The sequence below is a fragment of the Chiloscyllium plagiosum genome, chromosome 15 (genome assembly GCF_004010195.1).
Source record: "Chiloscyllium plagiosum isolate BGI_BamShark_2017 chromosome 15, ASM401019v2, whole genome shotgun sequence".
Taxonomy (NCBI): Eukaryota; Metazoa; Chordata; class Chondrichthyes; order Orectolobiformes; family Hemiscylliidae; genus Chiloscyllium; species Chiloscyllium plagiosum.
In genome coordinates, this window is record NC_057724.1 from 55,307,612 (window position 1) to 55,425,170 (window position 117,559).

General features: G+C 40.8%; 1 protein-coding gene across 3 annotated transcripts; it reads left to right on the forward strand.

Annotated features, from left to right (window-relative positions):
• Positions 1–4,535: 4,535 nt before the first annotated feature.
• Positions 4,536–104,614, forward strand: LOC122557337 (copper-transporting ATPase 1-like). Of its 3 annotated transcripts, none has more exons than XM_043704939.1 (23): positions 4,536–4,727; positions 11,196–11,336; positions 52,281–52,758; positions 54,259–54,990; positions 58,147–58,389; positions 65,568–65,731; positions 66,831–66,992; positions 68,539–68,615; positions 71,438–71,660; positions 77,610–77,843; positions 79,781–79,872; positions 80,065–80,192; positions 81,302–81,456; positions 83,970–84,104; positions 87,957–88,151; positions 89,993–90,175; positions 91,610–91,814; positions 92,434–92,574; positions 94,847–94,989; positions 96,119–96,322; positions 97,797–97,914; positions 99,504–99,606; positions 99,933–104,614. In XM_043704939.1, exons 2-23 carry the CDS (start codon positions 11,217–11,219, stop codon positions 100,198–100,200), a joined length of 4,503 nt encoding a protein of 1,500 aa, XP_043560874.1. In that variant the 5' UTR covers positions 4,536–4,727; positions 11,196–11,216; the 3' UTR covers positions 100,201–104,614. The 3 variants fall into 3 exon arrangements, with proteins under 3 accessions (XP_043560874.1, XP_043560876.1, XP_043560875.1); XM_043704940.1 differs by lacking the exons at positions 4,536–4,727; positions 11,196–11,336 and adding exons at positions 46,473–46,678; positions 46,773–46,826; XM_043704941.1 differs by lacking the exon at positions 92,434–92,574.
• Positions 104,615–117,559: the final 12,945 nt, after the last annotated feature.

The following is a 117,559-nucleotide window of genomic DNA, read 5'->3' on the forward strand; positions in this document are numbered from 1 at the left end:
CAACATCGTAGTCCCAGGTACCGATCCACGCCTTCAGTTCACCCACCTTATTTCTGATACTCCTTGCGTTGAAGTATACGCACTTGAACCCATCTCTGTGTCCGCAAGTATTCCCTGTCAGTGCTACCTTCTCCACAGCCTCCCTACATTCTTGGACATCCTGACAAACAGCTAGCCTACTTGCTGGACTAAAAGTCCGGATCCCATCACCCTGCCAAATTAGTTTAAACCCCCCCGAAGAGTGCTAGCAAACCTACCTCCCAGGATATTGGTGCCCTTCTGGTTCAGGTGCAACCCGTCCTGCTTGTACAGGGGTCCCACCTTCCCCAGAATGGAGTCCAATTGTCCAAATAACTGAAGCCCTCCCTCCTACACCATCCTTGCAGCCACATGTTCAACTTCACTGTCTCCCTATTCCTTGCCTCACTGTCACGTGGCACTGGCAACAACCCAGAGATGACGACTCTGTCTGTCCTAGCTTTTAGCTTCCAGCCTAACTCCCTGAGCTCTTGAATGACCTCCCCACCCCTCTTCCTACCTATGTCGTTGGTGCCAACGTGCACCACGACTTCTGGCTGCACACCCTCCCCCTTAAGGATTCTGAAGACACGGTCCGAGACGTCACGTGGCACCGGCAACAACCCAGAGATGACGACTCTGTCTGTCCTAGCTTTTAGTTTCCAGCCTAACTTCCTGAGCTCTTGAATGACCTCCCCACCCCTCTTCCTACCTATGTCGTTGGGCCAAAGTGCACCACGACTTCTGGCTGCACACCCTCCCCCTTAAGGATTCTGAAGACACGGGTCCGAGACGTCTCGGACCCTGGCACCCGGGAGGCAACAAACCATCCGAGAGTCTCGCCCATGTCCACAGAACCACCTGTCTGTCCCTCTAACTAGAGAGTCTCCTATAACTAGCGCTCTCCTCCTCTCCCCCTTTCCCTTCTGAGTCTCAGAGCCAGACCTCGCGCCACAGACCCGGTCACTGCAGCTTACCCCGCTAGGCCGTCCCCCCCAACAGTATTCAAAGCGGTATACTTATTGTTTAGGGGAACGACCACAGGGGATCCCTGCACTGCCTGCTTCCGCCCCTTCCCACCTCTAACTGTTACCCAGCTACCTCTGTTCTCTGGCGTAGCTATGTCCCTGTAGCTTCTATCTATCACCCTCTCAGTCTCTCGAATAATCCTCAGTTCATCCAACTCCAGTTCCAGTTCCCTAACTCGTTCTGTGAGGAGCAGGATCTGACTGCATTTCCTGCAGATGAAGTCGGCAGGAGTATCGGTGGTCACCCCTACTTCAAACATCCTGCAGGAGGAACATTCCACTGCCTGCGCTGCCATTACTCTACACCTCGTCTGCAAAACAAGAACACTGAGTAGCTTACCTGTGGACTTTAAAATTAGGTTAGAGGAGGAGGATGGGAGGGAGGCCCTATTATGTAGGGCCTGAGGTCTAGAACACACCCACTCAAATATCAATCACTTACCTTCCCGACCAGCTCTGCGCTCCAACCTCACTTCCGCCCAGCTCGCACCGCTTTCTGTTGTGAAAAGAATTTAAACAATTCTTAGACAAGCACATGGATGATTTTGGGATAGTGTAGGGGAACAAGCTGAGAATAGTTCACAGATCAGCGCAACATTGAGGGCTGAAGGGCCTGTTCTGCGTTGTATTGTTCTATGTTCTAATAGCTAAGATCATTTCCTTAAGGTGAGGGAGTCCAAACTAGGGGGCATAGGTTTAATCAGAGGGGGAAATATTTTAAAGGGACCTGATGGATAACTTTTTCACCGAGAGGGTGTATGGAATGAGCTGTCAGAGAAAGTGGTGGAGACCGGTACAATTAAACATTTAAAAGGCAGCTGGATGGATATATGAATAGGAAGGGTTTCGAGGGATAGAGGCCAAATACTGGCAAATGAGACTGGGTCAGATTGGAATGTCTGGTAGAGTTAGACTACAGGTCTGTATCCATGCTGTATGACTCTATGACTCTATTAGGAGCATGGGTAGGCAATCCAGCCCCTTGAGCCTGTTCCAATCAAAACAGATCATGGCAGATGTCATGTTGACCTCAACTCCACTTTTGTGCCTGTTCTCCATAACCTACAACCTGCTACTAATTAAAGATCTGTCTATCTTCTGTTCAAATTTGCTTAGTGCCTGCATTCAACACATTCTGGGGTGGTGACTTCAACAAGTTAAACATTTTTTTATCTTCACAATGAATCATAGAGATTTTGTCAAACAGAAATGTCCTTCAAATGGCAAATGAATTGTTTACTTTAACCAGTCATTCCTATCTGCACATACTGCACAATACTGCTTTACTGTTGCAATAAAAAGTGTTAGGTGAATGCTGATGATATAAGATTACGCTTACTCCTATGCATTTTTGTGGAAACCAAACTACAATGCATTGAGTATAGGAATTGGGAGGTCATGTTGCGGCTGTACAGGACATTGGTTAAGCCTCTACTGGAATACTGTGTGCAATTCTGATCTCCCTGCTATAGGAAGGATGTTGTGAAACTTGAAGGAGTTCAGAAGAGATTTGCAAGGATGTTGCCAGGATTGGAGGGTTTGACCTATAGGCAGAAGCCGAATAGATTGGGGCAATTTTCCCTTGAGAGTTGGAGGCTGAGGTGTGACTGTATAGAGGTTTATAATATCATGAGGGGCATAAATAGGGTAAACAGACAAGATCTTTTCTCCAGGGTGGGGGAATCCAAAACTAGTGGGCATAGGTTTAAGATAAGAGGGGAAAGATTTAAAAGGGACCTAACGGGCAACGTTTCCACTTAGAGGGTAGTGCATGTATGGAATGAGCTACGAGAGGAAGTGGTTGAGTCTGGTACAATTACAATGTTTAAAAGGCATCTGGATGGGTATTTGAATAGGGATGATTTAGAGGGTCATGGATCAAATGCTGGCAAATGGGATTAGTCTTATTTAGGATATCTGATCGGCATAGATGAGTTGGACTGAAGGATCTGTTTCTGTGCTGTCTTTCTCTATGACTCTATTTCATTAAGTTCTTCTTAGTACCCCTTTGTAACTTTTGACTTGACTGATGATATCCTCCATAAGCTATTATATTGATTCACCTGTGCTACGAAGATAAACCTGTATCTCCATCTATAGGTTTAATTGTTATTATGACTGATGTTTAGCCAAATGTTCTGAAGAAGGGTCACTGGACTCAAAAAATGTTCACTTTTCTTTCTGTCAGGTGCTGCCAAACATGCTGAGATTTTCCATCAATTTTCTGTTTTTGTTTCAAATTTCCAGCATGCATAGTTATTTATTTTTGTTTTGATAAATATTGTTCATTTTCCTCCCTTGTGTCCTAGCTATATGAAACTGCACTCTTCATTTATCCATTGTGCTGATTTAAATATTCTATATCCTCAAATGTTTTACCAATTTCAGTCAATGGGATTAAGTCATAGTTTTGATATTCAAACCAAATCATTGTAACCAAATTCCCTGAAGATCTCAGTGCCGGAATATTATTTCCAAAGGTTTGAGTGTTCATTTACAAATTTGCTTTGAAAGGACACAGAATGTTAAGTGTGCAAAAACCAGCAATCCCACACTGTTAATGAACATGTTGCACAAATTGGTATGAATCATTAAGTTTATTAGACACTTGACTAACTTCCAAGCTGTCGGTAACTTTAGATCTAAGTGGAGTCTAGATTCCACATCAGTTGGAATGCAAGAGGTTGCAGTTCCTGTTCCATTATTTGACAAAATTGTTCCTCAACGTTTGATTCCACTTTAGCCTCATACTCCTACAGTCCCTGGCTATACAGTTCTGAGGACAACAGAGAGCCCCTTGGTGGGTCCAGCTCCTGAGCCTGGCTAGAGTAGCCATCTACATCTTTGGGCTGTGAGGGGGGTGGCCTTAAAACTGAGATGAAGAGAAATTTCTTCACCCAGAGGGGCGAACTTGTGCAATTTTCTGCAACAGAAAGCCGTTTAAAGTGAAACATTGTAGTCAGATACAGACATTCCTCAGTATCCATGAGGGTTTTGTTGCTGAGAACCGGCAAGTGTGGAGCCAGTTAAAAATAGGTTAAAATTGTGGATGTGAGTTTGCCTGCGGGTTGCTACTTTTTGGCGCAGATAGATGAAGTTGCAGACACAGATGATTTACTGTATATTTTTAGTGTTAAAGAGATCAAAGGAAAAACGGAAAGTGGGATTAGGGTACTAAATCAGATGATCATGTTGAATGGTGGAGGAGGCTCGAAGGGCTGAATGGCCTACGTGCTCCTGTTTCCTTTGTTTATGGGAGCACAGTTTCTGCCACTATTCTTCAGTAGTTAGTTTTATAATTAATAAAATTCCTTCATGCCTTTTAGTCTTTTTGTCATTTGTTGACCGCCATTTGAAAAGAGGACACTTTTGTTGGTGTTTTTGTACATTTAGTAGTCAGTGGTCACCTTTCATATTTTTATGAAGACACGTCCCACATTATCCCCTCCCTCTGCACGTTCCATCCTCTGATTGACACGTCACGTCGTGATGTCAACACAGTCTAGCCCCGCCCCATGCCACGAAGCGTCATCCATGTGCATGCGCAGCCTGGGTTCCGCTCCTCAATCTCATCCCCCCGGGAATCTCTGGTGGCGACGATCCGTTCCGGAGGTAACGTTATCCTTGGTGGTGGCGTGTGGCGTTAGCAGGAAGAAGTCAGCTGCTCGGCCGAGGCCCAAGGTGAGCAGCAGCTGGTGATGCTCTAGTACAAATATAAAACTTTGTTTCTTTTCTAAATGAGGAAAAACATGTGTCTTTTGTGCAAGAGTAAGGGAGAAACAGGTGAAAGCTTCAATTCATTGGAATCTTTTAAATAAACAACAGGACCTGATGTGCATCAGCATGAAAACAAAACTCCATAACAAAGGAAGTAATAATAACCCAATATGTTCAATAGAATCAATCAACTCCCAGTTCCAAGAAGTAGAATGCAAAATAACAATGTTACACAGAAATTCTTGTATAGAAATTGAGTATTTTGTGGAAACTTGATAGAGATGTATTGTTAAGTTTTATAATAAAGGAAAGCTGGTATTGGAAGAGCTTGTACGTGATATGAATTATGTAATACGTAGCGACTTTAAAATAGCTTGTATTTATAATGTATAGAAACATGTCAAGATTCTTCGCGAAAATGTAACCAAACAAATATTTGACACGGGAGTTAGAAAACGGGATTAATGAGAGGGCTGATTAGTATCTGGATCAAAGCGTTTTTAAAAAAATACGAGACAACGAAACGAAGTGTTTAATAACGATTTGGAGGAGCCGGTATTGGACTGGAGTGGACAAAGTTAAAAATCATACAACACCAGGTTATAGTCCAACGGGTTTATTTGGCAGAACTAGTTTCAGAGTGCTGCTCCTTCAGGTGGTTGTGGAGTGTAAGATACAGAATTTATAGCAAAAGTTTAGTGTGATGTAACTGAATTGTATATTGAAAAAGACCTGGATTGTTTGTTAAGTCGCTCAACTTTTAGAATGGGCATGTTGGTTTCAGTTCTTTCATATGTAAATCGAATGTGTGGTCATGGAATTTGGAGGAGAGGAGCATAAGTGAGTCACATGAGTGAAATAAGTTTCGAGTGTGTTATGAGGGAACTGGAGAATTTAATGAAAAATGGTACTGTAGTTCAGGACTAGACTATGCTGAGCCTTGGCTGAACGGAAAGTAGACAGGCAGGAGGCTGGAAGAACACAGCAGGCCAGGCAGCGTCAGGATGTGGAGAAGTCGACGTTTCGGGTGTAACCCTTCTTCAGGAGTGGGGGAGCTGTCAATAATGGGAGTGGCAGGGGAAGGGTGGTGAATTGGGGATGGGTCAAGACAGGTAGAGGGTATGACCTGGTTGGTCAATGAGAGAAATGAATCCCGTTGGTGGAAGGGAGGTTATTTGAAATTTGAGAATTCAATGTTGAGTTCTTGGTGTAGGCTGCCCAGGTGGAAGAAGAGGTGGTGTTCCTCCAATTTGCAGTTTAGTTCTTTGTGGCAACGGAGGAGGCCAAGGATGGTCATGTCGGAAAGGGAGTGGGAAGGGGAATTAAAATGGGCAGTGACTGGGAGGTCCAGTCAGCCCCTGTAGTCCCAGCTGAGATGCTCAGTGAACCGTTCCTCAAGTTTACTTTTGGTCTCCCCGACGTAGCGAAGACTACGTCGGGAGTACCTGATGCAGTAAACTAGGTTGGAAGAGAGGCAGGTGAACTTCTGTATCACCTGGAAGGACTGTTTGAGGCCCTGGATGCTTGCAGTGTCCTTCCAGCTTCCTCCCTGTCTAATTTGGATTCCAGCATTTGCAGTTTTTTTGTCTCTAATCTTGGATGAGTGGAAAGGCAGCTGAGTAACAGGTGATTCCTATCTTCATAAATATGTTGGAGGGGACAGCAAAGAGTGTTTTAAGAACATAATTGGCAGTGAAGAAAAGAAGCTGAAAATGTGTTGCTGGAAAAGCGCAGCAGGTCAGGCAGCATCCAGGGAACAGGAGAATCGACGTTTCGGGCATAAGCCCTTCTTCAGGAAGAAGGGCTTATGCCCGAAACGTCGATCATCCTGTTCCCTCGATGCTACCTGATCTACTGCGCTTTTCCAGCAACACATTTTCAGCTCTGATCTCCAGCATCTACAGCCCTCACTTTCTCCAGTGAAGAAAAGAAGCCTGATGTTATATTTGCGGTTAGCTGTAACTGAGAAATGAAGACAAAACGATTATAGTTCAGCCTTATTTTATTTTCCCCAAGTTGTCTTGCACAGGAAAGCTTATAATGTTTCTGTTTTTATACTTAAAGTCTATTTTTTCTCCTAGTTCCTGAATGCTTGGGTATGACTCATCTACTACTGGACATTGCTCATTTATCTGATGTGATTCTTGCACTATTATAAAGGACATCACTTTTGAGGCTCATTCTGTCCATATTGGACCTCCAAATGGTAACACCTCTGACAGTGCAGCTCTCTCTATACTACGTGCCATAGTCAGCCTAGATCATGTGCTTCTGCTTTGGACTTAGATTTGGATCTACACCCCAGTGATTCATAGACAAGAAAACAATTAAGTATGTTAGTTGACATAGTGCCTAACAAAATGTTAAGTCACTGTGCATATGGCTTTGTGGTGAGATGTTATGTAGAACTGAAAGTTTTAATAATATAGTTGCTGCATGGTAGGCAAGGAAATGACACAAGCCAACTTGTGGTGAAGATTATTGTTATGGAACTTTATTATGACGAGAGCTTATACTATGTCGAGAAATAATATCTGGCAAGCAGTAACTTGTTTGATCAGGATAGAATTTAACTGAAGTGTTTAAGTATGATGTATTCCTGGACTAAATTGAATGTTGATGTTTAATGCGAGCTTTAAAAAAAAATGTGCACCACTAGATATCTCTCCTTGCACAAAGTGAGTTGCTGGCAGTCTGTTCTCTTCACTGTTGCATTAATTTTTATATTCATTCAGTAAAAGTGTTAATTAAAGGTATTATCAGAAAGCTAATGATTTTGTTGAGAACAAATTGTGATATATGCCATAGTTTAGACTCATAGATGTCCAGCGTAGAAACAGACTCTTTCGTCCAACTTGTCCATGCTGACCAGATATCCTAAATTAATCTCGTCCCATTTGCCAGCATTTGACCCATATCCCTCTAAACCTTTCCTATTCATATATCCATCCAGATGCGTTTTTAAATGTTGTAATTGTACCAGCCTCCCCCACTTCCTCTGGCACTTTATCCCATACACATACCACCCTCTGATCCTCAGGTCTCTTTAGTCTTTCCCTCTCACCTTAAACCAAGTCCTTCAGTTTTGAACTCCCCTATCCTGTGGCAAAGACCTTAACTATTCATCCTAACCATGCTAACCTCATGATGGTATAGACATCTATAAGGTCACCTCTCAGCTTCCAACACTCCAGGGAAAATAGCCCCAGTCTATTCAGCCTCCCTGCTATAGCTCAAACCCTTCAACACTGGCAACATTCTTGTGTATCTTTTCTACACCCTTCCAAGTTTCACAGCATCCTTCTGATAGCAAGGAGATCAGAATTGAATATAGTATTCCAAAAGTGGCCTGATCAATGTCTTAGACAGCTGCAACTCACTGCATTGAACAATAAAGGCAAGTGTACCAAACACCACCTTCACTACTCTGTTGACTTGTGACTCCATTTTCAAGGAGCTGTGAACCTGCACTCCATGGTCTCTTTGTTCATAGTAATCATTATTCCATAACCTTAATTTAAACTTTCCAACCTTCTGTCCAGGTTGGCTTAGCCACCTTTATGGGGAAAGGGAGGGGGTGATGTAAGAGTGAGAAAGACAGGAAGAAAATTTGAGGGTAGCCAAAAATTAAAATACTGCTTCAGAGAAACTGAAGTAAATAAAGGCACTAATTTATAACAATACTGCTTTTTTTTTGGTAATTGCATAGATCCAGAAAATCTCAGAAGGTCCCATAAAACCATTATCTGAACAATCAGTTATTCAAATAAAATACTCCTCGCATCATCTCATTTGAATAATCAAGGTTATTTTGTACATACATATTTTGGTTCAGCCTTCACAAAGAAGAACAGAAGGTCTAGATAGAGGGATGAAGTGAAATAAATTAGTAGGGAAATGGGTTGGGGAAATTGATGGGGTTAAATATTAAATCCCCAGAATCCAATAATCTACATCCCAGTTATTTAAGGAAGTGGCCCTAGAAATAGGGCATGATCATCTTTTAATATTCTATAGACTCTTGAACAGTTCCTTTGAATGATGGTAACTTGGGTAACTTTAAAAAAGGTAGAGAGAAATAGAATTATAGACCAGTTAGCCTGACGTTGATAGAAGGGAAAATGCTCAAGATTTAATAGAACACTAAGAAAACATTAACAGGATCAGACAGAGGCAGCACAGATTTACAGAGGGAAAAATAACATTTGACAAATCCACTCGAATTTTTCAAGGATATAATGAGCAGCATTGTTTAGAGGGGTTGGGGGTGTGGGGGGGTGCAGTGGATTAACTTGTACTTTCAGAAGGCTTTCATTGAAGTCTGACGTAAGAAATCAGCATACAAAAGTAAAGTGCATGGGATTGAGAGTTATGTATTGACATTGATAGAGAACCTGTTTGCAGACAGAAAATGAGGAATAGGCACTTAGGGGTCTCTGTGATTCTATTTATGAATAAACTGGTATTTTTTACAGGAGACTGTAGAAGCATCCCAGCTTTCAGTATCTGGACCCCAGCTATTCACAGTATAGCTTAATGATTTAAGTGAGAAAACTAAATGTAATATCTCCAAATTTGCAGACAGCACAAAACCGGGTGGGAGGGTGAACTGTGAGGAGGATGCAGAGATGCTTCATATGATATGGACAAGCGCAGCAAGCAGACAAATACATGGCAGATGAAATATCATGTGAATAAATGTGAAGTTTTCCACTTTGATAGCAAGAGATTGGCAAGGGGGAGGTGCAAAGAGACCTGGGTGTCTTGAACATCAGTCGCTGAAAGTAAGTAGGCAGGTTCAGAAGACAGCAAAGGGAATGTTGGCCTACAAAGCAAGAGATTTGAGTACAGGAGCAGGGATGTCTTCCTGTAATTATACATGCCTTAGTGAGATCACACTTGGGAGTAATATGCGCATTTTGGTCTCTATATCTGAGGAATATTCTGGCTCTGGAGGGAGTGCAACAAAGTTTTACTGGACTGATTTCTGGATGGCAGGACTGATGTATGAATAGATGCTGGATCAGCGCGGGTTGTATTCACTGGAGTGTAGAAGAATGAGCAGGATCTCCATCGGAGCGTATAAAATTCTATTAGAACTAGACAGGGTACATGCAGGAAGAATATTCATGATGGCAAAGGAATCCAAAACCGGGACTCTCAGTCTAAGGATTTAGGGTAGGCCATTTAGGACTGAGAAGCAGAGAAATTTCTTCTCTTAGAGAGAGATCAGCTTGTGGAAGTTTCTGCTACAGAAAGTATTTGAAGCCAAAACAGTGAATTGTTTCAAAAAGGAATTAGCTATAGTTCTACAGCTAAAGGGGTCAAAAGGAATGGGCAGAAAACAAGAACAGGGTACTGAGTTGGATGATCAGCTAGGAAGCCAAAACAGTGAATTGTTTCAAAAAGGAATTAGCTATAGTTCTACAGCTAAAGGGGTCAAAAGGAATGGGCAGAAAACAAGAACACCCTCGGATGCTGCCTGAATTGCTGTGCTCTTCCAGCACCACTGATCCAGAAAACAAGAACAGGGTACTGAGTTGGATGATCAGCTAGGATCATACTGAATGGTACAGCAGGCTCGAAGGATCAAATGGCCTACTACTGCTCCTATTTTCTATATTTCTCTGAAAACTTCTAAACAATTTAAAGGAATACATGCTGTGATATACAATATTTTCGGCCGTAGCTTTTCATCACAATATGACTGCACAAAGAAAAATTGAGCAAATGTCCTAATGTTATTTTGGAGATAACTATGGGCAATTATGAATATCATAATACATTCAATGACAATCTTCACTCGTATTGGACTTGAAACTTTAACTGTTTTTTCACTCACCACAGCTGCTGCCAGGCCCATTGAGTTACTCCAACATTTTGTTGCTATTTCAAACAACAGTATTTTGCTTTTGTCATTACAATTGGTTCATGCATATGAACACAAGAATTAAGAGCAGAAATAAACCACTCTCTCCCTCAAGCCCTCTCTGGTAATGAGTAAGACCATGTCCAACTCTTCACTTACTTTCTGATCGACCTTTGTGTCACCAGCAAATTTGGCATTTGGTCCCTTTACCAAAATCATTTATACAAATTGGCTGGGACTTCAACTCTTTCCAATGTTCTCTCGAAGCTGTGCATGCCATGCAAGATGATTGCCAGCGCCATGCTAACCACAGCAGGCACTTCCAGTTCCAGAAGTGATCTTGTTCGGTAAATCCAAAATTTGGATAATTGACGTTCAGTTAACCAAGGTTGTTCTGTAGTTGGTCTGCCATTTCTTTGTTCACCATTATAATTTCCCCTGTTCCTGATTGTAAGGGATCTATATTTGTCTTTACTGAGCTTTTTAATTTTCAAATACTTTTAGAGGATTTTGCAATCTGTTTTCTTGAGGTTCGCCTGCTTGACTGCCTTGCTATTTTCCAGTGATGTGAAGACCAAAGACAAATGGACAAGAAAAGTGAAATGCATTCCATTAACATATCTGTGGAGGGAATGACCTGCAACTCATGTGTACAGACCATTGAGCAACAGATTGGAAAGTTACAAGGGGTCTGCAAAATAACGGTAGGTGTTGTTCAGTTTGTTCAGTGCAAGCTATTTTCTTCCACATTTTTGGGGCAGTGTGGAGGCATCTATGCTTCAGGATAACGAAAAGCTGAATAAGTTTTACTGGGACTTGAGCATTATGGTGTGCGTCAATGAACTTTGTCTGCCACTGACTTCCATCTGTTTATTAACTCTTCAGTTACAAAATTTCAAATTATATGTAGACAAGAATAACTTGTATGGATTTGTTTAAACAAAGTCACATGTAACTGTGAAGGGAATGCTATAGAGATAGTACATACGAACGTTTAGAAATACTTAAACCAAATCTCTCAAAATGCATGTAGTAAAATTTAGTCAACTGATGTAAGTCAAAGTGTAGCTGCCTGGCTAGAAAGCTGGCCGCCAGTTGGAAATATGGGAAGAGTTGGAAATGGTGTGTTCTAGGAGTTAATGGTCGGGTGCACTTTTGTACCTTGTGAATTTTTGGTTGATTTAGACTTGGGAAACAGGAAAACTGTATTAGAATTTGCTGATGATTAAGTAGTGAATTTGGTATGCAGGATGAGGAGTGAAGTACTTTAGAAAGACATATATAGGTTCACAGAATGAAGAGAAAGTTTGAATATAATTAAATTTGAATAAGTGCTGGGTAATATACATTTAACTGTATCTCTTGCTGCTGTACAAGAGCAGTTGTGCACACTTAGTAGGTACTAACTCCGTTGACCAGTATATTCATGGTTCCTCCCACTGCTGACATCATTGTTATGTGTCTGCTCTCTGCCTAAGCTGATGGCCTGCTTGAAGCCTTTCACTTGAAACACTTCACCCAAGTTCACACCATGCTACCTCAGCAAAAATGGACAATAGGTTATCTCAACAAACAGGAGAAAGTGAGGACTGCTGATGCTGGCGATCAGAGTCAAAAAGTGTGGTGCTGGAAAAGCACAGCTGGCCAAGCAGCATCCGAGGAGCATAAACTTTCAGCAGGAATGTGGCAGCGAAGGAATTGGGAGTAAGGGATAGCATTTTTACTGGGTGGGGGGGGCGGAGGAGGAGGAGGACGTAGTCCAGGTAGCTGTGGGAGTCGGTGTAGTCCAGGTAGCTGTGGGGGTCGGTGGGTTTGAAGTTGATGTCTGTGTTGAGTCGGTGACCGGAAATGGAGATGGAGAGGCCCAGGAAGGGGAGGGAAGTGTCCAAGATGGTCTAGGTGAACATCAGGTCAGTGTTGAAGATGTTTGTGAAGTTGATGAACTGTTCAACCTCTTCATGGGAGCACGAGGTGGCGCTAATACAAGCATTGATGTAGCAGAGGAAGAGGTGGGGAATGGTGCCAGTATAGTTGTGGAAGATGTACCCAACACCCCCCGCACCCCGTATAAATGCTATCCCTTACTCCCAATTTCTCCACCCCTGCCACATCTCCTCCCAGGAGGACCAGCTCCACTCCAGAACATCCAAATGGCCTCCTACTTTCAAGGACCGCAATTCCCCCACCCACATGGTCAGCAATGCCCTCCAGCGCATCTCCTCCATTTCCTGCACCTCTGCCCTTCAACCCCACCTCTCCAATCGCAACGAGGACAGAACCCACCCAGTCCTCACCTCCAATGTCCAGATACAATGCATCATGCTCCACCATTTCCACTACCTACAGTCAGATCCCACCACCAGAGATAAAATTCCCTCCCGACTCCTTTCAGCATTTCAGAGTCTATTCCCTCCGCAACTTCCTCGTTAGGTCTGCACCTCTCATCAAACCACCCTCCATTCTGGGCACCTTCCTTTGCCACCCCAAGTGGTGTAAAACCTACACACACACACACACACACACACACCACACACATTCCTCTATATTGGGGAGAGAGGATGCCAACTTGCAGAATGTTTCAGAGAACATCTCCGGGGCACATGCACCAATCAACCCCACCGCCCTGTGGCTAAACTCTTCAACTACTCCCACTCGGTCAAGGACATGTAAGTCCTGGGCCCTCTTCCACTGCCAAATCCTAGCCACCTGATGCTTTGAGGAAAAACACCTGATCTTCCACTTTGGGACCCTTCAACCACATATAAATTTCACCAGTTTTTTGATCTCCTCCCCCCTCCACTTCTTTTCCAATTCCAAGATCCAATTCTCCAACTCGGCACCGCTCTCTTGAACTGTTCTACTTGTCCGTGTTCCTTCCCACCTATGCATTCCACCCTATCACCATCACCTCCCACCTTCATCTACCGATCGTATTCCCAGCTACCTTCCCCTGCCCCCAGTCCCACCACCCTCCCATTTATCTCTCTACCCCCTATTACCCTTCGCCCCCCACATTCCTGATGAAGAGCTTATGCTCGATATGTTGACTCTACTATCCCAAAGAACAGTATACCAATTTGAAAGTTGTGCCCTCATGTTGATCATTGGAGAGACCTTGGCACTCCCACATTGTTCATGATTCCCCGAAGATATGAACAGTACTTTAGGCCTTTTTAAGAATGATAGTGCATGTGTATAGCATCCTTTACAATCTTGGGATGTTACAAAGCACAACGCAGCGAATAAAGTATTTACTGAAGTGCAATTGCTGTTGTGATTGATTGGAAAGTCATCAGTCCATTTGTACACAGCAAGGTTCCACAAGTAGCTGTCTCGTAATTATCCAGATTATTTGAGTATGTTGATTATGTCTATTTCCTACTTGGAACTGTTTATGATTTCATCCAGAAGACACTACCAATGTCATACTTTCTCAGTGTTGCAGCATTAACTTTAATGATATGCTTAATTATTTTGGAGTGGGCTTTGAACCCACAATGTTGAGAGTCTGAGGTAAGATTGTTGCTGCAGTTGCAAAGTGGACAGCACAAATGGGACAGATGAGTAAAAAAAGACCGAATACATTTATAAAAAAAAATGGTTATTCTGAAAACAGTGGGAGGAGAATAGAATTGGCTCAGTTGACTTAATATCTCCCATTAGGAAAATGCTAGAATCTATTATTAAGAAGGTGAAAGCGGGACACTTAGTAAATCCAGTTAGAGTAAACATGATTTAATGAAGAGGAAATCATGTTTGATCAATTTGAATGTTTTCTGATGAGCAGAAGTGATATATGTGGACTTCTAGAAGCTGTTGAAAAGGTGCTACATCAAATAAGAGTTTTTTTTAGGGGTAATATAGTCCCATGGATCGAGGATTCATTGGCTGACAGAAAACAGATTAGGAACAAAAGCAAAATACTGCAGATACTGAAGATCTGAAAGGAAACAGGAAGTGTTGGAGAAATTCAGCTGGCCTGGCAGCATCTGTGGAGAGTTCATATTTTGAGTCCAATAAGGTGGTTCTTTGGAACCAGAGAAAATGTGACTTTTATTGCTGTTGAGAGGCTTCAGGTTTGGTTGGTGGAATAGAAAAAAATGCAGTGACAGGTTAGAGGATGAGGGAGGTTAGAGATCAAAAGTGTCATTGAACAAAAGGCACACGGAGGCATAATGATTTTAGAGTACAGATAGCGAATCATCCAGAGTCCATTATACAACCAATTGGGAATTAGGTCAGAGAGGGACCAGTGTATCATTTTTGGGTTGGTAATCTGTGGAGGGTTAGTGCTTATAGCCTCAACTATTTGTGACTTGGAAAAAGGGGCTAAATGTATGTCTGTTAATTATACCAATGATACAAAGAGACGTGGGAAAGTAAATAGTGAGGAGTAAACTGAAGAATTTCAATTGTGTGTGAGGAAAAGATTGGCAAATGAAATTTAATGTTGGAAAATATGAACCGTTTGGAACTAAAGCAGCATGTTATTTAAATGGAGAAAGCTTGTAAACCTAGAGATTACAAAAAGATCTGTAGTACAAGGGGACCCAGGTCTCTTGGCGCATGAATTGCACAAAGTTAGTATGTAAATACAATATGTGCTTAAGAAGGCAAATGGAATGTTAATAGGATGGGGATTGGAATACAAAATTAGGAAAGTTTTATTACAGTTGCATGTGACATTGATGAAACCGTATCTGGAGTAATGTGTACAGTTTTGTTCTTGGTTTTTAAGTAAGGATATTGTAATGTTCGAACCAGTTCATAGCTGATTCCTGTGATTGTTATAAGGTTATAAAAGGTTATAAGGAAAGATGGGTGACCTTGTAGAGGTTTACAAAATTATGAGGGGCATCGATAGGATAAATAGGCAAAGTCTTTTCCCTTGGATCGGGGAGTCCAGAACTAGAGGGCATAGGTTTAGGGTGAAAGGGGAATGATATAAAAGGGACCTAAGGGGCAACTTTTTCCACACAGAGGGTGGTACGTGTATGGAATGAGCTGTCAGAGGATGTGGTGGAGGCCGGTACAATTGCAACATTTAAGAGGCATTTGAATGTGTATATGAATAGGAAGGGTTTGGAGGGATATGGGCCGGGTCCTGGCAGGTGGGACAAGATTTGGTTGGGATATCTGGTCGGCGTGGACAGGTTGGACCGAAGGGTCTGTTTCCATGCTGTACATCTCTATGAATCTATGTGCTTTAACCATTGGAGCTCAGAAGAATAAGAAATGATCTAATTGAAACCTGTAAGATTCTGGGGGGATTTAGAAGGCTGGCTCACCTGTGGGAGAGACGAGAATTAAGGAAGACATTTTAAAAACAAGGGGCCTTCCGTATAAGGTGTAGATTAGTAGAATTTTTTCTGTCTGTCTGTGAGTCTGCACAATTATTTTTTGTAGAGAGCAGTGGATGCAGGGAATGGGATTTATTATAGGGTGAGCTAGATAGATCCTTGATTGACAAGGAAATTGACGGGCATGGGGGTAGCCAGCAAAGTGAAATTGCACTCGCAGTCAGGTCAACACGATGCTGTCAAATGGAGAAGCAGACTTGAGATGCCAAATGGCTGAAAGTTACTGTACTCCTAAATCATATGTTCCTAAAAAAAAAAGGTCTATTTGAAGCCTTGATGATTCCACAGAGTGGGTTCACCAAAATGATACCGTATTTGAGAAATTATAGTGAAGGAGATTCTTGAGATCTCAGGATTATTTTTAGCCATGTAGAGAAGACAGAAGATTTATTAGAGATGTTTAAAATAATGAGTTGTGCTGCTTGATTGAATCTGGAGAAACTAGGTAGTCAGTCATGGATAATTAATTAATTTAACATAATTAGAATAAGAAGAGAGGCTAGCAGAAACTGATCACATGAAGAAGCATGGAATATTTTGTTGCTTGGATCATTGTACATCATGAAACAAAATTAAATATTTGAAATAGAGGAAGTTAGAGCTACATGAGAGAGACAGCGTGACAGGTTTGATTTGGATTCAGCTGCTCCAGCATAGAGTCAGTACAGATCAGAATGAATTGAATGACTGTGTTCTGTGTTGTAACCTTGTGTACTTCTATGAGATTTTGAAGTTCACCTTTTAAATGCTTATTTATCTTTCTGTGCCTGTGATAGATGAGGTGCTTTCAGCACTGCTACTATCTTATAGAAGTGTACAATGACCTTGGCATTGATGCATGAACCATCATTTATTTTGCATCATTTTCTCTGACCTTTTGATAACTGTGCTGCGCACTGTTTTGCTTTGTTCTAAGCTTCATGATTTTGGGCAGATATTATAATAAGGGTTTAGATCAGAGTGGTGCTGGAAAAGCACAGCAGGTCAGGCAGCATCTGAGGAGCAGAAAAATCAGGACAGTACTGAGCTGGAAGTTTGGAGCTGGGAGAAGGTGGGGGAGGGGAAATGAGGAAACTGGTGAAGTCCACATTGATGTCCTGGGATTGAAGTGTTCCGAGGTGGAAGATGAGGCGTTCTTCCTCCAGGCATCGGGTGGCGAGGGAGCAGCAGTGGAGGAGGCCCAGGACCTCCATGTCCTCGGCAGAGTGGGAGGGGGAGTTGAAATGTTGGGCCACGGGGCGGTGATTGGTGCGGGTGTCCCGGAGATGTTCCCTGAAGCGCTCTGCAAGATGGTGTCCAGTCTCCCCAATGCAGAGGAGACCGCATCAGCAGCAACTGATACAATAAATGACATTGGTGGATGTGCAGGTGAAGCTTTGGATGTGGAAGGCTCCTTTGGGGCCTTGGATGGTGGTGAGGGAGGAGTTGTGGGCGCAGGTTTTGCAATTCCTGTGGTGGCAAGGGAAGGTGCCAGGATGGGAGGGTAGGTTGTTGGGGGGCGTGGACCTGACCAGGTAGTCACGGAAGGAAGGTCTTTGCGGAAAGCAGAAAGGGGTGGAAGGGAAATATATCCCTGGTGGTGGGATCTGTTTGGAGGTGGTGGAAATTTCGGTGGATGAAGCAGTTATTGGGAAGGTTGGTAGGGTGGAAGGAGAGGACCAGGGGTGTTCTGTCCTTGTTACGGTTGTAGGGCCGGGGTTTGAGGACTGAGGGCCGGGATGTGGATGAGATGCGTTGGAGGGCATCTTCAACCACGTGGGAAGGGAAATTGCGATCCCTAAAGAAGGGGGCCATCTGGTGTGTTCTGTGGTGGAACTGGTCCTCCTGGAGGCAGATACGGCAGAGGCGGAGGAATTGGGAATACGGGATGGCATTTTTGCAGGAGGTAGGGTGGGAAGAGGTGTAATCCAAGTAGCTGTGGGAGTCCGTGGGTTTGTTTAAAAAAAAAATGAAGGTGTCAAGTTGGTCGTCATTAATGGAGAGGCCCAGGAAGGGGAGGGAGGTGGTCCAGGTGAATTTGAGGTCAGGGTGGAATGTGTTGGTGAAGTTGATATTATAATAAGTCTCCTCTTGTATTTATCTTGAATTGGGCACTATTTGGAAAGACAATGTGAACTCGGATCTTTGAGAACAAAGGTAATATCCTTACTGACTTGTGCTCAGTGTAAAACATTATGCTTTCCAAAAAAAAATCTTGTTTTTTAGTGGGAGAGGTGTTGTGCCTCCAGTCAATTGGGAACAGGTCATTCAGTACAGGGAAAATTAAAGGTATTATACATTAACCTTCAAACAATCATAGACTATTAGTTATGCCAAAAGTCCAAAGGTATGTTGCAAAAGGTTCAGTGACATTAGAATTTGTGGCAGATTTTCTTTATGTGCTGGTTTGTAACACATGACATGATAAATTGATTTGTCTTGTACTTTGGCCATCAAGTTCTCAAGGAATTAGTTATAAATTAATGCTTCAACAACACAATCACTGTGCTTGAGAACTTGCATTGATTGGTGCTTTCAGCACTATGAAATTAACAAAAAAAAAACAACTAAGCCAGTTGTGTTGTGCACATAACGGCACAAAGTAGATGGGATATCTGGTCGGCATGGACGAGTTGGACCGAAGGGTCTGTTTCCGTGCTGTACATCTCTATGACTCTGTCATTGGAGATGGGGATATTTGTGACGCCTGCACCTCCAGGCGTTGTTTTATTGTCCACCAGCATTCACAAACTGGATATGGCAGGACTGGAGAGCTTAGATCTGATCTATTGGTTCCCGGATCGTTGAGCTCTGTCTATTACTTGCTGGTTCGGCTGTTTGGCATGTAAGTAATCTTGTTTGGTAGCTTCACCAAGTTAACACCTAAGTTTTATGGATGCCTGGTGCTGCTTCAGACATGCCTTCCTGCACACTCCATTAAATAGGAAAATGGAAAGTTCGAATAGTCAAAAGAAAATACTGTCACCTTGTACCATCAAAACACTATTTGATTTGATTATCCATCTTGTACAGATTGTATTCACTGACCAAGCAGAAACTTGTACTATTTACACACTTATGAAATGGATGCCCCTTGAACTAATGGAGTCATAGAGATGTACAGCATGGAAACAGACCCTTCGGTCCAACCCGTCCATATGTCCCAACCCAATCTAGTCCCACCTGCCAGCACCCAGCCCATATCCCTCCAAACCCTTCCTATTCATATACCCATCCAGATGCCTTTTAAATGTTGCAATTGTACTAGCCTCCACCACTTCCTCTCGCAGCTCATTCCATACACGTACCACCCTCTGTGTGGAAAAAGTTGCCCCTTAGGTCTCTTTTATATCTTTCCCCTCTCACCCTAAACTTATGCCCTCAAGTTCTGGACTCCCCGGCCCCAGGGAAAAGACTTTATCTATTTATCCTATCCATGCTCCTCAAAATTTTGTAAACCTCTACAAGGTCACCCCTCAGCCTCCAACGCTCCAGGGAAAACAGTCCCAGCCTATTCAACCTCTCCCTAAAGCTCAAATCCTCCAACCCTTGCAGCATCCTTGTAAATCTTTTCTGAACCCTTTCAAGTTTCACAACATCCTTGCATTAGGAAGGAGACTAGATTTGCACACAGTATTCCAACAGTGGCTTAACCAATCTCCTGTAAAGCCGCAACATGACCTCCCAGCTCCTGTACTCTATACTCTGACCAATAAAGGAAAGCATACCAAACGCTGCTTTCCCTATCCTATCTACCTGCGACTCCACTTTCAAGGAGCTATGAACCTGCACTCCAAGGTCTCTTTGTTCAGTAACACTTCCAAGGACCTTACCATTAAGTGAGTAGGTCCTGCTAAGATTTGCTTTCCCAAAATGCAGCACCTCACATTTATCTAAATTAAACTTCATCTGCCACCCCTCAGCTCATTGGCTCATCTGATCAAGGTCCCGTTGTAATCTGAGGTAACCTTCTTTGTTGTCCACTTCATCTCCAATTTTGGTGTCATGTGCAAGCTTACTAATTATAACTCTGCTCGCATCCAAATCATTTATATAAATGACAAAAAGTAGTGGACCCAGCACTGATCCTTGTGGCACTCCACTGGTCACAAGCCTCCAGTTTGAAAAACAGCCCTCCAACACCACCCTCTGTGTTCTACCTTCAAGCCAGTTCTGTATCCAAATGGCTAGTTCTCCCTGTGTTCCGTGAGATCTAACCTTGCTAACCAGTCTCCCATGGGGAGAATTGTCGAACACCTTGCTGAAATCCATATAGATCATGCCCACCGTTCTGCCCTCATCAATCCTTTTTGTTATTTTTCAAAAAACTCAATGAAGTTTGTGAGACATGATTTCCCATGCACAAAGCCATGTTGACTATCCCTAATCAGTCCTTATGTTTCCAAATACATGCACATCCTGTCCCTCCGGATTCCCACCAACAACTTGTCCACCACTGACGTCAGGCTCACTGGTCTATAATTCTCTGGTTTGTCCTTACCACCCTTCTTAACCAGGTAGCCCCACATTAGCCAACCTCCAGTCTTCTGGCACCTCACCTCTGACTATCGATGATACAAATACTTCAGCAAGGGGCCCAGCAATCACTTCCCTAGCTTCCCACAGAGTTCTAGGGTACACCTGATCAGGTCCTGGGGATTTACCCACCTTTATGCATTTCAAGACATCCAGCACTTCCTCCTCTCTAAAATGGACATTTTTCAAGATGTCACCATCTATTTTCCCACATTCTATATCTTCCATGTCCTTTTCCGCAGTAAGCAAAGATGCAAAGTACTCGTTTAGTATCTTCCCCATCTCCCGTGGCTCCACACAAAGATCTTGCTGCTCTTTGAGAGGCTCTATTCTCTCCCTAGTTAGCTTTTTGTCCTTGCTGTATTTGTGAAAACCTTTTGGATTGTCCTTAACCCTATTTGCCACAGCTGTTTCATGTCTCTTTCCCCCCCCCCCACTTTGGCCTCCTGATATTCCTCTTAAGTATATTCCTACTGCCTTTATACTGATCTCAGGATTCACTTGATCTACCCTGTCTATACCTGACATATGCTTCCTGCTTTTTCTTAACCAAACCTTCAATTTCTCTCGTCATCCAGCATTCCCAATACCTACCAGCCTTTCACCCTAACAGGAGTATACTGTCTCTGGACTCCTGTTATCTCATTTCTGAAGGCTTCCCATTTTCTAGCCATCCCTTTACCTGCAAACATCTGCACCCAATCAGCTTTTGAAAGTTTAGATTAGATTAGATTAGATTACAGTGTGGAAACAGGCCCTTCGGCCCAACAAGTCCACACCGACCCACCGAAGCGAAACCCTCCTATACCCCTACATTTACCCCTTATCTAACACTATGGGCAATTTAGTATGGCCAATTCACCTGAACCTGCACATCTTTGTGACTGTGGGAGGAAACCGGAGCACCCGGAGGAAACCCACGCAGACACGGGGAGAACGTGCAAACTCCACACAGTCAGTCGCCTGAGGCGGGAATTGAACCCGGGTCTCTGGCGCTGTGAGGCAGCAGTGCTAACCACTGTGCCACCCACCAAGTTCTTGCCTAATACAGTCAAAGTTGGCCTCCCTCCAATTTAGAACTTCAACTTTTAGATCTGGTCTTTCCTTTTCCATCATTATTTAAAATCTAATAGAATTATAGTCACTGGCCCCAAAGTGCTCCCCCACTGACACCTCAGTCTCCTGCCCTGCTTTGTTTCCCAAGAGTAGGACGAGTTTTGCACCTTCTCTTGTAGCTACATCCTCTCCATCTAAACCCTTATGGCAGTCCCAGTCTATGTTTGGAAAATTAAAATCCCCTGCCATAACCACCCTATTATTCTTACAGATAACTGAGATCTCCTTAAAAATTTGTTTGTCAGTTTCCCACTGACTATTACGGGGAGTATAATACAATCCCAATAAGGTGATCATCCCTTTCTTTTTTCTGAGTTCAACCCAAATAACTTCCCTGGATGTATTGAGGGAATATCCTCCCTCAATACAGCTGTAATGCTGTCCCTTACCAAAAATGCCACTCCCCCTCCTGTCTTTCAGGCAAGTGGGGAGTATTTAATCACACTCCTGATCTGTGCCTTTGCAGTATCTCGTGCCTTCAACCATTTTTTAAATATCACGTGCAGTGAATTGAATTGACTGAAGATTGGTATCTGTAATGCTAATCTTCTTGACTTTGGACAGATATTAAGTCACCTCTTGGGTTTATCTTGAATTGGGCATTATTGTACTGGCCTCCTCTACATCAGTACAAAAGATAAAGCTCAAGCATTCGCAACAACCTTAGCCAGAAGTGCCAAGTGGATGATCCATCTCCGCCTCCTCCTCTGAGTTGACATTGTCTTTCTAAATAGTTTGATGAAATACTCCCCACTTGCCTGGGTGGGTGCAGCTCCAACAACACTCAAGAAACTGGACATTATCCTGGAAAAAGCAGTGCTCTTACATCTACAAGCATCCACTTTCTCTACTATCGATGCTCAGTGTGTATTATTAGATTAGATTACTTACAGTATGGAAACAGGCCCTTCAGCCCAACAAGTCCACACCGCCCCGCCGAAGCGTAACCCACCCATACCCCTACATTTACCCCTTACCTAACACTACGGGCAATTTAGCATGGCCAATTCACCTGACCTGCACATCTTTGGAGTGTGGGAGGAAACCGGAGCACCCGGAGGAAACCCACGCACACACGGGGAGAACGTGCAAACTCCACACAGTCAGTCGCCTGAGGCGGGAATTGAACCCAGGTCTCTGGCGCTGTGAGGCAGCAGTGCTAACCACTGTGCCACAGTGCCCGGTGCAAAGGCTACCCGGTGCAAGATGCATTTGCAGAAATTCACCAAAGATCCTTAGAATGTTTCAAACTCTTTGAGCATTTCCATCTTCAAGGTAAAGCGCAGCAGATACATGGAAATAATACTGCAAGTTTCCCTCCAAGTCATTTGACATCCTGACTGGAAATATATTACTGTTCCTTGACTGTCACTGTGTCAAACAAATCCTGGCATTCCCTCCCTCAGGGCAATGTGCATCAACTGACAGCATGTGGACTGCAGCAGTTTGAGAAGGCAGCTCGTCACCACTTTCTGAAAGGCAACTAGGGATGAGTAATAAAGGCTGGCCCAGCCAGTGATGCCCATGTCTCATGAGTGAATAAAAAAAATGAGCAATTGTCTGGATTTTTTCATATACATTTCCTAATGTTGCAATGGTTTTACATATGAATGCAGCATAAAAATGTTTTTTAAAAGTTTTTATTTAAATGTTGTCCATCTAAGATTAGGGGAACTGTGGGCAGCAAGTCTGTGCCACCAATGCTGGTTCTTCAGTCTCTTCTGTTCCATACCAGGTGGTGTTCTAACTCCTCAAACTTGACGAGGTAATCTTTGGCTGGCCCTATCAACTTCATCTTAGTCTCTTTCACTCGATTGCCAAATTGGTAGGGCTTATGTCTGGGAGATAAATGGCGCATCTGGCAGCATCAGTTGTCTCTCCGTCACACTGAGTCTCTGGTCTCTTCAGCCAGTTGTCTGGGTTAACTCTATTTGTGATCCCATTCCTTCGCGTGCTACCCAGCATCTTGTAGGCAGTGCAGGTGAAAGATGTTTGAGATTAGTTAAAACTTTTGTTCTTTCCATGTCTTGCTGACATAGGGGACAAAGGCCTTTCACTTGCCAACAGGTAAACTGTGATTAGCACTTGGGTAGTTAAACAGCTTCTGGCTGTGAAATGTTTGGGCAGAATATATTAGCCCTCCAGAAAGGAAGGAGCTGCCCTTTTGTCTGCAATTAAAAATGCTCATGCTTGAAGAAAACCAGTTTATTTCTCCAAATCAGTTGTTGTAAACTGTGGCTCCTGACCAAGAAGTCATGTTGAAAGCCACTTTGAGATGGCCCAGGGGATCCCTTATGGACTCAGACCTGTAAAGCCTCTCTCTTGGTTCATCTCGGAGATCGTATTCTTGGAAGTCTGGAATAAAAAACCTCTTATAGACAGATTAGTTTAATTTTAGTCATTCCCTTTCTTTACTAATGGCATCACTGCTGATACCAATACGCTAAACTCACTAGATTCTAATGACCTAGCAGAGTAGGGTACCAGCAGGCTACTCCAATGTACTGATACAAAGTGGCTTCCTTTATACAAAAGTTTACGAAAACATTGCATGTTCTTAATTGGACAGATAACAGTGAAAGACAATAATTCATAAGGAAGAAAAGTTAATTGACAGGTCTGTGTACGCTTGACCAATCACTCCTGCAGGCCATAAGCCATTCATAAGGTGGGAAAAACAAACCCAGCAAGTTAGGCACCTGTTAGCGAGATAAACTCCTATCGTACCAGTCTGAGCTAATTGGAGAGTTCATAAGGTAACCTTGCACAACACTCATATCAGATACAATTCTTTTACAAAATGGCTTGTTTCCTTAGCAAGGAGGGCAAACTTTTGACCATAAAATGGCTTCCTGAGACATTGTGCCAGAATCTCTTCAATGTTAGGCCGAGAATAATTTCTAAGCGAGGAGCAGACTCCTGCTTTTAAGCACTGAATCATTCTGTACCTGAGGCTGAAATGTTACCATAAGGTTGCATTTAAACTGACTCATTCGTCTTCGAATTAAATATGCTTTCTTTTCAGGGTTGTGATTCAAATTCAAATAAGACATAAGATCTGATTAGTTAGGATTGACAGTGGGGTAGTCTGTAAGGTCTGTAGAGTGGTCTGCAAGAACAGCAAGTAAGTTAAAGCTTCATCAATATTACCTTTTACAGAGTTTGTATTTAATAACTGGTAAAGGCTACTCTATATCATCATAAAGTGCCAAATGAAATTAAATTCAATCCATAGCAGGTAAGCACTAGGAGTTATTTTTCTGCTGGCTTCAGCAGCCTCAGCACTAAAATGGTCTCTCTCTGTAGTGTCCTTTTGAACTCTCAAGTCGGGGTCTTGTAACTGCAGAGACGTTTTTCTGTGTCTGCCCCGTTTGCAGGAGAGATAAGAATCCATTATAATTGACAGGATGTGACCGTCAATTACAAGGCTTTTGATAGTACCGAGTTTAGTTTCAGGGTTAGAATCAAACACCGTCATTAATTTCACAAGGAAACGGCCATGAATATTATCACTTGGTGTCCTGTTCACACAGATTCACCGATACTAAGGCAAATGTTCTTAATTGCCGTAGAGCATCCTGTTATCACTTGGTGAACACAGATGTTTTTATCTTCTGTATTCCTTGAGTTCCCCCTTTTTTTTTTGAGCCTTCCCACTTGTCTTACCTTCTAGTGCAGCTAGAAGATTAAGCATTGCATTTTAGTCTAAATGTTCAAAGACATGTTTTAAGGCTATAGATGTTCTCAGTCAGAGACTTTACAAGGGTGAACCAGTCACTCTGTGCATCCTGCAATTAAGTGAAAGTACCTGGAGAAGGAGGATTGAGGAGTAACAAGTTGAAAGGATCATTTCAGCAAACTGTCAGGACAGGAACTATCTCCCCACACTTTCCTTCTGCCCAATGCATCCTTTTTCTTTGTGTATCTACATGTGTGTAGGATACTTTTTAACTTGTAGTTAAATGTAGTTATGAATAATATGTTGATTATTCATAATTATTTATCGATAGCTAGAATCCATTTTTTTGCAATAATTAGTAATTCTTGTTTTATAATAGCCTGGTCTGTGCTTTCTTTTAACTTGGGTCGAAATGACAGGTAAATTGGAGAATTTTGTGTCCTCTTATAAAATCTTTTAACTTTTGTGACAACTCTGGGAATAGTGGGGCTTGATTTCTCGTCATAATGTGGAGGTGCTAGTGTTGGACTGGGGTGGAAACAGTTAAAAATCACACAACACCAGGTTATAGTTCAACAGATTTATTTGAGAATACAAGCTTTTGGAGTGCTACCTGGCGGAGCATCACTCTGAAAGTGTGTACTTTCAAGTGAACCTGTTGGACTATGACTTCGCGCTGTGAGATTTTTAACCTTGATTTGTAGTGCTCGAGAGTCGAAGATTGTGGCACTGGAAAAACGCAGCAGGCCAGGCAGCATCTGAGGAACGGGAGAGTTGACGTTTTGGGCATTAGCCTTTCATCAGGAATATGGGGAAGGAAGAACTTATGCCTGAAACATTGACTTTCCTGCTCCTTGGATGGTAATTGGCTTGCTGTGCTTTTCCAGCACTACACTTTTCGACTATGATCTCTGCCATCTGCGGTCCTCACTTTCTCCTTTATAGTGTTCTGCCCCAGTGAGATGTTAATATATATGGCTTTGAAGGTATTAATATACTGCTCTGGGATGAGTACTGTCTTGTGATGTACCAGAGTAACTGCTGCTGATTGACATTGGAAGCCTTTCTGAAATCAATGGAGTTGGTAAGGAATGGCTTCTGGTATTCTGGTATTTGCTCTTTGACATTTCTGTGTGTAAAGATCTACCAATCTGGAAACTTACCCTTTTTTCATGAACATTACCAACTATGTCTGGTTTCAGCCTGTTAAGCTGCACCATGCTCAAGACCTTGCCATCTATCAACAATAGCATTATGCCTCTTCAGTTGCTGTGGTCATTGATGTTTTCTTTATTTGGCAGCTGTGTTGTGATTGTGTGCTTGTTATGTTTTAACAGCACTTCTGGTATCTCAATGTCTGGTGCTTTGTAGTCTTTCAGGTTCTTATTGGCTCTTTGATTTCTGTGGCAGTTTCTCCCAGTTTAATGCTTAGCTTCTGGTACAGTGCTTTTATTGAGCTTGACTCTGCAGCTGGGGCTGGGCGAGTTGATGCGTTGTACCCATCTGTTGTGCCCCTTGTCCATAACATCCTGCTGTCCACGCCCCTCATTGGTAAACTGCTTTGGTTCCTTGCACCAGTTAGCCGCCATACAATCCTGGAGAGCATTATGGAGTCATGCTACAACTGTTGTATTGAGCATCTCTTTGAGTTGAGTATAACTTCATAGTATTGGGTGTGGTGTTTTTCTTAACCAGAGGTCAGGTTTGCTGCACTCTTCCAGCAGATTTTCCTTTGGCCTGTTGACCATGTCTCTCAATGTCCGTGATCTCAAGTTATTTGGTTCTCATTTCCGTCAGTCCATGGGATTGTTTCCTTTCAGGAAGAGTGTCTCCCTGTCCAAATTTGCTGTTGACTCAAAGACAGATGGTATTTTAAGCAGTGTTGATAAAATTACAAAGATATTGGCCATATCAGCATAATAGAATGCTGACCACAAATGCGTTATCCAGTTGTTATACTGGAGACCTTATGTGCATGTAAATGTTTTTAAAAAGGAAGAAACTTAGACCTAAAACAGCTGCAGTAGTCATCTGACCACAGGTTGAGGCAAGGTTTTGGATACCAATAGCAAAAATAAAGCCGACTAAAATTGCCTTATTTATCAAAAGACAGAGAATCAAGGCAACTGAATCAACATCATAAAATTTGCATCTCTAATTTTAATGCACACTTGTATGATAATTTTGCACATTGGCCTGGGTGGCCTATCAGTTAACCAAAGACAATGGAGTTAGTCTCGAGTGCTATATTTCAACAACTGCCTTCCTCGCTCCACGTCTCTGTCAATTTCTTTCACCATCTTGGAATGGTGAACAAAGACACGCATGAGAATTCTGAGAGGCATGGCATTCCAACCGGAACTCTATCAACAAACACCGAGTTAGATCCCATCTACCATCCCCTGAGAGCTAAGGATTCTGGGTAATCCAAGATGGAGGATGGGAAAAATATCTGGCTGTAACAGCTGCTCCTTTTTTTTAAGTGAGGTATTTTAGGTGCTGGAGGTTATTTCCTTGAATTCCAGGAGCAGCAATTACTGTTTTATGATTTGGAGATGCCGGTGTTGGACTGGGGTGTACAAAGTTAAAAATCACACAACACCAGGTTGTAGTCCAACAGGTTTAATTGGAAGCACACTAGCTTTTGGAGCGTCGCTCCTTCATCAGGTGGAGGAACGACGCTTGGAAAGCTAGTGTGCTTCCAATTAAACCTGTTGAACTACAACCTGGTGTTGTGTGATTTTTAACTTTGTTTTATATGCTGTTGCATTGTTTTGGAACTTTGGAAAAAAAAAAGTCAACAGCAGTTTTAAAAGGGTGAAGAACAGACAAAGGAAGCACATGGTGAGGACAGTGCAGGAGAGAGAGATCGAGAGAGAGAGAACCTGCACAGCTACTGCCTTTGCTGTTTTTGAATTCATGTATCGCTGGACATCAGAATGCATCTGGCAAAATTAACAAACACCGAATTTGACAACTAATCTTGGAGGAACCTGTTTGGGCGAAGTTTGCAACACAGAATCAGATAAGTTAATCATTGTTTTAAGTGTGTCCACTAGAAAGGCTGCAGTAGTGAGTAGAGTGAGTTCTTTCTTGATTATATGTCTTTGGAAATAAATCTCTTGATTAAACTTAAAATATAAGCCATAACTATTAAGTTAACCTGGGGCAGTTTTTTGTAGAGGAATAAGACTGTGTTATTTTCTGGGTCTGTAAATTGTGAAGGAGCAAAAATGGCCTTTAGTCGAGTGATATGTACTTCTTGTCAGATGTGGGAGTTTAAAGAGAGTTTAAGGGTTACTGCGGATTAAGTCTGCAATAAATGCTGTTGGTTGCAAATCTTATCAGATCGAATAGATCAGTTGGAGAGACAGCTAGAAGCGATGAGGAATTTGCAACAGCAACAGTACGTGATGGATGGCAGTTATAGGAAGGAGGGAAAGTCTCAGATACAGTCACATAGATGGGTTAACTCCAAGAAGGGTAAGAGAGGTAGGCTGCTAGTGCAGGAGTCATTTGTGGATATACCCATTTCAAACAGATATGCTGTTTTGGAAAAAGTAGGGGGTGATGGATTCACAGGGGAACAGCCAAGTTTCTGGTATTGAGACTGATTCTAATGCGATGAGGGGTACGTCGGCTTCCAAGAAATCAATTGTGTTAGGCGGTTCTCTAGTCCGAGGTACAGATAGCCGTTTCTGTGGCCAGCAGCAAAAAAGCAGAATGATATGTTGCTTTCCTGGTGCCAGGATCAAGCATGTCTCAGAAAGGGTGCAGAATGTTCTCATGAGGAAGACGTGCCAGCAAGAGGTCACTGTCTACATTGGAACCAATGATATAGGAAGGGAAAAGGTTGAGATTCTGAAGGGAGATTACAGAGAGTGAGGCAGAAATTTAAAAAGGTGGTCCTTAAGGGTAGTAATATCTGGATTATTCCCAGTGCTACGAGCTCGTGAGGGCAGGAATAGGAGGATAGGGTAGATGAATGCATGGCTGAGGAGCTGGTGTATGGGAGAAGGATTCACATTTTTGGATCATTGGAATCTCCTTTGGGGTAGAAGTGACCTGTACAAGAAGGACGGATTGTGGACTATATTGGAAGGGGACTAATATACTGGCAGGGAGGTTTGCTAGAACTGCTCGGGAGGATTTAAACTAATAAGGTGGGGGGGTGGGACCCAGAGAGATAGTGAGGAAAGAGATCAATCTGAGACTGGTACAGTTGAGAACAGAAGCGAGTTAAACAGTTGGCAGGCAGGCACAAGGTAGGACTAATAAATTAAACTGCATTTATTTCAATGCAAGGGGCCTAACCGGGAAGGCAGATGAACTCAGGGCATAGTTAGGAACATGGGATTGGGATATCATAGCAATTACAGAAATATGGCTCAGGGATGGGCAGGACTGGCAGCTTAATGTTCCAGGATATAAATGCTACAGGAAGGATAGAAAGGGAGTCAAGAGAGGAGGAAGAGTGGCATTTTTGATGAAGGATAGCATTACAGCTGTGCTGAGGGAGGACATTCCTGGAAATACATCCAGGGAAGTAATTTGGGTGGAACTGAGAAATTTAAAAAAAGGGATGATCACCTTATTGGGATTGTGTTATAGATCCCCTAATAGTCAGAGGGAAATTGAGAAACAAACTTGTAAGGAGCTCTCAGCTATCTGTAAGAATAATAGGGTGGTTTTGGTAGGGGATTATAACTTTCCAAACATAAACTAGGACTGCCATAGTGTTAATGGTTTAGATGGAGAGGAATTTAAGTACGTAGAAGACAATTTTCTGATTCCGTATGTGGATGTACCGACTAGAGAAGGTGCAAAACTTGACCTACTCTTGGGAAATAAGGCAAGGCAGGGCAGGTGACTAAGGTGTCAGTGGGGGAGCACTTTGGGGCCAGCGACCATAATTCTATTAGTTTTAAAATAGTGATGGAAAAGGATAGACCAGATCTAAAAGTTGAAGACCTAAATTGGAGAAAGGCCAATTTTGACGGTATCAGGCAAGAACTTTCAAAAGCTGATTGGGGGCAGATGTTTGCAGGTAAAGGGACGGCTGGAAAATGGGAAGCCTTCAGAAATGAGATACTGAGAATCCAGAGAAAGTATATTCCTGTCAGGGTGAAAGAAAAGGCTGGTAGGTATATGGAATGCTGGGTGACTAAGAAATTGAGGGTTTGGTTAAGAAAAAGAAGGCAGCATATGTAAGGTATACACAGGATAGATTGAGTGAATCCTTAGAAGAGTATAAAGGGAGTCGGAATATACTTGAGAGAAATCAGGAGGGCAAAAAGGGGACATGAGATGGCTTTGGCAAATAGAATTAAGGAGAATCCAAAGGGTTTTCACAAGTGTGTTAAGGACAAAAGGGTAACTAGGGAGAGACTCGGGCCCTTCAAAGATCAGCAAGGCAGCCTTTGTGTGGACCTGCAGAAAATGGGGGAGATACTAAATGAGTATTTTGCATCCGTATTTACTGTGGGAAAGGATATGGAAGATATAGACTGTAGGTAAATAGATGGTAACATCTTGCAAAGTGTCCAGAATACAGAGGAGGAAGTGCTGGATGTCTTGAAATGGGTAAAGGTGGATAAATCCCCATGACCTGATCAGATGTACCCAAGAACCCTGTGGGAAAGTAGATTAGATTAGAGATATTTGTATCATCAATAGTCACAGGTGAGGTGCCGGAAGACTGGAGGTTGGCCAACGTGGTGCCACTGTTTAAGAAGGACAAGCCAGGGAACCATAGATGGTGAGCTGACCTCGGTGGTGGTCAAGTTGTTGGAGGGAATCCTGAGGGACGCGATGTACATGTATTTGGAAAGGCAAGGACTGATTAGGGATGGTCAACATGGCTTTGTGTATGGGAAATCATGACTCACAAACTTGATTGAGTTTTTTTAAGAAGAAACAAAGAAGATTGAGGAGGGCAGAGCAGTGGATGTGATCTATATGAACTTCAGTAAGGCGTTTGACAAGGTTCCCCATGGTAGACTGATTAGCAAGGTTAGATCTCATGGAATACAGGGAGAACTAGCCATTTGGATACAGAACTGGCTCAAAGGTAGAAGACAGAGGGTGGTGATGGAGGGTTTTTTTTCAGACTGGAGGCCAATGACCAGTGGAGTGTCACAAGGATCGGTCCTGGGTCCTCTACTTTTTGTCATTTACATAAATGATTTGGATGCGAGCATAAGAGGTACAGTTAGTAAGTTTGCAGATGACACCAAAATTGGAGGTGTAGTGGACAGCGAAGAGGGTTACCTCAGATTACAACAGGATCTTGACCAGATGGGCCAATGGGCTGAGAAGCGGCAGATGGAGTTTAATTCAAATAAATGCAAGGTGCTGCATTTTGGGAAAGCAAATCTTAGCAGGACTTATACACTTAATGGTAAGGTCCTTGGGAGTGTTGCTGAACAAAGAGATCTTGGAGTGCAGGTTGGTAGCTCCTTGAAAGTAGAGTCGCAGGTAGGTAGCATAGTGAAGAAGTTGTTTGGTATGCTTTCCTTTATTGGTCAGAATATTGAGTACAGGAGTTGGGAGGTCATGTTGCGGCTGTACAGGACATTGGTTAGGCCACTGTTGGAATATTGCATGCAATTCTAGTCTCCGCCCTATTGGAAAGATGTTGTGAAACTTGAAAGGGTTCAGAAAAGATTTACAAGGATGTTGCAAGGGTTGGAGGATTTGCGCTATAGTGAGCGGTTGAACAGGCTGGGGCTGTTTTCCCTGGAGCGTCGGAGGCTGAGGGTGACCTTATAGAGGTTTACAAGATTATGAGGGGCATGGATAGAATAAATAGATAAAGTCTTTTCCCTGGGGTCGGGAAGTCCAGAACTTGCGGGCATAGGTTTAGGTGAGAGGGGAAAGATATAAAAGAGACCTAAGGGGCAACCTTTTCAAACAGAGGGTGGTATGTGTATGGAATGAGCTGCCAGAGGAAGTGGTGGATGCTGGTACAATTGCAACATTTAAGAGGCATTTGGATGGGTATATGAATAGGAAGAGTTTGGAGGGATATGGGCCAGGTGCTGGCAGGTGGGACTAGATTGGGTTGGGATAACTGGTTGGCATGGATGGGTTGGACCGAAGGGTCTGTTTCCATGCTGTATATTTCTATGACTCTAAAAGGAACAGGAAATAACAACACCACAGGAAATGACATCACCAACCCAAAGAAACCCAAACATTTTAATAGAAAGTAGGAAGTTTCAGCATTGCTTTGCCTGAGGCCCACTGAAGATGTTACCTAGTTGGGTAACAAAACGTCTGGAAATGAACCTTCCAGCTCACTGAGCAAAGCTACATCCAAAACCATCTTGAAATATAGTGCCTAGAGGAAAAGCAAATTGGGCAATCGAAAATTAACTAAGAACATAAAAATAACTACAGGTTTCAGTACTGCTGAAAGTTCAAGTGACCCATTAAACAACTATGATTTCGGGTTAACCCGGACACAGCCAGGGCTTTTAGGACTTCTTTTAAATGCATAACTATTATCACTTCTGTACCAGAGTCCTCATTTTTAAAACTTCTATAACCTGTTTGTGTCTTTATTGTTTTTCTTAGGATTGGGAGATAATAAACTTCCTGTTTCTGTTACTCCAAGAAAAACATTAGCAATTTGGAAAACCATAGCATGATTAAAGGTAGTCAGCATGGCTTTGTGAGGGGCAGGTCATGCCTCACAAATCTTTGAGGAGGTGACAAGACAGGTCAATGAAGGTCAAGCAGTGGATGTGGTGTATATGAGCTTCAGCAAGGCACTTGATAAGGTTCCCTATTGCAGGCTCATTCATAAAGTCAGGTGGTATGGGATACAGGGAGATTTGACTACCTGGATTCAGAATTGGTTGGCTGACAGAAGGCCGAGAGTGGTTGTAGATGGAGAGTATTCTATCTTGAGGTCAGTGTTGAGTGGTGTCCCGTGGGGCTCTGTTCTTGGGTCTCTGCTCTTTATGGTTTTTATAAATGACTTAGATGAGGAGATTGAGGGGTGGGTTGGTAAATTTGCCGATGACACAAAGGTTGGAGGTGCCATTGATAGTATCAAGGGCTATTGCAGACTGCAGTGCAACATAGACAGGATGCAGAGCTGGTGTGAGAAATGGCACATGGAGTTCAACCTGGATAAAAGCGAAGTGATGCATTTTGGAAGGTCGAACTTGAATGCTGAATGTAGGATTAAAGACAGGATTCTTGGCAGTATGGATGAACAGAGGGATTTTGGTGTTCAGGTTGCCACAAAGCTCCCTCAAAGTTGCCACTCAAGTGAATAGGGTTGTTAAGAAATCATATGCTGTTTTGGCTTTCATTAACAGGGGGATAGAGTTTAAGAGCCGCATGGTTTTGCTACAGCTCTACAAGTCCCTGGTGAGACCACACTTGGAATATTGTGTCCAGTTCTGGTCGCTCTACGATAGGAAAGATACAGAGGCTTTGGAGCGGGTGCAAAAAAGGTTTACCAGGATGCTGCCTGGACTGGAGGGCTGGCCTTATGAAGAGAGCTTGACTAAGCTCGGACTTTTCTCTCTGGAGAGAAGGAGGAAAAGAGGTGACCTGATCGAGGTATACAAAGTAGTGAGAGGCATGGATAGAGTCAATAGCCAGAGACTTTTCACCAGGGCAGGATTGACTGGCACGCGGGGTCATAGCTTTAAGATATTAGGAAGAAAGTATAGAGGGGACATCAGAGGTAGATTCTTTACGCAGAGAGTTGTGAATGCATGGAATGTGTTGCCAGCTGTGGTGGTGGAAGCGGAGTCATTCGGGACATTTAAGCAACTGCTGGACATGTACATGGAAAGGAGTGAACTGAGAGGTACGTAGGTTAGATTAGTATATTAGGATTAATCCTCGGCACAACATCGTGGGCCAAAGTGCCTGTTCTGTGCTGTACTTTCTCTGTTCTAATTTGGCTCTTTGAAATGTAGTTTATGAGAACACTAATTCAAGCATAATAGCTGTGTTAAGAAGTAAAAATACTTGTTGCAACCAACCGAAAGGGGTTTAAAAAGAGATGAGCCAATTTTCCCCTCACCTTCTCATAACAATGTAAGGAATGATTAGAAGTTTGGAATTCTCTTCTGTTAATTACAATTCGTTTTAAAATTGAGATTGCCGGACACTTGGAGCAAAAGTGTAAAGGAATGTGGATCAACTAGAAACATGTGTTAATTTGCACATTAGCCTCAGTCTCACTGACAGATCAAACTCAAAGGGGACTAACTGACCTTTGCTTAATCCAATATTTTGCTATTACGACAAATGAAGACAGTTTCTGGTTTGCTGTCCCTTGGGTTTTTCCTGAATCATTTTCCTCTATAAATGACTTGTATGTGAGCAATGGCCATCTGAATTAATAACGTGAACTTTTCACAGTGAGTGTCCTTCTGAGCCGAATCATAGCATGGACAACAACCTGTTTTTTGAAGTATAGCTCACGAGAATGGGGGCTGGGGGAGAAGGAAAGAGTGAAATACGGTCTTGCCTTATTAAAGTTTTTTATTTTCCCTTTTGGGTTCTATTGCAAATAATTTAATTATTAAAGCTAATTATATTTCTGATTACGTTTTTCCCTATGAAAAGTAAGATGAATTTATGGTACTTGCTTCTTTACTGATTACAAACCATGTAGCTTGCACTATGTTCTTTGACTATTGAGAAACTGGTTTTGATCAGCTTCTAATTGAACAGTTTTGCGATGTAAGGTATACCCGAACGTAGGTCACCTTTTGAGGAGGTCCAACAAGATACGGTAAAATATCTTATTTATGTATCAAAACAGTTAATTTGAATCTTGTATGTATATACAAAGGAATCTCAATTATCCGATTGAGATGGGTGGGTGCTATTTTGTTCAGATAATTGATAGTTCGGTTAATTGATTTCAGTGCCTCTCCTCTGGGGCTCGGAGTTTTCTGAAGTTTCCTGTTTCCTTGCCCTGCCTGCCTTGTTCCCCCTCTCTGTCTGAGTTTGTTTCTGAGCAGAAACTCAGTTGTGTGTAAGGGATGTGCAGCATTGCTGAAACTCCCCCACTGCCATCAGTTCAATAGGACTGACACAGCGAGCACTTGCTCAGTTTGCACCCCGCTCAGGAGACTAGGCAACAGCACACTGCACGTGAGCCCCCAACCCGGCCCCCTATCCACCCATCCAACCCCGTCCAAGATCCATCCCTGTCCGACCTGGTCACCATGCCCTGCCGTCTGCCCCCACCATCTCCCGTGAGACCCCGTCCACCCACGCCCCCAGCAGCTCCCGTGAGAAACCCCCTCCCTGCCGGTACCCGGACTGGATACCAACAGTAAGACCACTGCTGGGGGGTGAGTCTCAAAACAGTGCACACGCAAACGACTTCTTACTGCAACGCTTTGACAGGTTCCTTCTTTGCCCTATTCAGGACAATGTTGGAGAGATTATCTGGGGAAGGGGGGCGTTAAGGGTATGCCCCTGCGTAGAACTCCACGGCAAGTGTGGGGAGGGAGAGAGGGCAGCAGTCAGTCATTTGGAGGCAGTGCCTGGGATCCAATTGATGTCCAGGATTATTCTCGGCAGCATTTTCGTAACTTGAGTTCATTTTTAATCATCGTAAACAAAAGAAATGATCAGTGTTGAAACACCTCTTTGATCTAATGTTTCTCTCGGGACCTTGAGATCTTCTTCGGATAATCCGATATTCGGATAATTGATATTCGGATAATTGAGGTTCCTCTGTATACATTTGGGATGTAGCAGTGATGCTTATGGTTCAGAAAGGTCGCAAGTTTTTAACCTTTGGTGTTCATTGAACGTTGCTAGTTTGGTGTGAAAGCACGATAACTGTCTCCGGTATCCTCAGACCAGGGAAAAGACCAAAATCGATAAACTCAGTGGGAGAAATGAGGGGTGGGTGGAACCTTCACTGAATATGGAGACAGAGCTTCTGAGGTGACGTCAGGGTTCAGAAAGAGGCATAGAGCAAGAGGATTTAGAGACTGTCTCCCTCTTGGTACTACTCATTGAGTGTAAAGTCCTTATTTTTTTTGTTTGCTGAGTAGTGGATAAGATTAGGTAATTGGTCCCTAGTTTATTGTTTGTAATCAATAAGATTCACTGTGGCAGTGAATTTTGGAACATTGGAATGGCTTCTGGGCTAGGGGTTACCTATACAAGTTGGACAGGTTACATCTGAACTGGAATGGCTCCAGTATCCTTGCTCGGAGTTTACTTGTGCTGTTGAGGAGGTTTTAAACTAATTTGGCAGGGGAAATGGGGCACTGAGTGACGAAAAGTAGTGAACAAGATCTAATCGCTGACAACTCATGGGCAAGATAAGGCACATGAGAGATCTACAAAGCTAAATTGTATCTATTTTAATACAAGGAGCTTGACTAGTAAGATGCATGAATTTAGGGGAAATAGAAGAGAGGTGGGATGTTGGTTAAGGAAACCATCACTTCATTAATGAGGGAGGACATCCTAGAAAGGTCTTCAAATGAGGCCATTTGGTCGAGCTTAGAAATAAAAATGGAGGCCATTATATCATTGGGATTATACTGCATGCCTCCCAACAGTCTGAGGGAGTCAGAGGAGCAGATATGCAGGCAAATCACAGAAAGGTAAGAGAGCAATAGGGTTGTGGTTGAAGGGGACTTCAACATTGCTAGCATTAACTAGGAGTCTATGGCCTAGTGGCATTATCACTAGACTGTTAATCCAGAGATCCAGGTAATGTTCTGGGGACCTGGGTTCAAATCCTGCCATGGAAGATGGTGGAATTTGAATTCCAGAAAGGAAAAAAAACCTGGAATTAATGAATCCATTGCTGATTGTCAGAAAAACCCATCTGCTTCACTCATGCCCTTTAGGGAAGGAAACTGCCATACTTGTCTGGATTGTGTGTGATGTCAGACACACAGCAATGTAGTTGACTAGGGATCATGAAGGGCATCTTGTGAATGAATAAAATATAGATGACTAAGTCCCCATGGCCTGATGAGATGTATTTCAGGCTGCTTGTGGGGGCTTGGGAAGAGATTGCTGGGGCCCTGGTGGATATATTTAATACTTTGCTGGCTGCCGGTGAAGTGCCAGATGACTGGAAGATAGCTCATGTGGTACCGTTTGTTCAAGAAGGGTAGCAGAGGCCAGGTAATTCCAGATCAGATGGTCTGACATCAATGGCAGGGAGTTATTGGAACAAGTTCTGAGGGACAGGTTTAATCAGTACTGAGAAGGGCAGAGATTGATCAAGGATAATCAGATCAAGGATGATCAAATATATTGATGAGGGTGTATAGTTGTTGTGGTTTACATGGACTTCAGTCAGGCCTTTGACAAATCCCATATAGAAGGCTGGTTCAGAAGGTAAGCAAGGGGATCCAAGCTAAGTTGGCAAACTGGATCCAAAATTAGCTTACAGATCAGAGGCAAAAGATGATGGAGGGCTGTTTTTGTAACAGGAAGCCTGTTATCAGCGGTGTACCACAGGAATTGATGCTGGGGCTCTTGCTGTTTGTTATGTACATTAACAATTTGGATGAGAATGTAGAAGATTTAATTGCAGTTGACGTGAGAATTGGGGGTTGTTGATTGATGAGAGAATACGTCAGACTAATGACTGATATTAATCAGTTGGTAAATTGAGCAGAACAGTGACAGAGGGGATTTAGGTCTTTTAAGTGTGAGGTGATGCATTTTGGGAAGTCTGCTCACAGAAGTGCATACAAAATGTACTCTTGCAACATTTAAGAAGCAGCCGGGTGAATACTTATATGTTCCTAGGAGGTACTGAGGAATAAAGGGACCTTGGTGTAAAAATTCAGAGATTCTTGAAGGTTTCAGCACAGGTTGGCAGAGTAGTGAAGAAAGCATATGTGATGCTTGCCTCTATTAGATGGAGTGTAGACTATGGAAATGAGAAGGCTTGTAATTACTTTACAAAAGTTTGGTTAGGCCACAGATTGAATCCTGTGTTCAATTCTGGTTAAATCATTTTCGGATGGATATGGTTGCACTGGAGAGGGTGCAGAGGTGGTTCATTAGGATTTTGCCTGGGATGAAAAGTCTCAGTTATGAGTAGAGGCTGAATAGGCTGGGTTTACTTCTCTTGGAGGAGAGGAGGCTGAGAGGGCATCTGAGTGAGGTCTACAATATGATTAGAGGCATGGACAGTAGATTGTGAGAATTTCATCCCCATGATAGGTATGTCTGAGACTAGAGGGCATGGTTAAGGTGACCAGCAAGTGGTTTAGAGAATATCTAATGGAAATTTTTTTTTCACCGGTGGGTGGTAGAAATATGGAGTGTGCTGCCTGCAAGAGTGGCGGAGGTAAGTACTCTTGCAACATTTAAGAAGCAGCCGGGTGAATACTTATAATGCCAGAGCTTTGTAGGCTATGGACCAAGTGAAGGTAAATGCAGTCAGTATAGTTTGGTGGTTGTTGGTCAGCATGGACATGGTGGGCTGAAGGGCTATTTGTATACTGTATGATTCTATGACTTCTGTTGGCTCTCCACACACCTCAGCTGCAAGTCTACATGTGATTACAAAGTTTACAATTTCAGAAAAACATTGGGTCTGGCAGTGATGGCTGTAATTCTCCTGTCTCCCTGCACCTCCTCTCCAGGAATGTCTCTTTCTCCCCACCTTGACAGCCATCCACCCTCTTTCCAAATCATCCAGCTTGCATCTGTGCATATAATATCACTTTTCTTTATTCTCTTTGCACTTCACTTTGCTGATCTCTAACAAATGTTCCCAGTTCAGATTCATGATGATGTGAGCTCCATTTAATTCAAAAGGCTAAATTAAGCAACCAATAAGCACCTCAACAGTGAAAGCATATCACTTGTACCCTCCATAAATCTGCATACTCATCTCGATTTACTTTATTTGAGTTTATTGTGAACCTGTTATTTGCAAACCTGTTTTTGTGGCACTGGAGTGATTTCCCTCTGACAGTGATTGTATCTTCGTATTGATTTCTGTGCTCATTGAGTGATGCTGGTATTGAATTAATATTTTAAATCCTGCATATTGGGTGATATATTTACCTTATGCAATTTGGCCTTGGGATAGTATTGGCCTTTTAACCATTTTCTGTTCAATCTTTAAGCATCACTAAATTTGATTTTATCCCCATGAGTCATTGGTTTATCTTGGGAGTATCAAAGGTAGAACTCAGCTTCGGGCCTGTTAAATAGATTTGTAGGATATAACTGGGCAAATCAAATAATAGCCTGCCTTGTTGAGCTTGAGGAAATGAGGTTATACTGTGACTATTCTGTTTTGGTTAATTATTTTATTCCAATAAATTAAACGTAAAGTATAGTTTGTAATCAATTTGAGATTCAATTTTCGGTAGTTATTGCCATGGAGATATTGAATATCATGTTCTGTTCGCTAGAACAATCGATTTAGATTGCACCTCAGGGCTGCTCAGCATGCAGTCGGCCTGAGGAGGAGTGAGGTATGCTGTTGGTGCAGTTGGTCAATACTGAGCCTAAAGTTAAGATCTTCTGAGTAAGGCTTTTTTGCTGGGCTGAAATTTAAAATGCTTGTAACTAAGTTTCCATTGTTATCATTTCATAATGATTCTGATATTTTTGGGCTGGTTCCGGTGCTCTGTGGCAAATAGCAATTTTGTAATCCTTTTCTGTGCTACATAAAGAATAGAATTGCATAGAATAAGCAGATAACTTGTTTTGTTTCCTCTGGTGTTTTTTTTTCCTTCCCTACTACACTTTTCACTGATATAATTATTCATGTTGGTTTATATGTCCACTGACATAGTCATCCCTTCACTGCCTTGCCCAAGTAGACATGCTCCATATCAGAAATCTGGTGAGACTGTTTGGCAGTGGGAGCCATTATAGCAGTCAAAACCTGCCCTTGTTCCATGTTCAAATCAGCACTAATCATTCTGTATTACTGGTTGAGTGACAGGAATTAAAGCATTTACTAATTTCATTTTTTTGCCTTCCTTTTTTAGCTTCTCACTTCAATCTGCAGAAACCAAATGCCCTTTGACTGGGTCAGTGAGCTCAGCAAAGAGAAACAAGAATTGTCCTACTTTTCTTGGCCTAAGTGGCAATGTCACAATTAACTGGGCATTTGTCACACTTTAACATATAATTTTGGATTTTGAGTGCATCATTTGTAGCTGTGGACCTGATTGGAGTATATGGATTTTGTGATCAGCTACTCCAGTGCTTCAGTCAATAAAGACACCAGCACGAAAACTTCAAACTCAGATTTTTCTGTGACCTTTTTTAATAAAAGGGATATTTATTTGTATATTTTCTTTTCCCAAACTGGTACTGTTTTCATTTTTTTATGTTAAACTTTACATTTTAGTTTGGAATCTTCACTTTTGAGATTTTTTTCAGATGGATTTTGTGTACAGTTTGCACAAAGGAAGTACAATGCTGGTCAGAGATTGTGAAAGACCATCTCCGGGACTCCTTGGAACCAGTGGGCTGGACCGTGTTAAAGTACTCGGCAGAAAACTTAGATGTGTACGCCACCACCGTAACAGACTTTGTTTGCAAATGCTTGGAGGACTGTGTACCAAAGAAGTCAACCCAAGTCTTCCCCAGCCATAAATCTCAGATGAACCAGGAAATCCACTCCCACTGAAGACCAGATGTGCAGCATTCAAGTCAGATGACCCAGACCAATACGGGAGATTCGGATATGACCTCCGCAAAGCTATCAGGGATGCCGAGAGGCGTTACCAGACCAAGTAACAGGCCCAAACCTACCAAACAGGCTCTTGCCACCTATGGCATGGCCTAAAAAAAATTACAGGATATAAAATGAAGCAGGGCAAGATAGGGGACAATGCCAGCTGTGCGGTGAATCCTGCTCCAGGATTCAGCTCTGGACACACCTGTTCCATTGGTTAGCATTGCAGACATCAGATCAGTCTTCCTGGGGAGTCAACCCAAGGAAAGCGGTGGGTCCACATGGTGTCCCTGGTCGAGCACTCAGATCCTGTGTGGTCCAACTGGCGGAGGTGTTCACTGACATTTTCAACCTCTCCCTCCTGCAAGCTGAAGTCCCCACCTGCTTCAAGAAGACCATCATCATCCCCATGCCTAAGAAAGCACATGCAATGTTCCTTAATGACTATTACCCAATAGCTCTGACCTCAATTGTGAAATGCTTTGAGAGGCTGGTCATGGCCAACATCAACTCTAGCTTCCCAGACTCCTTCAATCCCCTGCAATTTACCTACCAATAAAACAGGTCCACAGCAGGTGCCATATCCCTATCGCTGCACTCATCCCTGGAACATCTGGATAACAAGGACACTTATGTCAGACTCCTACTCATTAAATACAGCTCTGCCTTCAACACAATAATCCCTACCAGACTGATCTCCAAACCCCGCTCTTTATCCGCTCTCTGCAACTGGTTCCTCGTCTTTCTGACCCACAGACCGCAATCAGTGAAGATAGGTAACTGCACCACCTCCACAATAGCGTTTGACAACTGGAGCCCAAGTTGTATCCTCACTCCTGTACTGTACTCCCTGTATACCCCTGACTATGTTGCCAAATTCCAAATGAGGGCCATCTATAAGTTTGCTGACCACACCGCCATAGTGGGATGGATAGCTAATGATGAAATACAGAATATGGAAAGGGCGATAGGGGGCTTGATGACATGGTGTAGTTAGAACAACCTCTGTCTCAATGTCAGCAAAACTGAAGAACTGACTGTTGACTTCAGACAGAAAAGACGAGGGCATCATCTGCCACCAAAATCCAGCTACATCAATTGTACTGAAGTTGAGAGAATGGAGAGTATCAAGTTCCTCGGAGTGGAACTGACGACCTGTCCTGGACTTCCCACGTAGATGCGACAGTCAAGAAGGCAAGCCCATGCCTTTTCTTAGGCAGCTCAGGAAAATGGCCATGTCCATAAGGACCCTTACTAACTTGTACAGATGCACCATGGGTGCTTAACGGCCTGGAATGGCAACTGCTGTGCCCAGGACCAGAGGAAACTGCAGAAGGTGGTGTGCATAGCCCAGACCATCACGGAAGCCAACCTTCCATCTGTGGACTCCATCGAAATGGCTTGCTGCTTCAGAAAGCCTGCCTACATCATCAAAGACTGTTGTACCCCGGTAATGAGTTCCTACAACCTCTTCCATGAGGCAGAAGATACAGAAGCCAAACACATGCACCAGCAGGTTCAGGGAAAGCTTCTTCCTGGCTGTTTATTAAACTTATAAATGGACTCTAGCCTCAAAATGCTGATCTTGCTAACGCTGGTCTCACTCAGCGCCCACCCTATGCAATTAAACCTGTAAGCATCTGTTGAAGTCTTTTTGATTTGTACATCTTTGCTTACTATGATCTGCTTGTATTGCTCATAAACAAAGCTTTTCACTGTACCTTGGTACACGTGATAATAAATCAAATCAGTCAATCTCACCCCCCCCCTTGGATATTTTTTCATTTTGCAGTTGAAACTTGAGACTGAATGCAAACTTGTTCAGCCAAGTCTGAAACGAAACATCTGGAATACTAATTCCATCTCATCTCCAGCTGTTTTGAGACCGAATCTAACATCAGGTGTCCCTCCTGAATTGACTTTGAAAACCCACATCCAGTCTGGTACAGCCAATTTAGTGGGACATCACAAATTATATCACCTTCATCCTTGCCAAAACCTGCAGCCACATTGAGGCTTGTTGGCTCAAGTTGTTGCCCCTGCTGGCTTTCTGCGGTCCAAAGTTTAACTCACACAAAATGCTCACAAAATACCTTCAGTTTCTCCTTGCCCATCAGTGTTTTGTTTGAACATTTCTTTCCTTCTCTTCCACTCTCTTCATGGTCTGACTCCACCCAGTTTTGTCTTGTGGATGTCAATGTATCAGTCAACCTTTCACTCTTCAAAGCTCTTTCAATGATTGCGGCTAACTTATAAACCAAGAATAAAAACGAACTGTTGATATGGTTGTGGGTATGTGACATCTTTATCACTCACCACTCTATGGGTGTGCCTTAAACTCCTGCAACAAAGAGCCTTCAACAATCGCGTCCTTACACTCTGGAACTATAATTAAATTTCTTTGCCTTGTCACCTTTCTCTCTTCAAAAATCTCCTAAAGTTTACTACTTTAGCTATGCATTTTGGTAATTAGTGTATGTTGTCCCTAATTTGACAGCATCTTGACATAGAACATGAGATGCTTTGCAAAGTCAATGATGTTGAATTCACGTTTTCTGCTAGAAAGTGCTGTTAGAATGGAAGCATTTGAGGATCACAATGAGTAAAATTCTGGATAAAGTTGATTTTCTAATTTTTGGTATTTATCTGATCATTAATGACTGTTGCTCAAAAGTTGTCAATTGGTTGTCTTCTAAATCTGCAGTACACAAAAATTATAATCTATGGATGCAATTTCTTAGAATTCTTGTTGCAATTGTTATCACTGTTTATCTGCAGTATTTTGTATTCTTATGGTCCAAAGTTTGTTTTAAAGGGTCATGCTTCTCCATTCTTACTTTAAAATGATGACTTTCCAAAACGCCCAACTAACGACCTGACTTGATTTGATTTATTATTGTCACTTGTACCTAGGCATTGTGAAAAGTTCTGTTTTGTGTGCAGTACAGGCAGATCATACCAAACTAAGTGCGAAAGGATTATAGAATCGAGCGAGGAATACAGTGTTATGGTTGCAGAAAAGGTCCACAAAGGGTGAGGTCGTTATTAACTTTGAAATTTGAGAGGTCCATTCGGAAATCAAATTACAGTGGGGAAGAAGCTATTCTTGAATTTCTTACTAAGTGTGTTTAAGCTTTTGTATCTTCTGCACAACAAAAGAAGTTGGAAGCGATTATAACTCAGTGGGGGAAGGGTCTTTGATTATGTTAGGTGAAAGTGAGGACTGCAGATGCTGCAGATCAGAGTCTAGATTTGAGTAGTGCTGGAAAAGCACAGCTGGTCAGGTAGCATCCGAGGAGCAGGAAAATTGACATTTCGGGCAGGAACTCTTCATCTGATGAACCCTCATCCCTGATGAAGGGCTCCTGCCTGAAACATCGACTTTCCTACTCCTCGGATGATGCCTGACCTGCTGTACTTTTCCAGCACTGCTCTAATCTTGTCTTTCATTATGTTGACTGCCTTCTGAGGCAGCGGGAAGCATAGATGGAGTCAGTAGATGGAAGGTTGGCTTGCATGATGGACTGGGCTGTGTTCACTACTTTCTGTAGGGCCGCACCAAGCTGTGATATATCCAGGTAGAGTATTCTCTACGGTGCATCTATAAAAATTAATAATAGTCTTTACAGACATGGCGATTTCCTTATCCTTCTGAGAAAAAAGAGGCGTTGTTGTGCCGCCTTGACCATCACATCAATGTGGGTGGACCAGGACAGATTGTTGGTGATTGTCATTCCAAGGAACCTGATGCTGTTTACCATCTCCAGCTCAGTTCCATTGATGTAGATAGGGATGTGCCTTCCATATTGCTTCCTGAAGTCTATGACCAGTTCTTTCATTTTGCTGACTTTGTGGGAGAGATTGCTGTCTTTACATGCCACAAACACACTATCTCTTTCCTGTATTATGTCTCATCATTGTCTGAGATCTGCCTATAATGGCGGTGTCATCAGCGAACTTGTAGGTGGAGTTAGGACAAAATTTGGCCACGCAATCATGAGTGTTATGACTTCCCAAAGCCAGCCCACTATCGAATATATGGCACAGGTCAGGAGTGAGATGGATTGCCTCCTATTTGCCTGGTTGAGTATGGTTCCAACTACACTTGAGAAACTTGAACCAAAAAAGCAGCTCCTTAGATTGCACCTTCCAAATCTATGAACTCTCTTATCAGCTGGAAGCATGAGGGCAGCAGTGGTAACTTCACCAGTTGCAAGTTCCTAGCCATTCACCAGCCCGAACTGAAAATGTATGACTATTACTTCAATGTTGTTGAATCAAAATCCTGGAACTCCCTTGTGTACTCTATTGTTGGTGCACCTACACACCAAATAGATTGCAGCAGTTCAAGAAGTGAAGGAGTGGTGTTGGAATGGGGTGTACAAAGTTTAAAATCTTTAAAAGGTTATAGTCCAACAGATTTATTTGGAAGCACTGGCTTTCGGAGCACTGCTCCTACCTGATAGAATCACTGAGGAAGGAGCAGCCCTCCAAAAGCTAGTGCTTCCAAATAAACTTATTGGACTATAACTTGGTATTGTGTGATTTTTAACTTTAATGCAGTTCAAGAAGACAGCTCAGCACCACATTATGAAGAACAATTTGTGATGCGCAATAAATGCTGGCCCACTAATCTCATGATTGAATAAAAATAATCTTTTTTAGTAATAACTGATACGTGATGGTGTCACAAATGCTTGAATTGACTTTGTGCACTTGAGTTAAAGGAAGCAAAAAAATCTGCTTCCATTTGTAATTCAGTTACTTCTGCTAGAAAATACGGTGTTTCAAATGTTAGGGGGTGTCTCTGATGCTTAATTTAATTAAGTAGCCTGCTTGTCGTTTCTATCGAAATGGATGCATTTGTAAGCGGAGGAATAGCTACCTGACCAAGTAACCAGAGGACAATGTTGTAGTCTGCGAATTAAGGAGGGGGAAGCTACAATTCTCATATTTATTGCGATTTACATTCCATGAATCTCTCCATGTTGCTTTAACAGGCAGATTGTATGTTGCAAGTCAGACACTTTTCATAGACCACATCTGTATGTCCTCTGTGTGTAATTGATGGGATTTGTCTGTTTGTGAACATATGTTCTTTTTAAATCTGAACTGTTTAATTCAAATTATTTGTTACTTCAAGTTGAAATGCTTTTTTTTAAAAAATACATTTTACTATTGTATTTAAACTGCTCATGTGAAAGGCATGGTGCAGTAGAATATGAGAATTGATCAGTCTGTGAAGAACATACTTAAGGTAATGAACTTTGCTTTGTTGTTCGTTGAGAGGCAGGTCACCTGTCGCTGCCAGGCACAGAGTACTGAACAATTGGGAGGGTTTGTCTGACGATAGCATTGAGCATTTTTATTGGTGGTGTAATGAAAAGGATTGTCTCTTTCCTGGATACACTATTCCAGATTGGCAAGCAGCAGTTCAACATTTGCCAAGTAACTGAAGCTTGGTGCTTTTAAATCTCTTGCATAGCTGGTGTTTTGCAATTTAAATTGTCTTGGTGTCAAATTTCATCAGCTCTTACCTCAATGAGTGAAGCATGTACTGCTTTATGTGGAGAATTGTAGCCGAGCAACTGACTTCGTTCGGGAATTATCAGAACAGAAAGTTGGAATAGCGTTGCAGTTTCTCTAATGTGGTGAAGGAACTGAAGAACTAGTATTCAAGACCATGCTGCATTTTATGTATGCCCTGATCTGTGTTCTGTAAAAAATGTGAAGAGATTCCTGAGCTAATGCCACTTGACTCTTGCTCACTTGTTTGATATCTGTTTCGCAGAGGGGACCATAAAAGAAATCCAATATGTCAGTTCAACAGATCGCCAGCTGTAAGGTTAGGTCCTCTTTACAAATATATGGATTTTTCTGTCTGTCTGTTTCTCCTTTATAGAGGTTGACAAAATTGAGAGGCATGGATAGGATAAATAGACAAAGTCTTTTCCCTGGGGTCAGGGAGTCCAGAACTAGAAGGCATAGGTTAAGGGTGAGCGGGAAAAGATATGAAAGAGACCTACGGGGCAACCTTTTCACTGAGAATGGTACATGTATGGAAGGGTTTGGAGGGATATGGGCTGGGTGCTGGCAGTTGGGACTAGATTGGGTTGGGATATCTGGTCGGCATGGTCGGGCTGGACCGAAGGGTCCGTTTCCATGCTGTACATTCTATGACTCTATGTTGAGTACTAGCAGGGGAGACAAATACTTAAATTGACTTTAGTCCAGTAGTGAATACTAAAATCAGTTTCAGCCCTGTTCTTGTATGAGTACTCGCCCAAGTGTTTACAGTCAGCTGTTGTCAACTGATAGGGATGAGAACTGAACTGATTTTTCTTTGGTTTTCATTTTTCCTTGCTGTGGGATTAGAACTTGTTTTTGTAAGACAAATTAGCATTTAAATACTATCCAGTTTTAATGAGAATGTACCCTTCTATTATTTTTATAAAGTAATCAGTTAATGTGAAAATTTGTATATTTATTTTTGATGTATTATATTTAGATTAGATTACATTACTTACAGCGTGGAAACAGGCCCTTCGGCCCAACAAGTCCACACCGACCCATCGAAGCGCAATCCACCCAGATCCATTCCCCTACGTTTACCCCTGCCCCTAACACTACGGGCAATTTAGTGTGGTGAATTCACCTAATCTGCACATTTTTGGACTGTGGGAGGAAACCGGAGCATCCGGAGGAAACCCACGTAGACACTGGGAGAATGTGCAAACTCCGTCGCCTGAGGCAGGAATTGAACCCGGGTCTCTGGCGCTGTGAGGCAACAGTGCTAATCACTGTGTCACCGTGCCGCCCGTGTATTCCCTGTACTAGTTATGATGTTCAACCTCAACTCTGCATAGTTTGTTCTTTTTAATCAAGGTCAGAAAGAGGTGCTTGCTTATTTTCTTAGTTTAACTTAATTAAGTAGTGAAACTAAATCATTTAATGTTCATCTCAAGGTAGCAGTTAAGTTCAAACTTGATGTTGCATTTAATGATTGAGAGAAACTGAGAGGGAAGATTGAAGTGATTTCATACCATTACACATTTGTCCTGAAATTCACTTGGGGGAAATATTACTTGTAATAAAAGCAATTATGGCAACTGCTTACTTGCTGTTTCTCTCAAACTCTTTCCCTTTGTACAACTTTCTATTTCTCTGCCTGAGAAAATCAATATTTCATTCAGTAGGACAGTTTCATGGACCTGGATCTCATAAATGCATAAAAATTAAGACCTGCAGTATCTTTAATAAGATTATGGCTGATTTGATTTTAACCTCAACTTCACTTTACTGCCTCTTCCCTGTAATCCATGATTCCCTTAAAGTCCAAAAATCTGCTTTGACCCTAAAGGTCCTCAAAAATTGTGTGTCTGCAGGCTTCGGAGCTAGAGAATTCCGACGATTCATGCCCCAGAATTGGAACACAATCTCCCAGCATCTACTCTGTCAGATCTCCTCAGATTTTGATCAGATCAGATCTCCTACTTCTAAATTTCAGCATGTATGTGCCCATTTTATCCATCATAAGGCCAGCTTTACTTACCAGAGACCATCTCTAACAAACCTTCTCTGTACCATCCCTAAGGCAGTATATTCTCCCTTAGACTTCAAGTTGTTTGCCCATGTACGTTGTGTAGGGCAAGATAATGAATACTGATAGGTTGCTTGACCTTGAAAGATGTCGTCATATTGCATCAATCTTTTGTCAGGGGAAGCTTTATTCATGTTGTATGCAATGGCTTGTTGGCTGTTAGTACAGAGCTTGAAATTTGATCAACGAACAAGAGTAGACTACTTGGCTCGCTGAGCTTGCTCTGCCTTTCAATAATAAAATGGCTAATCTGATTTTAACCTCAACTCTACATTCCTTTATATTCCTGATAATCTTTCATCCCCTTGGTAATAAAGAATCTATCTACCTCTGCCTTTTTATAAAAAATAGATTCTGCATCCACTGCCTTTTTGAGGAGGGGAATTCCAAAGATACTCAATCCTCAGAGAAAACTGACTTCAATGTTCTTCAAGCTTGTGGACATTTTAGCAGGTTATTAAGTGGGTATAATAAGCTGGGATCAAGATCCATCTCATTATGAATTACTGAGGCCAATTTTGGAGTCCGACAATGATTTGACATTGAAATGAGATAATACAGGAAACGTGTTACTGTCTCTGCTTTATACGTTCAGCAATGCCTTTAACCAGTCAGGAAAAAGGACAGTCCTTTTCACTGGCATTCATTTGTGCATTATATTGTTAGGTTAGAAGTGGTGTTGATCAGCTGAGAGAATTTCATTGTATAATGCATAAGTTAACTGTTAGACAAAGATTGATGGCATTGCAACGAGAAGAAATTGTCGATCTTGAAGGAATATTGGTCTTAAATAGATGAATTATGCAACTTTTTAATAAGCTAAACTTCCTTCAGAGAAAGAATTGACATTGTGCAAACAATTAAAAGTTTGTAATTTTACCGAAGATTAGTTGGTCTGAGCTTTATCAGGTGTAACTGTGTTTTAGGTGTAAAAGGCACAAAATCGCTAGTTTCTTTTTCGACATAAGCCATGTGAAAAATGCATGACATGTCAGTCAACATTTGGAGGAGAAAAATGTTAATATTTCACAAACTCTTCATCAAAATTAGATATCTTGCTTTATTGGTCTCACCAAATGCGAAGCAGTAATGTGTGCGCGATATATGTTCAGTATTTCCGTTATTTTGCACAGAGAGACATGGTCTTGAAGCTTCTCATGTTGCATTCAAGAACTAATGCAAAAACACCAAAGTTAGCCAAGTTCACTCTGGCTGAGGTGTTGCCATGGAGATATCCACAGGGCCCAATGCCCCTCCAAACTCATGGGAATCCAATAGAGACAGATCATGTTAGAACACATTCATTTGTAAAGAATGGGTGCTTGTATATATATCACTTGCAAGTATATATGAGCTTGATTGTAAGTTTGTTGTTTGTAGTTCTCTATTGCTTTCAATTAGTGACTCGCCAGACAATGAACAACTACCGCTCATGCAATATAAATTGCTGTCATTTTTTTATTGTTGAAATTTGAAATTTCACGTTCTTTCGTTGTCCTGATGAGTACAGATGAAAAGCATTGGCAACATAAGAACCAAGAGCAGGACAAGGCAATTCAGCCTCTCAAGACTGATCTGTTATTTGATATGATGGTGGCTGATTTCATCTCTGCCTCAACTATACTTTCCTGCTGGCTGTCCCTAACCATTCAACCCATTGCTAATTAAGCATCTATTTATCTCCTCCTCAAATTTACTCAATGTCTCCACATCCACTGCACTCTGAAGTGCAAAGAGACTTGGGAGCTTGAGTCCAGGATTCTCACAATTTGCAGGTTGAGACACTAGTTAGGAAGGCAAATGTAATGATGGCATTTATTTTGAGAGGACTTGAATATAAAAGGAGGGATGTACTTCTGAGGCTCTGTAAAGCGCTGGAATTCATTGCCACAGAAGGCTGTGGAGGCCATGTCATTGAGTATATTTAAGACTGAGATAGATAGGTTCTTGATTATCTATGGGATTAAGGATTATGGGGAGAATGGGGTTGAGAAACATATCAGCCATGATTGAATGGCAGAGCAGACTCAATGGGCTGAATGGCCTAATTTCTGCTTCTGTGTCTTATGGTTACTTGGGAGTAGTGAATTCCATGGATTCATGACCCTTTTAGAGAAGTAATTTCTCCTCATCTCTGTTTTAAATCTGTTATCCCTCAGCCAAAAGTGTATGCAATACTCCAGGTGGGGTCTCGCTAATGCCTGCAGTTCTCTTCTTTTATACTCACTTGTCTATTTTTATACTGTATTCTATACTCTATTGTGTAATATTTCTCTGACATATTCTTTTCAGCAATGTTCGGTTTTGTGCTACCAAATTACTTTTGGACTTAGTTTATACAAAAGCTATTGTTGGGAAGGACACATTCTGTCACCTTTTTTTTCTTGCACTCATTGCCAATGTCAATAAAGGGAAAGCCAACACTTTTTTGTATGAGAGGAAAATGTTGATCAGTTGTCAAGTTGACACAGGTAGAGGTGGTGTTGTGGAGAATGCAGTAGTTAATGATGATTGACAGTTAACTACCAAGCTTTGTTTAGATTTTAACCCAGACAGCTTGGGTCTGGTTGATTAGGGCATTGCCCAAGAAATGATCCAGCAAAAGGCTGTTGTCCATTTTGTTGAGTTGACATTTATTTTTGAAATCTCTTCTTTTGGAAATGTTTTTGTTTCCTGTTTTCAGTTGTGCGTAAGTGGTTTTGTTGCGATAGAATGATGGATAGGAGAGAGAAAAGTATTTCTTCAAAAGGAAGATAACAGTCTTGCAGTTTTGTACAATAAGTTGGGCAGTAACAAAAACAGAAATTGTTTGAGCAAGTCAGCAAGTCTGACAGCATCTGTCGGAGGAAAACAGAGTGAATGCTTTGAGTCCATTGGCACTTCACAGCACAATTGGACGTTTATTCTGTTGCTTCAGGTTTCTGTTCTCGCTGATGTTTGATTACCTTTCCAGATCAATTGTTTTACTGAGGAAATCCAAAGAGTCCGAGCCTTGAATAGGGATCAAATTTGGCATCTTTTTTTAACTAATGAGCACAGTATCTCATCAGAATGTATGTTTACTCATTGGAAAGGAGCTAGTCATAGATTAAAACCTATGCTAGAGCAGCTTTGTGGGGCGAAAAGTTGGCAAGGACAAGCTGAGCATCATATTTATTTGTCTTTGCTGTTTTCTGCAAAATACTAACAATACACGCAGTCCCCAGTTTACAAACCGGTTCTGTTCCTGATGTGTTCGTAGGTCAATTTGTACACAGCTCCAAACCCAATACAGTGCAGAATGAAATAGCTGTTCATATGGGATCTTGTTCCTGAGCGCAAGTGTTCATAAATGCAGGGGTTAAGGATCACTTGTAACTTGGTTTTGCTAAATTTGAAATCTGCAGAAGTGAGACAAGTTTGAAACTGTCCAGATCTACTTACTTATTTCCAGATGCTTTCAAGCATTAGTTTACTATTTTAAATAGACATTATGCTTGTTGTCAGATGAATTGCTATTGTGAACTTGAGCAGTGGAACAGTTTACTATGCAGCTGGCAATGTTAATGTTTTATTTTCCTTATCGAAGAGAAAGTATTTTTGTCTTCTTTGTTCAAACTGGAATTGTTTGTTTGAGGGTTATTTTGTTTTCTTTGCCTTTCTCGGGGTTTCTGAGTATTTTCTTTTAAAACGCTTTGATTTTTGTGTTTTTCTGTACAGGTCTCACTTGAAAACCATAATGCTGCTGTTATGTACAATCCAGAGTTTCAGACCCCAGAGTCACTGCAGGAAGCAATCGATGACATGGGATTTGAAGCTACATTGAATGCAAGTCCAATGATTATCCCTCAAGAATCACCCCTTCTCAGTAACAAGAGGGAACTCGCTCCTCAGCCTGGCCAGCAGATTGTAAGCCAAATGCCCAGCACTAATGTCACAGTGAGAAATAAGTTATTTGATGAAAATGATTCAGCCTTCACCTTTATCCCCACCACACCAAGTGTTAAAGAGGAAATCGTTGACTTAAAGGTGGACAGTTCTTCAGTGGGAAAAAAGTTGTCAATGATTGAAGACACTTCGTCCATCCAAGGCAGTGAAATGGTGGTAAAGATGAGAGTTGAAGGAATGACTTGTCATTCCTGTTGCAGCACGATTGAAGGCAAGATTGGGAAGCTACAAGGTGTTCAGCGCATTAAAGGTGATCTTTAAAAAAAAAAATTATTTTCTTTGCAACTTTCCTGGTTCTGGCAGGTAGATCTTTGTTGACCAAAGAATTCTGCCAATTTTGTTCATTCTTTTATGTGCATGAGCAAAGGAGGTTACAGAACAGGTAAAAGTAACAAATCAAAATGGGTTTACTCTGCCTACAATAGGAAAATTGAGTTTACTCAAACACATAAACTCATATGGTTTAATTGGATTACAAGAAAGCACAAAAACATTTTATATCTTTACTCATAATTGCAGCTTATAAATTCATTTATAGCCTCTATAGGGGACAGTTTATTTGTCTTTTAAAAAGAAACCTTCACTGCTAAATATAAATCTTGAGGTGCAGCGTGGTATTACGTGTGTTAATTGCCTGATTTTTCACTAATTAAACAATGGCAAGATAGTGCTCCCTGCAACACGAGGGATCATAGCTGTGTTTGCATTTCAGAGGACAGGAATACTTTCCAGCGTGACGATTCTCAGTGAAAGTGTTAGTAACCATTCTTGCTCATCTTGATTAACATCCCAACAACTATCGAATAGTTGTCTGTAAATGACCTTGGGAACTATTTGACATCTATCTCAACACTGACAAAAGCCATAAATGTTTAATTATTATATAAGTTCTGAAGTTTTTTTAATTTTATTCTGCATTTCCTGATCATTTTAGTTATGTCTGGGTGCAATTCTAACTGCTGTGCTTTGCTGCATGACTTTTGTCATGTAACTGGGAGGGAGATGTGTACAATATTATAGTGCTTGTTCAGTGTGTGAATACTTAACAATTTTTCTGATCCAAATTATTGGAAAAAAATTGGAGAGCGAAAATGAAAAGTGATTTAAAAATGGAAATAGTGTGTCAGTTACAAAGAACACGTGGGTTAAAATTTCAGATGGCACCTTCTGTTTTGATGACACATCACTCTTGAAATATGAAGATGTTCCTTGCGCTATGGTACATTTTCTTTGTTTCTGTTGGCACACACTCTTTGCCATACTGTTGCTAGGTTCAGTCCCACAGGTACTAGGAGCCCTCTGGTATTTTGGCCAAGGGGGCGTTCTTTAAACGTGAGCATGGATGATAACCATTAACTGACTCAGGTCAGTGTAAAGTTGGAGAATTCAGCTTGGTTATCTTCTTGCCTACTGTGCTCAGAATGCAGTCTTGAACCATACTGCAGTCAAAGCATGAGGCTACATGTTTGTTTTTCGCCTCTCACCCAAAACAGGGAGTCCAATTAGAGTTTCTCAGTCTGTTGAATTTGTTGGTCTCAGCTTGGATTTGATCCAGAGACTTTCTGCTTTATGTGGCTTAGTGCAAAGTCTGAGTTTTTGTCTATCGCACCATTGAGAGTGTAGAATGTTTTGGACTTTTTTATTGAAAAATTAATGTTCTACAAGGTCATTTATGTAAGTTTGCATAATTTAAAGTCTGCTTTAATGTATTGAATTAATATTAACCAGATGTTTCTTTTTAAATATAAAGTTTCTTTGAATAATCAGGAAGCCACAATTGTGTACCAAGCCCACCTCATCACACCAGAGGACCTCAGGACTCAAATCGAAATTGCTGGATTTAATGCCACAATCAGAACCAAGGCCAAACCTTTGAAGCTTGACCTTAACATTGAACGTCTAATAAATGCAACTCAGGTGACCAAACCCGATCCACAGGAGGTGACTAACAGATTGACAAACTTGATCCTTAGAATAGATGGCATGCACTGTAATTCCTGCGTAATGAACATAGAGAGTAACTTGTCAGAACTTCCAGCTGTACACAACATCAAGGTTTCTTTGGAATCCAAGAGTGCCACAGTACAGTACAACTCAGCCATCATTACTCCAAATGCCTTAAAGCGGGCTATTGAAGCCTTGCCACCTGGGAATTTCAAAGTTTCACTCCGTAATGAATGTCATGATAACATGTCTTCACTTGGTGTTACTGAGCATCCTTTAGTAACTTCACCACAACTACGTACCTTGGATTCGAGGAAGCATCGGTTGAGCCATGTGACGGTGATTAATATTAAAGGAATGGTTTGTGATTCTTGTGTAAAAACTATCGAAGAAAATATTTCAAACAAAAGTGGAGTGATCTCAATTCATGTCTCCCTTGCACAACACAATGGAACTGTGGAGTATGATCCTCTATTTACCAATCCTGAAGAACTGAAGGAGATGATTGATGATATGGGATTTGATGCCATTCTTCCTGGTAATGTTTTTTAATCTAAGAATGCATTTTCATATCTTTTTTTTTCAATTTCAATACTTGCACACCCTTAATGATCATCCTTGCATCCCTTGATCATAAGGGTAAGTTGCATTGTTGCCTCCCAGATGATTACCCCTCCTGTTTGTGTCTCCTGGCAGCATACCACTTTTTAGTGGAGAAGCCCTATCTTTTTGTTTTGTTTCTTTTCTGTTTCGAGTGGGCTTCACTTAGATACAGTACTGTCATGAGAACTTGCGTTAAGCAATAGTATTAGAATGCTGACATTACCCTGTTAGGTTTGTGTATTCCTTGACTGGAGTAAAGTAAAGAATCATTTACAAATGTTAAGGAAATCTTTAGTGTTCTGATCAGTACATGTAGAATACTGTCAATATAAGTGAAAGAATTAAGCCCTACTAAGGAAATGCACTGCACATGATAGAAGAGAGCCATGCAGTCTTGGATAACTGCAAATGTGAACTTCTGAATAACCTTGAGGTCATTGATCTTGGCCAGAATGTCAAGAGGTACTTTTACTCTAGGGCTGTCAAGTTAAGCTGAGTGTTCTTATAGCCAAGTTTCATAATTTGACTTCAGCTGAAAAATGCAAGTGCTATTTGAAAAGGGAGTCCATCTTATCTGTGATGTCACCCTTTTTTAGCCTGTAAATGTTCACTGTGAAGACTCATTGTTTGGATGAGCTAACGGGGCAATGTCAACGTTGCCCTTTTAAATCTTTGCACTGTCCCCCTAAACCGATAGTTTTGGACTCCCTGAGCCTGATAAAAGACCTTGTCTGTTCACCCTCTCCATGACCCTCATGATTTTGTAGACTTCTCTAAGGTCACCCTTCGGCGTCTGACGCTCCAGGGAAAACAGCCTCAGCCTATTCAGCATTATATTACATTTACAGTGTGGAAACAGGCCCTTTGGCCCAACAAATCCACACAGACCCGCCGAAGCGCAACCCACCCGTACCCCTACATTTACCCCTTACCTAAGGTGGCCAATTCACCTTGACCTGCACATCTTTGGACTGTGGGAGGAAACCGGAGCACCTGGAGGAAACCCACGCAGACACAGGGAGAACGTGCAAACTCCACACAGTCAGTCGCCTGAGGCAGGAATTGAACCCGGGTCTCAGGCGCTGTGAGGCAGCAGTGCTAACCATGCCACCCATCTTTTCATCCAAATTGTTTATGTAAATGACAAACAACAGTATACCCAGCACCAATCCTTGCGGAACACCACTGGTCACAGGCCTCCAGTCTGAATTCTGAAACTATGCCCTTTGGTGTTAAATTCTCCCATGAGGGGAATCATCTTCTCACTATTTACACCGGCAAGTACCCTAAGAATCCAATATGTTTCAGTGAGATCATCTTTCATTCTTCTGAACTCTGATGAGTAGAGTCTCAACCTTTAGCTTTTACTCATGACACAATCCCTCCTTGTCAGTGAAATTTGCCCAGTAGGATAGAGATCACAAAAACACAGCCTGAAGTGGAATTGACATCTCCCTATATCTCAAACCCTGGAACCATTCTTGCAGGTCTTTTCTGAACCCTGTAAAGTTTCACAACATGTTTCCCATGGCACAGAGACCAGAATTGCGCATAGTATTCTAAAAGTGGCCTAACCTTCAATATCCTATAAAGCCACTGCATGGCCTCCCAACTTGTATACTGAATGCACTGACCAGTGCAGACAAGCATACCAAATGCCGCCTTCACTATCCTATCTAACTGGGACTCTACTTTCGAGGAACTATGAACCTGGATTCCAAGGTCTCTTTGTTGAGCAACACTCCCCAGGACCTTCCCACTAAGTGTATACATGCTGCTCTGATTTACCTTTCCAAAAAGCAGCACCTCACACTTATCTAACTTAAACTCCATCTGCCAGTCCCTGACCCATTTGCCCATCTGATCAATAACTTATTGTAATCTGAGGTAACCTTATTCGCTGTCCACTACACCTCCAATTTTGGTGCCCTCTACAAACTTACTAACTATACCTCCTATGTTCACATCCAAATCATTTATTCAAATGATGAAAAGTAGTGGACATCATCAATCATCTTTGTTATTTTCTCAAAAAAACTCAATCAAGTTAGTGAGACGCAATTTTCCATGCTCAAAGCCAAGTTGACTATCCCTAATCAGTCCTTGCCTTTCTAAATGCATGTAAATCTTGTCCCTCCAGATCCCCTCCAAAAGCATGCCTGCCACTGATGGCTGGCTCATTGGTCTATAGTTCCCTGGCTTTTCCTTACCACCTTTCTTAAATAGTGGCACCATGCTAGCCAATTTCCAGTCTTCTGGCACCTCACCTGTGGCTATTGATGATACAAATATCTCAACAAGGGGCCCAGCAATCACTTCCCTCACTTTCTACAGGGTCAGTTAGAAATGGATTTCTGTGCAAAGTAGATATGCATTTTCCTTCCACTTTGCCCCAAGTTTAAAACCATTTTAAACTTATACAGGGAAAGTGGGATTATCACTGGACTGTTCATCTTGATATCTCGGTAACGTTGAAATCGCGCCATCGTAGATGATGGAACTTGAATTCACTTAAAATCTGGAACTAAAAATCTAATGATCACCATGAAACCATTGTCAATTGTAGAAAAACCCCATGTGGCTTACTGATGTCCTTGAGGGAAGGAAACGTACCATCCTTTCTTGGTCTGGTCTGTATGTGACTGCAGACCCACAGCCATTGATTCTTAACTGCCCTCTGGGCAGTTAGGCATGGGCAATGAATGCTGGCCTAGCCAGTGATATCCTGAATGTACTTTAAAAAATACTTTCAATCTCTTCAGTTAATTGTAAGGATCTATATATCTTCGTAGGAACCAACAAAGTTGGTGTAAAACTAAGCACAGTGGCAGTAATACAGTGGCAAGCTCCTGAAATAATGGTCATGCATGAAATGGAAATGTCACACAGGTGTGAAAAGGCAACTCTCTTGGAATACAAGTAAAGACATAATACTCTGTAGGGACGTCCTGCTTTATAATGATGTACTTTATCTGTGTGAATCCACTTAATATCTGACAAGTGAAAAAGTGCAATTGATGGTTTTGATGAATTCTAGTGCACGTTCCATAATGCAACTTATAATGAAGTTATTATGCAAATTGCATTGCAGCAAGTAACGAACCTGCAGTGTTACCAACAGAAGTTTTGCCCAAAGTATCTGTTAAAGGGAAAAGCATGAGGAATGGGCTATGTGAAACTGGGATGGTGGCAATGAAAGGAGAGATGCAGGAGTTGAGCATTCCTCAGCAGAACGCAGAAGCCCCAGTGCCAGAAAAATGCTTTATTCAGATTACTGGCATGACCTGTGCATCATGTGTGGCTAACATTGAGAGGAACTTGAAGCAGGAAGATGGTAAGCATATTTGTTCTGTATCTTCTATGGGACTTATATTTATTACAAACGTCTTTCAAGTCTTAATTTGGTTTCTTCTCTCCTCCCTCTGAGATCTTGTCAGTTGGAGCATTCTCTTGAGCAAGAATGGTTCCTCTTTCCTCAACACCTCAAGCTACTGGTTATTCGCATTGTCCATCTGCAGCTTTCCTATTGGGTATAATATGAACATTGATCGATGTTTTAACAGACAGGAAGTGGAAATTGGACATTTTCAAGTTGGCAGACTGAATGGTGAAGTGCTGCAAGGGTCAGTGCTGAGGCATTAGCTATCTGTCATCTGCATTAATGACATCGGTGAAGAGATAGGAAGAATAGAAAATTATGATTGATGAGTCTGTTGAAGTTTTTTTTAACGATACAAATTGCAAGTTTAATAAAAGGAAGTCAGTGATTTAGTGTAATTGATTTTTAGACACTTCCCACAGGAAGTTGATAAGCAGAATTAAAGCACGTGTGACAGGAGGTAATATACTGGCATGGATTATGGATTAGCTAGTGGACGGGAAGTAGAAGGTAGGAATATATGGGTCACTGTTGTGTTGGCATGCTATGTAAAGTGAGGTACCACAAAGATCAGTCCTTGGATCCCTGTTCAGAATATTTTTCAATTATTTGGATGTGGAGACTAAATGTAATATTTCCAGGTTTGCAGACAATACAAAGCTAGATGGAAACTTGTGAGGAAGATGCTTAAGTGCCTATGAGAGGATTTGGACAGGTTTAGTGAGTTAGCAAGAACATTATAGATAGAATGCAATGTTGAAAAATGTGAGTTATCCACTATGATAGGAAGAACAGATGCACAGAATATTTCTTAAATGCTAAGAGATTAGAAGGTGTAGATGTATACAAGGACATGGATGTCCTTGTCAATAAACCACTGAAGGCTAACATACAGGTGCAGCAAGCAATAAGGAAAATCAATGGTATGATCTTTTTCACAGGAGGATTTCAATATAGGAGTAGCAAAATCTTGAATTGTATAGAATCTTGGTTAGACTGCACCAGGAGTACTGTATGCAGTTTTGATCCCCATTACTTAAGATGTTAAACTGTCAAAGTTAGTGCTTCAAAGGTCCACCCGACTTATTCTTAGGATGGTGGGAAGGTCCTACAAAAAAAGATTGGGGAAACAGAGCCTGTATCATCTTTAGAATGTCGAAGAATAAGAAGTAATCTCATTTGAATCTTAGAAAATACTTTAAAGGGGTCGACAGTTTAGCTGTGAATAAGATGTGTCCGCTGAACGAGGAGTCTAGAACTGCGGGACGCACTCCCAAAATACAAGAAGCCAAAGAGGACTGAGATGAGGAGCATTGTTTTTTAATTAGAAGGTTCTAAATTTTTGTAATTCTGTACCCCTAATCAGCTGTGAAAGTTGACTCCTTGTGTCTATTTGAAGTGGAGATTAGTATTTACAAATTTGTTAATGACATTAAGGGATATGGGAAAATTGGAAAAAGGTATTGAAGTAGATGGTCAGCCATGATTGTATTGAATGGCACAGCAGGCCTGAGAGACTGAATAGCCTACTCCTGTTTCTATGTTCCTAATGTATCAAAGTTTGCTATGATGCAGGGTGGTCGGTTAGTTTTGGTAAGGATGCAAAGTGGCTGCAGAAAAACATTAGATAGGTTAAGTGAATGAACAAAAAGATGACAGATGGATTATGTTGTAGTGGTGAAGTTATTCACTTTAGCCACAAGAATAACAAATCAGAATGTCTTTTGAATGATGTGAAACTCCTGAATGTTGCTATTCAAAAAGACACTGCATATGCTTGTACCAGTAATGCATGCAAGTACAGCAAGACATCAAATCAAATAGCATTTAACGTGCAAGAATAAAAAAGCCTGATTAAAATTGTACAGGAATTTGGTAAGAACATATTTGCAGTACTGTATGCAGTTTTGGTCTCCCCGTTTAAGATATACTTGGATTGGAGACAGTACATTGAAGGTTCTCCAAATTTGGTCCTGGAATCAGGTCGTTACGATTAGAGGTTGAAGGAATTGGGTCTGTGTCCTTGGAAGAGTGAAAAGAGATCTAATAGAAACAGTAAAATTTCTGAAGAGTGTTGATCCCGTAGATGCTGGCTGACAGTGCCGATCAGAGAATCTGAAACATTTGACGGTCTCGGGATAAGGGACGCATCATTTAGGACTGAGATGAAAGATTAGTTCACGCAAAGCATTGTAAATCTTGGGAATTCTTTGCCCCAGATTGTTTCCAAGCTTCCATTATTGAATACATTTTAAGGCTGGAGTAGACAGATTTTGGTGTTTTAGGGAATCAAGGGATATGGGAAGCAGACAGAAAAGTGGAGTTGAGGTCCAAATCAACCATGATTGGGTGGAATGGTTGAATAGCTTGATTGGCCATTTGGTCTGCTCCTGCTCCTATTTCCTCTGTCCATATGACCGCATAGAGACGACAACATCCAGTGTTTATTCCTGTCCTTATCTGATACCTGTAAAGAAGGGTACTGATCAAGAAGAGGAAGCTTTCCAGATCTTTTTTAATTCCATGGTGAACATTGTTAAGACCAGCTGTACTGCTGCTAGTATCTGCTTTGGATGAGATCAGCAAATTCTGTGTATGAAAGTGGAAGAAAGGACAAAAGACCAATGTTTCCCATCAAGCTTTGTGTTTAGGATGCCACTTAACCTGCTGTGCAGTTACAACTTTTTATTTCAAATCAAACATCTAATATCATTTCTTTTTTTGGCATCATCATTGCAGAATAGTTCCTGTTTAGGTTGTGTTATGCAATGAACTGTCTGCTGAAATAACCTTTCATCTTTCTCACATTAAGTCTTCAATTCTTCTCCCTTCATGCAATGTTTTTAATTTTTCGATATCATCAGTACTACTCTTGGGACTGCACTTTTTTTCAGTCTTTTCATTGCTTAAGTAAGCCATCCAATTTGTTCCAATTCCTCTTTGTAATTTCACTTTGCTGAAGTTGAAATCCATCAAGTATTTTCCAGCTGTAGCTCACTTATATCAGAACCTTAAAACTGGGCAAGTTAACCTTGTATTTTCCCTGCTTCCTGCAATCAGCAGACTTTTAAAATTCAACCTTCATTTTCTTGCAATAGAAAAAATGTTCAAGGGCACTGTGTACTCCCACTCTGACCAGTAGCAATCAATCTTGACAGTGTAATTAAATTTAATTCTGCTTTAGTGCATATGATGTGTGCGGAGCAATTTTTGTTAGTGAATCAAGTACTTGAAATATAATTTAGCTTTCAGATGACATTTCTAAGTTATTCTAGTCATATTTGACTTTCTATTCACTCACCTGATTTAATTATCATCAAAACTTTGAATCATCCTTTTCATTTCTGTATGTGTTCATACATTTAAGGTAATGTTGATTTTAATTTTTAACGGTCTTGAAAAAGTATGAATTAAATCTTAAAAAGTAAAATTCAGAACTAAGTAATACACTTGACATTTCTCCACAGAAACATGCTTCATGTTTATGCTGTTCAAGGAGCTGATCATTTTTATTTCTCAATTTATGCATCTACATTGTAAAGGTTTTTGTTTGTGTGTCACTCATGGTGTAGAATCATGGCGTGTCTTTGGTGGGGTCTGAGGTTGAGCCTCTATCACTTGATAAATTTGTAGTCCAGTTGTCTTCCCTACCTCCTTATACTTCATTCCTAATTTATGATCTCTGACTAGATAAAACCTCAATTTCTTACTGGACTTATTCTCTGTTGTACCCATTCCTCTCAACTGTCTTTGCTGTATTCAACCCAACATATGTTCAACTAACACTGCCTTATTGATCCTCATTCCCAGCTTTCTGATGAGAAGGCTTGTGCATTTCTTGAATGATTTAAAAAATTATATTAAGTTCCTGTCAGGGTATTCTATGCCCTGCGACACAAAAGATCAAAAGCCGAGAGGGATGTCTGTGCAGGAAGTGTTGGGAATAAAATCTGCATATGCTTACAGGAAGTTTTCATCACTTATCATAGAGTTCTGGGATTGAGTATAGAGTCCAGACTCTTACTTCAGCTGAGATCATTGGAGACTTGGGATCATAGAGTCTTAAAGATGTACAGCATGGAAACAGACCCTTCGGTCCAACCCGTCCATGCCGACCAGATATCCCAACCCAATCTAGTCCCACCTGCCAGCACCAGGCCCATATCCCTCCAAAGCCTTCCTATTCATATACCCATCCAAATGCCTCTTAAATGTTGCAATTGTACCAGCCTCCACCACTTCCTCTGGCAGCTCATTCCATACGCGTACCACCCTCTGTGTGAAAAAGTTGCCCCTTAGGTCCCTTTATATATTTCCCCTTTCACCCTAAACCTATGCCCTCTAGTTCAGGTCTCCCTGACCCCAGGGAAAAGACTTTGTCTACTTACCCTATCCATGCCCCACATGATTTTGTAAACCTCTATAAGGTCACCCCTCAGCCTCCGATGCTCCAGGGAAAACAGCTCCAGCCTGTTCAGCCTCTCCTCATAGCTCAAATTCTCCAACCCTGGCAACATCCTTGTAAATCTTTTCTGAACCCTTTCAAGTTTCACAACATTTTTCTGACAGGAAGGAGACCAGAATTGCACACAATATTCGAACAATGGTAAAAACAATGACTGCAGATGCTGGAAACCAGAGTCTAGATTAGAGTGGTGCTGGAAAAGCACAGAGATTCAGGCAGCATCTCAGGAGCAGTAAAATCGACTCTATTCCAACAATGACCTAACCAATGTCCTGTACAGCCAAGACATGACGTCCCTTTTAGATCTGGTCTATCCTTTTCCATCACAATTTAAAATCTAATGGAATTATTGTTGCTGGCCCCAAAGTGCTCTTCCACTAGCACTCAGTTACCTGCCCTGTCTTATTTCCCAAGAGTAGGTCAAGTTTTTCACCACCTATAGAAGGTACATCCACAGACTGAATCAGAAAATTAGGAGAAAGTGAGGACTGCAGATGCTGGAGATCAGAGCTGAAAAATGTGTTGCTGGAAAAACGCAGCAGGTCAGGCAGGATCAAAGGAGAAGGAGAATCGATGTTTCGGGCATAAGCCTTTCTTCCTGAAGAAGGGCTTATGCCCGAAACGTCGATTCTCCTGCTCCTTTGATGCTGCCTGACCTGCTGTGCTTTTCCAGCAACACATTTTTCAGCTCTCAATCAGAAAATTGTCTTGTATGCACTTAACAAATTCCTCTCCATCTACACCCTTAACACTATGGCAGTCCCAGTCTATGTTTGGAAAGATAAAATCCCCTACTAAAACCATGCAATTATTCTTGCAGATAGCTGAGACCAGCTTACAAGTTTGTTTCTCAATTTCACCTCTGACTATTAGGGGGTCTACAATACAGTCCCACTAAGGTGATCATCCCTGTCTTATTTCTCAGTTCCACCCAAATAATTTCCCTGGATGTATTTCCAGGAATGTCCTCCCTCAGCACAGCTGTAATGCTAAACCTCATCAAAAACGCCACTCTTCCTCCTCTCTTGCCTCTCTTTATATCCTTCCTGTAGCATTTATATCCTGGAACATTAAGCTGCCAGTCCTGCCCATCCCTGAGCCATGTTTCTGTAATTGCTATGATATCCCAGTCCCATGTTCCTGACCATGCCCTGAGTTCATCTGCCTTCCCTGTTAGGCCCCTTGCATTGAAATAAATGCAGTTTAATTTATTAGTCCTATCTTGTCCCTGCCTGCCCTGACTGTTTTGACTTGCTTCTGTTCTCAACTGTACCAGTCTCCGATTGATCTGTTTCCTCGCTATCTCCCTAGGTCCCCCACAAACTCCTCCCAACTTACTAGTTTAAATCCTTCCGAGCAGCTGTAACAAATTTCCCTGCCAGTATATTAGTCCCCTTCCAAATTAGGTGCAAACCGTCCTCCTTGTACAGGTCACTTCTACCCCAAAAGCGATTCCAATGATCCAAAAATGTGGATCCTTCTCCCATACAGCAGCTCCTCAGCCATGCATTCATCTGCTCTATCCTCCTCTTCCCACCCTCACTAGCTCATAGCACCAGGAGTAATCCAGATATTACTACTCTTGAGGACCTCCTTTTTAAATTCCTGCCTGACTCTCTGTAATCTCCCTTCAGAATCTCAACCCTTTCTCTTCCTATGTCGTTGGTTCCCATGTGGTCAATGACCTCTTGCTGACCCGTCTCCCCCATGAGATCATTCTGTAGCCTGTCTGACACATCCTTGATACTGGCACCAGAGAAGCAACACACCATTCTGATTTTTCGTTGCTGGCCACAGAAAGGTCCCTCTGTACCTCTGACTAGAGAATCCCTGAACACAATTGATCTCTTGGAACCCGATGTACCCCTCGTTGCATTAGAGCCAGTCTCAATACCAGAAACTTGGCTGTTTGTGCTATGTTCCCCTGAGAATCCATTACCCCCCCATCATTTTCCAAAACGGCATACTTGTTTGAAATGGGTATAGCCACAGAAGGCTCCTGCACTAGTTGCCTACCCCTCTTACCTTTCCTGGACTTACCCCACCTTTGTGACTGTATCTGAGACTTTACCCCCTTCCTCTAACTGCCATCCATCATATACTGTTGCTGTTGCAAATTCCTCATTGCTTCTAACTGTCTCTCCAACTGATCCATTTGATCTGATAAGATTCGCAACCAACAGCATTTATTGCAGATATAATCCGCAGTAACCCTTAAACGCCTTGACTGCATTTTTATCTCTTGTCGAAAAAAAAAATTAGCCTTATTTGGGAAATGGTCAAGTTGGAAATGCTTTCGAAATAAAAAAAAATCTGGAAACAAAATTCCTATTGCAACTCATTTCAGTGTTAGCAATCTGTGTCTGGAACTTTGTTCCTTGATTGAAGTTCACATTGCCATTTTCATTTTCTATTTTTGTGTTCTATGTGTATAAAATTCCTTTTAAGTTAAAATTCATCAGTGAAATAACCTAACAAAGGTGCTACTTATGAACCTTTTGCATCTTAATCAGAAATGTCTGCTTTTAACTTGTTCAGCAACTGCAGATTTGTTAGCAGCATGTGGGTGTGTTAATGGTAAATGAGCATAAATGCTGAAATTATTTTGAGCTTTTTAGCAAAGGCTGCAGTGTTGTCATTTAATGTGAGTTTTTTTTATTCTTTCAAGGAATATATTCTGTATTGGTTGCTCTAATGGCTGGAAAAGCAGAAGTGAGGTATAACCCAGGTATCGTAAAGCCCCCCGATATTGCAGACTTAATAAAGGAACTGGGCTTTGGAGCCTCTGTACTGGAGGACTATGATGGATCAGATGGTCAGTTGGAACTTGTTGTGAGTATAGAGTTCAAATATCGCTGAATTGTTCACTATTTCAAGGGAAATAATTCTAACCAATATAGTTACAGCAACACTTCCTTATTTTTATGCTGTATTCTTTTTGCAAGAAATACTTCGGCCTTCCTTATTACCTGCTGTATCTGCACACTAGTTTTCTGCGATTCATGCATGAGGGCACCCAGAATCATTAGGCCCATTCATCTAATCTATCCATGTCTTTTTGTAAATTTCTTAGTTATTCCACTGCAACTTGGTTTGTTGTCTTTTGCAAATTTAGCTACAGCACTTTCTGTCCCTACATTGAAGTTATTAATATAGCTAGTAAATAGTTGGGCCTGAGGACTAAACCCTGTAGTACCCCATTAGTTATGTCTTGCCAACCAGAAAAAGACCCATTTATCCTACCTCTCGGCTTACTGTTGGTTAGCCTGTCCTCTGGCGAAGCTAATAAATTATGACTTGTGGTCTTAGCTTGTGTATCAACCTTTTTTGCGACACCTTATCTTGACTGTTCTGGTCTATTCAAGATGGTGCCAGAATCATGGTGACTGTTTTCACTGTGAAGTACACAAAACAATAAAATCATTCATTCTTTCGTTGACAATTTCCAGAAGATTGATAGTTGGGTGTTCAGTAACGGTAATGCTTCTGAATGTCAAGGATCGATGATTAGATTCTGTTTTGTTGGAGATGGTCAATAACTTTTGTCTGTCTGCCCTTGAAGTCTGTCAGTGTCCTCTTCATAGTTCACAGTACTTACAAATTATGCCTTTTGTGAATTTTCAACTTGTGCCTGGCCCATCAAGTATGATCATTAATATAAATCAAGCAAAGCAGAGATCCTCATACAAACCATTGGGTAATGCACAGTATATCTTCCATTAGTGTGAAAATCATCTGTTTTGATTCACTTAGCAAACAATGCTGTCAATGTACATTTTATTCCTTGAGGCTTTCAAGTAAATGGCAAGCACTTCAAGAGGCGTCTTTCAGAAATCTGTGTGCAGTACATGATGTCAACAGCATCACCCTTCTCAACCCTCTTTGCTATCTCAACAAAACATTTCTGTCATGTTCTTTAACTTTTACCTAGGTGAGAGGAATGACTTGTGCCTCATGTGTTCATAATATTGAGTCAACACTTATGAAAACCAAAGGTATACTTTATACATCAGTGGCGCTTGCAACCAATAAAGCTCACATCAGATTTGATAAAGAGTGCATTGGCCCTCGTGATGTCATCAAATGCATCGAGGTGAGTTTGGATGATTTTAATCTTTTCTGTTATTAACTGAAAATTTGCAGACCCTTTATACATTTACTACTGTAACATCTTATGTTTCTTCAGAATGCTTTGTCTATTTCTGCATGTACCACTCCTGATATTGCCTGAGAACAGTATTATGGTAATTATATTTGACTTGATTGCTACTGGACTGACCTTCCTGGCTTAAGTATATTTTTGATGCCTGATCAACATAATAATAAATAGAAACTTGGTGTGTTTTCTGATTATATTTGTAGATCCATATTATGGGTATCTTGAATATTGAAAGCCTTTGCCACTGTAACTGCAGTGTGTGCTCTCTACAGGATGCACTGCAGCAACTCAGTTTATTCAACAGCATCGTCTCAATCCAAACACAGTGGATAAATAGAGGCAGTGTAGGCTTTGAGTTCCTCAAATTTTTATGTCATCCTAAAATGAATATTTGTTACTATTCATTCATCATTACTGAGTTGAGATCCTGAAACACGCTATCTGAAAACAATGGAGAAGTGTAGTCAACACGTTGCAAGTCCCTCCATATTTTTCATAAAAACCCAAATAGAAGTTGGAGTCGTATAACTGAAAAGCCAGGAGAGTTTTGCAACTTGGAAATCGAGGGTTTTAATTATTGAGCTTTACGATTCCGCATAATCTTTTGGAGACTGTGGGAGGGAAAATTTGAGACTGACTGGCAGAAGGAGTCTTTCGAGTCAAGGAGATTCTGCCTGACAACAGCCCTTTGGTTAAGCTGAAGACTTAAAATGCTGCAAGTGCCAGCAGCAGTACAATAGAAGAAACACCCAGAGCTTTGTCTCTCGCTTGTGCTCATGCTGTCTCGCTGACACTGCCTCTGTCTCGCCCTCTGGGTGTTGTCTGCCCACTGAGCGTCATCCACCTTCTGGCTCTGGCTCTGACCTTGGTTCTCTGGTGCTAGCATTTGCTATCACCCTTTGATTTTTTATCTCGTTCGCTCTCTCGCTATCTATAGTGTGTGTGTTAAACAGATTGTCTTTTATGTGGCTTAATTGTGATTGTGTTTGTAATTGGGGTTTTGAAAGGGTATAGTTTGAGTTTCACAAGCTAGAAATATTATATTTCCCTGGTTTTGTTAAAGTTAAGTGTGTTACAATAAATAGTTATTTACATCTGTTACCATACAAACTGATGTGAATTACTCTTGTCCTGAGGAGCTGTCTAACAGACAAATTGATTATCTTGATCATCTTATTGGGATTTTATATACTTGTATGTTTTGTGATGGTTTGAGGAAGAGTTAGGTATGATTAGCGGTGCATTGTTCCCAGCTAAGTCATGACAACATGCACTGCAACAGTTCAATAAGGATGCCCACCATTAACTACTTGAGAACAATTGGAGATCACCAATAAATGCTCCCCTTCCTAATGGTATGCATTATAATTCTTTACACAGTTGAATATAATCTACTGTACAACTGCTGCTAGATTGTTGTGTTGAACCAGTGAAAAGTGTAAATATTACTGGAGTTCTGAATCTTAATTTTTTTTAATAGGATCTGGGCTTTGAAGCATCCTTAGTCAAAAGAGATCGCTCTGCTAGCCACTTGGATCATAGAGAAGAAATCAGTCGGTAAATTCCATTTCCGCATTTGAAGTTGATCTCCACATTAAGCTGAAGGATGTAGAACGTTTTATCACAAAAAATAGGAGCAGAAGTAGACCCTTTGGCTTCTTGAGCCTGCTTTGTCATTCAATAAGATAATTGAATCACCAGTGGTACAAGACATGTAGTGACTCCACCCTCACTGTCTTCAGAGGCAATGTGTTTCAAAGTGTCTCACCCCACAGACAAAATAAGTTCTTCTCATCTCTATCCTGAAAAGATAGCAGTGTGTTCTAATTCTGAAGTGAATCCCAAGAGGAAACATCCTTTCTGCATCCACTTTGTCAAGACCACTCAGCATCATATGCATTTCAAGTCATTCCTGACTCTACTAAGCACCAATGGAAATAACTCCAGCCAGTCTCTCCTCATAAGTCAACCTATTTATTCCAGATATCATTCTCGTAAACATCCTCTGAAGAGTTTCCAGTCCATTTATATCTTGTTTGAATAAGGAAACTAAAAGTGCACTCTGTATTGGAGATGTGGTCTCACCCTCACCAATGCCATATCTAACTGAGACAAAACATCCTTACTGTTTCATTCAATTCTTTAGTAATACTTGTAAGAAGGATAACATCCCATTAACCTTCTAGACTATCTGATATATCTGCAGACTAATGCTTCGTGACTCATGCACTAGAAGACACAAAGTTCCACAGTGGTTCTCTATTTAAGTAATACCTTTGTTATTCTTCCTGTCCAAGTGAACAAGTTTATGTTTTTCTCCATCTGCAAATTATTCAACTTAACCATATCCATCTGCAAACTTTTGTCATCTTCGCAACATAGTTCCCTCCCTGTCTTGGTGTCATCTACGGGTTTAGCTCCCCATATCAAAGTCATTGATGTAAATTGCAAAATGTTAAGGCCTCAGTACAGACCTGTATAGCACTGCACTCCGTTCATCAACTTGTAGGAGAAGCTTTCTGATGATTTGAAAGAGTTTAAAGTTTCATTATCCACTGGAGCATAGGGAGAGTTGTTTGGGAGTTAATTTTCGTTGTGAGAACCAAACTTTGTGAATAGTTGTGGATCTGCATTCGAAAGAGTTTGGTAAGTATAGAATAGAATCATGAGGAAAATGTATAATTAATGGAGGAGGTTATTTTGAGAACAGAGGCCAAAACCTTGCACAATTAATGAGTTAATGGAAACAAAATCCGAGGATAAACAATGAACTACCTGACAGTAGAGTAACTGAAGTGAAAAGTAGCTGTCTATCTCTGTAAGAACAAAAAAGGGTGGGAAAACTTGAATATATGTGGCAATTGCATATTTGTAGAAGTTGTAGATCTGACTCAATGATTTTTGAATCAATACTGTAACGTAGTACTTGTGTGAAAGATGACATGGCTTTAACTGGGAATGAAGTCTTGCCTGTTTTTCAAAGTAATGACTGTCGGCACTTGTTCATTTTTTAAAGAAAATGATGGAAGCACTTCCTTTGTGGCAGGTGGTCAGGAGAGAGGAAGATTATAAGAGAAAAGTTTGTCCTATTTTCTGCAATAAATTTTACATAGATTGCATCAAGGGGGGATATCTGTGCCACAATATCTTTCCACTCTCACTTCGGCTCTTAATCACAACAACAGTTGTGTGTAGTTATACCATATTCGATGCTGCAAACTGTATGTTAGTTCCTTTTTACACTTATGAGTAAGGGAGAGGCATGAACTGTCTCATTTTTGGTTGGTCGCAACAAAGGTTAAGTTTCTTTTAGCATGAGGCTATGCCTTTCTCCAGTTAAAATATAGTTAACATTTGTTTATACTGCGAGCAAGGACAATGCAAGTTTCTTAATGTGTAAAAGAGCAATTTAAATATCTACTAACCTCAACAAAAATAACACTTATCAAACATATGGCCTTAATTCAGTAATTGTGCCCTCACATTACCATGTACGCTGCTAGAAAGTTAAAAGAGGATTATGTCCAGTAGAAAGAAAGATAAACTGATATGCAGTCTAGATCCTTTGAGTGTCCTTGAGGCCTAGAGTTTTAACATGAGACCATAGTTCAGCAAGTTGGTTTCTTGGAGATTATCAGCAGTTAGGTATTAAGATTAACTTTTGGAGTTCTTGGTTTTTCTCCTGCTTCTTTGCAGTAAGTGCAGTCAAGCGAGGTGCTTTCCTTTTGAGAGGCAGAGAACCTTCTTGGTCTGTGTTCAGTTCTGCATTCTTAATTCCATCATCATTGGTCTGCCAAAACTAGCTCCTTGTAAAAGGGTTGATAATTGCAGGTGAGGTTTTATCTCCAGTATGTAAATATTCTTGTAATAGCATAAATCAAATAGAATATGGCTATCTCTTCACACATCCCATTGAGCAGGTCTGGCTGATTTTAATGCCATTAGCAAATATATTGATATCAGCTCTGGCTATCTTTGATCGAAACCACACTTGTTTCATGAATCTTTGTCAATTTGTGTAGGTCAGGTTATCCTTGTGGCAATTTCAAATTAGTATTTTGGTTTGTTTCAGCCAAGAGACCTAGATATTAAATTGTCTGATGGAACGTAAAGACCAATGTTGGATTTCTTTATATCATTGTGAGAACATACTAGGAAGCCTTCTGACCATCAAAAATAAGAATTGGCTCTGCGATGCTGGATTGAAACCAGCCCAGTTTATTGGAAACATTTCAGCATGGCTTTGCTACAAAATTAAAAGGACAAGATCATCCAATTCTGTACTGTTAATTTTTGTTTTTTTTTAAGTATGCTTCTATTCTGGCTGGTTAAGTTCTGGTAATAAACAAAATACTTCTATTGTGATTTGTTTTTGTCAGATGGAGGAGATCCTTCTTCGTCAGTTTATTTTTTTGCGTTCCTGTGATGATCATGATGATTTACATGATAGTTGTAGACCATGCATTCTACAAAAGCCATCAGAATAGCTCAACACCGAATGAGCTTGAAAAACACCATGCCTCAATGTTTCTGGAGCGGCAACTCCTTCCAGGGCTTTCCATTATGAATTTGTTGTCCTTCATACTCTGTGTTCCAGTTCAGGTATGTTTTGTCTGATTTGGATATGCTGAAATTAATTTTTATTCTGTTTCTGGATACTCAAACACAATAAGTGACCATAAAGTTGAAATCCTGTTGTGAAATTGTGATTCTAACATTAGCCATTTTTCAATTAGCGCATACTTTTGTCAATTTTTCTGTGTTCTGACTCCCTGTTTTGAAATAGTTGATTCATTTCTGATTTGTGGTTCCATTCTCCACTGGTCATTGTTCATATGTATGCCTGGGTACTGAGCGTGAATCAGTTGTTAGACCAACACAGTAAAGACTAAAACATAAAAAAGGAAAATGTTGGAAATCCTCACCAAGTCAGACAGTGTCTATCGAGAGAGTGGGATGGAGTTCATGTTTCAGATCAATGACCTTTCATCAAATCTGGAAAAAGTTAGGCTATTTTAAAGTAAGTACAGTGGTGGGAGAGGTAGTAAAACAAAAAAGAAATTCTGCTGTAGGGTGGAAAGTAGGAATGATTAAATGACAAAAATAATGTTGCAAGACAAAGCAGAGTTATGATCCCAGTTATGAGAATACTGGATAAACTGGTTCTTTATGATCTGGTTTGATCAACCTTTAATCCTGCAATAAGTAGCAGGATTCAAGGATTGAGTTGAAACACCACAATGTTTTGTACAGTCTAAGCAACCGTGACCTATAGGTACACTGAACAAGCCAGATAATGATTCTAAACTAGCATTTGCTATAGAACACAGACTGAACTCCTTTTTAACATTCTGAATTAATAGGAGGTAAACACACAACCTCTTTGAACACTTAGACCGCAGTTTAATGGCCCATGTAGTCCAGGCAGATTCCATCTAAAGATTAATGACAGAGAGTCACCAAATCTTACTTAACATTCCATCTCCAGCAAACGCTTGAGATTGTTTCCAACTATCTAATGACCAACTCAGTTTTGGCTTTTATAGTGCAGCTTGCTTCACCTAAACTGGCACTGAATTTCCCTAAACTTTAGTCTTCTCTGATCCATAATTACTGCTTGTGGGCTTCTATCACCCTGCTCTCAGCTGCCCTGAACTATCAATGACTCCCAGGGATTTTTTTTAACCCTAACGTTTTTACATGGCACAGAAACTTCGCTTTTGGGGGAATTTCTAACAATCTGTAGTCTGCTAAAAGTAGCACTTGAACTACCTGAAGCTGCGCCTTTACTTCAGCTCTCTCATAGCCAAAAACTCGAGACAACATGAAGCTAGTGAACCTTCTTAACCTCAACCCAAGACATGGTGCACAGGCCGATCTGATCTATCCTTAAACTGACTTTTATGTTTAATTTATCTATAATTGCTTCTTTAACGCAGTAAATGCATTTTACAGCCTTTGAATTCACTGAATGTGTTTAATGGTGGTTCAGTGGTTAGCACTGCTGCCTCACACTGCCAAGGACCCAGGTTCGATTCCAGCTATGGGTGACTGTCTGTGTGGAGTTTGTACATTCTCCCCGTGTCTGCGTGGGTTTCCTCCAGTTTCCTCCCATAGTCCAAAGATGTGCAGGTTAGATGAATTGGCCATTCTAAATTGCCTATAGAGTTCGATGCATTAGTCAGAGCGAAATGGGTCGTGGTGGGTTACTCTTCGGAGGGTTGGTGTGGACTTGTTGGGCCGAAGGGCCTGTCTCTACACTGGAGGGAAATCTAATCTAATCTAAACTAATTTAGCTTTAACTCTCAAATCAATCTCTATAATCTACTGCAAGTACTGTGGATACTATTTGTCATTATTTTAGCAAGCCCACATGTTTCTCATCCTACTTTTCGAGCTGTTAACCTCTTAAAGCTACATAATCCCGATCTTTGTAGTGTAATAGCCTTCCATGTCCTGCATTGCATTTATGCCATTTTCTCCAGTTAAGTTTTAATCCTACAGCTAAAAAGTCATATGTTAAAATTTATCACCTGGATGTTCACAACAGCAAACAATCACACAATAAAAGAAATAAAAGTCTGAGGGAGGTGTAAATACAATTAGCCAATCCATTACCAGCATCTGCTACACAAAATGGGGATAAATTTTAAAAATTCTCTAATTCAATATTGAGTCTGGAAGTTTGTAGTAGTTTGAGCCTGTTATGTCTTAAAAACTAAAAATGCATTGTCTCTGATGACATCTTTGGTTATAGAAACTGCTGTTTAAAGTGGATGGCTTCTCCTCACTTTGGCTGATTTTTTTTTTGTTTTGCATCATCTCCTTTCCACCAGATCCATGGATGCTGAATCTTGTTCTAGATCCCATACCATTGTTTAACTTTATATGGACCTTTCGGTGCCATATTTAAGTTGTTCCTTATGACAGCATAACACCAGCCAGAGAACCATCAAAGAGCACTACAGATGTTATTGTTTTAAAGAAATGAGTAAGAATAGTGAATTTTTTTTAAGCATTTACATATGATAAGTAATCTGCCTATGCAGCTGTGCATTTCTACCTGCTGATACTAAGTACTGGGCGAGGCAGTAGAATTTCTTAAGCCACCCATAGGGAGAGGGGATAATTTGTGTTTTTGTGCTGTTAACTATGGCTTTTGGCATAATTCTTACCTCTGAATTAGACGGTTGTGGGTTAAAGTTCACTGAAGGAGATCAAAGGAAGCTTGTGACAGAGACCAAAGGCCCAATTCTGCAAAAAATGATTAGAACCATAAAAATTGTGTGGAATGAAGTGATAAAGTTGCAGCTGCTAAAAGAATTGGTTGTGTAGCTACAGGAAGATATTAATGGAGATGTCATCTTGGCAGAACTCTGGAGGATTGTGAATTATTATTTTTGGGAAAGATAGCAAGACAGGAGAATACACAATAAATGGTAGGATACTGGGAAATAAGCAGAACAGTAGGATCTTCAAGTGCATGCTAACAGATGCTTGGAAGTGGCGAGACAGATCAACAAGGTGGTGAAGGAAACATGCAGAATATTTGTCTTTATTAACTAGGACACACAATGCAAGAACTTGGAGGTTATGTTAAAAATACTAAAAGCATTAAGACTCGGTGTTCATGTTCTGTATGTAGTTCTGGTCACTCCACTATCTCAAAGGTGTGATTGTACTGGAGAGGGTACAGAGAAGATGTTTTTTGGACTTAAGAATTTTAATCATTAAAAAAATAATTGGACGAGCTTGGCTAAATGAGTGAGTAAGAACATGGCAGATGGTGTACAACATGGAGAAGTGAGAAGTACTCAACTTTGGCAGGAGAAATAAAACTACAACATATTTTGTCAATGGTGAGAATCTGGGCAATGTTTGCGTTTGGAAAAGAAATTTGGGTGTCCTTGCATGTTAGTCGCAGAAAGCTAACATATAGGTACATCAGTGATTAGGAAGCCCAATTGTATTCTGGTTTTTGTTACAAAGAAATTAGAGTCTGACTAATTGAACCTTACCTCATTTATAAAGGATATTAATGAGGCCACACTTGGAATACTGTGCTCTGTTTTAGTCTCCTTGCCTAGGTAAGAATTTATTTACATTTTAGAGGGAGTGCAACTAAGTTTAGACTGGTTCCTGGTTGAGGGCATGACCCCATGAGCAGAGAATGAATAGATTATGTTCGTAATTACTTTTAATCAACATAGTCATATAGCAGGAAAACAGACCCTTTAGTCCATATCGTCCTTGCTGACGAGTTGGACTAAAGGGTCCAACTGATGATTAGATTAGATTCCCTACAGTGCAGAAACAGACCCTTTGGCCCAACAAGTCCACACCGACCCTCCAAAGAGTAATCCATCCAGACCATCTCTCTGACTAATGCACCTATCACTATGGGCAATTTACCTTGGCCAATTCACCTGACCTGCACATCTTTGGACTGTGGGGAAAAAACCGTAGCACCCAGAAGAAACCCACGCAGACACAGGGAGAATGTGCAAACTCCACACAGTCACCCAAGGCTGAGAATTGAACCTGGGACCCTGGTGCTGTGAGGCAGCAGTGCTATCCACTGAGCCACCGTGCTGCCCATTTTGACCCATTTGCTGGCATTTGACCCATATCCCTCTAAATCCTTCCTATTCATGCATCCATCCAGATGCCTTTTAAATGTTGTAATTGTACTCGCCTCCATTCTGCCTTGGCAACTTGCTCCATATATGCATCACTCTCTGCGTGAAAAAGTTGCTCCTCAGGTCCCTTTTAAATCTTTCCCCTCTCACATTAAACCTATGCTCTTTAGTTTGGACTCCCCTCCCCAGGAAAAAAGACCTAGGCTATTCACCCGAATCATGCCCCTCATGATTTTAGAAACATCAGTAAGGTCACCCCTCAGCCCCCAAAGCTGCAATGAAAATAGTCCTAACCTATTCAGCCTCTCCTTATAACTCAAGTTTTCCAATTGCGGCAACATTCTTGTAAATCTTTTTTGAATCCTTTCAAGTTTCACAACATCCTTCCAATAATTGGTTAATCAGAACTGTATGCAACATTCTAAAAGTGGCCTCATCAATGTTCTGTACAGTTGCAACATGACATCTCAATTCCTTCACTGACCAATGAAGGCAACCGTGTCAAATGCTACCTTCACCATACTGTCTACTTGCGACTCCACTTTCAAGGAACTATGAACCTGCCCCCCAGGTCCTTTTGAGTAGCAACATTCCCCAGACGTTCCGATATGTTATGAAACACATCCAGCAGAAGTGTTTGAACACAGACTTTCTAGCTCAGAGATAGGACGCTATCACTATGCTACAAGAATCTGAAGGCTAGGCTTATGTTCTTCAGAGTTCCAAAAAATGTGAGGCTTTACCATGTGGTTTCTGAGGAAATGTTTCTCCTAGTTATGAAATTTTCGAAGATGGGTGATCGTGTCAGAATGCTGGTCAGCCATTTAGTGCTGAAATGAGAAGAAGTTTCTTCACTCAAGAGGTTGAGAGACTTTGGAATTTTCTACCTTGAACCCATGGATGCTCTTGGAGTACATTCACAATAGAAGTTGATGAGACTTTTGAGTATGGTGAGAATCAAGGGACAAAACAGGGTGGTGGAGTTGATGTAGCAGATCAGTAAACATCATGTTGATTGACCAGAGCAGGGTCCAAGGGCCAAATTACCTACTTTCATTTCTTATGTTCTTGTTTCTGCGGTGACTACGCTTCAGAGGCACTGAGTTGCTGTGAAGTGCTTGGAGCTGTCAGGAGGCAAAAAGTGTTTATACCTTTCCTTGTCCTGCAAGTCTATTACTACATGAGAAAGACCAAGGTCAATGAGGTTTCCAGCTCCTTAAATCTGATCATCTAACTATCACTATCTCTGAACAGTAACCCTCATTACATTTATGAAGTGTTGAGATGTACACTTGCAATACTAAGGCATATAGGACTATATGACAAGTGCTGGAAAGTAGGATTCGAGCTGTTAGGTTGTTTTTGACTGGCACAAACTCAATGGGCTGAAGGGCCTTTTTCTGTGCTGTAGACCTCTGTGACTCTAAGGCTCGATACTTATTAGAAGCAGCTGTGACTTTTTGCTAGTCCGTCAGGTTTTTTGTCATTTTTGCTGAGTGCTCCAACCTTCACATATGGCTAATTTAAGCATAGTTACACAATACCCAATTCGACCCAGAGTGAATGATTCTTTAATTTTAGTTGTTTACATTTACTATACTTTTGCGCTTAATTGAGTTTTTTGTGGAAAGATGTTAATGAAAGGTGTGTATTGCAAAGTGTTTACTTAAAACGTTGGCAGTTGGTTCACTCAGTTAACTGAACAGCTGGTTCACAATGCAGAGTGAAGCCAGCAGTATGGGTTCAATTCCCATTACCAGCTTAGATTACCACAAAAGGCTCTTCTTCTCAACCTCTCCCCTCACCTGAGGTCAAACCATCTCTGTCTGTCCCTCTGTCTGTCCCTCTGTCTGTCCCTCTGTCTGTCCCTCTGTCTGTCCCTCTGTCTGTTTTTAATCAGTTTTTCTTTTAGTTTGTAGGTGGATGGTATTTCTATATCCAAGCATACAAAGCACTCAAGCACAAAACTGCCAACATGGATGTGCTGATAGTTCTAGCTACAACGATTGCTTTCTTATATTCCTGTGTCATTCTTGCCATTGCTATGGCAGAAAAGGCCAAAGTGAACCCCATAACTTTCTTCGATACACCTCCGATGCTGTTTGTCTTCATTGGTTTGGGTCGGTGGCTTGAGCACATTGCTAAGGTGAGGAAAAAAAAGACTAACTTTAATTGAATTGTGACTTCAATTTCTTTTCTTGTTCCTTGTCCATTTTCTTCCTGTATCTGCTGTCCTGAAGACCCAAATACTAACTTGGTACAGTTGCACAGTGGAGTTTACCACTAGAATCTCATCCAGTTGATCAACATTGTTAAGTGAATTTGACCAAAAGTATATTTAAGTTCCCTAAGCTCTTGGAATCAGGTAATATGGCTGAGGACGAAGCTGCCTCCACCCAAAAATTGCCTTTAGCAAAGTTTTCTCATTCAGAATGGCAAAATCTGAACAAATTTTGTATCCTTCTGAGTGATGAGACAAATTGTAGTGCTGTTGTCAATGCCATGCTCAGTTCAGATGTGGAGTTAAATGTGGATCCTTTTGTGTGTTAACCAATTCCCAGGCCAGCAGGAAGCTTTTGGCTTCATAGTCAGTGACACTATGGCCACTCTTGCGCCTCAGATTGATCTCCAGTCGGCAACCCTGGAATGAAATGTTGTTTATGGAAAGCACAGCAGAGAAATAAAGCTGAATGAATATTCTGGATTTCACTGTTTACTTTTGGATATCAGGCATGATTGTACACCGCTTTCATTTGGAAATTTAAATGGGTGGATTTATGTCTCTCGTACATTCAAGTGGAGAGTTCACTGTACTTGGTTTGTTGCAGAAGTGAATTTGACTGGCCAAAATTATTTTCTTTGTTTCCTAACTTTTATTCTGAATTACAGTATTTTGTTTTTTTCTGAAAGAGTTGAATCCAGTTTTATTTCTTCTTCAAAACAAATGACTCTCTCAGTCTAGTCCTGTGGTTTGGAGGTGTAAGCGTCGGCCAGAAATGGGTCACCTGACTCCAAGCATGATATCGGCAGAGTGAGGTTTTAATTTTGTTGGGTAATTATGAATGGCACATCTGCATTCCAGCAAGGCTATTGCCCTTTCATTTTACCCTTAAATTAATTCTGTTTTTAATGCATATTCCTTTGTTCAAATTGGCTATTTTGTTACATTTGAACAATGAAAGAAAGTGTAATTATATAAATGAATGCTGGCACAATTTTGATCTTTAGTTAGTTGCCACTTGCATGCTTAGTAAATGTCACTTCAAATTTCCACAAAAGTTCTTTAGCCAGAAGTTGACTGTTCCCTTGACACTATAATAGCTGTTCATGCTACTTTGCTGAAAATGCAGCAGGAAATTCAGGCTTCCTTCCTGTGTTTCAATCAAAAAATGTCAATACCATCTTGGAACGAAACATCTAGAGTTCAATTTAGTTTCAGTTTTAGTCCTTTGAATCCAATTTCTCTAACGTTTAATTCATAATTCCACACTTCATGAAGTTGTTTGTACGTTGCATATAATAAATATGAAAATTAGAATGATAATTCTCCCAGCCACCACTAGCCTGTCCTCTTCCTTCGTGCTGGTGCCAATACATAAGCAGTTAGATGAACTTAGGATCATATTAAATCAGGAATCCCTCACCATCAATGTGCTATTTTACCTAAGAAAACTCCCATGCAATGACTAAAGTGAAAATGTGTTGTTTTAACATTGAAATAGAAAGTCGAAACATGCAAGATGGAAAAAGGTGACAATTCGAGAGTGTACTGTATAAGGTTTCATGAAGACTTTTCTTACAGATTCACATAACCAGCAGCCTTTATTCCTCATAATGGGGACTTAATGCAGGTAGTTTGAGCAATTGAACACCTGAAGTTAATCGTCTTTAAGACAGTGTGTTGTTTAGTCATCTCAATATAAATGTAGTGGAATACAAAATTGGCAGAATCAAGACTTCTCTATCTTTAATGCATGAAGTTGGTCTGGTTCTGAATCTACAGCAATAGAAGGACTGTTCTGTTTATTGTGAAACTTTTTATGTATTTTGTGAAATGAGAGATTTTTGAAAATTATATTTCAGAGCAAAACATCAGAAGCGCTTGCGAAGCTGATGTCATTGCAGGCAACTGAGGCCACAATAGTGAAGATAAATGAGGACCATTCCATTTTAAGGTTAGAGCTATTCAAAAAGAACATAGTTTTATGTGTTTAATGCTCATTAGATGACTAATTTATTTGTTCGTGTCCTTGACCTTTATTTTGTGAAACATTGTTGTTCTTTTTTGCACTTTAATACATTTATTTTCATTGGACAAATTGTGATTGATTAAATGCTGTTTTCTTTTTCTCACAATGGCTCCTCAGTGAAGCCCAAATTGATGTGGAGTTGGTACAACGAGGCGATATTGTAAAAGTGGTCCCAGGTGGTAAATTCCCTGTTGATGGCAGAGTGATTGAAGGTCATTCGTTGGCTGATGAATCTCTGATCACTGGTAAGAAATACACAACAGAATTCTGTGCATGTAACTCAAAAAATAAAATTGTAATTTTTGTGTTCAGGGAGTACAAACATGTACGTGGGAAATACTCAAAACATTGCTTTCTGTGCTCTTTAGCTTTGTCAGGTATCTAGGATATGCAGGCAATTTCCAAACATGATTTTTGGAATTAACTTCACACGTTGGTCACCATGCCAAAGTTGTAACTGTAAAAGCAAATTACTGCAGGTGCTGGAATTTGTACTGAAAGCAAATAAGTGCTGGAAATCACAGTGGGTCCGGCAACTTCTGTGGAAAGAGAGCAAGCTAACGTTTTGAGTCTAGATGACTCTGTGTCAGAGGATTGTAACTGTAACCTTTTAAAACTATATTTTAAGTCAACAGCCATTCTGAACTGCTGTATTGACAGTTGGTGTGAGCAGCAGACTGTTCCTTTTTAGGCATGAAGAGAATCATTAAATGAAAGTCAACAAAATCAGGAGTTCCTATTGATAGTCCTCTGTAGCAAACATTTTAGATAATATGCTTTGGTACTGTACCTCTGTGGTCCATCTCCATTCAATTTTGGTGATAAATGTATATCACATAAGTTGATTTCTGCCCAGTAAATCATTGCAAGTGCTCTAAAATAAAAGCAAAAATACTGTGGGTGTTGGAATTTTGAAATCAAATGAGAAAGTGCAAGAAATACTTAACCAGACTGACAGCATCTGTGAACAGCAAAGTAGAGTATGACAGTTCTGAAGAAGGTGCAATCGATGCATAGATGGGAGTGTGCAAACTTTTGAGTGGCTTGTCTACCCATCCCTTCAAGGACCATCTGCCTCACATGTGGTAGAGTCTGCAAGTCATGCCTTGTTCCTCACCATTTCTCAGAGCCTTTTGAATGAAAGTAACTATTGATCCCTACGGGCTGCCTTTTATGAATTCCAGCACTTTGTTTCTATTTACGTAATGTGCTCTGCTTACCTTAAGTGCCATTTGCACTACACGAGTAATCTGATGGAGTTTGTTATTGTTAGACTAGTAGACCATGAATATTAGACTATTGAAGCTATTAGTAATAACTTTTTGGTCCCCTTTGTGTTATGCATTGTTTGTAGGTGAAGCAATGCCAGTAACTAAAAAGTTGGGGAGCAGTGTCATTGCAGGCTCCATTAATCAGCATGGAGCTCTATTGATTGAAGCTACTCATGTTGGATCTGAAACCACTCTCTCTCAGATTGTGAAACTTGTAGAAGAAGCTCAAACATCTAAGGTACAGTCTTGGTGATCACGTTCATAACCTAGGAGTTCTTTATGGGGATTTTCTTTTCCAAATGGGGATTATTATATCGACAATAGACATGAGAAGTGTGCATGCTGAATTTTTTTTGTAGTTCCTTTTCAGGTTTTGCTGGATGAGTATATGGATAGGAAAGGTTTATAGGGATATGGGCCAAATGCTGGCAAATGAGACTGGATTTATTTCAGATATTGGGTCAGCATGGACGAGCTGGACCAAAGAGTCTGTTTCCATGCTACAGCTCTAGGTAGCTTCAAGTAATCTCTTCAATGTACTTTTTATCTGAATATTTCTGGTTTGGGGCTGACATTATCTTTTCACTCCAAGAAAATCTAATTTACTATATCTACCATTATCATCTCAGGAGAAATGATCCATACAACCGTCCTGTTCCAAGCACTTCACAAAGTTACCTCCCTTAAAGTCAAAAGTGAAACTAAAAATCTCACTCTGTTATGAGCTTTTCCCTTAAAATAAAATTTCGCAACACACACTAACAAACCTTTGAGAGTATATTGCTGGTTGCAACCAATCTAAAATTAACAGGTCAATGGTTAGGGATAACCCTAACCCATTGGCTCTGCAGCCAGACTTCAAAATCTGTTTTGAAAATAAATTGCTATCATTTCAGAAATACTCACAAGTTAATTATTTACTGAATGAGCGCTGAAAATCCCTCCAATTACAAACTCAAAACCAAAAAACTCCTGCTCTCACCACGTATCATGAAAAATTATGCATGTAAATCCCACAGTTTACATCACATTTACCACTTTCTGTCATAATTGCAGCTTTGCAGTCATTTTACAAACAAGAAACAAACATGGTTTATAAAATTATAATTGATTATAATTAATGTTGTTCATTGTACAACACTTTGCATCTGGTATTTAGCACTGAAAGAGGGACGCACTTCTCTTGTGAATGATTAGAGTTATAGAGCTTTACAGCATGGAAACAGACCTTTTGGTCCATCGCGTCCATGCCGATCAGATATCCTAAACTAATCTATTCCTATTTGCTAGCATTTGGCCCAAATCCCTCTAAACCCTTCCTATTCATATATCCATCCAGATATCTTCTAAATGTTGTAATTTTACCAGCCTCCACCACTTCCTCTGCCAGCTCATTCCATACACTCACCTACCCTCCATGTGAAAAGGTGCCCCTTAGCTCCCTTTCAAAAATCCCACCCACCTTAAACCCTTTAGTTCTGGATTCCCCGAACCTTGGGAAAGGACCTTGTCTATTTAGGAGAAGGTGAGGACTGCAGATGCTGGAGATCACAGTCGAAGAGTCTGGCACTAGAAAAGCACAGCCAGTCAGGCAGCATCCAAGGAGCAGGAGAATCGACATTTCGGGCATTAGCCCTTCATCAGGAAGGGCTTATGCCCAAATGATTCTTGATGAAGGGATTATGCCCGAAACGTTGATTCTCCTGCTCCTCAGATAATGCCTTACTGGCTGTGCTTTTCCAGCACCAAATTCTTCAACTGTGATCTCCAGCATCTGCAGTTCTCACCTTGTCCTAAATAGACAAGGTGTTTTCCCAAGGGTAGGATATGTACCCTATCCATGCTGCTCATCATTTTATGGACCTCTATCAAGTCATCCCTCAGCCTCTGACAGTCCATGGAAAATAACCTCAGCCTGTTCAGCCTCTCCCTATAGCTCAAATCCTCCAACTTTGGCAACATTTTTGTATATCTTTTCTGAACTCTTTCAGGTTTCACAACATCCATCCTATACCACAGAGACCAGAATTGTACACAGTATTCCAAAAGTGGCCTAACCCCCATGTCCTGTACAGCTGCAACATGACTTCACAACTTCAATACTCAATGCACTGACCAATAAAGGCAAGCATACCTTCCTCATTATCCTATCTATCTGTGATTCCACTTAAAAGGAACTATGAACCTGCACTTCAATGTCTCTTCATTCAGCAACACTCCCCAGCACCTTACCATTAAATGTGTAAGTCCTGTTCTGATTTACCTTTCCAAATTGCGGCACCTCATGTTTATTTAAATTAAACTCCACCTACTACTACTTAGCCCATTGACTCAACTGATCAAGATCCTGTTATACTCTGAGGTAACCTCCTTCGCTGTCCACTACACCTCCAATTTTGATGTCATCTGCAAACATACTAACCCATACCCCCTAAGTTCACATCCAAATCATTTATATAACTGATGAATAGCAGTGGACCCAGCACCAATCCTTGTGACACATCACTAGCCACAGGCTTCCAGTCTGGAAAGCAACCCTCCACCACCATCGTCTGTCGTTTACCTCTGCTTTATTTGGGCAAATTTATACATTAATGACCTTCTGGAAAATGTTCACATTGGATGCAAAGGCTGGAAGAATGCCCTCTTCCCTTGCACCCAGATTGTGTTTATTTAGAGATTTTTCACTTCTCTAGCTTCTCCACCGAAGTTGCAGAGAGTCCACAATTTGTTGTTTGTTTTCTTTTATAGGCCCCTATTCAACAGTTTGCAGATAAGCTGAGTGGATACTTCGTCCCATTTATCGTTGGAGTTTCCGTTGTTACTCTGATTGCCTGGGTTATCATTGGATTTTTTAAGTTTAACCTTGTGGAAGAATATTTCTCTGTAAGTACTGAAGTTTAAGCAGAATGTCATGTCTGGAAAGGTGGTCAATACAAGTGGCAAAGTTTGAAATTAAGTTGTAGTTGTCAAAACTAGAACTATGGATTCTTCATTTCATGATGTATATCAGTATTGGTCCTGGGCATTATTGCTATAGATATGATTTTGGATTAAAATAGTGTGGAATTCTTTTGGTATTTATAATTACTTCTGACGATTTAGCCGTTAATGCAGAAATATAATGCAGATACTCTCATGAGAACATTTTGGGTTTAGTTTTCTCTGACTTGCACATTAAACAAGGCATGAGTTCTGTCTATAGTCTCGCAAGCTCCTGATAAAGCTTCAGCTGATGTCACCTGTGGCAAATTATGGCAGTGATTCTCAACTTTATGTGCCAACATCCGAGATGGCCTTGATGAGGTCACCCTTTATAAGATTATCAGCATAATCTGGGGGTTTAGTGGGTGGACAGGGAATGCAAATGTCAAGAGTTCTTGAACTCCTTGCCTATTCCAGGACACCACCCATGGTTAACACTGTTATAGCTAATAACATTAAGGTTACTGGTCAAATTAACTGGAGAGGTGGACCCGACATGGAGCTTTGATTGACTCCTCGAAGATTTAAAAACAGAAATTATCCTTTCCATAAAAGCTGACTCACCCCGGACCCTGTTAGCTGATAGGCGTAGGAGTTCCTTAAACTATGACAGAAGGAAGACCTCCCCCAGGTTTCGATCTTTCTGCTGGACTTCCCAGCTGTGTTCCCAGCTTTAGGAGGCACAGTTAGTCTGCCAATGCATTTTAAATGTTGTGCCCTAACTGCTATCCAACTCGCATATGTAGATTCAAGCTTGGCACTCAGCACGGGTAAAGCTTGGCACTTTAGTTGCATTTATCTATGAAATTTGAGAATGTTAGCCAGCCTGGATGCCAATGACTCGAAACAGATTATCAATGAACTCAGGATCAAAAACGGGTGTTAAAGGTATCCTGGGATGATGTGATGAAAGGGTAGTCGGTAGATCAAAAAGGAACCTCGGGAAATGAAATTAAATACAACTTGAAATCTGTTTTTCTGATATAATATGAGAGCAAGCAGAAGAGCTGAGAATCCAAAACTAAACTTGAAGGCAGCAGTTTGATTTTATCATATCCCAATTTGCAATAGGAAGTTAAAGGGAACTTTACTTCTGCAAATGCTAAAAGGCAAAGTTAAAAAACACACAACACCAGGTTAGAGTCCAACAGGTTTATTTGGAAGCACTAGCTTTCAGACCACTCCTCTTTCATCGGGTGGTTGTGGAATATAAGATCATAAGACACAGAATTTATAGCAAAAGTTTACAGTGTGATGCACCCGGGATGATAAATTGAAAAAGACTTGGATTGTTGGTTAAGTCTCTAATGACTATGTTGGTTTCAGTTTGTTCATATGTAAGTCCCAGAAGTTTTTTCAAGTTATATTCTCAAGCGAACTTTAACGATAAGTGCCATGTCAGCTCAGATAATGCATTGAAGGTATAAGGTTAAAGTTTGTCTGTGTCCCAACGTTCAGACTGATACTATTTCTAAAAAGGGATTTACAGAATCTTCCATGAATTCATGCAATTTTTGAGCAAAATAAGATGTAATTCTGCAAGTACAAATTCACCCCACAAACTTATGTATGTGTGGTTGGGTGGGTGTGTGGGGGTGATGTGAATGTCTGTGAGAGTGTGTGTGTATGTGTGAGAGTATGAAGGGGTTTAAGTCTGTGAGAGGCAGATGACACCAAAATTGGAGGTGTAGTGGACAGTGAAGAGAGTTACCTCATTACAACAGGATCTGGACCAGATGGGCCAATGGGCTGAGAAGAGGCAGATGGAGTTTAATTCAGATAAATGCGAGGTGCTGCATTTTGGGAAAGCAAATCTTAGCAAGACTTATACACTTAATGGTAAGGTCCTCGGGAGTGTTGCTGAACAAAGAGACCTTGGAGTGCAGGTTCATAGCTCCTTGAAAGTGGAGTCGCAGGTAGATAGGATAGTGAAGGCAGCGTTTCGTACGCTTTCCTTTACTGGTCAGAGTATTGAGTACAGGAGTTGGGAGTTAATGTTGCGGCTGTACAGGGCATTGGTCAGGCCACTGTTGGAATATTGTGTGCAATTCTGGTCTCCTTCCTTTCGGAAAGATGTTGTGAAACTTGAAAGGGTTCAGAAAAGATTTACAAGGATGTTGTCAGAGTTGGAGGATTTGAGCAATAGGGAGAGGCTGAACAGGCTGGGGCTGTTTTCCCTGGAGCGTCGGAGGCTGAGGGGTGACCTTATAGAGATTTACAAAATTGAGAGGCATGGATAGGATAAATAGACAAAGTCTTTTCCCTGGGGTCGGGGAGTCCAGAACTAGAGGGCATAGGTTTAGGGTGAGAGGGGAAAGATATAAAAGGGACCTAAGGGGCAACTTTTTCACACAGAGGGTGGTACGTGTATGGAATGAGCTGCCAGAGGAAGTGGTGGAAGCTGGTACAATTGCAACATTTAAGAGGCATTTGGATGAGTATATGAATAGGAAGGGTTTGAAGGGGTATGGGCCAGGTGCTGGCAAGTGGAACTAGATTGGGTTGGGATATCTGGTCGGCATGGACGGGTTGGACCGAAGGGTCTGTTTCCATGCTGTGTATCTCTATGATTCTAAGTGTTGCTGTACTGGAATCAGGCTGTGATGTCTTTCCTAAAGGCCCACGCACTGTAGATTTTAGGTAAACACTAAGTGCTCAATAAAAGCAAAATATGGCAAATTCTGGAAATCTGAAATAAAATCAAACTTGACTGGTCTGGCATTACCCATGGAGAGGAAACAGTTCATGTTTCAAGCTCAATATTGACTAAACATTAGGTGGTTGATAGCTAATAAGTGGCAGCCAGCATAGATTCAAAAGGTAATGATCCCCTCGATAAATACACTTATTAAAAACTAAGTAGTGACATCCCCAATCAACTGTGGAAGCTTCAAGATGGTGGTGTGCCTTGATTTTCAAAACCAATTGAAAAGTGTAGTGTAAACCTGCTACAAAGGCTGAGATTTCAAATTTAACTTGGAAATGAATATAAAATGGTTGTGCTGCTTGAAAACAGGGATCATTGAGGGGTTTGTGTCAGTGGAGAAAGAAGGAAACGTTAAGTGGGTTCCTCAGGAGATCGGTGGACATTTCTGCCATGTTAGCATGTTCAAACTGAGGATGTGGAATGCTGTTGAAATGGCAGACACATCACTGTTGGTTTGGAATAACATGTAGTCCAGACAAGTAAAAATGGCAGATTTCATTTCCGAAACAATAGATTGAACCAGATAGGTTCAGATGTTTCTTAATATCAATGATTGTTGAAATCACCATCTAAGATGGCCAGCTTTATGTCACTTGTTCCTCGTGTCTTAAATTCAAATTCCTCCAGCTGTTGTGTTGAGGTGAGAACCAATGACCTCCAAGCATGGGTTTCTCCTCTGATGACATTGCCACTGCACCATCATCTCAACTACCCATACCCTGATTTATATCCTGGATGAATTTGAGATCGCGCTATGAAAGTGTTCCATTGCAGTGGGAAATTTTCAGCACAAGTTCAGTGTAGAAGAACATCCGAGTTCATCACATCTAGGAGCAGCAGTGAATATTTAACTTGTTTTTTTTTAATTCTAGCAATAAAAAAATTTATTATCAAAATTTTAGCTTTCATTTTATTTCAAGCAATCTTGCTGAAAAGTAACAACAATAATTGTCTCTCTATTAGGTTATAGCCCAAGCAGTGTTCTTTCTGTTGAGGTTATACCTGCCAGCTATGATTGACTGACTGACTTACCTGTTTTTACTTAGGGTTACAACAAAAGCTTGTCTCAACCTGAGGTGATTGTACGTTTTGCATTCCAAGCCTCAATTACTGTCCTTTGCATTGCGTGCCCCTGTGCATTGGGATTGGCAACACCTACCGCAGTAATGGTGGGAACAGGAGTCGGTGCACAAAATGGTATCCTCATTAAAGGAGGGGAGCCACTGGAAATGGCACACAAGGTAAATACAGTAAGAGACTATAATGTCCTTGTAACTCAGGACAAATACTTTGATTGTTGTGTATATAAATTAATATCAGTTGTTAAATCATGGAGATTTTCCTGTCAGAGCATCTTGTCCTTAGCTGTTTACTATGACAACTGCATTGAACATTTATTTTGCCATAAATGGAGTTCAAGTGTCCTACAAGGTTCACCTATATGTATTATAAACAGTGACTGATGCACAGGAAATTAGAAAGACCAGTAATAAAAGGTCGGCACAGTGGCCCAGTGGTTGGCACTGCTGCCTCACAGTACCAGGGACCCGGATTCAATTCCAGCCTCTGACGACTGACTGTGTGGAGTTTGCACATTCTTCCTGTGTCTGCATGAGTTTCTGCTGGATGCTCCCACTTGCACAGTCCAAAGATGTGCAGGCTAGGTGGATTGGCCCTGGGAAATGCAGGGTTACAGGATAAGATGGGGGGTTGGGTTGGGAAGCTCTTTGAAGGGTTGGTGTACACTCGATGGGCCAAATGGCTTCTTTCCACACTGTACAGATTCTATTTCAGAAAGGAACTTTCATTTACTGCAGCAAGTTTTGAAATAGTTATCAGAATCAATTGGATCTGTGGAAAATACTTTTCCTCCATAATTCAGACAATTCAGAAGACAACTGATGCAGTGTGTTTGGTTCATGACACTAATGTATTGCTGATGTGTGCAACAACAACTTGCATTTATATAGCCCCTTTTAGTGTAATAACATTTCCCAAGGTGCTTCCAAGGAGTACTATGAAGCAAAATTTGACATAGAACCACGTAAGTGGTATCAGGACAGATGATAAAGGCTTGGTCAACGAGAGGGAAATGAAACAGAGAAAAGTAGAGGTTTGGGGAGGGAATTCCAGTACTTGAAACACAGGCAGCTGAAGGCACAGCCACCAGGGCTAAAATAAATAAGATCAGGATGCTTATAAGACCACAACTAAATGAATACCAATTCCAGGATTTTTGGGTTGAATGAAATTACCAACCTTGGGGGAGGTGCACTGAAGTGGAGGGATATGAAATAATGGATGAGAATTTTCATGTTATGGTGTTGCTGTTCCAAAAATCAATGTAAGTCTGAAAACAAGGTTTTTTTTAAATATACGAACATGAGGTAGCATGAGTACGTTTTCACCATTTTGGAAGGCCTGAAGTTCATGGCAAGTAGGATTGAAAGATTAAATGTCCACATAAAGGATGTGTTTACTACAGTGAAATGTGACAAAGTCTCCCTGTTGGAGTTATTCAGTTCCATTGTAATGATTTTGTAATGTTAACTTTGCTATTTCCAGAAACCAAAAAGTATGAATACAATGGTTACATTGATTTCTGTTCAGTATTGTTAGAGCTGAGGAAAAATTTGAAAAATGTCTAGAACCCTCTTTAATTCTGCCGTATAGTTATGCCTACATAACGTTATCCAGTCTATCTAGCCCATCCCCAGTCGCCTTTCAAGAGCATATTGACAGAAGTCTCAGAACACACATACTCAATATTATATCTATATGTGGTATGTGATTTGAAATTGCACTAAGGTGGCAGTAGTGCTTACTTTTCCAATCAGCCGAACAGAAGCTTTATTTTCATGGATTTCACCCTGCCAATCCTCTGCTTTAATAGTATACTGTGGAAAATTTACATAGTTCTCTAGGCTTATTGTCCTGGTTAAATGTAGAACTGTATAAACTTTTTTTTAGCAAAATCAAGTTGTTTTCTTGGATTCAAGTTTAATTCAGTTAAGAAATGAATTGGATTGTATTGACTGACGCTGATGTTTTAGTAGAATAATAAAATTCCTGTCTTATTTAGATTAACACTGTTGTTTTTGATAAAACTGGAACAATCACTCACGGAACGCCCAGAGTGATGAACCTGAAGATACTGTCAGAGAGTAATTACATATCACAGACAAAGCTGTTGGCCATTGTTGGCACTGCAGAAACCAACAGTGAACATCCATTGGGTGTAGCAGTAACCAAGTACTGTAAACAGGTATGACCTTTTCTTATTACTGTCAATTTGTAAAGAGTAAATTTGCGATCACAGTTTTTTAAGATCATATATCAGTGAGAAAAACTAGCAGCATTTCTGTAGTTTGAGGCTGGGAGAGTGCTTCCATTATATACACTGCACTCTGCAGTGTGACCAGCATTACCTCCCTCAGTGTTTCTTAAGCATGGGTGGAGGAGTTGTCAGATGAATCTATTCCTAATAGAAGTTAATTTTCTCATGACATTTTTGAGCAGATATTTGAGAGCAGCTCAAGATGCCCAGATCTTTGTGATCTGAAAGACCCCCCCCCCCCCGCCCCCCCCCCCCTGCCAAAGCCACCACCTTAGAAGTAATTAAACATTAGGCTTCCATCTTGTGGTATTCAGATTTGAATGACGAGTTTACCAATGAAAAACAAGTTGCATAAAATGTTCATGCCGTCGGGCTCAGAAAAGAATTGTAAAAAAAAGTCTCAGCAGTCCAGGGGAAAGAACCTGGAAAATATCAATTCAGTAAAGTTTTTTAAAAAGCTGAGGTAGGTGCAATACTTCCCGGGAATTGCATATCTGCAAGAAAGATAATGTTGGGAAACATGTTTGAACTTTGTTTCTCTGCTTGCATTCAGGTCTTTCGACCTGTATTGTATAATATGCTTGTTTTCTTTGATTTCTGCATTAAACGTAGGTCTATTGTTTAAGAACTGTTGCAGTCTGGTGTGAATCTGCTCCATTGAATAACCACTGTGGTAACCAACTGCAACAATGAAACATATGCTTCCTCAAGCCGTTTCATGTTTTATTGTGGAATTTGACTTGTCATGTATTTTCATAAGCCGGAATTGTAATTGTGTAAAGATGTGGACTTGTTCATTGTAACAATAATGAGATTGTGAATTCTAACCATATCAAATGATCACAAATATGCCAGCCTGGACACTGACAAACACATTGTCATAGTTAAACAAAGATTTTACCTAATTATTATCCATTATCAGACTATGGCCACATGTATTCTTGTAGATCATGCTATTTTGTATTGTTATCCCATTTTTTGGTGTTTTGTTGCAATTATTAAAACTCACTGGTAATGTGAACTAATAATAATGTGCCCAAGTGATGTTTTGTAAATATACATGCACACATTTTGCAAATCCTGTGCTGAATCCATTTTGCAAGAAGCTGAAAGTTTCAGGGAACAATTGTAGGGTACCCTGGTTACCTGGGCCAGTCATGGCAATATCTTTAATAGCTGTGCTAAGTGCAGCATCTTCTAAACCTTTGTTTATTTGCTTGTCAAGTTGGTTTCTGTGTATTTCACACACACATTCCAGGAGGAGGGGAAGAAAATACAAAAGGAGGATACCAATGAAGGAAAGATATGGAGACAGATGCTCACAACATAAAACAAAAATAACTTGTTCTTTTCTCACTTCAGGAACTAGGCTCAGATGAGCTTGGCTCATGTTCAGACTTTCAAGCAGTTGCTGGCTGTGGCATCATGTGCAAAGTCTCCAACATTGAGTCACTACTAAATAAAAAGAATCTTGAGGTTGAACAGAACATGATGCTGATACAGATCAATCAGAAAAGCAGCGATGATGGCTCATCACATTCTTCAATCAAAGAGGCTCAGTCAGGAAGTGAGTGAATTTTCTTCTCTGCTATAGTGCAACAAATCGTTACAGGTGGTCAAAGTTGACTCCTCCCTTTCCCAAACAGATTACTACTTGTTTATTTGTACATTATTGTAGAAATATTAGGAAATGATAAAGGCCGTAAATAAGAAATAGTAACTTTCTCCAGAGGCGTTCTAACGGTTAACTGAAAACTGCTAAAATAAGTTATCTGAGTATGGGTGACCTTCGTTATCATCAAGATTGACATTGTGAGGCAACATGGAAAGCTTTGATGTTTTGGTGCATAATGTCATCTCTTGGTACATTGGTTTACAGAACTGGTGCTTAAATATTTATTACTGCTTACTTGGATTTAATGAATGTTGTTTAATTTGTATTTCAAACATTGAACGTTTTGATCTACTGACCTTTGTACTATACGGGGTAGTTTCTTCTCGTAATTCTGTTCTTCTGAAAAGCACTTATCTATTTGTCGCCTCACTTTTCTATTATTGCGCCATTTGGAATAATTATTTCAAACTTTCTGGAAATGTTCCTCTGTGGTAATCACTGATTTCTCACTTGATTATTTATATTTTTGCATATCAGTTTATTGTTTCTTTGTGCTCTGCTGCTGGTTCAGGGAAATCACAGGTCTTTTCGGTGCTGATTGGAAATCGTGAATGGATGAAAAGGAATGGTCTACATATCAGTAATGACGTGGACAGTTGCATGATAGAGCACGAAGGTCAGGGACATACAGCGGTGCTAGTCTCTGTAGATGGTAAGAACACAAGCAGTTTTCTGTTTCAATCAGAGCCCACTTTGGTACGGAAACAGGAAGTTGTGTATGTTGGAAGTCTGGCAAGGAAAGGGTCATTCATGCTTGACTGTGGCCCTATAGGTGGTCTGATACATTGCTTCACACAGGTCGGAACACCCCTTGGACAAGGTAATGAAGGCTTGCTAGTGCCTGTTGGACTGCCCCCTGCAAGTATTTTTGGAAATTATCAACTAGCTGCCCAGAGGTGGCATTAGAATCAGCTGTGCATTTGAAATCGTAGGATTGCAACCAGGCATACATTGGAAATATGGTACAGGATCAGACCATTGTACCACACAATTGTATATGCTAAACCTGAATTTCCTTTCACCATTTCTCATCTAAATTAACCATTATAACAGTCTATTTCTATCTTTTTCAAATCTTGTCTGGCTTCACTTCAAATGCATCTGTTTGCTTTCACTCCTACCTGCAGTAAAAAGTTCCACATTGTTATCAATTTGAATGAAAAGTTTCTTCGGTTTCCTGATGGATTTCTTGGTGACTATCTTTATATCCTCCCACAAAAGGAAACACTCTCGGTATCTTTCTGCCAAAACGTATGACAATTTTTAAACACTGCTATTGTGTCACCCTTTCACCAAAAGAAAAACAGACCCAGTTTGTCAGTCTTCCTGTTATGTGCATTTATGCATTTAGATGGTGCCCTTTAACGTCAAAAAACACTGACGGTTCTTCACAGATTTATATTCAGTGTCATGAATGATAAATATTACTGGACAGCTTTGTTCTGAACTGCCCCTTTTGGGGGAAAAAGAGGATAGTGAATTTATGGTAAAGTTCTCAGATGGAGAAATGTGCACGTGACTTTAGGTTTCAAATAAAAGCAAAGTACTCCGGATGCCGGAGATCTGAAATAAAAACAGAATGTTCTGAAGAAACTCTGGTGTTGCAGTACCTGTGGAGGGGGAGAGAGAGACACAAAGTTACACTTTAAGGATGATATGATACTTCTTTTCCATGTTTCCATGGAAAAGAGAGTTGAGCAGGGATAGAAAGGCAAAAGCGCAACCTGAAGCAACCAGATATCTTGAGGTGTCGCAGGGCAAATGTAGGAAGGATTTTTCCCCTGTTTGAGAGGCCTAGAACCAGGATATTGAGCCTTTGAAGAAGAGGTTGACCGTTTTGTCCTGAGGAATTTCTTCATTCATTTGGTGGTGAATTTTTGAAATTTTCTGCCCAGAGTGGTCAAAAACATTCAGTCATTGAGTACATTCAATACAGAGATTGATAGATTTCTAGATTTCCACATTTACAGATATCAGGAGAATTTGTGGGGTGGGGATATGAAGGGAATTGACATTGAGGTAAGAAATCGTACATGATTTATCGAAAGACAGGACAGGCATGATTGGCTAATTGACTTACTCCAGTTCCAAAATAGAAACCCATGAACTGCTCATTACCGATTTTAATGCCTTTACAAAGCGCTCTTAGAGTAGAGGGGAATGAGCTGTTGCTGAGAAGCAGGCACAAAGAGAACTGGAATTCTCCTAGGAGCAGGTTTCTCTGTTCGACAGAAAATGGTAGAAAGCAGAAGTCAAACAAAGAATGAGGAAAGCAATTTGATCAGAGACAACTAAACCATTTAAAAATGTCAATATTGGCATCTCTGAAATTCTGGGTTGTGTGGACTATTGTGACCTGACAGAGGGGGGGATTTGGCAAGATTAGATTAGAGTGGAAAGAGGCCCTTCGGCCTAACAAGTCCACACCAACCCTCCGAAGAGCAACCCACCCTGACCCCTACATTTATCCCTTCACCTAATACTTCGGGCAATTTAGCATGGCCAATTCACCTAACCTGAACATTTTTGGACTGTGGGAGGAAACCAGAGCACCGAGGAAACACACGCAGACACGGGGAGAATGTGCAAACTCCATACAGACAGTTGCCTGAGGCGGGAATTGAACCCGGGTCTCTGGTGCTGTGAGGCAGCAGTGCTAACCACTGTGCCACCGTTTGCAAGGGATGATCATATCTGAAAAGCATGGAAGAGAGTGGAACAATTTTTCGAGGATTGAATGCACTGACAGTCAACAGGTTTGTAAAAATAGGTGACCAATTTGGAAAACTCGACCAGTGAATCACATTAGTATAACATCAGATTTTAAAACTAAAATTAATTTGGTATTCATCCCACGTCCGCCTTCCCACTGTCTGTTGAAATGTACATTTACCAATAATGTTTGATTTTTTTTAAAAATGCAGGTGTACTTTGTGGAATGTTAGCAATTGCAGACACTGTGAAGCCAGAAGCAGACTTGGCTGTCTACACACTCAACAGTATGGGACTGGAAGTGGTCCTCATGACTGGAGACAACAGTAAAACAGCCAGGGCTATTGCTGCTCAGGTGAGTTCAAGTTAGATTTATTATTTTGAAGTTGTGGGTTGTGCTTGGAATGTCTTTTGAGTGGGGGAAAGATTGGGAATAATTAAATGTGTGAATGAAGTGGCATGCAATATTTTGTAGGTAAAAACATCTCTGACACCTCCCTCCCCTTCCTGGACCTATCCATCTCCATTAATGACGACCGACTTGACACTGACATTTTTTACAAACCCACCGACTCCGACAGCTATCTGGATTACACCTCTTCCCACCCTACCTCTTGCAAAAATGCCATCCCGTATTCCCAATTCCTCCACCTCTGCCGTATCTGCTCCCAGGAGGACCAGTTCCACCACAGAACACACAGATGGCGGCCTCCTTTAGAGACCGCACGTGGTTAAAAATGCTCTCTAATGCATCTCGTCCACATCCCGCACCTCCGCCCTCAGACCCCACCCCTCCAATCATAACAAAGACAGAATGACCCTGGTGCTCACCTTCCACCCTACCAACCTTCGCATAAACCAAATCATCTGCCAACATTTCCGCCACCTCCAAACAGACCCCACCACCAGGGATATGTTTCCCTCCCCACCCCTTTCCACCTTCTGCAAAGACCTTTTCCTCTGTGACTACCTGGTCAGGTCCACGCCACCCTACAACCTACCCTCCCATCCTGGCACCTTTCCCTGCCACTGCAGGAATTGCAAAACCTGCGCCCACACCTCCCTCACCTCCATCCAAGGCCCTAAAGGAGCCTTCCACATCCATCAAAGTTTTATCTGCACATCCACCAATATCATTTATTATATCCATTGCTCCCGATGCGGTCTCCTCTACACTGGGGAACATCTCCAGACACCCGCACCAATCAACCACACCGCCCTGTGGCCCAACATTTCAACTCCCCCTCCCACTCTGCCGAGCTTTCTCCCCACCCCCACCCTCCTCTCACTTATCTCTCCACCCTTCAGGCTCTCTGCCTGTATTCCTGATGAAATATTCCTGATGCTTTTGCCCGAAACATCGATGTTACTGCTCCTCGCTGCCTGAACTGCTGTGTTCTCTCAGCACCACTAATCCAGAATGCGATATTTTGTAGCTTGTATGAAAGATAATTGCCATAACTTGATTTAACCTGCATTGTCAGGTTGGCATCACCAAAGTGTTTGCTGAAGTCCTTCCCTCACACAAAGTAGCCAAAGTGGAACAGCTGCAGAAGCAAGGGAAGATTGTGGCAATGGTGGGTGATGGTGTGAATGATTCCCCAGCACTGGCAATGGCTGACATTGGAATTGCGATTGGTACAGGGACTGACGTAGCCATTGAAGCAGCGGATGTTGTTTTGATTCGGGTAAGATTGAAGATTTCAGTCAGCGTTCTTTGCTTTCTTTATCTGACTACTGGATTCCTTGAGTTTGTACTGTGACTAATTTCACAAGGACAAAGTTAAAAATCACACAACACCAGGTTATAGTTGAACAGGTTTAATTGGAAGCACATTAGCTTTCGGAGCGACGCTCCTTCATCAGGTGATAGTGATGAAGGAGCGTCACTCCGAAAGTTAGTGTGCTTACAATTAAACCTGTTGGACTATAACCTGGTGTTGTGATTTTTAACTTTGTACACCCCAGTCCAACACCAGCATCTCCAATTCACAAGGACTGTTTACTTGCAACTATTAATTACAGTGTACAACTGATGCTGGAGGGAAACACCATTGTTTTAGTCTCACTAGTCCATATGTCAGACAATAAAATAAAAATAGTTTTCTCATTTAAGAAAATGACCAATTCTACATCTCACCTGTGTCAGATTTTAAAGAAAATGCTTTATCCAAAGTTACTGAATAAGATGCAATAGTTAAATAATGCTCTGTATCAGTAATGTAGAAATATAAATGCTTATCCCTATAATACCCCTGAAGTTCACATGAAAATGCACCTATGTGCATGTGGACACATGCATTCACAGGAAGCTGCAGAATTTTTAAAACTACACAATGTAAGTTTATTACATAAAGAAACCAAACAAACCAAGCTATTTTCAGATCTTATCACACATTAAAGCAAAATTCTGAACTCTATGCATTACACCGAAGTCCACAGAATTCATTCGCCTATTTCCACTCGCTTTAGGTTTCTATTTAACTGACTCCTTCATGTTTCTCTTTCTTGAACTGTAGAGGTAATTCTGTGATTCCTCACTGAGTCTGATGGCATGAACTTTTCACAATTCTGATGATCTAAACCTTTTTTTTCTAATAGCCTGTAAATTTCAATCCCACGCTTTCCTGACTTGGGCATTTCATAAAAATTGAGAAAACATGATTGTGAAATCAACTCTTAATCCTTCTCAACACTCTGGTGTTTCCTGAACTAATCTGAAAGCAAACTAATGCCTTAATGTGGTAACAGTTCCTGTCTTAAAGCTGTAAGTCTAAACATCTCTCCCAAGCCCTTGATTGCTGTTAAAGGCCTCCTTGAAATTAGTCTTTATTCAAGATTGGCTTCCTGACTGGATTTTTTAAAAAATCTCACATCGCTACCCACATCCATACACTTCTCATTTGGAATTTGGGTTGTTTTAAAACATGATAATAAAATTTACTATCAATTTTATAAACTTTACAATGTACTGCTAATGTTCACTAGTCTGTTACGCACTGAGCCTGTTGAGACTTTGTCATATGACATATTTCCAGAATGGCCACTAAGCACTAGAGCCATACGCAGAATAAAATTATAGATTATACATTCTCACAACTCCTCAATGTGACAAGGATGGTGTAGTAATATTTCTTTTCTTTACTTATCTCTGCTCCACAGAATGATCTACTTGACGTAGTGGCGAGTATTCATTTGTCCAAAAAGACTGTCCAGCGAATTCGGATAAATTTCGTGTTTGCTTTAATTTATAATATTGTCGGTATTCCCATAGCAGCTGGTAAGTGTGCTCAATATGTATTCAGTTTTCTTTTCCCCCAAGTTCCTTGGGTAATGATTGTACAAAATTAAAAACATGGATGGAAATCTTCTGATTATATAATTTAAAAAAAAAAGTCAGAGAATTGGAGAACTTTCAATCATTATTTATTTTAATATAAACTTTGTTCCAAGAGTGGAAGTAGATTGAAATAACTTTCTGGCTGCATTGAGACATTTCTGTGTATAATATTTTATTTTATACGCACACAAGTTATGCAATGATAGCTTTTCTAGAAGTTCTGTTTGAGGCTTATTTCCTCCATATCATTCATTAATGAATGACTTTGGTACCTGAATTCCCACAACCCCACTGTGCCCCTAACATAATACTCCAAAAACATGAAATGTACCAAAGTGTGAGCCTCATCAGAGCATCTACAGCTTTAGTATGGTTTCTTGCCTTTCAGCTTCACAAGTTATAAATATAATCCAACATCCTTGGTGCTCTGTTTATTACCTCTCTCACTACTCAATCAAAGAAAAGTACAAGTCAATTAACACCACCAAATCAATATCTTCTTTGACAAGCATTATCTAACCATGGAGTACATATGCCTGTGATTTGTTCTTCTGAATTGCATAATCTTCTGTAATAAGATTCATTTGCAATAAGTAAGCTTCACTCATCACTGGTCAGCTCAGCTATAACTCCTGTTAAATTCTATTTTTCCAAAATTAGCTGCCTGTGTCCAAATTTGATTTTTTTTCATTCTACCACCCTATCCCCACTGCCTTCCAGAAAGAAATTCCATGTTATTTACAAACCTTGGGCCTATTTAACAAAAACTCTTTGCCATTTGAACACCAGTATGAAAATGCTTCTGAATAACTCTTACTTTCAGTGTTATTTTCTCAGTTTTTTATGAACCACAACATTTGACTTGGCAACTGCACATGTATTTGAAATCAGAAAATTATTGCAACACAGGATTGGAGGATTTGAGCTGCATGGAGAGACTGAATGGACTGGGGATATTTCCCTGGAGTGTCAGAGGCTGAGGGGTGACCTTATAGAGGTTTATAAAATCGTGAGGGACACAAATAGGGTAAATAGACAAGGCCTTTTCCTAGGAATAGGAGAGCCCAAAACTGGAGGGCATTGGTTTAAGGTGTGTGGGGCAAGACATAAAAGGAATTGAAGAGGTAACTGTTTCATGCAGGGGGTGTTGTGTGTATGGAATGAGCTGCCGGAGGAAATGGTGGAGGCAGGAACAATTAAAACGTTTAGAAGGCATCTGACTGATATATGAACAGGAAGGGTTTAGAGAGATATGGGCCAAGTGCTGGCAAATGAGACTACATTTATTTAGGACATTGGGTCAGCATGGACGCATTAGACCAAAGGATCTGTTTCTGTGGTGTATATCTCTATGACTCTATATGATGCATTCCACAAGTGTAGTTTGAACTGTGTAATTTTGTACAATTAATTTGTATGGAATGATTACTCATCATTTGAAATTAACAAGTTATGTGTTTCAGGGTAAATATGAAAATAATTGAATTTATTCCACTTTCTCTCTGAATTATCAATTCTTTGCTTTTCAGGGGTTTTCTTACCTGTGGGACTGATTTTACAACCATGGATGGGATCTGCTGCGATGGCAGCATCATCTGTTTCTGTGGTACTTTCTTCTCTATTATTAAAGCTGTAAGTATTTGCTGCTTGAATTTAGCATTCTAGTGGAAAATAGACCAAGGGGATACAGACTTTGGGAGCAGGCAGAAATTAGCTAACTTCTAATGGACAGTCAGTAAGGTTGAATATGGGTATTATCAAGATGTCATGCAAATACTGATAAGTTGAATGGCAGCTCATGGGACTGTATCGATGCACAGTAAGGAGCTATATCGAGGAAATGTCAGAAGAAATTTTAATACCTTCAGAAATTGCATGTTTTTGCAATAACACTAATAGTTTTTCCTTTTTTTATGACCCATTTTTATAGCAGCGTATCCCCTTTCCTTTTGTTTCAGTTACAAGAAACCTGATTCAGCCAGGTTGGAGAACCGAGCTCGGAATAAAATGAAGCAGAAATCGCTGTCTGACATCAGTGTGCATATTGGTATGGGTGAAGAGAGGCGGGAGTCACCAAAGCTAAGCCTATTGGATCGAGTAGTTCACTACAGCCGAGTCTCCATTAATTCGCTGAGGTCTGAAAGGCGATCCATGACTAACATTCCTTTACATGATCCAGACAAAAACCATCTCCTTTTGGGAAGAGAGGAGGATGATGCAGTTTGAGCATAGCCTTACTGTTTGCAACAGATTGGCAATATCTGTTCTCCCAACTACAGTGTCTTCTGAACCTCTATATCTCAGATATACGGCGACCACGGATGCACAGATATATGTTTTATTATTATGTAGTTTACTTGCTACACTGTTATATAATTGTAATTTATCTTTTTTTTGCAATCTCTATTTTTTTAAACATCTCTTCAGGCTCCTAATCTCTCCTCCTGCACCCAGGAGGAAAAAGCTATTTTAAATTAGTTTCCTCATTGTTCTGCATGCATAAACCACAAATCCTCCATGACCATCCAACAAGAATTCTGATGGTCATGATGCATATCAGTTTTTCTTGCTTTCACACAGAACTCAATCTCCAACTAGTATGCGACTGGGAAGCGTTGCACCATTTGAGTGATTGGACTGAATTCCAACATCTTCAGTTGTGTGAAACGTGTTTAACCACTTTCATCATTTTGAAATGGTGCCTGTGGTACCCCTTCTTATCTAGTCAAGACCAAATTCATCATTTGAGCTGATTACTAACTATTCCAAATTTCTATGTCCTTATGTTCTTCTGTTATATAAAGGGCAATGCAATATGTCGGACAAGCCAAAGACACCTCTGATATCCCAGATTCTGTAGTAATGGCTGAATCTGATAAACGGGTGCATGGTGTAATTAACCAAACATTGCAAACACACGACATGATGGAGAACCGCAACTGAATAGTGAGTTCTATTTTTCTGGCGAACTTACATTTTTGCTGTGATCTTAAATGACATCTTAATATTGAGATTGAAGGAAGTGCAAAATGCTGGATCTATTTTACGAAAAGTTATGGAGTAGATAGTTAACTATTTTAAAAATGCTGATTCGCATTTTTTGTTGTATCTTACTCTGAGCTGTGCAGCTCTGTCATTTATGTTTAAAAGAAAACTGAATACAATTGATACTAAACATAGCCTTGTCCTTCTGCCTCACCGACAGCAGCACCCTGTCCTCCATCCTCTTTTATTTATAAAAAGCTTTTTATTGATCCCCGGAGTAGTTAGGTTTTTTTTTGTTTATTTTTAAATAAACCAGCCAATTTTTGTTGGCTGGTTTGTTACAGAGAGAGTTAACTCTACAATGTTTTCCACAATTGATTTTTATGGAATTGGATGAGTTGCTCTTGCCCTTCCCAGCTGCTTCATGAATCACTTTTGGCAACCAAGGAATAATGGCAGCTTAATTCTAGAGAGAAATCCAAAGTTTGGAAGTTTACTTGTCACTTAGGGTAATAGTTTGTTTTTATTCTACTTCAAATTAGTTTAATATATCCTTAACACTGCAGTTGTATCATGGAATACAGATGCAACAATGAAGTGTCTGAAGTATCACAATCAAGTGCTTTATCTTCAGTTTTTTAGAAAAATTAAAAGCCTAAACATTTCTTCCTAAAGAAATGAATTAATTCAGCTTGTCAATGAGAGTGTAATGTTGAAAGTCCTGTAGTTCAATGTTATTGTAACTTGTGTCTCCCTGTTAAAATATTAGGTCACTCCAGGTTTGTATATAAAATGATGTGTCATTGATAGTAGAACTTCTAGAAAATCACAGTTCAATCTGAATTTCATGCCAGCTGCATTGTTATCTTTTTATGTCACATGGTTCAACTAGTTTTAAATTATGCTGTCATTGTGAAAAGTGAACAGATTGTCTCCTGCATTTCCTTTTCCACAAGTGCTGACTTTGAACTGGGACATAGAAATGACAGGTCTTTGGTACCTTACCAATATAGTTATTCCGAGTTACAAACCTTAACATTGTCTGAGGACCAAGACCAGTTGACCCCACTCCTAGCATAATGTAATACCTACATAGACCTTTCACAGCCAAAACGATTGGATAATGTTCAGGTGAAGCAATTTTCCAGACTTGCAGCCAGAAATGCTTGGGCCATTTCTGTATAACTCTAAACAACATTACCTAATCCATTAAAAACCAAGACTGATTCCAAGATCTGACTGACTGGACTAACTTTAAAAAATCATCGGATATCAAATTTATCCGCTGAATTACCAATGCAGAAATGTTCATAGCAGGCTGCATCTTAACGCAAGAGACTGAGCTTCAGCAGATGGTAAATATTACTGTCCCATAATTATTGACATATTCAGTATTTTTGCCTTCTCCATCAGCTATAGACTTTAATAGATGTTTTAGGTCTTAATTTTGTGACAGTTGCTAATGGTACAAGATTAAATGGCAATACGTAACTAATTTTAAGCACAAGTAAATTAATTTTCTAGTGGAAGGAAAAGAATTCACAAATTTATTTATAGTTTTACAAATCAGTTCCAGTCATTTAAGGTTTGCGCCAATATTTAAAGTATAGATGCAATGTTAATTTCATTGCCACAATCAATAATAATTGACATTTTGATGATTTAAGATGGTGAGAAATTCCCAGTGTCCTTGGGAGCTCAACTTGCTTTTTATCCTCTCACTTCATAATGGGGGAAATAATTGGGTAGAGAAGAGAAATTTGCGAAAATAAATTTAAATCACCAACAAATGAAGAAGTTAAAATACAAGTTAGAAATGGTGGAAAATGAAATGAATGATTTTATATTTGTGAAATCAATCTTTTTCTGTCTGAAATTATTGAAATTAGAAAATGGCAAAGAGGGCAATTTTGTTGTTAATATTGATGTGATCTCTTTTCCTGATCATGTCTCAGTGGAAACATGTTTTGGCCGAAATTAGAGGGCATTTATGAAGAGATTTTGTTTGAATGCAGAAATGATTAATGTTGCATCCAAGATGGCAATGAAGCAGATAATGTTATATTGACAAGCTGTTGTACTAATAATACATTGTTGTCCTATTATTGACTCCATTAACTACATATATGAACTTTGTTCTTGGCCTTTTTAAGCAACAGGGTCTGAAGGCCCGGCTTGGTTTCTAGTCCCTTTATGTGAATATGAGGCTATTTTCCATCAGTATATCAATGTATCAAAGGCAGTTTGATAAATTATTACATTTGCCTCGGTTATACTGGGCAAAGGTCCTTGCCTCCAATCTGCTTTTGTACGTGTTAAGATTTACCTATTAAGGAAAATGCTTTCAGCTACAGCACGCATGACATTAGTGCTAAAACCTCCAGTCAACTTCACTTTGTATCCTTGGTCCCTGCTGCAGTGTAAGAGCAGATGGAAGGCCAATCTGTCAAACTTAGCTCAACTGTCAAGGAAAAAAAAACTACTGTCCCTCAGCATAACATCCAACTATCTCAAATGACTGCAGGAATTTTGATTCTAGTATTCACCTTGAGAGCTTTCCATGCACTTAAAATATTGATGCGAGTTCCAAATTTGCCCTCCACTAATTTGAACTTTGTCACTTTCTTCTTTGTAAACATACCTCAGCATGTTGTACTGGGCTTCTTTACCTTTGTATTTACTTATTCCTATGTAACATTGTGCTTTAAAGGCTAAAGAAAGCAATTCACTCAAAATAGTACTTGTGTATATATTGATGTGCAAGGGAAATTTAATTTGTTTCTGTGTAGGAGCAAATGCTGAGCTAATGGGCCACTGGATAGGTTCTGAATGAATTTATTTGCAACTTGACACTTTATATTTTTTTTATCTCCAAGGTTCAAAGAGCTAACAACTCCATCACACTCCCTATCAAAATCTGTGGTCAAGTTTGCACAAATATGAATGTAACAGGACTGATTCCAGATTTCTATTTCCTGATTTATATATTTTTTTGGTTTAATGATTTCATTTGACATAGCTGATTCAAGCTCTTCCCGAATGCTTTCCCAATAATCTGAGCAAACCAAGACACCAATTAATCATCAAAAAATAAATCATTTGTCCTATTTCAGAACAGGACAGGCTCAATATCTAAGATGTAAAGTTCTCATCCTAAAATGAGTTTAAATTCTTAATTATTGTGCAATTCAATTAATATTATTATTGTTGAACTTATTTATGTACTCAAACAATAAAGCTGCAACGGTCTTAAGAAAAAAAAAGTGCCTAAAATGTAACTCATGCTTTGTGTTTTTTTTAAAAACAAATTTCTAAGAGAAAGAAATTCAAGAACATAGTTCCTTGATACATCTGGTGGTCCCACAACTATCCTATCATTTTCTTATCCAAGTTTAAGCAGCTGGACTGTTCCATTATTGACTTGCTCAGCATTGCAGAAAATGTACATGTTTTGGACAAGTTACAACAAGACTTGGATTGTGTTGTTCATAGATGTGGTAGGCCACCAGTTGAACAATGCCAAAATTAAAGATGTTGTATTTGAGATAAGGATTGTAGTACATTTTATTAATGATCTGTTTATACATAGAGTCAGAGAGATGTACAGCACAGAAGCAGACCCTTTCATCCACCTCGTCCATGCCAACCAGATATCGTAACCTAATTTAGTCTCATTTGCCAGCACTTGGACCATATCCCTCCAAACCCTTCCTATTCATATATCCATGCAGATGTCTTTGTAATGGTACCAGCCTCCTCCTTTTCCTCTGGCAGCTCATTCCATACACATACCACTCTCTGTGTGAAAAAGTTGCCCCTTAGGTCCCTTTTATATCTTTCCCCTTTTATCCTAAACCTATGCCCTCTAGTTCTGGGCTCCACAACCCCAGGGAAAAGACCTTGTCTGTTTATCCTATCCATGCCCCTCATGATATTATAAACTTCGATATGGTCACCCCTCAGCCTCCGACACTCCAGAGAAAACAACCCTTGCCAATTCAATCTCTCCTTCTAGCTCAAATCCTCCAGCCTTGGCAACATCCTTGTAAACCTTATCTGAACCCTTTCAAGTTTCACAGCATTCGTTATGGGGGTTGGTTAGCTCAGTTGGCTGGACAGATAGTTTGTGATGCAAGAATGATGCCAACAATGATGTGAGTTCAATTCCTGCAGTTGCTGAGGTCACCGTGAAGGTCCTAGCTTCCCAGCTTCATTCCTCACCTGAGCCATGGTGACGCTCAGGTTAAATTCACCACCAGTCACATCTCTTCAGTGAGTGGCCTGTCCTTTGATTCTCTGGGACTATAGTACTTTTGCTTTTTACATTTGACTTTGTTGTGAATTGAGTTGACGTTATTTCTAAGCTAGCTGGTATAAAATTGGCTTAATCTTTGCATAAGAACAAAGAGCACATGAGCAACATGCATGAAATGAGCGGAACAATGAACAAAACAAAATGTTATAACAAACTCTGCGACTAATCTTGAAGTACAAGCAATCAAAACTTAGTTTATGTGGTCTTTGTAAAATTGGGTTATCCTTATCAAAAATAATGCTCCCATATATCTGATTTGATCTGAGATCCTAATGTTGTTCTTGTTTTACTGCTTGAAGATGCATGCCCTCAGCCAATTACCAAGCTACCTCTTTAGATGCTGTTGGATGACATTCTTTCTCAGCTATCCTGATAAACTGAACATTCCAGTTGAGAAAAAAAAGTATACATGGTGGGGGATAGAAAACATAGGCTGCCTACATCTCTATCCCAACTTTGTGTACCTCTTATCAATTTTGAACTTCCTTGACAGCCTTTATATTTTATTGAGTCATTGGTAAAATTCCTTTGTGCAAATAAATGGTAGTGAATAAAACATCAAGTTTTGACTGTTAATGTCAAATTTGAGCTTTTGAAGGGCTGCAGATTAGAAGTATAGGAGAAACAAGGTCAAAGTTCAAGTGATTTTAAACAAGAGGTAAATATTACAGAATGGAGTGACAGTCACTTTCGGATGCTGTAGCATATTGGCAGAGCTTACTATTGATGAGAGATAGGGCAGTGTTGTTGTTTGCATGTCCCTTAATTGACTTGTTTTCTTTAAATGATAAATTGTGCTTTAAAATTCTTCCTTCATGGTTTTGATTTGATCAATAGAACAAGATTGATTGGAACTTGATTGAGTACCATAAAGTTAGTTATTTTATCAGTAGATATTTCTTGTAACACATTGTACATAACATGACTAGCTGGAAGTATACACTTGATTAAATTATTTTCCCTCTTGAAATAAGTGTTTAAAAATATAAACCATATAAACTCCATTTGCAAAAAAATTAAATGATTTGTCTTTCACTGCTGTAACCTGTACTGAACCAAGCTACAAGCAGACGTACTAATTAAACAAACTAAGCAATGAAAATGTGTTGAAAATAGAATGAATAAATAAACTATACAAATGATGCATATTCCACCAACAGAATTTTGAATGCAACATTAGGAGGTTACTTTTGATTTGTTATTGAAAGTAAATCAAAGAAATTGTTTCACATGGTTTGTAAATGTGACTATATATTATCAATTTTTCACACACTGAAGGATGGTGTATATGGCCATTAAGATGTGCCTGGTTATCTACACTCATGAATTAATCTATATATTTTACCAGAAGCTTGTTTGTTTTCTCACTGTTGATGTAATATCCCAGCACTTTGTCTCCTACTCTTATCTAAATTCCATCATGATGATTGGAAGTTGATTAGTTTTTGTTGCATAACCCTGTAACTGTACAGAGTATATTCAAGTTGTTCAGTGTTAAACCTTCCAACTGACCCATTGACAAAAATACATGGCACACGATCCCTGGAAAAGAGAGTAACAAAAACATAGCCCTGAGAGGCGACTAGCTGTTCATGCTAATAATGAAAAATGAAATCATGGGAACAAAGGCCAAACAGCATTATGTGCGAACCATGAACTTGGGTGAGATCTTAGGAGAGAGTGACCACGATTCAGTTACATTTGGTTTAGCGATGGAAAGGGATAGACACATGCCACAGGGCAAGCATTATAGATGGGGGAAGGGCAATTACAATGTGATTAGGCAAGACTTAGGAGGCATAGAATGGGGTAGCAAAATGCAAGGAATGGGGACAATCGAAATGTGGAGCTGGTTTAAGGAACAGATATTGCATGTCCTTGAGAGGTATGTCCCTGTCAGGCATGGAGGAAGTGATAAGGGAACTATGGTTTACTAAAGAAATTGTATCTCTTGTTAAGCAGAAGAGGGAGGCTTATATGGTGTTTAGACAAGATGGTTCAGATGAGGTGATGGAGAGTTACAGATTAGTTGGAAGGATTAAAAGAGAGAGTTCAGAAGAGCAAGGAGGGGACTTGAGCAGTCTTTAGCAGGTGCAATCAAGGAGATCCCTAAAGCTTTTCTGTAGGTATGCGAAGAATAAAAAGATGACTAGGGTAGGAACAGGGCCAGTCAAAGACAAGTGGGAAGTTGTGTGTGGACCCTATGGAAATCTGAGAGGTGCTAAATGAATATTTCTCATCTGTTTTCACTCGGGGATAAAAAAGAATACCATAGAGGAGAAGACCAAGAAACGGGCTATTAGACTAGAAAGGATTGAGGGTAGTAAGGAGGAGGTGTTATCAATTCTAGAAGGTGTCAAAGTAGGTAGTCCCCTGGGCCGGATGGTATTTATCTGAGGATTCTTTGGGAAGCTAGGGAGGAGATGGCGGAGGACTTGGCCTTGATCTTTGAGTCGTCATTGTCTACAGGTTTATAACCAGAGGACTGGAGGATTTCAAATGTGCCCTTGTTCAAGAAGGGCAGTAGAGATGACCCAGGTCATTATAGACCAATGAGCCTTACGTCTGTTGGAGGAAAAGTTTTGGAAAGCATTATAAGTGATAGAATTTATAATCATCTAACAAGCAACAAATTGATTGCAGATAGTCAACATGGTTTCGTCAAAGGCATGTCGTGTCTCTCAAACCTCATTGAGTTTTCTGAGAAGGGGACCAACATGTGGATGAGGGTAGGGCAGTTGACGTGGTGTACATAGACTTCAGTCAAGCCTTTGATAAAGTTCCCTATTGTCGGCCTTTGGAGAAAATACAGAGGCTTGGGATTGAGGGTGATTTAGCAGTTTGGATTAAAAACTGGCTTTCTGTAAGAAGGCAGCAAGTGGTGGTTGGTGGAAAATATTCAGCCTAGAGTCTGGTTACTAGTGACGTGCCACAAGGATCTGGTTTGGGACCACTGCTTTTTTGTCATTCTTATAAATGACTTGGATGCAGACCTAGGTGGATGGCTAGTAGGTTTGCAGATGACACCAAAGTTGGTGGAGTGATGGACAGTGTGGAAGAATGTTGCAGGTTGCACAGGGACTTGGATAAACAGCAGAGTTGGGCTGAGAGGTGGCAAATGGAGTTCAATGCAGATAGATATGAGGTGATTCACTTTGGGAAGAATAACAAAGACAGAATACTAGGTCTATGGAAAGATTTTTGGTAGTGTGGATGTGCAGAGGGATGTTGGTGTCCAAGTACATAGATCTCTGAAAGTTGCCACTCAGGTTGATAGCGCTGTTAAGAAGGCATACGGTGTGTTAGGTTTTATTGGTAGAGGGATTGAATTCTGGAGCTGTGATGTCATCCTGCAACTGTACAAATCGCTAATGCGGCTACACTTGGAATATTGTGTGCAGTTCTGGTCGTCTCATTACAGGAAGGATGTGGAAGCATTGGAAAAGGTGCAGAGGAGATTTACCAGGGATGTTGCCTGTTCTTGAGGGAAGGTCTTATGAGAAAAGGTTGAGGGACTTGGGTCAGTTCTCATTGGAGAGAAGAAGGCTAAGAGTGGATTTAATTGAGACATACAAGATGATCAGAGGATTAGATAGGGTGGACATTGAGTCTTTTTTCTAGGATGATGATGTTGGCTTGTGTAAGGGGGCATAGCTGCAAATTGAGGGGTGATAGATTTAAGACAGATGTCAGAGGCAGGTTCTTTATGCAGAGAGTGGTAAGGGTGTGGAATGCCCTGCCTGCCAATATAGTTAACTCAGCCACATTAGGGGGGTTTAAACAGTCTTTGAATAAGCATATGGAATGAAGCTGGGATAGTGTAGGGGGATGGGTTTGGGTTAGTTCACAGGTCAGTGCAACATCGAGGGCCAAAGGGCCTGTTCTGAGCTGTATTGTTCTATGTTCTAACTGCTGGCTTCCCTTATAGTAAGGTCATAAAGCATGGGAGCCGAAATAGGCCATTCAGCTCATCGACTCTGCTCCACCATTCTTTGAGATCTTGGCTGATCTGATAATGCTCAACACCACTTTCCTATCTTTGCCCCACAACACTTGAATCTCTTATGGATTAAAAATGTGTTCACCTTTGCTTTGAATATACCCAATCTCTAAGCCTCAACAGAACCCGACTTTGCTATTTTTAAACTCTAAGCCCCTAGCAATAAAGGCAAAATTCCATTACCACCTTAATTACTTGGTGCACTTGTATGCCAATTTTGTTTCATTCACAGATTCCTGTGTCTGTCTTCATTTACATAATCTGCCTTTTGATTTTTCCAACTGAAGTGCATGATCTCCACTGTGCTACATTTATTTACCTTTGCCAAGGTTTTGCCCACTTTCACTCCCAATCCCCTTGCAAATTTCTCTCTCCTCATCATAACATGCTCTCCCACCTCTTGTATCATTAAATTTGGACAAATTACTTTATGCCTCCTCCTCCAAGTCATTAATATCAATACTAAATTAATGAGGTCCTGGGACTGGTTCTTGTGGCTTTCCACTAGCTGCATCTTTTCAACTTCGATAAAAGCTATTGATTCCAACTCAGCCTTCTATGTGTTAACTAATCCTCCACCCAGGCTTGCACATCACCCTCAATACTATGAGTTCCATCTTGTACAATAGTTTTTCCATATAAAATCTTATTGGATACCTTCTAAAAATCCAAATAAACTACATCTACTGGCTCACCTTTAACAACTGTGCTTATATCCTCAAAGCATTCTAACAAATTTGTTACAGCTTCCTTTTCACAACACTATTATAGTAGATGTAGTGTATTTGTCAAATGGAGTATGATGTGGAAAAATGTGAAGTTGTTTACTTTGAAAGGGAGAACAGTTAGGAAGTCATGTTGTAGTTGGACAGGACATTGGTGAGGCCACCTCTGGTGTCCTGTGACCAGTTCTGGTTGTTCTATAGAAAGAATATTACTTTATTAAGCTAGAGCCGGTTCAGAAGAGATTTACCAGGATGTTGCCAGGTATGGAAGGTATAACGAAAAGCTGAGTAGACTGCAGTTTTGTTCACTGGAGCGTTGAAGGTTGAGAGGTGACCCAATGGAGGTTTATAAAATTGAGAGATATTGCAAGTGTGTCTTTTCCCCAGCATGGGGATTTCAAGGTGAGGGGGCATAATTTTAAAGTGACGGATTTTAAAAAAGGCATGAGGAGCAAAATTTTTACAGAGGGGTCATTTGTGTGGTAAACGAACTTCCTGAGGAAGTGATTCTGGGTAATCCAAGATGGAGGACGGGAAAAATTTCTGGCTATAACAGCTGCTCCTTTTTTGAGGTACTTCAGGTGCTGGAGGTGATTTCCTTGAATTCCAAGAGCAGCGACTACTGTTTTATATGCTGTTGCATTGTTTTAGAACTTTGGAAAAAAAAGTCAAAACTACAGCAGTTTAAAAAGTGAAGAACAGACAAAGGAAGCACATGGTGAGGTCAGTGCAGCAGAGAGAGAGAGAAAAAGAAACTGACACCACTGTGTGTCTGCACAGTTACTGCCTTTGCTGTTTGAATTCATGTATCGCTGGACATCGGAGTGCGTCTGGTAAAATTAACAAACAGTGAAATTCACAACTGCTCTTGGAGGAACTGTTTATGCGAAGTTCACAGCATAGAATCAGATAAGTGTATTGTTTTAAGTGTGGCCTACAGAAAATTTGCAGTAGTGAGTAGAGTGGGTTCTTTCTTGATTATGTTTTTTGAGATATGTCTCTTGATTAAACTTAAAATATAAGCCATAACTATTAATTTAAACTGGGACAATGTTTTGTGGAGGAGTAAGACGGTGTTATTTTCTGGGTCTATAGATTGTGAAGGAGCAAAAATGGCCTTTAGTAGAGTGATATTTACTACTTGTCAGATGTGGGAGTTTAAAGAGAGTTTAAGGGTTAATGCGAATTATGTCTGCAAGAAATGCTTTAGCTTGCAATTCTGATCAGATCGAATTGATCGGTTGGAGAGACAGTTAGAAGCAATGAGGAATTTGCAACAGCAACAGTATGTGATGGATGGCAGTTATAGGAAGGAGGGAAAGTCTCAAATACAGTCACATAGATGGGTTAACTCCAGGAAGGGTAAGAGAGGTAGGCAGCTAGTGCAGGAGTCTTCTGTGGCTATGCCCATTTCAAACAAGTATGCTGATTTGGAAAATGTAGGGGGTGATGGATTCTCAGGGGAATGTAGCACGAACAGCCAAGTCTCTGGTATTGAGACTGGCTCTAATGCAACGAGGGGTACATTGGGTTCCAAGAGATCAATTGTGTTAGGGGATTCTCTAGTCCGAGGTACAGACAGATGTTTCTGTGGCCAGCAGTGAAAAAGCAGAATGGTGTGTTGTTTCCCTCTTGCCAGGATCAAGGTTGTCTCGGAGAGGGTGCAGAATGTTCTCACGGGGGAGAGGGCCAGCAAGAGGTCATTGTCCACATTGGGACCAGTGAATAGGAAAGGAAAAGGTTGAGATTCTGAAGGGAGATTACAGAAGTTAGACAGGAATTTAAAAAGGACGTCCTCTAGAGTAGCAATATCTGGATTACTCCACTGCCACGAGCTAGTGAGGGCAGGAATAGGAGGATAGAGCAGATGAATGCATGGCTGAGGAGCTGGTCTCTTTTGGGGTAGAAGTGACCTGTACAAGAAGGACGGATTGCACCTAAATTGGAAGGAGACAATTATACTGGCAGAGAGATTTGCTAGCGCTGCTCGGGAGGATTTAAACTAGTAAGGTGGGGTGGGACCTCGGGAGATAGTGAGGGAAGAGATCAATCTGAGACTGGTACAGTTGAGAACAGAAGTGAGTCAAGCAGTCAGGGGCAGTCTGCAACAAGGTAGGACTAATAAATTAAATTGCATTTATTTCAATGCAAGGGGTCTAACAGGGAAGGCAGCTTAATGTCCCAGGATACAAATGCTACAAGAAGTATAGAAAGGGAGGCAAGAGAGGAGGGGAAGTGGCTTTTTTGATAAGGGATAGCAATACAGCTGTGCTGAGGAAATGCATCCAGGGAAATTATTTGGGTGGAACTGAGAGATAAGAAAGGGATGGTCACTTTATTGGGACTGTATTATAGACCCCTTCATAGTCAGAGGCAAATTGTGAAACAAACTTGTAAGGAGACCTCAGCTATCTGTAAGAATAATAGGGTGGTTATGGTAGGGGATTATAACTTTCCAAACATAGACTGGGACTGCCACTGTTAAGTGTGTCCAAGAAAAATTTCTGATTCAGTATGTGGATGTACCTACCAGAGAAGGTGCAAACTTGACCTACTCTTGGGAAATAAGGCAGGGTATGTGACTGAGGTGTCAGTGGGAGAGAACTTTGGGGTCAGTGACCAAAGTTCTATTAGATTTAAAATAGTGATGGAAAAGGATAGACCAGATATAAAAGTTGAAGTTCTAAATTGGAGAATGGCCAATTTTGACGGTTTAGGGTGTAGGTTTGCTCGCTGAGCTGTAGGTTTGATATCCAGCTGTTTCGTTACCTGGCTAGGTAACATCAGTGGCGACCTCCAAGTGAAGCGAAGCTGTTGTCTCCTGCTTTCTATTTATGTTTGTCCTGGATGGGGTTCCTGGGGTTTGTGGTGATGTCATTTTCTGTTCGTTTTCTGAGGGGTTGATAGATGGTATCCAGATCTGTGTTTGTTTATGGCGTTGTAGTTCGAGTGCCAGGCCTCTAGGAATTCTCTGGCATGTCTTAGCTTACCCTGTCCCAGGATAGATGTGTTGTCCCAGTCGAAATGGTGGGTTTTTTTCATCAGTGTGTAGGGCTACGAGGGAGAGAGGGTTGTGTCTTTTTGTGGCTAGCTGGTGTTCGTGAATCCTGGTGGCTAACTTTCTTCCTGTTTGTTCTATGTAGTGTTTGTGGCAGTCCTTGCATGGAATACCAGACCTTGGAGTGCAGGTTCATAGCTCCTTGAAAGTGGAGTCGCAGGTAGATAGGATAGTGAAGAAGGCATTCAGTATGCTTACTGCAACTGAACAAAGGGCTGGTGAGACCACTTCTGGAGTTGTGTGCAGTTTTTGTTCCCTTATTTGAGGAAGGAAGGCAGTTCAGGAAAGGTTCCTTCGGATGATCCCTGATATGGACGGATTGTTTTGTGAGCTAAGGCTAAACCGTTTGGGCCTCTATTTATTCTAAACTCCAATGATGTGAGGTGATCTTATTGAAATATACAGGATTCTTAAGAGGTTTGACTTGGTCAATACTGAGAGGATTTTTCCCATCATGGGCAGAAGGCATATTCTCGGACTCGCCAATTTAAGAGTGAGATGAAGAATTTCCTCTCCAAGGGTTGAGAGTCTTTGGAACTCCTTGCCACAGAGAGCTGTGAGGCAGAGTCCCTGTGTATATGTAATACTGAGACAGATAGCTAGATTCTTAATTCGTAAGGGAATCAAGTATTATAAAATGTGCAGGTCATGATCTTATTGAATGGCTGAGCGGGATCGAGGGGCTGAATAGCCTATTCCTATTCCTATTCCTATTTCTTATGGTATTGGGGTAACTGTGCAGTCTTAAAACAAAAATGGTTCAATCCAAGGTTGGTCTGCAATAATGCCAGGAAAATGGAATTGTCTTTGGGTTTCTCACTGTAAAAGAGAAGAAATAGCCTTGATCACTGAAATTTTATTTTGTTTTTATTTAATCTTTCTTTGTAATAAATCTATTCAGGTGTGGTGTTATACATCTGTGGAGCAAGTGGGTCTTGAACCCAGGGCTCCTACCACTGTGCTGCAAGAGGGGTTGCCAACTGCAATACCAGGTCGATGCATGTAGTCAGAGCAAGCCCAACTCCATCACCCTAGTCCAAAATTCAATTTCATATGTGGTCCCCAGATAAGGGGCATATTAATGCTGGCTTGGAAATATCATGTTTCAGCGCAGTCGGGTCATTATCCTCAAACATATAAAGTTGTCGAAGCCAAGTCATTGAATATCTTTAAGAAAGAAAGAAAGAAAGAAACTTTTAGACACTAAAAGCATCTAGGGGTATGGGACAGCATAGGAATATCATGTTGAGATAGAACTTGTTGACCCTCTTTGTAAATACAAACAGTCTCCATTGTTTGTCATGTAATATCCTATTAATGCCTCTGAACAATCCAAGATAAAATTGGTGATATCTCACGAAGTGATGCGAGTGGAAGATATTAGTTGGCTTTTTGAATGTAAGTGAAAGTAACTGGCATATTGAAAGTCACCATTACCTTCATGAGCAATGCAGACAGTGTGCTCTATCGTTGCAATATCTGGCTGTTATCAACTAGGAGTGAGTGAATATTTATTTCAGTAAAGTACTACAATCTGAAATATGATTTTAAAACATTGCTGGAGAAATTCAGTTGGTTGCGCATCATCTGTGGAGATTAAAATTGTTCACATTTTGAGTCTAATGACTTCAAATTTCTGTTACTCTCTCGACAATACTGCCAGACCAGCTGAGTTTCTTCAGCTTTTGGTTTTGTTATGGAATATTTTTTACTTGCCAAAAACAACAACAAAAACATCCAGTTTATCGCCTGCTTTATTGGTTCAGTGTTGCAAGCAGCATTGCCCATTTTACACCATGACAGAACACGGCTTCATCAGGGATGTCAAAAGGTTTCACAAGCTGCTGACAAATGTTTTCATTATGTATCCTGCTCTATGTTAATGGGGGAAGGAGGTTTTGTTGTGTTGTTAACTTAAGAAGGCCTGTCCAATGTTCAGCCAGATAAATAACCATTTAGAAGAGCAAGTCAGAGGCTAGCAAGCCTGCAATGAGCAACATTCCTTCCAAGCTGTGTGCAGCCACACAGCTGCTCAGAGGGTCCAATGTGTGGACACATTGACTTTTGCTTTCAGAAGCAACCTCTGGTTTCAGAAACTGCTGCTGTACATGGACCTTAGAGGTTCATGCAGTGACAGGAAAAATTAAAGGGAATGTAGGCAGTAAATATTTCACCTGACTCCCCAAATCTTTTGACTCCATTTATAAGGCATAAGCCAGAAATGTGATGGAATACTCCCCACTTACCTGGGTGTGTACAGCTCCAACAATAGTCAACAAACCTGACACCAGCTAGGACAGGGCAGCCTCCTTGATTTGAACCAATTACGCCACTGAAAGAGAGTAGCAGTTTGTACCATCTATGACATGCACTGCAGCAATACACCAAGTTTTTTTCAGCAGCCCCTTCCAAACTCACTATCAGCTAGAAAGACAAAGGCAAAAGATGCAAGGGAGCAACAGTCCCTGCAAGTTCCCCTCCAACTTGCTCACCAGCGTGACTTGGAAATATCTTGCAGCTCCCTCAATGTCACAGTGTAAAATTCCCTGGAACTCCCTCAGTAACAGTGCTGTGGGTGTACCTACACTAAATGGACTGCTCGAGTGTAAAAAGGCAGCTTCTTGAGAGCCCAACCAGTGAAAGTCCACATATCCCAAATAAATCAAAAGAAAATTTGGGATATCTGAAAGTGAATAAAGGTTTGGTTTCAACAACGGTGAATGTATTATTAATTGCTGACATGTGAGAATTGTAAGGGTGAGAGTTTGTAAGGGCTGTGTATGATTCTCATACGTCTTTTCCATTATTTTGAGGCTTACTATAATTCCACCTTTCAAGCCAAAAATAATTTCACCTCAAAGCATTTGATGCAGTTTAAAATATTGTGCTGCATGGATTGTGGCAGAGGAAGATCAACTGAAGAACTCATCAGCCACAATTATGGCTGCAGTGATTTGCCTACGTCTTGCTATTTTCCTTTTCAATTCTAAATCAGATTTGTTCAATGACAAAAACAGTGCCACTGTAAAGTGATGTGTATAAACAGATGGAGTAGGAATGGGGGAGTTCATGGTCGCTCAGTGGTTAGCACTGTGGCCTCTCACCACTTTAGACCCAGGTTCTGTTCCAGCCTCTGGTCACTGTGTGAAGTTTCCACAGTGTGTCTGTTTCTGCATGGGTTTCTTCCAGGTGTTCCAGTTTCTTCTCACAGTCCAACGATGTGCAGGTTAGGCGCCTGGCCATGCTACATTTCCCATAGTGGTTAGGGATGTGCAGGCTAGGTGGTTTAGATATGGGAAATGCAGTGTCACAGGGATAGGGTATGGGGTGGGTCAGTGGACACCCAAAGGCTGAATGCCCTGATTCCACACTGTGGGGATTTTATGAGTGAATGATCTCACCTTTGACAGGGACAGTGATGGGATGCAAGTTGACAATGAGAAAATGGTGTGGGAAAGGGATATTGATGTGTTTCATCCCCTTCCTTATTTTCACCAGGAGCAGCATTGATATGCTGAAGGCAGCCCACTTCGTCTCACCAGAAAATCAATTGTGATTATTATTGAAATAAGTGCCTTGAGTCTTGGGGTCGGGAGGTCATGTGGTTGCACAAAACATTGGTTCGGCCACTTTTGGAATAGTGCGTGCAATTCTGGTCTCCCTCCTATAGAAGGATATTGTGAAACTTGAAAGGGTTCAGAAAAGATCTGCAAGGATGATGCCAGAGTTGGAGGGTTTGAGCTATAGGGAGAGGCTGGAACTGTTTTCCTTGGAGCATCAGAGGCCAAGGGTGACCTTACAGAGGCTTATAAAATCATAAGGGGCATGAATAGAGTAAATAGACAAGGTATTTCCCTGGGTTGGGGGAGTCCAAAACTAGAGGGCATAGATTTAAAGTGAGAGGGAAAGTCTTTCAAGGGATCTAAAGCGCAACTTTTTCATGCAGAGGGTGGTATGTGTATGGAATGAGCTGCCACCTGAAGTGGTGGAGGCTGGTACAATTACAGCATTTAAAAGGATGGGTACATGAATAGGAAGGGTTTGGAGGGATATGGGCCAAGTGCTGGCAAATGGGACTAAATTAGTTTAGGATGTCTGGTCAGCATTGCTATACATCTCTGTGACTCTAAGTCAATGGGATTTTTCTAAAGACAATGGGATTTTACTAGCAGTGTCTAAAACCCTCCACAATATTTATAGCTTCTCAGCTCACAAGTTGTGTACAGTTTTTTGGAGTGTATGGGGTTGGGGGATTATAGAACATAAAATATAGAAGAATACAGCACAGTCCAGGCCCTTCGGCCCTCGATGTTGCGCCGATCCAAGCCCACCTAACCTACACTAGCCCACTATCCTCCATATGCCTATCCAATGCCTGCTTAAATGCCCATAATGAGGGAGAGTACACCACTGCTACTGGCAGGGCATTCCATGAACTCACGACTCGCTGAGTAAAGAACCTACCCCTAACATCAGTCCTATATCTACCCCCCCTTAATTTA

Coding starts and splice junctions, on each gene's coding strand:
- LOC122557337 (XM_043704939.1), top strand. CDS start 11,217: ATGGACAAGAAAAGTGAAATGCATTCCATTAACATATCTGTGGAGGGA. Junction 11,337..52,280: donor AAGGGGTCTGCAAAATAACG/GTAGGTGTTGTT, acceptor TTTTCTGTACAG/GTCTCACTTGAAAACCATAA. Junction 90,176..91,609: donor TAACCAAGTACTGTAAACAG/GTATGACCTTTT, acceptor TTCTCACTTCAG/GAACTAGGCTCAGATGAGCT.